We start from the raw sequence: 120,246 nt of genomic DNA, 5'->3' as shown, positions 1-120,246 counted from the left end.
TTGTGTAACAAGAATCGAAAAAGATGTCTTATGTACTAGAAGTGAAATTATCAACCCGAAGCGAGGCCGACGTTCAACGCACATCGTGTCCAAAAAATATACTATATAGCACACGATTCGTATTGCACCTGAAGTTTTATTCAATAAAGAACATCGAAGTTTGTTGTAGAATTGGATTTTTTAGAATTCTAGCAAGTTCTTTGTTGTCATCAGAATATGTCATAACACTGCTCCTAGTATTAACATAGAAAATATGGACATGCATGTTCCAAAATTTGGAGGTATTTCGACGTCTGACATGCTAGTTCGTTCCATATTGCTTACAAGAGAGGTAACCAACGAATTTTCTCACTGAATTGCATAAAATATAATTTTTATATTCTTGACTTGACATAAGCTTTAACAATAACGACAATCGTAATGTGACGTTATTATGATCTACTACCTCTTCTGTTAAAAGTCCATACATACCGTACATTTTGTCCTACAATTACTAGTGTCCTCGCTATTTTTTGGTGATACAACTTTACGTACATATCTTTTCATGCCATTATAGGAATTATGGATCTCTATTACAAAATCTTCCTCAAGAATTAGTGAGTATTCTTCTGTGGGGTATAAGTTGATTAAGTGACATTTGCGGGCAAACATTTTCGTAAATTTTTAAACATTTGGCTGAACTTTCCTAATTTTTTTCCAATAGGTTAGGGTTAGCTCGTTCGGTACTTAGACTAATCATACCTAGACAGGAAATAACGGATGTAAGAGAATTGCAAACACGGAATTTTGAAAACCGACAAATTTTCTGTTTCTGTGTTTTACTTGAGTTTTCGATTTCTCCATATAAAAATACATGCAAAAATTCACAAAAAACCAGTAAAGCACAAAACATCGAACTTATGTGCTAGGCCGCGCGTCTGAATGGCATTATCTCCTCACTATATTTACCTTGGGCGATCCCAAGGTGAAGGTAATGTCTAGCACACAAGTTCGATGCTAATGACCCCTTTTTAAAAAAATGGTTAACTATGATCTTCTTATGTCTCACAAAATATTTTTGCTATCTGAAAACAGATGGCACGAGTTTCTATTCCAATTTTTTCAGAGTGAAAGTGTGTACATGGCTGTTTTTTGTTTTTAAGGAAGGTAGAGATGGCGTTTGTATCGAACTTTCGTGCCACCACACATCAGATTCGTTTATTTATGGCATTACCTCCACACTATACCTACATTACCTTGGGTGAATTTGTCAATTCCATAATCTATTTTCGCAAAAATATTTTTATTGGAAAAATCTAGGAAAACTAAAGAAAATAGTTCTTGATACTCTGTGAACTTAAATTTATGACAGCGTCTAATCCGTAGAGTAGGTGGATGAGGGAATGATCAATGAAAGTAAATAGATAGGTATGACCAAACGTTCAAATTTGTTCTAGCCGGAGCACATACGGATTTGCATGGCGCCACCTCAAACGAACTCATTTCTAGTGCAAATTTCGACTAGAAATGAGTTCGTTTGAGGTGGCGCCATGCAAATCCGTATGTGCTCCGACTTGTATGGACTGTATGGCCATATCTACTTTCATTGGGAATGATGAAATCTTAGTAATTGTGGAACCTTCATAAGTTTAACGTCATAAGTAGGAGCAGTGCCATTCGGGAAAATGAGGCATTTGGATCAACCAAAAGGAGGTGATAGCACATAAGATTACTTTTTCCTGTAAGAGTTCTTTGAAATACATTTCAAAAGCCCAATCATTGGCCCTGTACGGCTCGTGCAACTGGAGAAATTTTTGTAAGAAAAGTGCAAGTTTACGGTTTTTGATCACCTTTCACCAGCCACACAAGCTTCGAAGAATTTTTTTGAAAGTGGTTTTGGCTTCTAGGGTCGAATATCTTTCTAGGCACATATAAAAAAGTCCACTGAAAAATGCGTCCGATTTCGGTAGGCTGTTTTTCAAAAGAATCCCTCAGAATCCGAATCTAATGTCGTGGTTGACGCAAAATTTGGTGCTTATACACGCACGGAATTTTGAAAACCGACACATTTTCTGTTTTGTGATTTACTGGCTTTTTGGGAATTTTTGCATGTTTTTTCATATGGAGAAATCAATAACTCAAGTAAAATATAGAACTGAAAATGTGTCGGTTTTCAAAATTCCTAACACGGCAGAATAAAACAAACCAGGCAGGAGCGGTTTATTTTCGAAAAGTCAAATGAGGGATCTAATACACTAACTGAAAATGAACTCAAATGAACACTGACATAACTTGAATAATTATGTTCGCAAAACTTTACTCTACCGTGTCCATAAAGATTCACGGATTTCTTTGATTAACCGCTCTGAGGTCATTTGGGGTTCACTAAGTCAAACTATTAGTTTAGTTTTATTTTCGATTTTAGCGGTGTCCCTATTTCGACGGGATGATGAAAATGAAACTTTTCTCGCCTGTGTTATGAAAAACATATTCCTTATTAGAAGCGAGAATTTAGTTTTACAAAAAAAGCGAGGACAAAACCTGGGATCATCATCTTGATTTTTTTGGTATTCACGGCTATTTGAGTCAATTTAAACAAAATCGATGGGTGGTTTATATCATTGATGAATTTATTAGACATTCCTTTATGTTCTTAACCTATAGTTTTTTTGTATTTACACATGAGACTTTAACATAAATTTTCAAGATCGTTGTGCCGTGTATAGACCGAACATTGTCTTAAATACACAAAAGCTTTTCCACAACCAAAATATTCGAAATTTATTATAAATTCAGGGATTCCACCGAAAATTTAAAGTAAAAAAGTGGAAAAGTGAGTAAAAATAACGAAAATAGTTGCTAGAAATAGTTGATTTTCTGATGAAAAAGTTGGTAAAAAAGTGAGTTTTTAGGAACTTTTGTACCCTATTCTACGTGAAGTCAAGGGTTTTACCATGTCTATGTTTCCCCTGCATAAAGTTAGGTCATGAGAATCGTAGATACCTTTAATTTCACCAAACCGGATGGTTTTTAGCGATATAGCAAAAAAAAATTAAATGAAAAGAATATACTGCAACCAATGAATTTCATAGACATGAGACAGCAGAGAAATGATAAGTTGGTACGCCTGTGGCGAGATGGAATGCGCATGAGGATGACAGCTGAATTGTATGGGAGAGAATTTCATACAATTTTAAGGCCTGTCTCTCCCATAGCGCCCAGCTGTCATCCTCATGCGCATTCAATCTCGCCACAGGCGTACCAACTTATCATTTCTCTGGGAGACAGGAATACGTCCGAATCGAATGCCGACGAATCAGCATTTACAAAAACCTGAAGCGTTACTTCGTTCATTACTTCAAGACTTTGCTTGCAGAAAGTGGCAAAACATTACAGACAAATCAGTAGATAGAAAATGCTTTATTCTCCTTGCAGTTTTGTGACAGTCCTAACAGCAACTGGCTCAAAAATACGTAGAAGGTAAAAATTCCAATCTGAAATTGGTAGAAGAATTATGTACAACACGAGAGGTTAGGTCGACGGAATTTTCGCTAAGAAAATTTAATGCAGGATGAATGTTAGGAACTTTTTTAGGATCATACTTCAAGGGTAGTTTCGTTCCTGTAATTTTTATGTCAATTTAGCATCCATCCACAAAATACTGACTACAATATAGTGAACCCTAAGGTTCTTCCAGTGAAATAGAAATATTACGCAAGTGACTCAGGTGGAAGTTATTTGTTTTATTTTAGACACTTATAAGTCAGTAGCAAATTTTAAATTTGTTTATAAAATTTCAAAAATGTTGAGGTTGAAGTTTTTGGATGTTTTGAAAATTTACTTATAAGAGCCTGACTTATAACTTGAAAGCGTCTTGGTTATAACGTAAACCTTCCACCTTATACGTTAATTCAATCATTTGCGCAATCCTTCTAAACAAAAAGCGAAAAGAAGGTGCACTATCAGCTAACTCTTTCAATTAACGATTTCCATCCTTATTCATAAGGATTCCAAAAGGAATTGCAATATACTAACAATTTTTAGAGCTTATGATTTTTATAAAATCTTTTTTTTGTGTGTGAACTCGTAATATCAGATGCAAAGGTTAAAAAATATAGCTATTGATGCATAAATGCAAATACGCAGCGGAGATACGTAGATTCATCTCAGAAAAGTGCAAAAACATAAGAAGTAGATGCGGAGCGACGGCACGACGTTTTTATGTGCTCTAGAGTTTACTCTGGTATAATGCCTTTTGCAAGGTAATAGAATTTTTATGGAAGTAAAGAAAGGAAATTTTCCAGCGCCGCAGGCGAAACTTTACAATTCTAACATTTTCTAATCTATTTTAATTGATTTAAAAAAAAAAGTGAGTAAAGGGTCTGAAAATAGTTGAAAAAAGTGAGAAATAGAGCAAATAGTTCCTCACTTTTTCAGATCTTGAAAATAGTTGGAAAAAGTGAGAAAAGTGAGTGCGTGGAATCCCTGTAAATTGATTTTCTGTGCCATTCGAGCATCCTCGAGTGAGTAATTTTAAATGTTGCGTATCAATTCAATAAAAGGAAGCTTTGGATGACTTATGTGTCTTAATCCTTTTGGACGCTCGAGATGTATTATTTTCCATTCGTTGCCGCAACATTTTTTAATGTGATCTTGTGAACTTGAGCAAAAGAAACTGAAGTATTTAAGAGTTTCAAAGTCGAGCATGTATTTCATAACATCATCGATGGAATAAGCAATGCAATGTCCAACGATGATCTTATTCAACGACGCCAGTGATTTTAACGATTTGGATTTACTCAAAAATCCATTTTCCAGATCCTCGAATATGCCATAGTCCCCATAATCGATTATGATCGTTTGGATTGATTTATTTTGTTCGATAAAGTTGTGGTAGTCGCCGAGACTTCCGAATAACGTAAATTTCAATCTTAAGACGCGGAGCTTGTCATCAAAAGTAAATGGAACTTTTTTTGATATCGTTGATGTTGATGAATAACAACCTGCTAAACTAAATTCTTCAACGTTTCGCAAATGAATGGTTTCCAGAAGATGATAAAATGACGTGGTGCTTCAATTTTCAACATTCGAATTTGTTGATTCAATTGAAGGACACTCGTGAAAATGAAAGCACATAAATGGGGTCTGCTATTCAAATAGAACTTAAATCGTTCTAAATAAGGATAATGTTCCGCCTTAAAGGTAGGCTTATCCCAAGCATTGAAGCATTGCAGACTTAAACTTCGCATTTTCGGAAAAATTCGATTCAAAGAATCGATATCAAGGGTGTGGATTTGCAAATGAACAGTTTCAATTTTTGAAAAAGGCTCAGAACACAACATATGAAATTCCGTGATAATTGGATCGATGTATATCATTTTGAGTGATTTGCCACAATATCGATTTATATAAGTTATAGCATCCGCGTAAAATCGATAGAATTTTTCCCAATATCTTGTAAACGACCGATAAATGAATGAAATTTCAAAGATTCTTTCCCCGAAGCATCGCAATACTTGAAGAATTGTTCTCGAATCTACCAACATCATACGTTCGACGTTTATATCGTACTTTATCTGGAATTCCGCCGATTTAAATCCATTGCGCCTGATTTCAACTCTTTTCTTAGAATATTTGCGAGTGTACACGTAATTTGCAGCTAATCTAAATTGGTGGCTGACTTGTGCAACGCTGAGAAGGTCGTCTAATTCGAAATTTGAAAAGACATGTTCCAGACAGTCGACACCGATATCTTCAATTTTGGTAGATGATCTAAGCCAATGCTTTTGTTGTTGTTGTTGTTGAAATCCATCCATCGATCGTTGCCGCTTTTTACTTGTTTCCATTTTTTGGTTCCACTTATCAAAATAGATTTATAATTTGTTGTAAACGTAAAATATATTTTTAAAACAACTTATAGCAACAATTTCACAAATGGCGTCGAATGTCACTTTTGATGTGTATACTTTATGATAAAAAAACAAAATGGTTGTTGCAGTTGTCAGTTTCATTCAAAATAGGCTTGAGAGACAGGATGTTTTGTTGCGGCAATGGTTCGTTGAAGAAAGAAAAAAATCAGCTAAAAAAGTTGAATGAACCGGGCTGTCGACTGTTGTTATGCTAAGAACATCACTATCTCTCTTCTTTCTTTGTTTTTAAAAGTTGGCTGGCACTATTCACACACGCGTGCCAATAGTCACACACCTGAGCGAATAGCACCCAAGAGAGACAATAATTGTTGGCACACAAAGATTTTATATGATTTCGCCGACAAATGATCGAATATCAACCTGAGTGGTTCTCTAAATAGAGTACTGAAACTTGGCAGTGTCTCACACAACTGTAAACACTGTAAAACACCATCTCATATACAAAATAGTACTAGTAATTTTTGGCAGCTGTCGACTATGGTCACCTTTGCTTGAAGTGCGTCCGTAGCTCTCAAATGAAATCACGCAAATCGAAATTCCCGCGTTTCCTTGTTGCTAATATTATGACATTAAAGGCGTCATACTCACTGGGACTTTTACTTAACTTCAACATTTCCCAATAATATTTTGGCATGTTTACGTTGAACGTTCTTCAATTTATGTCGTTCTCCGGTTTGGCGCTACATATGATCACTCTACCTTATTCCTTACAATCTTCATAAAAATACGCGAAAATTTAATGTTTGTTTGTTTCTTGGTTTGTTTGTTTGTCTCTCTATAGGAGCCCAGAAAGTCCTAGAGACTTGAAATTTGGCATACCGACTAATGAGGGAAAGTTAGGAAGAACGACCGAAACATTTTTCACTTTCATGCGTTATTTGACGCACGAATTTTTTTGCCTGTTTACGTCGTGGATGCGTTTCTTCAACGCAGAAACATTTTTGTAACGCATGAAAATTGTTGACGCATGAAAATTTTCAACGCGTAAAAATTTTTTTGTGGAAAATGTATTTTTGACATTTTCACGTTTTGAAAGAAAAATTTTCCTATGACGCGTGTAAAAATTTTTTGGCGCGTCAAACGTTTTCAACACTTGAAAATATTTTTGGCGACTGAAAATATTTTTTTGGAAAATTTATTTTTGACGCGTGAAAAAAGTAGTAGATAGAAAAAGTAGACAAATGTCAGCGATAGCATTGCCATCAAGTCGGTCTTTTGAGCTCAAAAAATTTAAAAAAAGTCATTTGTGGACATATTGATATTTTCAATTTTTCACGTAGAATAATTTTTCATAAAAATATTGTTGTTTTGTGATGAATTGGTGTTTATAAAATATGAAAACAATCAAAAAAGGTTGCGAATAACTTAAATGTATTAAATATGACCAAAGAAACAATTCCGACGTTGAAAACAAAATTGAGGGCTTTGGGAGAGAAACTTTGTGGAAACAAAGCTGAATTACAAGAACGGTATAACACTTAGCTGCCTGAACACATATCTCCTTTATGTCTGGTTTGGCCTGGATCGCTACTGGCTTCATGTCTGGATTCGCCTGGATCCCTACTGGCTTCAGTTCCGGTGCAGCCTGAACACCAACATCACATGCGTCTGACTCGTCCTACATCAACAATTTTAATTTTGATGTAAAAACATTGAATCGTTGAAGACTTACTGATTCCCCCGAAGATTCAGAAGAGATTTCTTCGAACAAATTGTTCAATTCATCGTTTATCTGACCATTAGTTTCCAAAATTACGACATTATTATCAGGCTCGTGCGAATTTTATGAACTCATTTCGGTCACCAGATTATTGTTCACATTTTCTTCGAGTATTCTTTTTGGTACGCTAGACTTATTCAGAAATTCCTTATCACCTTGTCAATGATTTGAGACAAAATAAACGTTTTCCTCGAAGTGGTCGCTACAAACAACCATATGCTTTTTTGGTGATTTCGTTATGTTCAGCCTGTTTCTCCATTCAGCTCGTCTAATTTGGTCTTTTGGGAACACATGAAAGTGTTTAGTTTTCTTATCTCCATTGTTATTGAAACAATACGGTGCACAGCATTACTTAGGCATCTCTTAGGAACAACAATAAATCACCAACAAAATTTATTTTCAAATTACGTGCGCAATGACTCGTTCCACAATTCAAAACTAAATTTCAATTATGAAGTGACAGAAGACCGACTTGACTGCAACGCCTACGGTAACATATCTGTGAAAAAACGCTCAAATCCACAATCCGATAGAAATGTGGTACATGTCGCTGGCACCTCTTCCAGCTAGATGTTGGTTGACGACGAAATTGACGCGAGTTCCACCACCTGCACCATACTTTTTTTTAATTATGTGGAATATCTTAGCACAACTCAAGATTTTGTTGGTTCCGAGGGAATTCATCCTTTTACGAAATGTAGGAGTTGGCCCTCTGAATCGCTATTGAAATGCGCTGCAAGAGGAAACTCCACTTCGTTAGACACACTTTGTGTTGGTATATGTTTAACCAGTTGCAGACTTCACTAGAGCAGAAATCAACTGTTTTTACTCTTTTTTCCAGTAAAACAAATATTATCCTCCTACTCGGTACTGGGAAATTCCTTTAAGCCCGAAAATACCACACCGCATTCCTTGTACGTCTGCAGAAATATAAACTGGATATTTTATCGACGTAAAGAGCACCCATAGTACACGTTCATTTTCATCAGGCTGTTCCTATACACGTACATATATTGGTATAACTGGTGTAAGGTGTAAGGATATTCAAAAAGTGAAAATCTCAGCTTATGTTCCGAAATTCATCGATTTATCTGCAGTACGTTTGTACTGCTTCCAAATCAATAGTGATAGATATTCGACACTAATTCCATTAGAGTAGATGTCAAATGGTCTTTTATTTTCAAGGGAAAAAACAATTTAAAGGAGGAAGATATTTGTGTCACTAGAACTCGGAGTAAATGAACAGAGTGTAGCGCCGCTTTTGAGAAGAGTATCGATTGGTAGAGTTATTTGCAGTTTAGCCACTATTATACGACTTCAATCCATAGGAAATAACGTATAGGAATGTAACACACTCGCATTTAAACTGTAGTTTCAAAGAAGTTGCCGTATTTTATTTACTATTTGTCTAAAAGGCACGGAATCTTTGTGAACAATTCGCTTCTTTTCAGTCTATTATATCCATTATATCAGTCTAGTGTTAGCAGAATTGTTGTTTTTTTTTCTATTCGTTTCCATTCTTTTCGAGAATGAACCACTTTTTTCACAAAGGATCACAAGATAATTATTCTCATGCTATACGGTTGTACTGTAAGGAGCGAATATATTTCTATTGCTTAACGCAATTCGACAATTTAAAATTGTTATATGTGTGGTGTGTGTTTGCGTGTATAATAAAGGGAAAAAAAATCTAACAAAAACGGCAGCCAGAAAATTTTAGTGTTTGAAGCCCACATCATTATTGCGGCACGTTGCATTGGCTGGTTCTGCAGCTTTCTTCTACTGTCCGGCATTATTATTCGAGATCGATTCTCGTGCTGCTGAATGCGCCTGATGTGCGTGCCTCAACCGAATATGATTGCCCACATAAGTCTTGCTGGTAAAAGTTGCCGAGCAGAACGGGCACTGTTCAGCGTCTCTAGCCAAATTCGGCAGAAACCTGTAGTTAAAATTTCGACGCGATATAGGAAGATGTATTAGGCTTGAAATTATATGACCTCTAACCAATTTTCAAACAAAATTCTTCCCACTCCAGCTGGGGGTGCAACACCATCGGTAACCAGATTTACGAATTCGGATTGCTTTAGGCCGGAGAATCCATGTGATGAAACAATTTATTCCATTGCGTTACGAAATCGTAATTCAGGTGACCGTTCCATGTTCTCCGGTAATGGTAAACACTTTGCTTCGTCGTCCAATGACAAATCGGTGAAAATCTGGGATGTTGCTGAGCGGAAATGTTTGTGAAGTTTGGGTGTGAAGTACAGTCCGGACGGTAATAAAGTAGTGTCAGTAGTATCAATTTGTACGACTGTCCGGCGAACGTTGTTTGAATATTAAACGGGAGTTATTTTCTAAGAAAAGCCAACCAACGTAATTTGTTTTTCGCTGGAAACTTTTCGCAGTGTAACGAACGCACACAAGAAATTTTAGATGCTTTCTCGATGTTACGGTCACAATAAATGAATCACTTTGCGCCTATTGTTTGTAGAAAAGTCAAGTCTCATTGAGTCGGTTCAACATATTATATTGGTGTATACGTTTGGTATGCAGAGACAGACTGGAGAGCCGTCGATTTTCCTAAACCTACAGCCGCCGCCGCCATGGTTTTGTGTCGGCTGAAACTCGGCGGACGCCGTTAGCCGCAGCCGAAGACTTTCGTCGGCTGACTCCGCGGCTGGAGTCTTCTAACCGTCTTCTAACGGAAATTTGAAACTTATTCGCAACTTATCAGTCATTCAACCTTTTGGTTTCGGTTTAACTTATGAAACTAAGCAATTAAAATAAATATTTCGTCAGCGATGCTTCTTGCTGCGACAATAATATAATTGAAAAATGTTTCTTTTTCTTTCGATTTTTTTATATTTATCAATAAACTTGACTTTGTTTGTAAAATTTGCTTTGCTTTTATGCCACTTCTCTGTACTTTTGAGGAATTGGTTAAATGGAACAATTCACTTAGATCAATTTTTCAATCACTTACTTTGTACTACCAGTACCGAACTGGCTCGAAAAAGCCCATCGGGGGCTCCATGCAACTCAATTTAAAAAGGCCCACAAATTAAAAATTCTCATACAAAAATCTAAAAGGCCCATCGGGAATTCCCCGAATTCACCATATGGCCAGTCCGGGCCTGAGTACTACGCAAAACTGTCGGTGTCAGTATTTTTCCATGAACTTCAAAATATTTTGAAAAAAAAAGAAATTTCTGATCGTTTTAATTACACAATCAGCTAACGATAAGTGATCCAAAGAAATTTTCTTTAAAAAAAGCAAAAATTCAGTATTTAGCCGCCGCGGGCGTATGTATCAAACTTTAGTGCCACCGCACATCTGATTCGGTTATATATGGCATTACCTCCTCACTATATTTACCTTGACTATGATCAACTTATGTCTCACAAAATATTTTTGCTATCTGAAAACAGATGGCGCGAGTTTCTATTCCATTTTTTTCAGAGTGAAAGTGTGTACATTAGGGTGGGTCGATTTTAACAACTTGAAAATCCACACCTAGTGGCATGTGTAGATTGCCAAAACTAGTCAGACTGCATCATTACTTTTTCTTTTCCAAATACTTTTGAGTACCGCACAATAGATTGAATGGGTCTGTCAGGCTTCTTTGAAATTTTCATAGAAATTTTTTTTGTAAACAGCTTTGCAAAGCCTTGTAGAGGCTCAAAACAAACAAAATCAACTTAATTTGAAAAAATCGGTGCAGTCGAAGTGAAAAAATGTACATTTTCCATATAATATTGGAGGTCTGTCAACTTTGAACCACCATAATGTACAATAAACTTCCTCAAATTAGAATCTTTCTTAAATCTTTCTGTTAGAGTTAGAATAGGTAAAAACGACAATGATGTCGGAATGTCTCAGATTGATTATTACCGGAGTAATATTAGAAAAAAAAAATCATGTTAAAAACGTCATTTTTCGAAGTAGTAGATTCTGATGTTAGAACGAAATATGTTCCTTCGAATCTACTACTACTACTACAACGCCACATAAATGCATTTATATATGGCATTACCTCCACACTATACCTACATTACCTTGGGTGAATTTGTCAATTCCAAAATCTATTTTCGCCAAAAATATTTTTATTGGAAAAATCTAGGAAAATTAAAGAAAATAGTTCCTGATTAGGGAATGCAATCCCGGTACCAATCCCGGTACCAGTACCGGAAAATCCCAGTCCCGAATCACGGTATTGATCAAAAAATCCCGAGATTAGTACCGAAATTTAAACTCCCGTTTTCACTGACAAAAAAGTTTCGAAAAACTCACCTGTTGGAGGTAACTTTGTCTACAGGTAATCTACATTATCTGCCACAGCTGTATTTTTTGCATGGGGCGCTACAGTTGTGGTAGCTATTGTATATTACCTGGAGACAAAGTTACCTGCAACAGGTGAGTTCGAATCTTTTTTGTCAGTGTTTTTTTTTATGAAATTTTGAAATCGATCAACTTGTATGATTCAAACTACTATGTCAATATAAGATAAACATTGAAACATAGGATTAATTAACGTTTTTCTCTTATGTCGTATTATTTGCAAACACAGAAAAAGACGATTTTAAAACTACGATGGCTAGCAACGCACTTCACGCATGCATGATCGTAGTGGTCGGCTGCAGAAAGTACTCTATTTTACATGGAAATATTTTTATAGTGTTCTACGTTTGTATAATACACTGTCCAGTTTCAGTACTCTATTTAGAGTATCATCCATGCTTGAAGTGTTTAAAATCTTTCTGGTGAGTGTCTGCTGCTCATCAAACCGACTAGCGTTGAATCTGAACGTGCATTTCCGGCTTGCCGTTACTTGCGTAGTAAAATATATTGTGGATTTAGGCGATATTTCACAAAACTGCCACTAATTGACGCTGTTGGAAAGTCGGTCTTTTGTCACTTCACACGATTTATATTTTCAAAGGCAGCGTGCTTGAAAATTTACATTACCTAACAAATCAATTAATTTTTAAATCACAAAGCACAAAAATTTGCGATTGTGACGACAACAAGTCCCACAACTTATACGTTCAAGATTGAACGATGATACGTTAAGTGCATTGTGAGCATTTTTCCAAAGAGAAAATTGAATTTACAATGTGACATCTACGCTGTTGCAAACATAAGTTAAAGTTACCCGGCCTTCACACAGCGACGTAAGTATCGAATTTCTTTTGTCGTAGTATCAAATTTGATATTTAGAACAAAATAAATTCGATACGTGTTTCACTGTGAGTAAGCACACTTAACTGTACCATTAAAAAACTTAAAAAAATGAGAATAAAATGAAAATAATTTCTTTTACTGATAATTAATCCATATCTTTTCAGTACCGGAAATCCCGGTACTGGTACCGGTACTGAGTTTCTCAATCCCGAATCCCGGGATTCAAAAATCGGTACGGGATTGCATTCCCTATTCCTGATACTCTGTGAACTTAAATTTATGGCAGCGTCTAATCCGTAGAGCAGGTGAATGAGGGAATGATGAAATCTTAGTAATTGTGGAACCTTCATAAGTTTAACGTTATAAGTAGGAGCAGTGCCATTCGGGGAAATGAGGCATTTGGAGAATCAACCAAATTCCCAGTATGGCAAGTGCGACACTGAATATAAGCGAAAAAAGGAGAAAAATCCCTTAAAATTTCATTGTTCTAAGACAAACTGTGCAGAGGTGATGGCACATAAGATTACTTTTTCCTGTAAGAGTTCTCTGAAATACATTTATAAAGTCCAATCATTGGCGATTTAGATCAGTGGATGAGTTCATAGATTTTCTATCATTCTCCTTATTAAAAAAAACCCATTGGAAGTAACAGATTCGACTGTCCAGGCGATATTATTAGCATCTCCTTCCATGTGTTACTCAACAAATTTTTCATTTTATGGGACTTCGAAAATCGCCTTTGACTGAAACGTTTACCTGTCCTAACTCATGTAGAGAAGTTTCTATAGTTAACTCTACATACAACGACGTTTGCAAAAATATTACCCACACCGAGTGCTAAATTTTTCTGTTTCCAGTACAGCAATTTAGCACATCAAGAATTTGACGTAATCACTATCGACGCGCAAATTCAGTATTTCGGTATTTAAGCACCGGAAAACTCGCATACATCGTCGTGTAAAGGCACAGTAATTGATCGAAAAACTTCCAGTACCGCAATACCAGTCAGTTATTCAAAAAAATTGCGCCAAATTGTGTTCGAATCGAATTTTATAAGTTTTTCGAAAACGTGCAACCCTGCACGCAGATGATAAGGTGAAATGTCACCAATGTCACTAACCGTCATTTGTGTTCTGTGCAAATAAAACGAAAGAAATGTGTGACTGAAAAAGGTAAATTAACTCCAGTGGTTACGTATTTTACGACAATAACAATAAACTTCGATTGCTTGCAGACACGGCACATGTTTTAAAAATTAATTTTTAAATCGATCCGAATCTTCGTTGACACTTTACCGATGGGTGCTACAAAATCCAAAGAGCCCGCTAAATCCCAGCGCGGTGCAGTTGATCTATCCTTGCTGTCCGCCCGATGCGACAAAGTTTACATAAACGGCCTTCAGCGGACCCATGACGATTACATTAATCGGGCGGTACTTAATCTGTTCAAAGCCGAAACGTTTAAGGATTTGCTGGTCGAAACCGGACAGTGCAAAGCGAATCTGAATGAACTGGGAATATTCAAGGATGTGCATGTTAGCATCGACGTTAGCAAGGGGGACAGCGCAACCAAAAATGGATACGAAATAACGTTCAAAGGGACAGAACTGTCCCGCTTAACGGGCAGTATTGGCACAGAGATCGGTAATAATGAAGGAGCAGCAACAGCAGAGATTACGTCACCCAATATTTTTGGACGAGGCGAACGATTGTCAGTTAGTGGTAGCTACAGTAACAACAGAACGACCGACTTTAATGTAAAATTATCGAAACCGTTTTACCACACACGAATGGGTGACTATAAGCCCGAAGTGTCACTGAACCTATTCAAAAACACAGGATCGTTTCCCTGGTCAAAGTACACAACACAGGACGCTGGAGCTATGCTGGATTTTTCGTTTTTGATGCCAGTTTACTTGTCACACCATTTCCAGTATGAGTGGGCGGTACGCGAAATTGGAACAGCTGAGAAACGAGTGCCATTTTTCGTGCGTAAAAATTGCGGTCCCAGACTGGCCTCGCTGTTCCGTCACATGTGCATTTACGATCAACGAGACAGTTCAATATTTCCATCACAAGGACTCTTCATCAAGATGACCAACGAAATGAGTGGCTTTGGCGGAAATGTTTCGTATACCAAAAGCGACACCCATGGTGAGATCAATATTCCACTGTTCGGCGGCATGTCATTGCAGTTTTGCGGTCGAGTCGGTATGGTTCAAGAAAATGATAAATCGCCGGCTGTGCCGATTAGTAATCTGTTTACGTTGGGTGGACCGTTGACGGTGCGTGGATTTCAAACAGCTGGTGTTGGCGAACACATTGAAGGAGCGGCTGTTGGAGCACACACCTACTGGGCATCAGGAATCCACTTATGGACGCATTTACCGTTTCGCAGGCATTTTGGTGGCTTTGGCGAGAATTTCCGTGTTCACTTCTTCGGCAATGCGGGAAATGTGGATTCGTTTTCGACGGAGGGTTGTAGAACGTCAATAGGTGCCGGTATTGCTTTTCGCCTTGGCGAACGTGCCAGAATTGAATTGAACTATTGTAAGCCGTTGAGTAAGGCCAAAAAGGATGCAGCCAGACCGGAAGGCTTTCAATTTGGCATTGGATACGAGTTTTTGTAGAGTCGATTGTGTTAAACAAAATCATGTTTTTCGGTTGTTTTGCTGTTAGTCAGAAACGTTTATTTTCGAGAAATAAAGAGACAAATCGAAATGTGCTTTCAACGTCGATCTTTTCAATGTTCCAACAACAATCTCCGAAATTATTTCCGTTTGAAAATGCATGATTGGTCTACCCGGAAGACGCAATCTGTTCAATCATTCATAGTCCTAAGTAATTTGAGGTGAGTGAATTAACATTTGATAGAATGGATACGTGAAGCCTCCATTTCCGCAATGCTCTACAAATCCAATTGATTCGACCTACTAGCTAGAATAAAAAAAACATGACAGAGTATCATCGGTTCTATTGGGACCTAAGACACCTAATGTCGATAAAATTGAGTGTCCTGTAAGTTGAACCCTTTCCATAACTTTCTCGCTGTACCCACCGAACCGAAACCTGGCATTAGCTCTTACTTTGATTACTGTCACAAACAGCCCACATCATTAATGGTTCGTGAATCTGCTACTTCTTTTGTTCACGATGACGATATCTTCAATAGATTGTATACAAAATCCGTAACTTCATTGGCTTAATTTAGCTTGTAAGATATCGGATCAGGTAGAGGGCTAAAACTATTTACTCAACGTTTCACTTTACTTGAGCTGTAATGGTACCTGGTCCTTGGCTTGTTGTGAAAACCAATAATTGTTGCAAAGAGAATAGGAATAGATAGAACTAGTAGAACATAAGGCATGTATCGAATCTACTACTTGACTTGCCTTTAGTATTCTCGACAGACTGAAAAATCTTTTACTTCATTTGTTGCAACATTTTTTTTGCTATATAAGGCAAACAGTACAAACAGTTTTGATTTTATGTGTGGAGGAACAGCTAAAAAACAGCTAAAAAACAGCTGGAGCAAATTCATGCTGAAATTTCATTGTAGCTGGAGTTTATCGTTTATTTTTGTCGTTGTTGTCGGTAACAGATGATAATAATAGCCGGTGGACTACAACACATTTTCGATTTTTTTTTTATTTTATAAATTTCTGCAAATAAAATCACAAATTCGCTGTATTATGTTACGGCCATGTATGACCCGTTTTACGAAAAACCCAACTTTCAATATCACTAACAGTTCTTCCTTTAGCAACACTCACATTAACGGACGCATACAGTTTGTATCCAATCGCTTTCATATTAGAAATCATCTGGCACAGGAGCTTACGCACACGAACTCCATCCGAACCAACGGAATGCCATGGTTTTCCTTTCAGTTTAAATTCAAACGAACCGAAATAGGTTCGACCGTTTTGAATTTCACCACCCCATTGACTATCAATGGCGTGTCTAACACAAGGTAAAATGGTCTCCGGCTGCTCAGAGGCAATAATTCGAATTCGGTCAGTCTTGTTAAATGAAATGGAAAACATTTCGACACTCGGATCGGGAATGTCCCTTTCAAAGAAGAGAGTGTCTTTGTCAACTGGTTTTTTGCTGATATCAGCCGCCTGCAACAAATTCCATCCATACTGAGCCATTGTTCTTAACACTGCGACCAATAATTGTCGCGAACGAACTGCATCATGTCCTTGACCCCACCACGGGCGGCCAGTTAGTTTGAATTCATATGTCCCATAGTAAACTCTCTCACTTTGAATGTAGCCCCAACTGTTGCAAATTGCAACTCGCATGGGCTCAATGATTTCATCTGGAACATCGATAAAGCGCAATCGATCGGTTCTATGTAATGAGATGCTGCATATATCCGTGTTTTCGAAGTCTTCGTCAGCCATTATGGTTGTATGGCAGTTAGATTAGGTTTGAAGAAAATCTACTGAAAGATAAAAGAAGGAAGAGAATTTCAGGGTTCGATTGATATGATAAAATCAAGGTAGATTGTGTGGTTGAATCCCTAGCCGTCGGCTCGAGCTGCAAACCCTATACTCGTCAAAATAAAAATCTCCAAACCAGTACGTAGTCTACTCTCCATAAATATTCTGGAAATCTAGGGTTGTAAACTATCTTTACATGCTACATGCATCGAAAACTCTACTTTTCATGTTGCCTTCGACGCCCTCAGCGTGTAAAATCCATAACATAACCCGGAATAAAAATGAAGTCTTGTTTTCGTGTGTTTATTGATCTCGGTTACTCCTCGGATCAACAAACTTCACACGAAAACTGGACTTTTCATCATCTTTTTATCCCTAGTCATGTCTAATACTATTATTTTCCAGATCATTTGCAAAGTTGTGTACATGACTAGGATTAAAAAGTCTCATTTTCGTGTGATTAGTTCCCTCGAGCTCTAACCCTCTTTCGTCCCTAGGGTTACAAAAGGACAAAAAATTTCTGTTAATAATTTTTAGAAGATACAAAACACTTCATATGTATACCACCACAGCTGGAGGGTCATTCCGTGCATGTAATTGTGCACGTCGCAGCAATGATCAAAGTCTTGCAGGTACGAAAAAATAGAGACTACAAAGGACGGATTACGCTTTTCTTCGGATTGTTTAATTGGTTAATTACGAGGTGTCGACAGATGAAGTGGTTGATTGTACCCGTTTTTCTTAAACAAGTGGGGTGTTTGTGTGGAAGGCAAGTGCTACCATCCCACTCGTCAACACAACAATTTGCAAGCAATAACATAATGTACAGCTACATTATACTTGTAGAATGTACATGCATGGAATGGCCGTGAATTTATTGAATTGACAACACTAGAAACTGCTCTTAATGGACCGAAGAATCATGAGAAGAAAAGATGAAAACGATTTTGTTGGGAGAGGAAAACATGTTTTATAAACAAACAACAAAAATTTCAACCACCGCCCACCACCCACATAATATCTACTATCTAACAGTACGAAAAAGCCTACTCAAAACTAGGATAGACTATCGAAAAGGATGCAAAATCAAAACGACACAATTAGCATTTTTCACGTATTTCTTGTTACTTCATAGTAATTGAACCTTATGCACTGATATTTACCGACTTTGAGTATTTCCCAGCCGGTTCTTTATCACCATTTACGTCTGATGATGATATTTGCAATGATTCTGAACTAAGGTACGACTGAAATGAATGAATGATAAAATTTTTTCGAATGCGCGTGTTCTACTCCGCTCTCTTCCAGTAAATGTATCCAATGCATGTCTCTCCGAAGACATGGCACCCTCTTCGAATTACAACAACAAATACAACAACAAGAAAATCAAACATAGAGTATGAAAATTACGACTCAAGATATATTTCAGAGTGGAACGATGATTAGCACAGCACTGCTCCTAGCATGAACACTGAATTGACAAATTTCAAATTTGGAGGCTTTAGTGATAAGAGCTACCGCTTAAGATTTTTTGCATTGTATGCTTTAACTCACACATCGAAGTCATCTATCTATCTATACAAAAGAAACGCAGTAACTACTGTGATTTCATCAGCATCCGAATATTTCTTATGTTCATGCCACGGCAGAGTAAAAGTAAACCTGGCAGGAGCGGTTCATTATGGAAACGTCAAATGAGGGACCTAATCCTTTGTATGAAAATGAGCTCAAATGAACACTGACATAAGTTGAAAAATTTAATTCGCAAAAAACATAGGCCTACTAGATTATTCAGGTCCCTAGTCAAACAAGCGCTCCTGCCTGGGTTACTTTTACTTTGCCGTGTTCATGCTTGTAGCAGGGCTGTGTTAGTCTTTTCTTTAATAAATTTTCTTCGTACAGAGTTTGTGTCCGGTTCCCTTATTTCCATCTGTGTAAATGAATGAATACAGACAATGGTGAGCAACAGGGTTTATTTTCGTATAATTGATTTTCGAAAATTCTGCAATTTCTTGAAAATTCTTGATATTCTCGACGTTCTTGAAAGCTTTTGGAATTCTTGAAAATATCCAAAATTGGAAAATTAAAAACATTTTCCAATGAGGAAACTACACGAGCAAATACTGGGACAGGTGATTTTATTGGTGACCAATCGAAGGAAATAGTACGCCAATGGAAGTAGGTGGGACAGAGTATGCAATGCGCCATCTCCTCTCGGAATTTTCGAGAAATTAACGAATTTGATGTCCTTGAATTTCACGAAATTCTTGAAATTCTCGAAGTTCTTAAAATTAACGAGAATTTCTAGATTCTTGAAAATTCGAGAATTTCTCGAAATTCATGAATTTGAAACTTCGAGAATTCCAAAAAATTTTCATGAACTTCGAGAATTTTCAAGGATTTAGAGAATTTCGTAAATTTAAAGAATTTCAATTTCAATTTGTTACATACAACAAGGATTTCTCCTGATAAGAAAAACAGATGTTACAGAAAATTATACTACAAAGAATAAAAGAGTGAAAAAGAAGAAATGCCTTAACTGCCTGAAATGATGATATGGTATGATTGTAAGCTGCAATGCTTGTGTGATTTAGAACGTGATTGGTATGCAGTGGTAGGTATGAAATTCCATGTTACGAGACCAAATGGTAGAAACTTCATCTTTTGAAACTGTTGATAGCACGACACATCTTGATGGAATTCGGCAGCATATTATAACAAACTTACGAAGAATGACTTGTTGTACTGACTCGAATGGCGCCTTGGCAAAATCACAAGTTTTGATCGAGACGACCTCAGCAGTTTGTTGGAAAGATATTATGGTTCCTTGTAGATAAGCAGCTCAAACATGAAGACAGTTCTGCTGTGACTGAGGAATTTTAAGAACTTCAAGAATTTCGATATCTTTCAAGAATTTCAAGAACTTCGAGAATTTCAAGACCTTTGACATTTCAGCGTTGTTGCCAGGGATTAAGAAAATTGATGAGTCTTCACTTGAAATTTTAGGCTCACCAATTTTCGAATTAGGTTTAGAGAGGATGTTTTCGTCTAAGATTGAGTCAATTAGTTTGATGTGCGATCGTTTGAGGTTGATGGATGTTCATTGTTCATCCTGCTTTTGTGTATTTTTAGGAAGTCCTTGATTAGCTGTAGGTTTAATTATCTCTTGCGCTCATGTAGATCTTTCTTATTGTTAGATAAACTGAAAGCTGTAGACGAGATCTTCCGTTCTACACTCGAAGTTATTACTAATACGAAGGTGGATGGGTTTTCGTGGGATCAGGCTTCGCTGCCTTTATCCTTTGGAGGTATGGGTATTAGGAAAGTAGAGGATTTGGCATTACCAGCATATTTGTCTTCTGTATATTCATCATCCGATCTGTCATACAAATTACTTGAAAAATTTAATTTACGAATAATTAATGACGACATTTTACGTTTGATGGAGGATATTCCTCAAGATTTTATTCCAGATAATGATGCCCACAAAAAAGTGCAAAAGAATTGGGACCTACCGAGGATCAAAAGTAAATTTTCGGAAATGTTTGATTCTAGTGAGCCAACTGCTCGTGATCGACTGCTTGCGTCATCTACTAAAGAATCTTCAAAGTGGCTACAAGTAGTTCCATCGAGTCAGTTAGGCTTATTATTAGATAACAATTCTGCACGAATTGCTGTTGGTCTTCGACTAGGTTGTCAATTATGCGAAGAACATAAATGTCTTTGCGGTAAAAACGTTAATAAGGATGGCTTACATGGTTTATCTTGCAATAAAAGCGGAGGATGGATTCCTGGACATGATGAAGTTAACAAAATCTTTTCTCATGCATTTTCTTCTGCAGGGTTTCCGAATTTAGTACAGCCTCCGGGAATTTCTAGAGATGACGGGAAAAGACCGGATGGTATGACTCTAATTCCATGGAGTCACGGTAGACCTATTTTGTGGGATGTAACCATTAGAGATACCCTAGCCCCTTCTTATGTTAATCAGTCATCCAAAAAAGCTGGTTCGATTGCTGATAATGCCGAAAGATCTAAGCACAATCATTACATTTGTTTAAAAGATAATTATTTATTCACACCTATTGCTTTTGAATCACTGGGTAGCATGGGTCCTGAGACAAAGACATTTATAAAGAAATTGGGATCATTTATGCAAGAGGCTTCTGGGGAACCGCGCTCTATGGACTACCTGCTACAGAAGGTTTCCATTGCGATTCAACGAAGACATTCTAGTTGCATTTTAGGGACCTTGGGACGTAATAGAATTGATGATTTTTATTTATTGTAAATATTTGTTTGTTGAAAAGATCGTTTTTTTACTGGTTGCACTTTGCAGCCTTTTTTTCGCTTTTAATAAAGAATAAATACTTTGAGAATTCGTCGAGAATTGTAATTTTTTTTCAAGAACTTCGAGAATTTCAAGAACTTCACCTTTGAGAATTTCGAAAAAAAATTCAAGGATTTCGAGAAGTTTCAAGAATTTAAAGACCTGAATTCCAAGAACTTTGTGAATTTCTAGAATTTTCAAGAACTTCAAGAATTTTCAAGAATTTCGAGAACTTCTTCAATTTGAAGAACTTCGAGAATTTGAAGGGGTTCTTGAAAATTCTCGGATTTTTCGAAATTCTTCAAAATTAACTCCAGTACGAGGGGTCAAAGTTATAGAAATCCGTGGCAGAAGAATGTTATTTAGATCTATAGGTGAATACTAGATGGAATCCATTAACCTTTTGCAAACGGCAAACTTTGGTTTTTCGTCATCATCATCTGTCGTCTTACTCCTCGAGGGAGCATAGAGAGTCTACAAATTGTCGCCATCGTATTCGATTTGGTGCGAGTGCCTTGACTTCCGTCCATTCTTTCTCGGCTTTCCTCGCTTCATATCGAATATCAGGTTTTTCGTGGCCAATGTTAAAAAGTTTTCAAACTCTCAATGGTCAATATAGTCGAAGGAAACACCAAGCTTTTCCGTTTTTAATTATAATTTATAAAAGACATGAATAAACATCAAAATTATAATGGTAGAAGAAGCGAACATTTCAAGCAAAAAACTTATTTTTTTGTTGATGTAAGAAAATGAAAAAAAACTTTCAACATCTCCATCATTAAATATGGACAACGACAACTGGCCATGCAAAAAAAAAAGAAATTTCAAATTTTTCAAATTTATCGTCCACTGCCACAACTAGTTTATGAATAAATAACATAAAACGTAAGTTAAAATGCGGGGAGAAAAAATTATCAAAAAGTCATAGACAAACCACCACCCCTCATTCAGTGCTATTGAATGTTTCCATACTGCTGGCCAATTCCACCGGCACGCTGGTCATACTTGACGTCGATACCAAAGTGTCCAACGAATTGCTGATCGATTTGAGAGCTTTAACACCATCCAAATGTATCAAATGCTGACCACTATCACTCAACTCGGATTTGGTCAATACGAATATGCTCAGCTGATCCACCGAATCACCAACCAACTTCGGTGCATTAAAATGCAAAAATTTCCGAACTTCGTCCAGCATGCCGTCATCAACTTTACGCCGTGCCTCACTTTCCTTTGAATGCGTTTTATTTATTCGGATGATTTGCACCATGTCACTGTACGCCACAAACAGCAACGGCTCACGGTACATAAATCCGCACGGACGATTCGCCCAATTCAATTCGGTCGGTCGCGAACGACTGCCATAATCATCGACAAATATGCCAAACTCTTCGAAGCACAACAGGAACTCGTGCTGGTTGATCCGGTGCGCTGACATTGGTTTGCAATTTTTCGTCGAAGCAGCAACGCGATCGGATTCGTTGAGGAATTCTTCGGCCACCAACGAGCCCAGGTCGATTTCAAAGTATTTGTCCGAACTGACGATGGCCGAATGCTGGGTGAATAAAATCGATGTAACCGGTGCGGCGGTGTCCAGTGCACAAACTGGTTTAAATCGGTCCAGCATTGTATCGAAACGCATGACAACGATACGGGCAGATGTGCAGGCAATGAGTAACGATTCGGATGGTTTGTCGTTGCATCCGTTTAAAGTTGCGTAGTGCCATCGTTCCGTTACGATTCGATTAGCGAATGTGATTTCGAGCGGTGTTGTGTCCAGTTTTGGTTTCAAACTTTGTGATGCCTGGGCACGGTTGAATAACTGACGTGTGTCGCATTGGTTCAGTGTATCGCCATTAGATCCGATCAGGACACACTTTGTTATGTTCGCATTGATGGTCATGTAGTTGACGCTATCGATGCCCGTGATGTGAGTAAATTGGCAAGATTGTTGATTGTAGGAGTAGAGACCATTGTCGCACCCTGAAACACATAGACAATGGCTAACATGTTCGACGAATTTAAAATGAAAATTCAAACTTACCGAGCAAGAGAACATCGCCGGTAACCTGATAGACACAATTCACCACCACCGGAGTGTGAAGATTTTTCGTTTTCAATACCAACTGACCGTTGTAGTCACCTGCTTCGGAACTTTCTGATTCGCTAACGCTGACCACATCGCTGGATGCGTCTCGTTCAGCAACCAATTGATTGAAAACTGTGGGCATGTCCTCTCCGTCACACGATCGTTTCACATCACTGCGACACTTCCGATGAACAGACGAATTACACTCCTTGCAATGCCAATACGGTGAGCCAATCAATATCGGCTTGTCGCATGCCATGCATATCAGAAACTGACAATCAGCGGCATTGCTTTCCAACGACATTTCGAAGCGATGCGCCTGGAAAGACTTTCGTTTCGACGCGGTTCGTTGGAACGATTCCGCTTCGATTCTCGGGGTTTTTGTCGAAGCATTGCTGGTTGTGTCACGAACTGCAGTCTTTTCGACGACATTGGCCTGCGCATCTTTTGTACGAATTTCCGTTTTGGCTTGGAGTAACTGCTCTTTCAATTGGTTGGATCGGGCACGTTCGCGTTTCAGCTCTTCGCGGATGGTATGCAGGGTACCGTCGATGGGTATGTTTTCCTTCTTTGAACTGTTGTTTGTTCCGAACAGTACCTCGGCAAAGCTTTTCTTCTTCTTCGCGGACAGTTCTTCGACCTTCTTCTGCAAGTATTCGCTCAGCTTTTCGAATTGAGCTTGAATTGCTTCAGCCTTGATGACGCGCTGTGTGTAGTAGTTCTTCTGTTCGATTAACGTTCCATTCAACTGTTCCAGCTCTTGTTTCATCAAATTCATTTCGTTTTTGATCTCCTTTCGTTCAATGGTCAAATTGTTCAGCTCCTCCTTCGTCGTATACAAGTCGGTGAGAATTCTGGTGTTTTCCTCCTTTAAAATGTGCAGCTCCGACGCCTTGTTCTCGGCGAGTCGTTGCAGATTTGACTTTTCAGTCGACACGACCTCCAATTCCTCTTGCACCTCGAACAACATTTTCGTCTTTGCAATTAACTCCTCCTGTTGGCTGACCATTTTCTGGTGCTGTACATCACCTTTATCCTGGGCTCGTTCCAGTTCCTCGGTCAGTTGTTTGCATTTGAATTCAGCGGCGTCCTTCAGCGATTGCGATTCGTTCAACTTGGTTCGTAGTTTCTTGAACTCATCGTGGTGCCCCTTCACCTGAGACCACAGATTGTCACTTTTCTCGCAGAGCGACTTATTGTTTTCCACTTCGGTTTTGTACATCGCTTGCAGCTCATCCAGTTGAGCGTTCATGATCGTGCAGGTGTGCTTCAACATCTCGAAATTTCGTTTGACCACATTCAATTCGGACTCCAGCTTGTTGGCATACTCATTGGATTGTGCTAATTCGTCGCTCAGGCTGGAACGTTCTTTCAGCAGGCGTTTATAGTCGAAGTCTAATGTGGTGTTGCGCTGGCTCACAGTATTCAGTTTACGTTTCTCCTCGTCCAACTTTTCCTGTAATTTGTGCACGTTGGACACGTGTTCGATAATTTCCGATTTTTCTTTCATTCGTTCGAGTTCAGCCTTCTCCCACATCTCGTGCTCTTTCTTCAGGTCGTCCTTCAAATTTTGAATTTCGGACTGCAGCTCGGTGATGCGACTCTCTTTCAAACGAATGGTTGCCCGTGCGTCTCGTAATTGAACTTGGATGTCGTCCTTCTCGTCGCGCATCCGTTTCAAATTCTTGTCGGCTTTTTCCAATTCGGCGTGTTGTTTCTTCTTCTCGGAATTCAAATCTTCCACCTGTTTCTCCAATTTGTACAGCGACAAAAATGCTGTGCGTGATGCTTGACGCTCTAAAATCGCCTGCTCACGTACCGTGTTCAACTCCCCTTCGAGTTTCTCGTTTTGACGTTCCAACAAATTTTCGGCTGATTTCGGCTGTTCGAGATTGCTGACGGCCAATTCGAATCGCGACACAACCTGCTCCAATCGTTCAGCCCGTTGACGCAGCAAATCCTCGTTTTCTTGCGATGCTGCCAACTGTTTGGTCAATTCTTCGACGCCACTCAAACTCTCCAAACTGCCGCGAACACTGCAGAAATGTTCACTTCCGCCATCCGACATACGATTGGGCGTAATTTGTTCCATACGCATGCGATTCAGCTCGTTCGAATATTCGTCACATTTCTTTTGCAGCTCTTCCATTTTCCGTTCAACGTTCACCTTCTCCTCGCGCAGTGCCTTATTTTCCTCGATCTGGCGATTCATGCGAGACTTAATTTCGTCGGTGGTGCGGTCGGACACTATTTTCGAGTGTGTAATACTGTTTGCCGAACAGATGCTGTCGTCCAAATTTTTGCGCACCTCACGTAGTTCGTCCGATGTGGATTGCTTGGCCTGTTTCTCGTTTTTCAATTTGTTCTTCAGTTCGCGAATCTTTGTCTCGTAGCCGTCAATGACTTGCGATTGTTTCCGATCGAATTCGGCTTTGTCCTCTAGGTTCTGTTGCTTGGAGGCTTTCAACAATTCCTGATACTTCTCCACGCGACTCTGCAAATGCTTGCATTCGTCGACCTTCGAATTCAATTCACTTTCCCGAGCCGTCAGATTTTTGGTTAGGCTGATGATCTCGGTGGTGTTTTGAGCCAGTCGATCCTCGTAACTTTTCTCCGATGCAAACTTGGCCTTTTCCCACTTTTGATAAGTGGAATTCAGCAACGATGCAATTTCGTTGTCCTTCTTCAGTCGATGTTGCTCTTCAATTTTCAGCGAACTCTTCAACGTTTTCACTTCGGTCTTGAACGAAGCCGATTCGGCAGTCTTCTCTTCCAGTTGCTTCTTCAGTGAGGTCAATTCCATCTTCGCTTCCATCAGAATCTTTTCCAAAGACTTAGTCTGGGCACTTTGACGCTGAGCGTCCAACACTTCCCGTTGCAGTGACTTGATGTGCTTCACATGCTCATCGATGGTACGTTCCAGTTCTTTGATTCGAATGGTCAAATTTTCCGACGATTGATTCCGCACCGGCAACATCGAATCAGTTGTCTGCGGATTGACGTAACTGTAACCGAGATACGGCAAGTTTTGACCGGAAAATTCGTTCCCTTTGCACGTAGTGTTCGGTCTGGCCTTGTTGTACGTGCTCTGACGTCCTTTCCTGTCGACTCCCTCGAAATTGGATACATCCTCTTCATTCGATATGGTCGGGATGATGGGTGGCACCTCTCGGCGCAAATTGGTCCAATCGATTCCGTCGAAGAATGGATGTTTGACAATTTGCTTGTACGACAGTCGTTTTGATGCATCCGTCACTAGGCCGTCGACTAAACTGGCAAATTTGGGCGAAACGGTGAAACCATCGGGAAAGGTGAGTTTTTCGGCTGCGCGAAAATCGCCGAAATTCATGATGTTATTGTATGTCTGATTGACATCGTCGTTATGAAATGGTGTCACCTCCGTCAACATTTCATAGGCGATGACACCCATCGACCAATAGTCGCACGATATCTGAAATTGTTCGTCTTCTTCTTTAATATTGTCTTGATTTGGACATTGGCTTGAACCGGAACCGATTGTACTCACACCGTGAATGGACTTGGTCAATTTGGCATTGGTGAACGTTTGCAGCAATTCCGGTGCGATGTAATCCGGTGTACCGACCGGTGATATGGTGATCGCATTGCCGTCTTTGTTCAGTTGAAGTGCGTTGCCGAAATCGGCCAACTTTAAATGACCGAACCGATCGAGACAAATGTTTTCGGGTTTGATGTCCCGATGAACATAGCCCATGGTGTGCAGAGCATTAATGGCCAATGTCATTTCGGCAATGTAGAATTTCGCCCATTCCTCTTCGAACGGACCGTGTCGGATCATTAGGCTGAGCAGGTCACCACCGGGAAGATATTCCATGACCAAATAGAGATGGTTTTGGTCCTGTGGAAGGGAGAGTCAGAAATTTTGCCCGAGAAAAGCAACAAAAAATTCGTTTTACCTGGAACGCATACTGTAGCGATGTGATCCATTCGGATGTGGCTATTGCCATTATGTCACGCTCTTCTCTCAGCTGTGACGTCGTAATAGCGTTCCCCTTGAGAATTTTTTTGATGGCATACACATCGTTGGTGGTTTTCTCCGTGGCCAGGTGCACATCGCCGAAGTAGCCTTTGCCAATCAAGGTTTTGACACGGAAATCGTTGATGTTTACCCGTAAATTGTTCGTCTCTTTGATGACAGAATTATCTGGTCGTAAAAGGGGAAATGATTGAAATGGTCGACCGGCAAAATTAAATTGGATTCGGTCAACGAAGAGTCTTCATTTAATCGGTAAATTAAATCGTAAAAACAAATATTTTCAAATCTGTAACATACACGAAACGAACTTACATTTCTTTACGAATTCGTAAACATTTTTGTCCTTTTTCTTCAGATGATCCTTATTACATTCGTCGTACAACAAACACAGAGTGTCCTAAAACAAAATCAATGCACAAACTTCCATCACTGCAATCGGAGAATAAAGAGAACAAAAAAATTTCTACCAAAAGAGATTCCCGGCAAAGACCGTTGGCTACTTGTTTCGGTATTTTCGATGTTGCTTCCGAACGGCCCAAAATCAAATTATTTAGCCGTGTTGCACGTACACTAATTGCCTCGATATCGTCGGACATGGTAACAGAATTTTCGAAACAAAACCGAGCACAAAATGTTTAGTTTTTCCGGAGAATTTCACATAAAAGACATCGTACCGTTTGTCCAGCGCGAATTTTAAATCGCCATTACAACGCACGAACAACGGCTGTGTCGATCAATGTTCGCAAATGGCAGTGTTGCCAGCTGTCGATATATTTTTTTAAACTGTTTTACTGACTGGCCATTTAGAGAGCGACGTATGGGGCGACATTATAGTGTCAAAATGTACAGAATTCTTTTACGCTAATGTCAATTTTAACACTATATGTCGTTCTCTAAATGGCCAGTGAGTTTCAACTCATTTCAATGTTTTCGTCACGGTTCGTGAAAATTATTTGAAAAATCGTCACCCTGAAAAATACGGCACGAAGTTTCGGCGGCTAATTTTGATTAAGGTAAATGATGGAGAGTTGACCTAGTGGAAAAGTGATCTTAAGTTGTCCGTGTAAATTTGTATGAAGAAAAAATGATCGGTCAACTCAACATCCAATAAACCGCGAGTTGTCCTAGGACGTTTGTTTATGGGTCAATTCACGATTTGTTGAACTTATATGAAATCGGACAACTCACGGTTCACGTAGGTTAACTCTGCATTTTTATTAATTAATTAACTTTGTTAAACGAAATCTTCAATAATTAATAAAATTTATGTTAATTAAGTAAACAAAAGATAAATCTTTCAAATAAAAGTGGTTCCATGTAACATAGTTCCAAAATCGATGAGAAATTCAAGTTCAAAGTTTGGCTTTGTCAATTTAGGTCAACTCTTCATCATTTACCTTAATTATTTGTTAAAACTAGTTTTTTTGGTGCCGGGATGCGAGATATTGAATTTCAACAAATAGTGTCCACTCCTCTCAACAAAACGTACTCCGTGAGAGAGCCGTGAGAGAGCGAGCTGACAAATAAACAAAGAAAAAATTGAAAAAATTCAATAAGGCAAGTGCAGTGTATTTTTATTGTTCATCTGTAAGGCAAACCGCATACACGCATACAATTTTTGTGTCGGTATATGAAATTTTGCCTTACAGGAGAGAAATTTCCCGTTATTTGCACATGCCTTATTTTGTCTCTCACACGGAGTACTTTTTTGGTAAAAGGAAACTAAGCATTAGGAATTTTTCTATCCAAAATCAGAGAAAATTAGGAGTGCAACTCCCCAGATTTACAAAATTTGTTCGATAAAGAAACGAAAGGATTACCGACGGTGAAGATGTTGTTTGACAAATGAATTTTTGGTCAATCTAATGAAGTAAATAAGAGACGTAACGCATTTATCGATTGTGATGGCGTGACAATAATGGGCTTTGGCACAGAATTGATGAGCCTATACTAATGATAGACCCACATCTTATATGAATGAAAGCTCAAAATTACAGAGCTTTTTGTACCATGACTATTCAACTTTGTCGCATGTATCACTCTTTCATATTATGTGCCCACACCATCTAATCCATCAAGTTCATGCTGACAATAAGAGTGTCACTTATATTTGTTACAAATTTAATAAACCGCCTGGTTTAGTGTTATTACAAATCCGAACATATGTGTTTAAGGAAACTCACATGGATAGTACATACCTACCCTGAAAGCAAATTATTTGATAAACAAAGAGATGTTGAGGTTACGTCTGCGGTAATTTGCATAAGAAACAAGTGTCAAAAATAAAACGAAAGAATTTTCAAGAATTCTCTTGTTTAATTTTTGACATTTATTTTATGAGCAAATAACAGTAGATGTTGCGTTCAACTTTATGACAATTTTCATCGTACAACTTAACATATCTTTGGTCAAAAATCTCCGAAAGAGGAGAAAATGTCTTACAGATCATCTTGAAGGACGTTGGAAATGCCATCTACGTTACAAAATTCATGCAAATGAATGAATGAAGCATTTAACGAAACTTTAGTGATGTTACGTCAGAAAGTAATCATATCTTAAAGATCATCTGCAGCTAGGCCATAAACAGTTGGGGTGCTAAGGGGTGACACTCGGATGGTTCTTGAAAACTTTTATTTCGCCAGCGAAAACTATCAACGTCAATGCAATTTCGGTAGGTTAATTCTTATTCTTCCCTTTAAATTTCGAGCTCGGTAACATTTAACATTGATTGAATGTCCATGGTTATGCTTTCCACTTTCGCCACTTACGCTCTGTTTGCTCTCCGTTTACTCTTTAAACAATAAACTTGAGGGGTGTTTCAGCTTAACGGAGGCAAAACGGCGTAAGTGGAAATCAAGCATTAGACTAAATAAGTGACCATGTGCATTAATCTCGGCTTTTAATTTATTAATCTAAAAACAAGAAAATTTAAATTCGTGCAATTCGAAAACATATCGATAAACGGAAAAGATTGCGTTGCGTCACTATTGCCTGTCGTTCTCACACACTTTGCGATTCTTGTCGTTTGTTTTCGATGTAGTGAATATATTCGAATATGATTTCCGAATAATACATTACACAAGTCTACATTGCAACACAAAAACTCCACATACAGTTGGCTCATTCTAACTGACGGCAAAAATCCGAAAGAAAAGATGCACAACAACACATCGCTTGACTGTAGCAACAGCAAAAATAACCGCCGTTTGGTTAGTTTACAGATTGTCTTTGTAATACCTACAATTCGTACTTGATATTTTCCCATTATTTTTTGTGCGTGAAGTGAATTTCCGACGAAAATTCGTTCCTACAGGCATATTATTTGGTAAAATAATAATCAAATCGAGGCAAATAAATAAGTTTTTTTTTTGGTGTAAATTTTGTGAATAAATTGTGTTCAACGGAATTTCAGTGAACACAAAAAGTTTTGAGTGCAAAAAAGAGAAGTTCAGAATTTCAATACTGTATCATATTGTGTGCAAACGGCTTCGCCACTTCTAAAATGGAACACTTGCATTTATTCGATCAAAATGCTTTATAATTCGACGATAGGTTGTGTGTGAAATTTTTGCGATAGAAAAATTTATCTAAAATTTTGTGCTATTGAATGGGATAACAACCGTTTCGTGAATGATGAACAAATTATCGAATGAGGATTTACCTGCAAATTCTGCGAATGCAGACCATGCAGACACAATAACGGATGAGCAAAAAGCTAACAATGGTGAGTGATTCCCCTTTCCCTGCTTTTTTTGTCATTGTCAATTTTTTGGCAGGATTTTGACGGAATGCTTCGGTCATTTCTTATGAATTCTTGAATGGAAGTCCTACCAAAAATTTTGTTCGTTACATCGTCTTGGAGCCGTTGTAAAATTTAAATCATTCTGTGTACACTTGTGTGTGTAGGCGAAGTTTTTTTTTCTTTATTACTTTAAAAGATTCGTTAAACTTTAAGAGAGCGGGTCGCTGTATACACAAACATTTTTTTGGAACAGGTATATAACTTGCGGATGGTACAAAAAAAACTGAAATTAAAAATTCTCGTTCTTTTAACATTCCGTTTTCAATGTTCTGTTCTGCAGAACACACATTTTTCTCGAAGACAGTTGAAGACGATGTTACTTTTGTATTAATGTACCATGATGCTTGTGTTATAACACATGACATTCACATGATTCCCTTTTACTGAGAATGTTGTCGGTTGATTCTGGTGGTAATTGGGGCAATTGAGGTGCAATTACACTTTATTGCTGACTTGTAAATAACTATCTTTGGAGCAAACTCATCTTAAAATTGGTCCAAAGTTGTGAACAAAAAACTTTCTCTCTCAAATTAGATTTCCTGTCCTCTACAACTGTATCAACAGGAATAAATTTCAATATTTATCAAAGAGTAACAATTTGTAAACCATACAGAGTCCCACATATAGTCTTTCATCTACATTGTCCACAATTTCTTGTAAAACCCCCATTTTGTGTACGTTCTCCGAATAATTTGTCGTGTCGATGCATAATAGAGTAATGAGCTTAACAAAACTAATGGCTTAGTAATGACGGCCGTAACGTTACAATGACAATTAAAAATGTTTGCATAGTAACCACAATCCACCGACCATAATAATTTCCATATTATTCGATCTGAATGCGTGTACGCTCAATGGATTATAGCATGTGATTTTGAACGGTCGAGTATATAGTCATAAAAATGTTGCATTGCACACATTCTGTAATATCAATTTCCGACAGGTTTCCCACAGAATTTTATTGTAGTGCTCGTAGCCTGGGGATTTCGGGAAAATTCTCCACATTTTGCACGATTTTCAACAGACTTTTTTTTAACAGAACGTAAAGTTAGACAAGAACTAATAGCACCAGCTCCCGACGACTTAATATTAACATTTCTCGAATCTCCACTTATTCTAATAATGCTGCGTTAACTTACAAAGGTGATGGTCTCTTAGGATCTGTAGAATAACATGTACCTTTAGGGCAACTTTCTCAGAAATAGCAGATTTCATCGTCTTCGGCTCGAGCTGCACGCCACTCTTGGCAAAATAAAAAGTTCCAAACAATTCAGTTAGTTACGTACAAAGACACTGGAAATGGGTTGTAACGCTCATGTCAATGACATAGTGAGTAATATCCAAATTTCTGTCCTTCTTTGACACAATGGGAACCCTGTCTTTTCCGATCATATTACAGAATTAGCATGGAATTGTTTCTCGTTCCAGTTTCGTTCTTATTGCATCTATCATAATTACAACATTAACATCCACGTCGATCGATTGCAACGCTTTCTTTAGAACCTTGGTTAAATGATTTGTGTTACAAATATTGCTAAACGACAAACCCTTCTAACGTGAATTATACGTATTGACTTAGGTATGCTGACTATATGTTATTCATCTAGTCTACGTGTTGTACTTCATATTTAATGGGCAAATTAGACGGTGTGTGCATATTATGCATATATATACGAATATACAATGAGCGTTAAACGAAGAATAAATTTCTTATTGTGCAATTAAGTAACTTGAAACCGCAAATTTTTATTGACAGATAAAGACTGACTATGCTATTATTCGATAGCGCACTCGTTGAGTTGTATATCAATTGTGACGCTGAGAAATTTAATTAGGAAAACAAAAGGGTCAAGGCTAATTAAACGTATCAATACCGAAACTCTTGAACTGGCGATTAAGTAAATAGAGGAAAGGGAAAAAAATGTTTAATCAAAACGTTTGAGCATTCACATTGTCTGAAATTTCATTTACAATTATTATATCGTCAACGAAACAAGCGGAGTTACTGATTCGTATTGTATTATACTTCGCAGTACAGGTGGACGTTTAGAGGCTTGTAGAACATAGCGACAATGAGGTTGTAACATTGCCGATTCGAGTGGCGATATAATGTTTTACCGAATTTACTGAAATTCATCAAAATTTATCGAAACTTCCTGCAAATTACTAAAAGTTGTCAGAATTTAATTTTTGGTAAATTCAGAAAATTTTCGGTAATTCTCGGTCAATTTTGGTAAATTTCAATAAAATTGGTAAATGAATCTACCAAAACAGATCTTAGTGGTAAGACAAATTGACCATTTGACGTTGCTTCATTTTTACATTATCTCAGCTTGAGTAACTCAAGTTGAGTTTGAATGAAAATTCAAAAATCAAATGTGTCAACAGCACAGTTTTGTGAGCATTTTACGACTCAGGGTGCCGATTCTCGTGAATTTAAGAATTAGTAACTTGACAGTTGTAGGGTTCCAATTCGTCCTCTTTTAAGAGGACATGTCGTCTTTTTTCGCCTTGTTCTTCTTTTTTGCTAAAATTGTACGAGCATCGCTTCAGAGAAGTTATTATTACAAGAAATTTTATATCGTGAAAAAATTCCACTCGCTCCGCTCGCGTTGCACATTAGCATAATCTTGTATCATTCAATATAAAAGTTAGCAATTTTATAATACAGATAATTAAGTGACGTTTTGAAAGACACCCAAATGTTTGCAGGAAAGAAAATCAAATGAAATTTATGAAAATGTGATAGGGTAAGCATAATTTTCGATGGGTGATGTCACAATCTTCACGATTTCAATGTCTAAATGTGCAGAGATATTAAAATTCTTGACTTACAATAGTGGGAATTACACAAGAGCTGGACACAGTCCATGAAAAAGTTGTAATTCCTCGTTTGAATCTCCCCTTTTCGTTCTCTTGCTCTTGTTCGATAGTAAGGTAAAAGCAAAATAAAATGATCGACTCTGGTTTTTGACAATTGAAATTCAATTGTCAAAAACCAGACTCGATCATTTTATTTTGCTTTCATTTTAGAAGCGTCTTCTTTTTGTCCTCTTTTTTATGCCAAAATGTCCTCGATTTGAAAATTCAAAAATGGGCACCCTCGGCAGTTGTCACCTTAATGCTAAGAGTGGTCCATACGATTCGTAACTTTTAAGGAACGAATTCTGTAATTCACGAGAATCGGTGCCCAGGGCGACGATTCTCGTATTTTCGTAACTCATAATATTCGTAACTTGACAGTTGCGTCACATCTCTGCTTATACAACCAAAATAGGAAATGGCACTTGCAAACATACAACACAGGCTTTTTGACGTTAGAAACATGAGTTTTTGTGCTAGCAGCAGTGCTATGGATGTGTTTATAAAAACCCATAAGAACTGTCAAGTTATGAACGGCATGAAAATCTACGCCCAGATGATATAAATAAAATCGTTCGATGTAAGTAGGGGATTAATTTGTGTTCATGACCTGGGGTAAACGAAACTAAGAGGTTAGGTGGAGCATTCATACTGTACTTGTTCAATCGGCCATTTACATGGTCTATGATGTAATCTACTATAACTCATTACCAGTAAACTTGATATGCAAAAGATTAAACCTGAATCTCGATTTAAATTAAGTGACAAACTAATTGATGACATAAGAGGAGCTAGAACCCTAAAAAGTGACTACCTACTTTGAATTGCCGAATTTCTGTATATTTTCGGCTACAGGGAGAGAAAAGTGAAATTCCACATGTTTTCTTGTGGAATTTCATTTCTGTTGACGTATGGTGGTAATCAGATTCTGACAGATTCCGTCGTAATACTGGTATAATGTCTGGATATATGACAACCCAGATTAATGTATTCAAAAATTTGTAAGAAAGCGTTATTTTGACGATTAATTCATTTAGTACCAACCCAGATCATAGAGACGTGGTATGAAGCCTGAATCCGAGACATCCTGAGGTGCTCTTTGCTATTTTCACTTCAGACATTTGCATCTCTTTCATCTGAAATTTGCTTAAAAAGCTGCGTTTGTTAGTCAGTCTGCACCCCTGACTATCACATTTCCATTTTACATGATTTTCGAACCTTTATTTTATTGGTAGGACTTCGTAAATGGGCTGTACGCAGTTGTCTTATTTGATCAAAACAAGGAAAGCATATGCCAGCACTAGCACTACGATGTATCTCTTAAATTATAATTTCCACTTTAAAAACACTCCAAAAATGTGTAGTGTGACTCAATCAAAACAAAACATTTTCACAAATCTGATCATATAGTACATCGGACTCGGCTTGTTTTGAATCAAATCAAAACGATCGCCTCTAATGTACACCATGTTATAAATTAATTAAAACAATAAATAGTCCCAGAGAAGCGTCGGTTCGGAATATTTGGTTCAATTGCGTTTCAATGGATAAAATGGTGTGGTTATTATATGGATCGGTTGTAACGAATTTACATATCCGACGATTCATTGACTGCTAGACGACCAATTTTATTTTATTTTCAACATTTTCATCAACAAATTTTCGGATATTTTTCTTGAATGGTAGCCATGTAGCCAGTATAGGTCATGAGATTTTCGAATTTTTAAAAATCTTCCGTCGAGTTTATCCAATTCCAATGAACTGTTAATCTAAATTAAATTGGTAAATTGGTCTGTTTAATAAACATTCGTTTTTGCATTAATGTGCATACAGAGTGCACATTGAACGCTTTTGCATTGCATACAAATCCATAAGATTATTCATATGGCAACGGCACAAAATGCTTCATTCATCAAGTGCAGAAGCCAAGTAGCTTGTCCATTAATTAATTTAATAAATGCAACAACAACACCACCAACAACATCCAACAATTAAACTTTAAGTGCACACATTTTTCGTGCTTGAACATACAAAATGCCCATTTCGTTAAAATGCCATTACATTCAATGATTCGTTTGCAAACACATTATAATATATCGTTACATCCAAGCCATAAAATTCAATAAATTTTCAGCTTTAAACTGTTTGAACATTGAAAATTTTCATTTAATTCGGTTGAGTTGAGTGTAATGCGATGGTTTTTTATTAGTTTTTTTTTTCATCGTCGGTAACACTAAATTTTACAAATAAATAATTACCCACCGACGACGAGGTGTACACTTAATAGTAATACATATTGTCGTGTGTAACATCGAAATGCTGATGTGTACGCAATTTATTGTTAATATTGAATGTGCGCTGAGACAGAAGAAGATGAAACGTGTGAATCTAACAAAAACAAATCTCAAATAGCGTCATCGATGCCAGAAAAATATGTTTTTCTTCTCTCGATTATGACAATGAATGGAATTCGATATTGTTCCGTATGGTTTGTGCATTCCCGCATTTAGACAATAATTTCATTTGTCTTATAATGTTGGTACGTACAATTTCGTTACGTAAATCGTCGGTTCAACATGAGATGAGTATGGAGTCGAGCAGAATAATGAAGCTTCCCTGACTCACTACCAGATTGTAAGGAGCCGATCTGTATTGCTGCCGGGTTCGACTAACTTTTGTAGACACAATCAAATGGTTTATTAATGATTAAATGAGAGCTTTGCGAGGGAAATGCCGTTGTAATTGATGGAATATTTTCCACAAGTGGTAGAACGGGTTGAACGTTCATTGAGTGATTTCTGATGAAATTAAAACAAATGACCTCTGCTCGTAATTGGCTTAAATCCAGATGGTTTTTGAGCGTTTATTACAAACGTGACCGCAAAATGAAACCATTTTCTTGATTCCGATGTGTCAAACATTCTTAGACAGTTTGGATGTGTTGGATTTCTCACTTTAACGGCTATTCCAGCCAAAACATAGGCCTTGGAAGATTGTTATAGCTTTGTGTCATCTCAATTACAATACCCTCCGCCCAAACGACATTGGCAAAAGTTAAGCCAGAGATATTGCTTTTGAGATGGATGTGTCCCCTCAAAACACTTCACAGCCAATTGGGTGTAACACCCAAACGGAGTCCTGGATCTTTGTTATGTTAAAGAATCTAACTACAAACCATTTTTAAAACTATCGAATCCAAAATCGATCTGTTTTTCTACAGATACCTACCACCCGATCAATGAAAGTGTAAAACAGGTATGGTCTATTGTCTGCCCGGAGGACATAAAAATTTGATTTCCGTACTTAAACGCACTCATTTTCATATTATTTTGACATAAGATGTGAGTGCGTTTAAGACGAATTCGACGGTCGACCCAGACTCGGCTTATTATTCGGACTTTTAGGAATTTTTAGGAATTTTTGAAGAATCGGAATTAGGCCCAGCTGAAGCTCTATCGGACAGCATTTCATAAGCAGAATCATTGTGATTATTTTGTGATTATTAAGGGAAAGCAGTTAAACTTTAAAAATTTAATCCTTCACCAGGCTACTCTCCAGAACATTTTGAGGAGACGCAGCCACAATAACAATACTCCCGGTTAAATGTAAACAAGCGACATTGACACAAGTTGTTATTGAGTCGGGTGCGTCCAATCAAAATACTCTACAGGAAAAACAATTCTTTTCCAGTTCTAGGGGCCATAGATGCAGAGGCACAAATAGAATCTCGGTTCTCGGCTATTTTCGTTTTCATTTCAGATTTATAGTGAAAGTAAATTGCTTCCTCAAATCTTTCATTTTTCGGTTTAAAAATAAAAAAAAAAATTAAGAAGTATGAGAGCTGCCTGTCGTTCGTTGACCGCTTGCAAAACCAAAAAAAAAACGCACAGAGAATTATTTACTAACATAATAATGTGATACCACTTAGCCAACGAAAATAAGTTGATTCATGTAAATCGTAAAGAAAAAAAATCGCAAAATTCTGTGCTATCTGTAAAGGAAAACAGTAAACTTTTCCATTACAACGCAAAATGAATGTGCTAGACTGCTTGTCACTGTACAAAATAAAAAATTTCAATTTATCAAAATTGTTTTTCGCTTATTTCAATATTACGTTCGTTTAAGTGATCATACCCTCGGTACCCATACTGCCCTATATTCACACATCAGCAAATCTGTGTTTAATTAGCATTGAACAAAAAAATGTTTAAAAAATAATTTGTCTACAAAATTCCCTATCAATCGACGAACAAACTGTCTTCATAATCGGCTGATTTGTGTTTAACAAGACTTGAGTTCGTTCTAATTTATTTAATTTTTTTTTATAAATTATGTCATATCGTTTCGAACATTAGGAATGATCAGCCACGTAGCTATATAGCTATGGCAAAAAAAATGTGTGTTCGACTTGTTGTCGCTGTGTGAATTACATTTGTAGGCGCGTGTATAATATACGTTTAATAAATATAAAATATATATCGAAACAAGCTGGTTCATATAGATGAGAAAACAACACAAGAATACCGAGGACGTTCATATATACAGAAATATTCAATTTCATATTTCTGATCGTAGACTTCGACAATATGCAATTTTAAGTTCATCCAATGTGATATTCATATTTGATCAGCCTTTCGATCAACCGATATTTGATCAGACGCGTTTTCATATTTGAATTTTTATCGTTTTTTGATTAATTTTTAATGCATGAATCAGCCTTGCCACTTTGGATGTGTTGAGGGTGAACGGCAACAATTTGTGCCATCTGATTTTGAAGATTTTAATGCTTCTCATTTTTAACTTCTACACCCACTCCATCCATAAACTATCTCTTTTGGGCGGTTAGTGTTTACGTGTGATGTTATCAAATCGTTTCGCAAGGACTATTTTTAGGGAAACGTTTTCCAATATTTTACCAATTTTTCCTAAGTTTTCCCGCTTTCGTTCAAAATTTTCCCGGTCACAAAATATGAGAAAATTGGGAAGATGTTGCGAAAAAGCTGGAAAAATTGGGGAAATATTTTCCCAAAACCAGTTACTGTAACTTTGACAGTTGGTCCTTCGTTAATCTGTCACAGACGGCAAGCACATCAACAAGATTTTCAGAAATTGATTTCAGGAATCCTTTACTTCATTTGTTTTGAACATGCTTTTTGCTATATATAAGACCTCATTAGCCAAAGCTTGTCGTGTATTATTGCTGTCGTTGTTGGTAACAGATGACAGCCGTCGGTAACAGGTTACCAATCACGCTGACTTCATAACATTTACTATTTACTAACTGTCACTGACATACAAATATCAGCTATTTGTCTGTTGGTGGAATGAGCTGTTGTGTGTTAAGCGCAGACTTACTGTTAGAGAACTATAAGAACCGACAATTTCAACTTAATTCTCTATATCCATGCAATACATGCAATATTACGATAGGTTCTACGGTAGTGTCGACAATAGCTCGTGGAATGAACACCATGGATTGCATTGAAATTGTCAGCTCTTTTAATTATTTATCTGTTCTGTGTCTTTCTATAAAACTTTTGCAAAGACAAAGCGGCGAAGGTGTCTACTTTTGATCAATTTTCACAATAAGTGCTCCGTGCTCAAAACATCTGTTGCCTTGACTCAGTCGACGAAAATGAAGCAGAAAAATGTTACAGTAAAGTTGTCGATATTTACATGAATTGAAGAAAATAAAAAAAACGACAACACTTGATCGAGTATAAAAACCGTTTTCAAGCCAACATGCTGCACAAACGTCTCTCCGTTTCATAATTCATCATTTCTCATTTCGGTTTTGACTCACTAATAATATTTGACCTTGGCGGTAATAAGAATTTACAGAAAATTTTAGGTGTAGCCGGAGTGTAATTGCAATAAAAGAGCGTATAACTCTCATAAGTTTCATATTAATTGGTGCGAATGCATAACATTCAAATAGAATTATGCAAAGTGGTTGGTATGGTTTACCTCTGATACTCTTCCATTCCACTTCTTTGAGTTATGAGAATAGCGACGATGCTACGACCTATTTTCCAGTGTAATATTGATTCAATTACGGTAATGTTTCAATAGATTGTTTTGAAGAAATGGACCTGTTGGACATGTCGACCAATTCGCATTCATTTCGACATTTTCACTGGATTTCAGTATTTTTATTGATGCACTCGCAGCTACCCTCTTCTAAAATCTCCAGCAGTCCTTCGACTTCCCAAGATCTTTCTTTTCCATCGACTTTCGTCGAACAATTGGGCAGTCATGGGAATAATTTATGTTCGAAGGCAATCACTTCACTACCTGTTGATGCAAACACTTTATTCGTCAAACTACTATGACCCAAAAAAAGATTAAAATTGCACAATTACATAAAATCAAAAAAAAAATGTTTTCAAGTTAGAGGGAGAGAGAGAAGGCTCTGGTCAAGTGTAGATTCAAAATTTTGATAAACAAAATGCTAAAGACATTAAAACACACACAACACATTCATGAAATTATAATACGTTTCTGCTTTATCAAGCGTGGAAAGAACTCGACCGACAGGTGCAAGCGATATACATCGCTTCTTTTTGATGTTAAGTTATAATAATGTACTGTAACGGGTTAGTAGTTTGAGTTACTTTGCTGTTATTTAACGATTCTTTCTTATATATGTGCTCGCATCGTTCGCATCTAGTTAAATACCCTTCAGATCATTGAATACAATGAACGAAAAACCACAACAGCAGTTTTTGTTGTGCGTAGTCATTTCATGGATAAGATGGGGTCAACGTTTCTTGGTTTTCAATGACCGATCTACTGAGCTCATTTTTATCGTAAGCTTACCTAACAAAATCGGATGCATTTTCCATCGGATCTAGATAGCTATTGGTCCCTAGAAGCCACAAACACCGTTAAAAAATTCATCGATACAGTATAGCTAGTGGAAGGCGATCGAAAACCGAAAACTTGCACTTTTCTTATGGAGTTATCTCCAGATACACAAATGGTACGGTCCTGGAACTATAAATTTGCTTACACCCTTGTGAGAAAACTGTGAGAAAATTGTGAACAAAATTTTGTGTTTTTTGCTGGTATCGACAACGTAAGTCAGCAGCTGCATAAGCTTCACAGAAAATATTTTTTTGATCAAATCTGTTCTGTAAGCGTAGATCAAACTTGTCATTCAAAGTACATTAATCTTGTTTGGTGTCAACGGAAAGCGGAGACAGGTAGCAATCAGCAGTTTGTTTGCGTTTTTGATGCTTTTCCGATGCACAGGAATCGCACAGAAGTTCGCCAAAATAGTTAAATTTTGACCCATTTCTCAGCTGCTCACATCTCAGTGTCGATGAATTTTAAACACAGTAAAACCCTTGATGTCCCGAAAGTAGATGCAATTAGTTTTTCATCGACACCACCCACCATGTAGGTTACATGGATCTCAGAAGTCCTCCATAAGAAAAGTACATATTTTTGGTTTTCGACAGGTTCTCACAAGCACAAGCATCGATGAATTTTTCTGGTAATGGTTTTGGTTTCTAGGGACATGTCCACACATGCAAATAACTCCAATGGGAAATGTGTCTGATTTCGGTAGCTACGTTTTCATTGAAACTTTTCAAAAGAATCCCTCGGTGATTATAGCTTCGGACTTCAATGCTTGTTAGATTTCATGTGTTAAAGAGAACTAATCTAGTTCACAGGTCATAATCCAATTAATTCACTGATCTAGTATGCCTAGTATAGTAGTCAGTCTGGTTGTAATATTGTACGAAACAGACCGTTTAAATTAAACTCTTCATATATTTTGTATTTGCCCGTCTATTTGTCGTTCATGATGACCTCTGAAAACCAACAGGTTATGGGGCCAGGACACGTAGATGCAGGAAATTTATGAAACAAAATTTGGCTGAGCTGAAGAAATTAAAATTGTAAAATTCGATACAAAATTGTGAAGTTATGGAGTTATGGAAGCAGAAACTTGTTTAATAATTAGAATTGATCATGGGGACCAGAAGTAATCATGGAATTTGAATTGGTTACGGAATCTGGTATCTGGAATTGATCATGGAAGAATCGAATTGGTGATGGAAACCGAAGTCACCATGGCAGAATAGAATTGATCGTGGAAACTGAAGCGATCATGGCTGAATTGAATTAATCATGGAAATCGAAGTGATTATGGCAGAAACAAGTTTATGTGGAAATCGGATTGGAAAACGACTACAATGGTATTAGTGGTTTTGGGAGAGGTGTACGCCTTAGTCCAGCTGATATCGGTACAAAAAGTGACTCATGGAAGTGGTATCGGAATTGGCCACAGGAATATGGAAATGGAGGAAAATTGGAAATGGAAGGAAATCCAATACACGAGCTTAAAAATGGAAATAGAATACTCGAAACCTTGAACTTTGAAACTAAATTTGGAGTGAGAGGTAGATCATTTAAATCAAGGCACTCATCAGAAGCACGGCATGCAATGTGGAACACGGAATATGGCAACGACATTGAGATTGGACATGGACAAGAATATTGAATGAATGGAATGTGCGAATTTGAGAATTCTGGAAGGTGATTTGAGGACATTGAGAAGAATACGACTACATTTAACAGTTTGGTGAAGTCACCAACATCATGAAATTGAAGGGGTATGAATTATCGCATTAAGGGGGTGTGAATTAATGATTAAGGGGGTGTGTTAGATTTCATGTGTTGAAGAGAACTAATCTAGTTCACAAGTCATAATCCAATTAGTTCACTGATTTAGTATGCCTATTATAGTAGTCAGTCTGATTGTAATATTGTACGAAACAGAATGTTTAAATTAAACTCTTCATATATTTTGTATTTGCCCGTCTATTTGTCGTTCATGATGACCTCTGAAAACCAACAATGCTTACTCTCGTCAATCCACTCGTGCAATCAGATTCTAATCGCTTCACAATTTCTAGTAAAAAATTTCTTTTTGTCAACGGAAAAGTATTCTGAATTATGTGAGTCCATAAGATATCATTTTCCCTACACTTTTGGCGTGAAGAAACTATGGATTTTCGCAACACACCTTTGACAATAACTCTGAATTCGTGTCGTATGCGTTATGCAAATATTCCGAATTCCGTTCAATGATCAAGCTGTGTGTGAAACGTTTCGGAAGAATTAAAATTAATCTTGTTTGCGTTCCATCAATTAAATCGCCAGCATTGTAAAACAATTAACTTGACGGCCATAAAATTTATTGCTCAAACAAAAAAAAAAATTCCAAACGGATTTATCGGTGCGCGGTGAGAATTTTGTTAAATTTTAGCGAGAAATGTGCAGGTAAAATTTTACTTTTTTACTCAACTCATACGAGAAAATTTCCGACAACACACAATCGCAGGTATGTGAAGAGTATATGACGGTACACTTGAATCTATTTGACAATTTGCCTTGTTCGTAAGACTTGAGTTAAAAAATTATTTTCTCACAAAAATGCAAAGTGCTACGCAGAATTGAAGGATTCTAATCCTGATGTTTTTCGGTTATGACTATGCGACAAGGGTACAGCTAATACTGTCGTACGTTGTAATGTAAGAGTATTTTGCACATATAACGATAGTAACTTGAGAATCGCAGATCGTATCCCTTTCGGATATGACCTACCCACTCGATAGTCGTCAATATAAAAATTCCGATGAACGGACGTAATGTCCTGTGAACAATCAAAATAGTATCAATCGCTTAAATTACGAAATTTCTTTACAATTGTCTCCGAGTCAATTGCCATTCGTGTTTCCCTTTCAATAAATAATACACTTCCTATGTCGCACAGCTACAAACAAACATTTTATTAAACCGAAACATAAAATTTTTGACCGTTGTCTTTATACGTTACCAAGAGATAATTGCGATTGGCATGATACGATACAATACAAATCGAGAATATTGTAGTTGATTGGCCAGAGACCGTAATCGCCGCTTCATTCACACATTCAAATCGCATTCATTTAGCTTCTTTGCTTGACATTATGTACGTACATATGAGAATAGAGACACGGCTATGATTGGGATTATAAAGATAATATAAGTATTAAAACGAAAAGAGATACACAACGGACGGAGTATTGTATACAAGTGGTGTGCCACCGAAACTGTATGTAAAATGTTTGATCTCGTAACGATAAGACAGAAATAGGTGGCTGAAACGATTTTTCTTTTTTGCCTAACATTTTGCCTGCATGTGAACAGTGTGAATATTTATAGTAACATTTTTGTGAATTGAACTAATTGCAAATTCCAATGATGACAACAAGAAATAGACGATGAGAAGTAAACACACAACCGAATTCGTATTGTTGTGTATGCCATTTTCTGCATGGTCGTAATAGTGTTTCAGCTCAAACAATTTCTACAAAAAATTTGAAAAGGAAATGGGAGGACTTTCATACACGCCTGGCAAGTATTATATACTTGCTCTGTGTAAAAACGACATTACCCTCAGTACCATTTATGGAAATCACTAATTATCGCGCCGGCGACAATTATTTTAGTATTTCTACGAAATCCGCAATCATATTGACAATCCTTTGAACACACACCATCCATACGTCCAATTATAAGGTTGAAATCTATATATGAATTATCAAAATACTGGGAAAATATTATTGTCTTCTCGGTAAAATTAACTAAAATTGATTGTTGGCTGCCGAGCTACGTATCCGTTTTGGCAACATATCAACTTTGCATTATTCATCTCGAAGACGTTCAATTCATTTATTTTTTGTGTATGTACACCGTACTCATTGTTTGCAATTGAGATTTTACGTGTGAATAATTTCCTCATTTTTTTCTCGTAATACCGAGTTCGCACTTATGTTGTTAACAAAGGGAATGTTATAAATATTCGGCTATGTGTAGTACAATTGCACAATTAAAATGTGAATAGCGAAACTTTAATTGATATCGCAACGTGCTCTATTAAAAATGGTTAGGTCGCCAACATTGAAATTGAAATATTCTAGAGCAGACAGCTGATGATAGTGACGGATACAATATAGTGTGGAATTAGGCATAGCCTAGGCACCTATTATCGAAGGAAAAGACGCCTGTTTTGAGCTTCAGAAAGCAACTTCCGAATGAGCTCATTAACCTGTTATAGACGGAAACATTTGACCAGTGTTATTATCGGGTCTATTACTTCAATCGATCATAGCATTTCTAATCGGTTGATTTCAAATCTTGTACTTCAATTTTATTTAACATGCACTTTACTATATTATAAAGACCATATTACCCAGAGATTGTCATTATTTTTGTCGTCATTATGGACAACAGATGAATAGCCGTATGTGACATTCTGACGAGGGTAGGACAAATCGACAAAAACTTTGCTTTTGAAGAAAAACATAGAAATTTTCACGCGTGGACAACCGATTGTATAGGATTCGGAAATCTTACAAATCTCGCCATGAAGGATCAATTGTAGGTTACATTGGATGCTGCGAAAGTACCTCATTATACGATGTAACAATTTTAAATGGAAACTCCTAAATGTGTTTTTGAACAACAAGCTTCGATTACTTAGAGCTTATGTATTCAAACCGAAGGCGAGGTTTACAACTACATTTGTCAAAAAGACAGTAACCGAAGCTTGTTGTTCAAAAACACACAAGAGAGTTTGCGAGATACACGAAGTTGTTTCCAAATTAATGATTTACGTAGCAGCATCCCATGTATGCTCATCTGTTGCGGCTGCCTTATTACATGATCCACGCGGAATTTCGCATAAAAATTATCGAAAAATTAACCGAAAATATTCTTCATGTAATCGATCGGTTTCGCAGACGACGAATTGCTTTATAATGTTGAACTTTCGCATGGGGCAGGCAGTAATAGTAGATTAATATACCAGGTAATTTGATATCTCTTATCCAAATGAGTAAAATATCCGAGGACGCCAGCCCGAGGTACTTTCACTCATCGTGATACAAGATATTAAATTATTTCCCGTGGCCAGTGTGCTATTTTACTTTACGAGCGAGTTTATTACCTCTCTAGTAAAGTAAAATCAATATTATTCAAAAACGTGCGGTAAAGTTAACTTTACTTCACGGAGCCAAAATTTTGCATCATGTTTTTGAAGAAAATACCTTACTTTGGCAATAGGGCAAATGATGGAAATGGTACTTCTTGTGTATTTGCCGACCTCGGCTACGCTTCAATCGGTAAATTTCACACAAGAAGTACCATTTCCATCATTTGCCCCATTGGTAAGTAATGTACAATTAGGGTTCGAAGACTGCCAAAGACGTCTACAAGTGTAGTAAAGAAGAAACTTGATTATGTAACTTGAACAAAAAAAAATGCTTGCAACGAGAAGCGCAGACTATAATCTTCCTTCAAATAAAATCGAATCAACAATTGCACCTCAAGAGGTTGAATTATATTTCGGTACATTTAACGCTTTAGTACAAAACATAGCACATCGTTCCGATTAACAACGCATTCGCTCACTCAATCGAACCGTTAGTGCACTGTTAGTTAATCCCACCAATTTGCCTTTGTTTCACAGTAAATTAATTTTAATTAAGTTTAGGTCAAAAGTGTTAGTTAACTTGCAATTAAATTTAAGATTTATGTTTCGTGGTTACAACATCACACGTATACGTTTCCGGTAAAAGTGCGAATACAGTAATTGTATTTCAGTCTTGTACGTATCGGATACCCGTGTGGAGTGGAATTCGTTTGAACTTTATTTATGTAATTGTTGGAGCAATGAATGGGATACGTTATTCATCACACTTTGTTCATCACTCTGTTTTCTACAATTTTATTTCAACTGGCTTCTCTAACTGTCGTTTGATTTGCTATAAGATTGTTGAGGCGATTTCACATTCACACCGTAATATTTGCTTACCATTCGGTGTTAAGTTACTTTTTTGTGCTTCAATCGACGCACATAAAACATACGACTAATAAAGGTAATAATTTTTAGTAACGTGACACCACACGTACGATATCAATTTATTTCCAATTTACGTGTACACCAGAAAAACGACTTGCGAATTATTTGCAATTTACAGAGATCAAGTATAAGGACACCATTTGGTATTGGCATTTGATACTCGCATGATTTACAATTACGTTTAGTAATAAAAAAAAGTTCCGTAACGACGTAGCCTGATCACTGAATATTTCATTCTTTTAACATGAAACGCAGTAAAAAAAAAATGCACTCTGCTCAGTATTCTATAAGCGATTGGGATTGGTTGACAATTGTCACGTGATCATTTCAGCCAATTGCAAGTGTTAAATCGGAGAAGAGCGTTTCGAAACTCATTTTCTGGTATTCATGGGATTCTTTTTGTCTGTTTCAAAGGTTTGAAATTATTGCTTACGTGTTTTGTTGTTAACAGGCGTTGACAAGTCTCAAAGAAACATAGGAACAATTGTCACACTACTTCTTAAAATAATCTGAGCATCTGCAACAGAAGAAGACCGTGTTCGACCCTCCAATCCAGTTTCTTCTGAAAATTACAAGATTAATTGAGTCCGTTGGGATTAAAAGTAGGTCTATTCCATCTGTCAGAGTGACGTTTTAAACGTCAAACATAAGAAATCTTTTAAGTAGTCAGTAATTTCGTTGATTTTTCTTAAATTGTTTTTCACTAACTGGATTTTAAAAAAATAAGGAAGAATTAACGAAATTACCGACCGTTTTACAGAGTTTCTAATGTTTGACGTTTAAAACGTCACTTTGACAGATGAAATAGACCTACTGTTGATCCCAACGGACTCAATTACGAAATAAATCCGTTGAACCTATGCTGGCATAACATCTTTAACCATAAATAGAAATACTCTGTTTGTAGTCTTATTCGCTTAGGACTACATTTTAAGCATGTCTGAATAGTTGTGACCAATTCATTCAGAACTTCGCCCAATTCAAGATTTTACTTTTCAATTTTAAAGTCCTAGTTTTCTGTAACATTTTCGGCCAATATCGAGACCAACACACAGTTTCGAATAGAACGAGAATATTAAGTTTTGCACCAATTGTTGGAATGGTAAATTTTTCAGCACTAGCCCAAATTCTCCCTACGAGCGGAGCGAGATATATTTTTCGAACTCTTATTTTGTCCATCGTGACACTCGGTAAGAGAAATAATTTTTGTTGTAACTGATGCACGAACGTAGTATTTTGAGGTCTTACTCGACTCAGAGCCAGAATTTGTTTGTTTGATTGAAGGAATTGAAGAAAAACGGTTTGTCCACATGTCTTAGTCCGCCATAACCTCCCTGTAGTTACGACCCTGAGCTAAAGACCCACAAAAAAGATTTCTTTAGATTTGTAATGTGAGCTCTAAATCTTATGTAAATCTTATGTCATCTAGACGAATCATCTGCTGCGAATGGATCGGCTCCATTGACTTCACCCGTAATCACTAAATCTGATGTCGTTCAATCTAAGCCCCAGCGTAATTTAGCAGATTTTGAAGAAACTCCCACTGAACCATCCGAATCTAAAACAGAACCTGATAATTCCAGTTTGTTTGCAGAGGTTCTAGCTAAATCGCCAGTTGCTGAGCCAGTACCCGCTAACGCCAAACGTTCAACAACTCAACTGGATAAAGCAATTCAGTCACAGCTTATGATTCCGTCCGATACGCATAAGGTACTTTATGTGTCGAATTGTAAACCATCTGTTACCGAATTGGAAATTGTCGATTATTTATTGCGAGAGAACATGATATCATCGGCTGGAGATGTGTCTTGTAAGATATTAGTTTCACCCTATGTAAACATGGACAGCGTCAGCTTCGTATCGTTTAAAATCACTGTTAATTCTAAAATATTTCATTCTCTACTTAACGAAGAACTGTGGCCCGATGGCATTACTGTTCGTGAATTTGTAAACCGCTAAACAGCTAATGTTGATTTAAATCTATTTTTATTGTAAGTAGTCAGGGGGCTTGACGGCCATTGATGAAATTAATAAATAAATAAATAAATAAAATTTGAGCAATCAATCTTTGGGATGGCCAAAATTGTTGAATGAAATTCTGAAAGAACAACCGAAATCAGAACAGGAAAAGAAGCCTCAGTTATAATTCAGCTATGTATTCAAGAAAATTAAAGCGTGAGTTTACTAATGTGTAAAGATTAGCTAAGCCTTTTGAATCTTCGTAGCAGGACTTGACGCTCATCAACGCTGAGATTGTTTTTTCCTGCAACGATGCACAAGTGGGCGTCACGATGTGCACTCGTTTAGTGAAATCTTGTTCCAGACCCAAATTGAATTGGAAGGAAATCTCTTGCAATCGCACTTAATCCAGAAAGTATCTTTGATTTCCCTTCCAAAATTCAATCTGATCGACTTTGGAGTGCTTTCGGAGGTCATCGTCCTCGCCATCCATATTCTCTGCATTGGTGGAAGGGTGTTTTCTCTTTCGTGGCGGGTCAGGAGCTGAAACTGCTTCAGGTGCTGGTGCTGACGTCTCGTAGTTTTTGATGAAATAGTTCATTAAGCTACAAACGTAAATGAGACGTTTCATAATCCTTCGATGTTACATCGAGGGATAGAATTTATTGTTCAATGTGTTATAACCTATCACAATGAGATTTATTGAAAAGAGACAACATCTACATCTGAAACTAGCTTACATAGCAACATTCTGTTACTTGCAATATAGCATACGTTTAGTAGATCATTTTTGCGGCAAAAATTGAAACCAGATGTCTTACATGCAGCTTTTATAAAGCTGAACTGCACGTTCACATGCATATTTATTCTTCAGGTCATTCAGATTGACCAGGTCAATTCAGGTTTTTTCAAAATCAGGTTTTCAGGTCAATCAGGTCAGGTCAAAATTTAAAAGATCAGGTTTCAGGTCAAATCAGGTTCAGGTGACCTGACTCAGGTTTCAGGTCGACCTGACCTGATTCCGAGCCTTATCATCCGACCCGGCTTAAGTTAGTAATCTCTGATGTTTACAACTCTTGCCACTGTTCCGTTGAAGTTGACAGCATCATTTCATTGATTCTCGAACACATTGCGTCATACATTCAAACACACCGAACCTTTCTTCTGACTGTGACCTTACGTTGTTTTGCTAAAAGTTTTTTTTTGTCGTTGTTTTTACAAACTACTTCATCATGAATTCAAATCTGAAGTATCCGACTTTGAGTGTTGTGATGTCATCTGCTAAGTAAGTGATGAGGTCGCAACCTATGTACAAAAAAAACCGCAACTATTTCTCTTTATAGCCAGCGGATAGTTTTATTTGTTTAATTTAATTACCAATCCGTAAAAACAAATGAATTTTTATTAGTCGGTTGTTGTAGGATGTTCGTTGTGGCTTTGTTTATTTTCTACTTTATTACAAAGACTTCTTAGCATATCAAACCGCATAGAGAGGAGACGACTTATACTTATAATTAAAGCTTGTCATGTAGTACAACTTTGCAGCGTGTCAAGCACATGATGCGAGCATTTTAAGTTTGATAGGGAAATCAAATACAAATTTTTCCGTATGACCAAGGCTATAAACATTAGGCGAATCGCTGTTCATTTGATCGAAATGTTGATGGAATAATTGATATTTAAACATTTCATACAGCCAAATTATATCACACATTTTTGTCAAGTGAAGGCAAAACGAAAAAAAAAAACGTTTGTGTATCATCGTCGTAATAATAAGCAAAATATTGCGTATACACTTTGTGCGACCGATTCAATTTGATTAACACATTTTTAACGAGACGCACATATCGTTCTGCTGTTTATTTGACTCTAAGGTTACACACAATATGCGAAGTAAATAAATTTAAATTAATTTGACAGTTTTAAGTGAATAGCTCTCGATCGGATGGGATGCGAAGACAGAGAAGATGGAGAAGACGCAAATTATCACGATAGCTTCCACCGTTAGGGGTCATTCAAATATTGCGCGCACTGTCCTGGGTCAAATTAAAGTGCGGGTTTCGTAAATTTTGAAATATCGTGACTTCGTCGCTCATTTCCAACGTCGTTTAGGATAAACATCGTTCCTATCACATGCTAAAAGGATTTTTTTTACCGAGTTCGATTCCAGACCTCGGCTCCGACTCGTGCTAGAAACCTCTCATTCGCCAAAAAAGACTTTTGTCATGCGTTAGGAAAATAACTATTTGTATCGTGTACAACGCGCACTATTTGAATGACCCCTTACGTAAACAAATCTTCGACGTTCTACTCCCGTATCAACTTTTAATGGATCCTCTACTCATTTCTCTAATCCCGTCAGCTCAAAGTATATTTTAATAACATACAACACACCTCATCAGGGGACATGTTACAATCTGAAAAACGTGGTCTCTTAATCCTGCGTTAAGTCCAACAAAACAAAAAACAAGAAACTATTGTTAGCAATGCGCCAAGCATAAATCATTGAATAAACAATTTTCTCTGTATATCTCTCTATGTACCAACTGCTACCTCACTGATGTGTTCACAAAAAAAGTCTTCTAATCAGAATAGAGAGAAGAAGAAAAAAATAATCGTTCGTTGGTGTGATGGCAGACACAAAGGTCAGTAATAAAATAACTGAAAATGTTTAGACTATCATCACCTAATGAAATTCGCATTTTAATTACACCGAGAGTTGATTTTATTTATATGTGAATTGGGATCAGTAAATCGGCTGCGGTACATAAATATTGAGACATTATGGATGTTTTGATATTATTCACTGGCAATGATCGAACAACCATGGAATTCATAAAATTATATAACACAAAGACTCTGATTTTTCCTTCCTATTTTGCGTATTGCAGTGCAGTTCCAAACTCCATTCTAGTCTCCGTGTAACGTCTCCTCTTAAGCTGTCTTTCCTTTAAAAAATATTCTCTTCAGGTACGAGGAAAGGTCTCGTCTAATGTTAGGATAGGACAGAACGGATAAGAATCTTTCCTTGGCACCTAAGCCGCCAATGGGCCTGTTTCATTTTTTTTGGAGTGGAAGGTATTTAGGCTATTCGAATGTAGATGTCGCACTTGAGAGATGGTCGATTTGGGGGATTTGGGGTCACAAAATAAAACGGAAACCAAACTGCTAAGAGATTCGTAGGTCAAGGTGAACAACAGCTTGAAGAAAGTGAAAGAAGGTCTTCGGTGCATATGATATTTGGGTACTAGAGAGAGTAATGGAACTGATTGTGTGACAATCCAATGGTTTCGCTACTAAACAAAAGTCGTTGATGAATGAATTTCGTGATTGAAATTGTGCTAGGTTATACAAATCGTATGTTTATGCGAGTTAATTGTGTGTTTACTTCTTAATGTTTCACTTTTATTGATCGATATTTCAAGCATGTCCATTCATTTAAAGTAATTGCAACTGATTGTGTGACACTGCCTTAGTCGAAGATTGGATCAATCCTCGATTCAACCATATTTTGTGCGTCTTCCTTCGTTTTAAATACAAGAAAATCAATCTCAATTTCACCCAAAATCTCATTGGGGTCTTCCACCATATCATAAATATAACCACTACCGATATGACTATCTGTGTCATCTCCTTCTACAAATCCACCTCCCTCTATACCATCACCCGGAACAACGTCAATACCACCACTGTAACCCTTCCGCTTCGGTGCATTATCGTCGACTATATACTTTTTCCCGTCGTCGCTTTTATAGGAAATATATCTCCAAACTTTAACGGTTACGCGACGATATCCGATTGCTTGTTCGGATGGAATGTCCAAGTTCTTATACGAGACTACCTCAATAGCCTTACTCGTATCTTCAAACGTATACCTTGTCCATCCTGTAAATGGAATGTATGACTTTGAGATGATGTCCTTTCCCTCCTGCACTGTTATACTGAATACAAATCCTCCATGGGTTTTAGTGGAAATTCGGATACCGATTGCTGTTTCCTTTTCACATAGGACTACATTGACAAAATCCGCCTTTACACCATGTTTGCCGGCTGGCCTTACATTTTTCATCATGATTGGTGCAAGTTTATCTGGTGTTGCACTATCATTCCGTATGACTCTGACTTCAATATCTCTATCTGAGAGATAATCCACACCAACACCAACTAAGTCGAAATTCTTCTGGCGGTTAATATTGACCATTCGCACTTTGTTGCTGCCGTAGAGAAACTGTTCGACCTGCAGATGCCCTTCAGTTTCTTTTCCAATTATTGCTTCAGTCACATCTTCCAAATCTACTCCAGCCGGTGATACGAATCGCCAACCGATCGTTTTCTCATCAGCTTTGATAAATTTCTTTTCGGTCAAAAATTTACGTAAATCACCGAGATTGTTACTGACATCGAACCGGAAAAATTCATGAACGGTGTCAGCGAACACGCAAATTGATTTCTTGAGATTGCTGATGAATATTTTGTCAGTGTCGTAGATGTATTCACTGACCGGAATGTATTTTTCCTCGGCCGGGTGAGCAGCGTCAGTCACTTTACCATCCTCTACTTTTGCGAAACGCCAGGTGTCTCCCTCAGCGTCGATTAAAATGTACTTCTGGTCGATTAAAAATTTTCGTAGCTCGCCCAGCTTGGCAGTGATATCGAACTTGATTATTATTTTACGATCCTCAATCACAGCGAAAATTCTTTGCTCTCCCATTTTTGATGGCTTGTTCAACGTTCAGCAACTATGTGAAATTGACTTTTCAAGCAGTTTTCACTTGTAAATTTGATAGAAACAGAACTGCAAACCTTGTAACACAACAGTGGTTTACATACTGAATTAACATCGGCAGAGTGGCAGTTCTTATAATGCCGTGTTTTATCTCTGTATGTCCTATAAAAAAAGTTCCAATCTAAGCATTAGCATTCATGTTTATAGTTGTCAACCTTTCGAACTTTCATTTTGGCAGAGTAGACTCTACAGCCACTAAAATGTACTCTAGCAAAACCATAACAAAGGAAATGTACTGACATCTGAGCGCATTTTAGATTGATGCAATAAGGAGGGGATTCTTGCCTTCTGTTATTGTCTCCACTAAGAAAGCACTGGTGACATCAAAAATGAGAAGACTAATAAATCAATCGATGATGTCTAAAAGTAGTAGTAAGAAAGAGTTGTCAAGATTGAAAGTGATGACTATGGCGCTTAGTGTCCAGCATTTGTGAACAATTTTGTGGGCTCGTTTAACCTTGTACTAATAGATATCTAGGGAATTCTCCGATATGTTAACCTATCTGCTTCGTATGGGACTAAAATTGTCGATCTAATCCTCCGAGAACTTCAAACTGTTTTCGACGCACAGGTCTAAATCGTAGATAATGACCAACATAGTTAAGATGTGATGACCATTTGACCCATCATTTCGTGCAAATTTAAGAAAAAAAAAGAAATTCAAATTTTATGCAACGAAACCTAAACTTATCGCATACGAAAGCTTTTGATACTTGTAAACAAATAGGTAGGTACAGTAAATAGAAATTCGTTAGAAACTTTTTTCAATCTCTAACCTCTCGGTCGAGCCATATTCGTTGAGTGTGATCAGTACTACGTTATAATATGGTCCTAAATTTGGGCGGTTAAATGATCTCTTGTCGAAGATTTCTTTGAACCTGTACAGACATCTTCACTGAAAACAGTAAAACCACAATATGTTTCTAAACTGCTCTCAGAAAAGAAATTTGCACAGCTTAACAGCTCGTTTCTCTCAGAGTAATTTAACCAACCGCAAACAGTTGGACTTATAAGCACGTAACGTTTATTGTGACGTGTTATTGTGGCAAACAAGTGACGCTCCACTTTCTATTGCAGAAAGTTAATCGTTTTTATCAAAAAATTGAAGTACTAGATTCGACGTTCGACTGTTAAAAATCGCGTGAGTCCACCTAGGTCTTGTGCTTCAAGTGCCAATCCAAACACATTTCGACACAAAACAATGGTCCCATTTTTTCCAGAAAGGACGTTGATACGAAGTCATCAGCGAAAATATATCATTTTTTCGAACACTTTAGGCTTCAATTTAGCGTTGTTGTGTCGATTCGTCTTAACTCAATTTTGTTGGTAATTATCACTAGCCAGATTCGCGAATATGTCAACTGTTACCATTCGTGTTACTGCTTAGATGGCTTTCTTTGGCAATTAAATTTGAATGTTTGCAGTCAGGGCCTATTTTAAGGAGTTTTCTTTGCTTAAAGTGACCAACAATTGCTGAAAGTAATTGCTGAAGAAAATTTGGTAGATTTTCGGACAAGCAAAATTCCCTAAAATAGTCTCAAACTGGATATTTTTGATTCGAATTCGCTCTACTTGTTCATTCAGAACCTTATTGTGAATTCGAAATCAAAGATCACGATTTTGTCAAATAGCCAATCTTCTACAGCAAGGTGAACAAAAGCTTAAGAAGAATCGTTGATTCAGACGACATTTATGTGCACAAAGAACAACGTAGCGGGATTGCGGGATGTTGTTTCATATATTACTCTGAGGCCGACTCATAGACCCTTGGATTTTCTTTAGCAGTCGAAAGTGGTTCGAAACTGAAATGATAATACAGTCGCACCGAGCACTAGCCCAGTAGTAAGATCATCTGAACTATGTGAGACCATTAAAAAAGGCAACGTCTAACAAAGAAATGTAATCTGTCAGTTAATTTTGTGTTTATTTCTCAATGCGACACTCTTATTGACCGAATGTTTATGCATTTCGATTCATTTAAACTTATTGTACGACTCATTCAATATTTTATTTTCGATTATTTTCTCAATTCAACCATATTTTGTGCATCTTCCCTGTTCTTGAATACAAGAAAATCAATCTCAAATACACCCAAAATCTCATTGGGGTCATCCACAACATCATATATAAAAGCACCACTGAAGTGACTATCTTTATCATCTCCTTCTCTCTCTATGCTATCAATACCACCACTCTTTAAAACCATCGACACTTTCTTCGGCGCATTATCGTCGATCATATGTGTTTTACCGTCCTCACTACTTTTATAGGAAATATATCTCCAAACTCTAACCGTTACACGGCAATGTCCGATTGATTGTTGGGATGGTATGTCCAAATCCTTATTCGAAACTATTACAATAGAGTTTGTCGTCCCTTCATACGCGTATGTTGTCCATCCTGTATGTGAACTATATCCCTTTCCGACAATGTCTTTTCCTTCCTGCACCTTTATACTGTATGCAAATCCTCCATGGGTTTTAGTGAAGATGCGGATACCGATTGCGGTTCCCTTTTCACAGAGAACAACTTTGTCAAAATCCATAATTACATCATGTTTGTTGGCCGGCCTTAAATCTTTCATGAGTGCTGGCGCGAACTTTTCCGGTGAAACACTATCATTTCGCATGACTCTAACTTCAATATCTTTATCTGCGAGATAATCCACACCAACACCGATTAGATCGGGACTCTTCTTGCGACTTATATTGGCAATTCGCACTTTGTTGCTGCCGTAGAGAAAATTTTTGACCACCACCTGCCCTTCAGTGTCTATTCCAATAATTGCTTCGGTGACATCTTTCAAATCTTTTGCACTTGGTGATACGAATCGCCAAACGTTCGCGTCCCCATCAGCTTTGATGATTTTTTTTTTCGATCAGAAATTTACGTAAATCAGCGAGATTATTACTGACATCGAACCGGAAAAATTCATGAACGGTGTCAGCGAACACGGAAATTAATTTCTTGAGATTGCTGATGAATATTTTGTCAGTGTCGTAGATGTATCCGCTGACCGGAATATATATTTCGTCGTCCAACTCAGCTGTTTTAACCGCTTTACCATCCTTTAATTTCGCGAAACGCCAAGTGTCCCCTTCTGAGTCGATTCGAACGTACTTCTGGTCGATCAAAAATTTACGTAACTCACTCAGGTTGCCATTGATATCAAACTTGATAACAATTTCACGATCTTCAATCACAGCGATAATTCTTTGCTCTCCCATTTTTGATGACTTGTTCAACGTTTGGCAATTATGTGAAATTGACTTTTCAAACAATTTTCACTTGTTTAATTTGATGGAAGCAGAGAGGCGAACCTTGTTAACACAAGAGTGGTTTACGTACTCAATAAACACCGTCAGAGTGCAGTTCATATAATGCCGTGTTTTATCTCCGTATCAATGTTTATGTTCTATAAAAAAGTTCTAATCTAAGCATAAGCATTGATGTTGTCAACCTTTCGAACCTTCGTTTGTTGGTCAGAGTAGACAGCCACTAAAATATACTCCGCCGCTAGTCGCTAAATTGATTTCAGTCGTTTTTCGCCTAAAATGTAACAAAATCACCCTTTCATTTACTGACATCGATTTGAAATTTTTATTTATGAACTAGAAGTACTCGTAGCCCCAAGGGGCTATCGTGAGCAGTGACACATTTTGGAGAAATCAGAAACTCAAGTAAAACACAGAAACAGAAAATGTGTCGGTTTTCAAAATTCCTTGTGTTTATGTCGTTCTTACATTTCTATCGTCCTATTAACGTTTTGTTATTAATTAAGTTTCGAACACTTTCTCCAATCCAAACCTGATCCGGCGAATACGTTAATTCACATTCTGCATTTTCCTTTTCAAACACCTTGTCCCATCATCAATTCGTATTTTTTTCATAACCCCCGTATTTTCTTGGTCATCACATAATCCCGTCAAACATGTAATCACATCAGTCTCTAATCGAAACTGCTCGACTTTTTTAATTTCAATTCCATTTATTTCCAAAACAAGTTTTTTTTTAATTAAACGCACCGCGTAGCTCCAGTATGCGTTCTAAGAAGCTACAACAGTTAAATTTTTAAAATAGTACAAGTGATCTAGATAATGTCCTAGCAATTCAAAAAGTACCATGAGGTCATGGTAGCAAGCTTAAATCTCCATATTAATTTCAATAAACAGACAGACGTGAGACTTGCTCTTTATTCGATAGTGAACGACTTTTTCATAAACATAGATTGCGCAACAATGAAATGTGCTCACAATGATCACAATTTGTGACCGACTAATAGAGAAATAGATAAACAGACATACATCGGGCGTTTAACATTACTAATAATTAGGTAGGTGCTTTCTTACCTTCAGCATTTGCTTCCACTAAGAAAAGCTTTTGTGACGACAAAAATACCCAATTTCTCAATTTCCGAACTATTTTGCCATTATAATCTTACGCTGGACGCTGGAAAAATTACGCTTATTAAGTAGAGAACTTACACCTAGATGGTGTCGCCGACAACCTCAGATATTTTGTGATGTAAAGTCTTATTAACAGTCGCCAGTTTTCCTTAAAGTACGTATCGTACGTACATAAACAGAGGAAGTAGCAGGGACGCCGACTTGTGTTTGGGAGTAGTGGTGCTCATACAACAAGCGAATCTGGGAGTAGTGGTGCTCTTTCAAGTAAAACTGGAAAGATGTAGTGGTGCTCATCATTCGAGTAGTGGTGCCCGAGCCTCGCTTGTCCTTAGAAGTCGGCACCCCTGGGAAGTAGCGCAGATCGCCATTTTATTAGGTGCACGGCTACGCAGAGTTTCTGTGGTAAACAAAATTCCTCAAGATTCTGTGTTTAGTTATAATTTGTTGTTAAACACTAATTTTTTTTAAATTCGATTTTATCGTCGTTATGCACGACGCGGGAAATTGAAATACTGGTGGATGCTGGATTTGATTTTAAACTATTGTTTTTCCAGTGCCAGTGTCAATAACAGTTGTTTAACATCATAATTGGAAAAATCAAATGTCTGTAAATGCCCAAATCAGAGTGTAGAAACCTAAATTCCGATAGAAATTCTGCTTTTTTACTTTTTTTTGTTAAAATATATAAAAATGTTGGTAGAGCTAATGTCATTGTAGGACAGACTACCTTAAACACTATCATCACCGACCCATCATTAGTGATTATTTATCTCAGAATTTTTATTTTGCCTGTGGTTCATTGTATTGGATTGTCCTAATGACAAAATTCGTTTATCAAATATCTTTGGTTTGGAACATTTTGTAATTCACTCTGATTAACTTCGATGAGTTTGTCAAAATTGTCTTCATCGTACAGACCGTTAAAGCGAGAAATAACTAAATGTCTGCCGATGTAAAATATATGAATTTTTCTAATTCTCATTCTCTTTTATTGTGTTAAATGGAAATTTAATCAATAGGTTTGTTTCAAGACCATCTCGAAATGTCAAATTTCATCCACAGAAGGCAACCTAACCTCAACTTTCAGGTTGACGAAAATTTTAACGAAAAATTTGCAAAGAAATTTGTTGACGCTTAGGTTATGTTCATCTCTGTGGATGTCTGTGGATAAAATCGTCGTCCTTCGTGTTGCTATTTGGAACAAACCTATGTCGTACAGCGACTAATATAGAATATTCAGGGCAACTAAGCGACAAACTCTCTTTTAATCGATCTACTTTTCCCTTTCGTTCGAATTTATTTAGTTTAATTAGAATCTCGGTGATTATCCGGTCGATTTCCCGCCTCTCACAGTTGTTATTATAATGTAAACCGCACATTATCTTTGACCGATGGCTAGAAAAAAAAATGTGAACGGTAATAATGATCGTTCACATATTTGTTTCTATCATTGGTAAATGATAACAAAGTCAAAATGAGATGAACTTTTCTTTTTGAGATTTTGGAATCAAAAAATTACATAACAAAACGCACATGAACTTTGTATATTTCAATTTGAAATTAAATTACGGGATACTAACGAACCTACCCACACAAAAAAAAAATCAATTTCTTCCACCAAGAAACATCACGAACGACGAACCTCAATTTGGTTATTGGAATTTCTACATCTAAAATTGGGAGATATGTCGTTGGTGTTTCCTTTGTGCTGATGAATAAAATCGATGCCGAGTTACGTTCTGGTCACAGACTTCTCGAGCCGTTATTACACTATGAAAAGCGAATGTGTTTTCAGATGTTACTTGCGACGTTGTTGATCGAATCTCCCAAGGAATTTTTTTTTTGCCTCCAGCTACCGTTGTCTTCAACTCCAACTCTACAATTGCCTTCAACTCCAACTTTGACATTTTTCTAGTCGAACAAAAAATATTTTCCGATGGAAGTTTAACTGCATGCCATTCAAAGACATAGTTGCACACAACTGATAGAATTATCAGTAACTTTTGTTTACAAAATACAAAAACAAATCAGCTTAGGTTCCATTTCTTAGAGGTCTCTCTGTGGTTTTTTTAGTCAGAGATAATGAGAGACAATTTTTCTATAAAAAGTAGGAACAGTGGCTCTTTTACCACAGTGATCAGTTGTCCGTCGACTGAATTTAAATTATCTTTGCTCTCACATAATCGAGTTTGTTTTGTTCCTAAAAGTCCAGAAAACGAAATGGAATCGTTAACGAAAGTTGTTCAAAAAATTGATAATGACCTCAGACTGGCGTTCGTGCGCAATGGAATTTCGAACGAGTATGTGTTCAACGGTTTGAGTGTCGAGAGTGTTACATCGGGACGGTTGAGATTTGTGCGAAAATTCCACAAACTATTCAGATTCGTTGATGGATACTTGCCAGCCGAGGTGAAGCCAACAGTAGCCTTTGACTTTGAGTCTCTGTTGACATTCTCCGAAGAAGGACATTCCATGCAAACCAGCGGAGTAAGCTCATCAACAATTTCACTGGCAAAACCATGGGCCACTGCTCAAGCAAGTTTTGACGACGCCAAAAAGCAATCGCCTACGTCTAAGAAAGTGCTAGGATACTTCACAGAACGTCTTGTTGTCGACAAAGTTTATCTATCCATCGATCCAGAGCAGATTACTCCCGATTACGGATTCATTCAAAAGATCAAGGCAGCCCTTGCCGGTAAAGAAGCTGAAGTTGACAAGTATCAGGCATTGGTGGAAGTTTTGAATGAATGGGGTTGGTATGTTCCACTGAATTTTACCTTAGGCAGTGCACTTTATGCCACTCAAATCAAAGAAGTCGATGGCTTTGAACAAGCTAAAACAGAGAGCACCAATTTTAGTACCAAATTCAATACGGAATTTAAACAGTTGGCAGGAGGCGAGGGAAATTCATCGTTCTTCGAACTTGGTGGATCGATCATTGGTAAAGACAATTTCAATGACTGGCTTCAGTCACTGGACGACGCAACGACTTGGGATATGATTGGTTATACAAAACTTTATCCAAGTTTGATGTTGCTCAATAATAAGGAAAATGCAACACTCACTGATTGTTTGGGATTATTGCGAAAATTCTACAGCAATCAGTATGTGAAAGATCTTCAAAAATACATCAGCGTCAAAGACTATGAATATGAAATTGCCAAGATTGTGGTTCCACCTTATGCGTAAATTGGACTTAAATTTGTCGATCGCAGTCACGAAGGATCAGTCGGCCTTTTTTTTCTTCCAAAATCAATGAAAAAAATGTAAAGAGAAAACATTCATCGAAATAAATTTTTAATCTACGGAGTCCTATTCATATCTTAAACGTCATGGAGTCTTCACTATCCATTAATTGACCTCTACGCTAATCAGTCCTTCATACGTACGTACGTGGCTTGAAACTTATGCCGTAATATTAGGCAGAGTTTTTACTTAAAATTATTATTAGTGGACGTAAAACTGGAAACAGAAGCTTCACAGAAAATTTGAACTCATGTCGAAATGTTGCTGTTGTTCCCTAATGAGAAATGAACGACTCCATTTGAAGAAACAATTTTTAAAGTTCTGACAATTGAGTCCTACCCTCGTAAAGTTAAAGAGATCGTCTATCGTTACGTTATATGGCCTATCAACTGAGTCATGGCCAGCTCCACTTCTTTTACAATTAATTTGAAATAAGAAATAATGTGGAAGTAAAGGTCTACTACCACTCCTGGCCGACCAAAATCCTGCGTATTTAGAAAGTTATTGAAGTGGGAAGAATTAAATTTTAATTCTCTAAAATGTTGATAATTTTGCGGGAAAAAAACGTAAGCTTATTACACCCACACCCTATACCATTCCGAATCCAAATCGTATGTTATGCAGTCGCCTCCAGGAGTAGTTAGATCAGCTGAACTATGGGGCAATTTAACCGGAAGATATCACCATGGCAGAAAGTATCATTGATAGAGAAAAAGACGGAAAAGAGTCAACTTCTACCAAAAAATCAGTTCTTGCCAGTTAATCTTTGTGCTCATGTCTCAATGCGACGCTTTTATTGATCGAATCTACAAGTATATCAATTCGTTCAAACGTATTACAAGACCCATTTGATATTCCATCGTTCGTAACGGACTGTATCTTTAGTCGAATATCGGATTAATTCTCGACTCAACCATATTTTGTGCATCTTCCGCCGTTTTAAATACAAAGAAATCAATCTCAAATATACCCAAAATCTCATTGGGGTCATCCACAACATCATATATGTAACCACCACCGATAAAATTCTCTGTGTCATCTCCTTCTTTGAATCCACCTCCCTCTATATCATCACCCGAAATAACATCAATGCCACCACTCTTTAAAGCCATCGACAACTTTTTCGGCGCATTATCGTCGATTATACGTTTTTTATCGTCAGAACTGTCTTTAAATGAAATATATCTCCAAGCCTTAACGGTTACGCGACGATATCCGACTGCTTCTTGGGTGGGAATGCCTAAGTCCCTAAACGAAACTACTTCGATAGCGTTTCTCGTCCCTTCATCCGCTGACATCAAACCGGAAAAATTCGTGAACGGTGTCAGCGAACACATCGAGCTGTCTCTTCAGATTGCCCACAAGTATTTTGTCTGTGTCGTAGATGTATTCGCTAACTGGAATATATTTTTCGTCATCTGTATCAACTGTTTTGGTCACTTTACCATCCTTCACTCTTGCGAAACGCCAAGTGTCCCCTTCGGCGTCGATTAAAATGTACTTCTGATCGATCAAAAATTTTCGTAACTCGCCCAGTTTGCCATTGATATCAAACTTGATTATTATTAGACGATTCTCAATCACAACGGTAATTCTTTGCTCTCCCATTTTCAATGATCTATTCAACCTTTGTGAAATTGAATTTTTGAACACTTTCCACTTGTTTAATTGATGAAAACAGGACTGTAAGCCTCAACAGTGGTTTACGTACTGAATGAACTTAGCGAGAATTCAGTTCTTTTATAAAAAAGTCGATGCCTTAATCTCCGTATCATTATTTGTCTAATAAACGAGCCATCAGAACAGTCGGAGCGTTTGCTGCGACTGAGCCCCGTACAAACCCGTATATCTATTGCGTACGTGACCCTATTGCGTCTGTCACCCTACTTTGACCGTAAACCTATTGCGCCGGTTAATGTAGTTAAAGTAAAATTATTATGGAATGTGTACATCTTAGAAATTGCGCATAGCGCAATTACGAAGCCCCGTACGACGTTCCTTTCAAATGAAACAAAAATTTCAAATAGCCCTAAAATTTTAATTTATTGAGTATAAATACACATAGGGCCCTAGTACCGGCCTTAGTCCGAGGACCCAAATTTATTTTTTTCGGCCTTTGATAACCCTCCAAATGAAACAAAAAATACGGAAAACGGATGAAATTTGCTCGAGTTCTATGTAAAATACACATAGGGCCCTAGTAGCGGCCTTAGTCCGAGGACCCAAATTTTTTTTTTCAACAACATTCTATTCGGCCTTTGATTACCTTCCAAATGAAACAAAAATTACGAAAAACGGATGAAATTTGCTCGAGTTATATGTAAAATACGCATAGGGCCCTAGTAGCGGCCTTAGTCCGAGGACCCAAATTTTTTTTTTTTTCAACAACATTCTATTCGGCTTTTGATTACCTTCCAAATGACACAAAAATTACGAAAAACGAATGAAATTTACTTGAGTTCTATGTAAAATACACATAGGGCCCTAGTAGTGGCCTTAGTCCAAGGACCCAAATTTAATTTTTTTTTCAACAACATTCTATTCGGCTTTTGATAACCTTCCAAATGACACAAAAATTACGAAAAACGAATGAAATTTACTTGAGTTCTATGTAAAATACACATAGGGCCCTAGTAGCGGCCTTTGTCCGAGGACCCAAATTTAATTTTTTTTTCAACAACATTCTATTTGGCCTTTGATTACCTTCCAAATGACACAAAAATTACGAAAAACGAATGAAATTTACTCGAGTTCAATGTAAAATACACATAGGGCCCTAGTAGCGGCCTTAGTCCGAGGACCCAAATTTAATTTTTTTTCAACAACATTCTATTCGGCTTTTGATTACCTTCCAAATGACACAAAAATTACGAAAAACGAATGAAATTTACTTGAGTTCTATGTAAAATACACATAGGGCCCTAGTAGCTTTTCACTTCTAAGGCCCTAACTCACGGTCCACTCACCCGATTTTAAAAAACTTTTTTTTCCTGGATTGGTATTGACAATACCTTTCATTTGCCGTGTCATTTACATTTCCATCGTTTATTTTGCCATAAATATCACCAAAAGACCTTAAATCACTTAGGTGGCCCTAACTCACGAAGGGCCGACCCGAATATGCCCATCTTCGAACTTAGCCTCACTATTTTGACTATCTTTCAGGGAAAAAAAAAATTTTGAAATCGGATTTGATTTACTCAAGATATCGACGTGACGGACAGACGGACAGACGGACAGACGGACAGACAGACAGACGGACAGACGGACAGACGGACAGACGGACAGACGGACGGACGGACAGACGGACAGACGGCCCAAATTTTTATTGCGGATTCGTCATCTATGAACATAGGCAAACACTTTGCCCTTACCGTCTGCTTCGAATTCCATCAATTACACACGGCATCGTAATCCTATAAGCCCCTTCGTACTTCGTACGGGGCTAAAAATGTTAAGCCTGAGCATTCATGTTTTGTTCAACGTCCTCAACTTTTCGAACTTTGGGTGTTTTTTTGGTAGAGTAGACTCTGCAGCTACTAAGCAATATTCCGCCGTCAGTCGCTAATTTGATTTCCATCGTCTTTCACTCATAAATAAAACGAAATGTACTGAAATCTGAGTGTGCTTCAGATTTATGAATTAGAAAGTTGTCTCTCTCAAGCATTCAAGCAGTTTTCAATAATTTCAGTAAATAAAGTTCCCTATGATGCAATGAAAGTCTAGAACAGGTATGGGCGATCGACAAATTCGTCTTAAACGCACACACATTTTATGTCAAAATAATATGAAAATGAGTGCGTTTAAGTACGAAAATCAAATTTTTATGTCCTCCGAGCGGACAATAGACCATACCTGTTTTACACTTTCATTGCTATGATGGACCTTGCTTCGTTTGCGACATAAAGTTTTTGATTTTGCCCACCGACAACCAGTGTCGCTTTTAGCTTTTGGGCACCATCGGGCAATTGGAAAAATAGGCGTCAATTTAGTAAAGCTAAAATTTTTTTAATGACATCAAGCGCCATTTTCTTCTGCTCCACTTCGGGTGCCACTGGCATTTGCTCATTTTTCCCATATGAAAAAGGCAGCTCTGCCGACAACCTTACGACGCACAGGTCTAAATCAAAGATAGTTACCAAATTAGTTAAGATGAGATATCGTTTTGACCTGCCTCTTCAAGTTCAACTACAACGATTACAAATAGTAATTTTCGACATTCCCAAATTTACTTACAAATGTTATTCACCAAGCATAAGCTTATCGCATACGAAAGCAATGGCCAGAAAACTATTCAATAAATTACGATCAAAGCGTTTAAGAAACTAGCGCACATTCAATTCTGTGATACCGTAATGAGGAAGATTATTGTACGCAGGTTTAAAGTGCAAATAGCTATTTTCAAAACACGTGCCGAAATGGCAATTTTGCGCAATAGCTGTGCAAATTGTCAAACCGAGGCGAAACCGAGTAACTCTTTTACAACCGAGTGTAAAATGCGTTTTTAGACAGTAGATGTGCAGATTGTGAATTAGAGGCCTAAGAAACCATTTTTGCGCTTAAAGACTGAAATTCGACGGATTTCGACACCCAAACTATGATCGAAAAGATTGATTTTTCTGTACATCTCAGAGAGGGGTACTTTCTCGGCCGAAAATGGATTTTCCTATTATTTGTTGTTGCTTTGTTACTGAAATGGCTGTAAAGTGATTTCTTTATGAATGTTGTTGTGGTTTCATCTCATTTCAGTTTTCAGTTTTCAAAAATCGTCATTTGTGTGTGACTCGTGATGAAAGCTGAATTTTCGGTACATGTCGTAGGCTGGTCCTACTCAGCTACACCTCGTTAGGACAAGCTTACGACTAGTAAGAAATTCAACTTTTCATCATTCTCATCACTCGGAACAAAACGTATCAGCGTCGCATGCAACATTTTACTCAATATAGTCAGCGAAAGTTTCACTTTTCGTCAGTGTTGAGAAAACTGTCACTTGCACCTCAAATTGAGACAATATCAATTTTATATCAAAGAATTAGTTGGTTTTGTTACCGTTGGAAACCGGTCGACAGCCGTTCGTGAAACAATAAAAGATTCAAGCGAAATTCTGATCTTATCTTGTATTTCGAAGAATAAAACTCATGACGACAGTGAACATCTACGGAAATTGTTGAAATAACTCAGCGATTTTCATACCCACATACATGAAAAACGAAAAAAATTGCATGGGTTCTTGTCGAACAACGACTGGCTTGTTTTTTTTTCTTTCTCTTGAAGACGCGATTGTTTCATCTTTGCACAATTTTTTCACAAGAAAATTGTCAGAAAAACATTTCCAACGCAAATTCCTTGCATTTGTTGCTAATAAACCCAAACTGAAGAGTGTGTGATCATTAAAAGGATATTAAAGCTGTGTCTGTGTTTTATACATTTTCATTTTATTTTTAAATAAAATCATCGCATTTACAGTCGTACAATGCGCTAAGTGTATACTTATACGAAACGACGAAAATGAAAATGGTTATACGTTTTTGCTGTTGATGTTCGGATAGGTGACTTACTTACTTCTAACTGTTGGGTGGCTGTGAAATGTTGGTGTGTTTTTTTTTTTGTCTTCACAGATAGATTATGTTTGATGAAAGATGATCATGTTTTAAACTGAACTTAACTACGTCAAGTTAAGTGTTCGAAATTAGCATCCCGCGTCTTTTGTGTAGTTATGGACCGATACCTCTATTACGTATGTATGGTATATATATTAGTTGAGTATATAAATACAATACGGTTCTGAAACAAAACAACAATTTAAGCAAAAACGTATTATGAATGAATGAATTATTTTCGCTGAGAGATAGATTTTTAAATAGTTTTTTTTTCTGCTATTCTGTGTGCTAATAAATTCGTTCTAATTCTGCACTGAACCTACGTGAAACAACAAGAAAAAAAAATCCGAAATTTATTTTTGAACATTTTGCATGGTTCATAAAATTGATTTGCTTTTAACATTTGTTTTGTATCAAAAGTTCGGCTGGGGCCACTCATTTTCCGTCATATTAACAAATTGTCCGTTTGGCGACCAATGACCCTGATGGGTTCCACACGCACACGCAACACGAGTATCTACTTATTTCCGGGTACATCACAGTTGGTTCGGAACTGTATCCATTTTCACCCACAATGCGTGGTGGATTGTTTTGCCTGATTGTCTAATGTTTTATCTTATTTATTTTGCTGTTAAAGCGTCAACACTGATGTTACGATTTGCTTGGCGAAAATTAATTTCGACTCATTAAGTGAAATGAAATTTATTTGATCCGTGCCGGTCGGCCAGATGCAATGTAGATTTTTGATAATTGTTTGGGTAAGTGGTCAAGTTGGAAAACGATAAACGGCACGGGCAGTTAGTCAGAACGTTTATTGAATTGCCTGGAATTTAGATGACCAATGTGATAATTACACGTCGATCGATGGATTTATATCTATTTTGTCAGTAACATGGTTGGGAGATACTGTCCACCAAAGATTACGATTATTATGTCTTTACATGTCTTTCATGTGAAGTTGAAGTCGTTGAGCTTAACATAGTCTTAGATCTCAAATCGTTTCCCGAATTAGACACATCTGTAAGCCAAAACTGTTGAAATTACAGTGACAAGACAATTTCGATTGCCTTTACAAACTCTGGCATCAGCTCTGTACAATACTGTACAGTGTACATGTAGACCCATTGCTGTTTCAGGACGGTTGGGACAGATTTATCCTTAAGTTATCTCTTGCAAGGTTTGTGTCCTTTACTGTTCTGTGACTAAAGCTTGGAATGGGACCGCGGTCAAAAGACTATGGGAGCGAAATTTCAGGTACTTTTTATGAGGAAACCTGACCAGACCTGAAACTGAATGAAATTTGTAGAAATTTTCAGACAAACTGAAAACAATTTCAGGTCGACCTGAAACTTGACCTGACAGGTTGGCCTAAATTTCTATGTTTCAGGTAAAATTCAGGTAAACCTGGCCTGTTCCGAGCTTTGTTTGTGACTATTCTGTAACGATTACTTTGTTGTTCACACATTTTATTACTAGAGGGACCTATTTCTCGTGAAAGTGATACTTGAAAATCGGATTAGGAATTTCAAGAATTCCTCGAAATTCACGAAAATACTGCCGCATGAGTATATTGACATGAAGCTTTTGATTCCAAAGATAACAGACTGACCACCTTCAACGACGTTGACTAATTTTGTCCTCTTTTTATTTTCCAGATATAGCGTCAAAAAAGCGAATATGTTTGGTCGGTGCAGTGGCCAATGATTCCGCGACCAAAGAATTAGCTGAAACCTTTGGTGTACCAGTTGAAACATCCGACACTGGTATCGAAAAATTGTCCGAACGAGAGTGGATAACGTATTTCATTATCCGTGACTTTAGCGGACCAGTGTTCGAGGACCTTCAGAAGAGTATCCATGAGTGAGTGTGTTTTTGTTTTTTATTTGGAAAGCTTTCAGCGCTCTGTCATTTTGTGTTGTGTTTTAACTAAATTTGTCACAATTTTTTTTTTACGCATCCAATCATTTAGTGGTAGAAAGCTTGAAAAGGATCTCCGAAAGAGACTCCACGGCGAGGAAAGGGAAATCGATTTCGGAAGGTAATTCAAAATTTGTTATTTTTTTGCGTACATTTTTAATGGGAAGTTTATTTGGGAAACGGTCGCTTAACGAGTTCATTGAATGTGAATTTGTTTACCGGTGTATTTTAGGTTGTGTGGCGTGTGTCGACAATTTTTTTTTTCTTTCTTAAATATTTATAACTCAACCTTAACATTTTTCCTTTTCCACTACGTACAATTCTTTCATCAATTTTTTTTTTCGTCTTCTTCAATTCCGATGAACATACAACCAACACCATCAACAATGGTTGTGTATAATAATGTAACACACGTCCGTTGATCTATAAAACATAAAAAAATTTATAGCATAGATTTGAAATAGAAATTTTTGTATATTTTTGTGACTGGTCAATGACAATAAATTATACAGGAAAATCGTGTATACATAACGATGGCGTTGTGAATCATCACGTTTTCTATTTGTGGAAAATCATCAAAAAAAAATCATTTTTTTTGTTGTATACAAAAGTAGAAACAAAATTAGTTCTTAGTAAAGTTATTCAATTGTTCCATTTCAATTTACTTGCTACGTGTGGAAAGACCGAAAGACCAAATCTATTATAGCATCAATATTTGGACACAAACCCCTACGCATGCTCTCCATATTCGACATCTATTTATTTATTCAAAGCGAAAAAAAAGACTGCTCGCATACGGCGCAGTCAATAAAAAAACGATCTTTTCAATCAACAAATATTACAATAAATCATCCGCTCTATTACTTCCTAAAGTTCCAAGAATACATGCCGCATTGCCTCTTTGTATAGCAATAGAAATTTTCTGCAACAGATAATCTTTGGAACGTGGCTCCCCTGATGCTCTCTTCATCAACGATCCCAACTTGTCAATAAATTTCCTTGTTTCTGGACCCATGCAACCTAATGATTCAAAGGCAAGGGGGGTAAATAAATAGTTTTCTTTAAGACGTATATAATGATTATGCTTAAATCTCTCCGCTTTATCTGCAATAGACCCTGCTTTCTTAGAGGATTCACTGATGTATGAAGGAGCCAAAGTATCACGTATTGTTACATATCGACATCTATTTTTATGGATAATAATTGATTTGAATGTCATAAATTTGAAATAGATGGGGACATGGCAAGGGAGGTTTTGAGTATAAAAATCTATTGAAAAAATATTTTTGACTTATTAAGTCTGGTTTGCACTCAAAAATATTCCCCTTAAGAGAGCACAGAGAAGAATTTCTATTGGTTGAAATTCATCTCTCTCGTTTTTCAATCAATAAAAATCCTTCACTGAGCCGTCTTATGACGAAATTTTTTAAGTGGAATAGGATTACGATGCCGTGTGTAATTGATGGAATTCGAAGCAGACGGTAAGGGCAAAGTGTTTGCCTATGTTCAATGTTCATAGATGACGAATCCGAAATAAAAATTTTGTCTGCCCGTCACAGTAAACAAAATCCGATTTCAATTTTTTTTTTCCCTGAAAGATAGTCGAAATAGTGAGGCTAAGTTCGAAGATGGGCATATTCGGGTCGGCCCTTCGTGAGTTAGGGCCGCATAAGTGTTTTAAGGTCTTTTGGGGATATCTATGGCAAAATAAACGATGGAAACGTAAATAACACGGCAAATGATAGGTATTGTCAAGGAAAGTTTTTTTTTTTTTTTAAATCGGGTGAGTGGACCGTGAGTGCAAGGCTACTCGGCCCTATTCGCCCGATTTCTGCATACGAATTTTCAAAAAAATACTTTTAGACTTTTCTGATAGCATCTTAGATTCCTCTGAATTCTACTACTGGACCCAATTCAGAAGAATCTAAGATGAAATAAAGTTGCATGAATGTTGCTCTAAGAAAAGTCCTATAGATTTAGAAACGAACGGGACAGGTCATGAAATTCGCCGTAATCCACATCTAAAAATCATTTCACTCGAAAGATATTATTTCTGGGCCACCTTCCAGGTCAGATATGTTAGAACAGAGAATCAAATCTTATATATAGATCGAAAGGAAAATCTTTCTGGTGTTAAAAAGCCAACTTGAGGATCTCTAAGCACCGAATCTGATAAATAAGCAAATGGCTTAAGAGGAAGTAAAACGATCATAGGCACAATTTAGCGTCAAATACATAAATCTGTGCAGTTTTAAGCTTCACCTGAATTTACCAGTTGATCCTTAATCACTTATGCTTAAGACGACTTATGTGTAGTAAAACAATCGAAAGGCACAGTGTCAACGTTATCTACGTACGCATGTAACGCACACCTATATAGCACCGAGTTGGCTCGATCTTTGATGCTTGTTACATAACGTATGTCGTTTTGAGGATCAGTTGGTAGTTGGAGTTTGGAGTAAAATAAGATCCATCAATCAACGAATCTTTAGCTAACACTTGATTTTGAATGGGACTCACTACAGAACAGAGCTTCATCCAGGACCAATTTTTAGAAATTTTTATTTTGAAAAATTCGAGAAAAAAGTTCCCAAAAATTCAGAAAACATTTTTCACAATTTTTCGGAATTAAAATTTCCAAATAGGTCCTGACCTAGTGTGGATCATAGAGAATAGATATAGAAATGTACTGAGAAAAACAAGTGTAGCGCTTAGGCTATTTTTGGAATTAAATTCTTAAAAAAATGTAAAAATTTGAAATATCAAGAATTTTTAGGAATTTAATTCCAAAAATAGCCAATGGTCTCGCATAACATTAACAATTCGTTTTTCGTCAAATCGATAATTATCAAAATTGTCAAAAGATCTGCTGCCTCTTGACAGACGATTTTGACTTTATGGCAATATAACAATCGAAATTGCTAGTCTCTCTCCATTCGTTCGTTCTGCCTCATTTCGAATGAATCATCAAATCATCACCACCACCAGCCGAATTAAGATTAAAGTGCTAAATGTTACCTTACTATTTATACTATTAAGTCATCGCTATATAACCAATCATAAAAATGCTTCAAATATCATCAACAACCGGTGATCTTCACAATGATTTGATTTATATTTAAGTATGATTGTGTATAGTTAAGTTTATACGTCTCGGAAGATATATTTTTGGTTAAAATTTTTGTTATTTTTAGCCCGCGTCTTATGTACTCACTCAATACCGTCCAACACTTCGACAAAAAAAAGGGTAATTCAAAATCAGCGTAAAAGCGTTACCAGCATATCCATATAGCATAATATATATAAAGCGTTGTCAATCAACCGCGTAAATACAAAATTTGAAAATGTTTTGATACATTTCCATTCTTTAATGTTGGTGCGGTTGCAGATCAAGCACTTTGTTGTGTATTACAATATAGAGGTTAACGGATCGTGTGGTTTGAAAAATGTGTCCCGATTATAATTTGAATCCGCCTAAGATCAGAATGGGATTTGTTGATCGGTCTTCTTCATCTTCATTAGTCTCTCAGGCCTAAACCGTCCGAAGGCTTACAACTCTTAGCAACTGGGACAGCTTAAATGTGCAGCTCTATTAGCGTATCAGTGTTCAATGAATGTACATACTAGTCATGACCTATTCTTAAAAATCGGTCGACTTATCTTGAACGCATTCACTATTCATGTCAAAATAATATGAAAATGAGAGCGTTTGGATCCGTTTTTAAGATACTTATGTCACCCGCGTCGACATGCTTCGCGTAAACTTTATCAGTAGCCGGACTGGCTACTTGACGGTCGATCGCTCACTTTACTCAATCCATGTCTGAACTTTATCAAAAATGCGGTCGAAACACACCACATCCATTCTAAATCCATCCGATCGGGCCGATAAAATCCCAAGACCACCCGGAAAACTTCAAACGATCTGTTCTATCGTTTTGTGTACAATATTTTCTCCTTTCAAATATTTTTCAAAAGAATTGCAGAAAAGAAATCAAAACAATTTTTATTGAAGAGAATCGTTTGAGAATGAAATCACTTTGCGGTGTAACGTTTTCATTCATGAATTGAAGAATGTTGTTGATACATACAACAACCATAAAAAAATCGGCATTGTTGTTATATCCATTTCAATTCCGTAATAATACACGCGTTAAATGCGGAAACGTATTACGTTGTACACAATGGAGCAAAGAGTAAATTAATTTATGGGAAAAATGAGACCGTCGACACCTCGTCATTGTCATTAATATTTTTGTGCATACACGAACTGGTGTTCAAGCAAACAATCAAATTCTAAGTCTGAGCATTTCATTTATTTATTTTACCTCTTTTTCATCTCGAGCACATTATTACCTACCTCAACGAATTTTGTCCGACAGTTTGAACACTAAACATGCTACCATGTGGTATGTCTCTAACAGATGAAATTAGCAAACTGTTTTTAGACTAAATCTCTTGTACGATTCGAATTTTTGTTGAGAATGTGGGCGACTTGCATTTGTAAATCTCACCTCGGAGTAAGTTGTAAGGAAGTTGTAGTTCATGTGGTGTTACAATAGTAAATTGATTATTAGTGCCAGTGACGTAATAGTATATTTCAATATATACCAAGGTGTGTACGTATTCCGAGTGCGCAGCATGAGGGAAGTACACACCGCGTATGTGTTGGTCTATGTTGAAACATAATTTACTGTAATTAGCGAGAGTGTGTTGGTGCACATGAAGCGAAAGAGAATTTTCCATCACTAGTGTCGAAAGTGGCTTAAACTCAGCTTTTCGTCTTTTTATCCCTTGTTTTGTTTAATACTATTCCCTCACACCAATCCACTCTAGCGGTACACTGTAAAATAATTTTTATCAAACACTCGGCGATACTTCAAACGAAAGAAGTAAAAGATTATTTATTTGTCGTTTCTGAAAGATTAGATATCTGTTCTTTTGCGTTGTAGCTCATTATAGTGGATCTGTAACCACCTAGAGTAGATGTTCATATCCGATGCTCGAAATTCTCATGCCTCTACGAATGCGTAAATAGTCGTGCGTCGTGAGGTGAATGTCTGAAAACACTGAAACGTTAGACATCAGCAAAAGTGTTAAATCTCTTGTAAATGATCTAAGGCTTAGATAGATTTGTGGTGGTGGTGGTGGTGCTGGTGGTGATGTTGGTGCTGGGGGTGATGTTGGTGCTGGTGGTGATGTTGGTGCTGGTGGTGATGTTGGTGATGGTGGTGATGTTGGTGCTGGTGGTGATGTTGATGTTGATGGTGGTGTTGGTGGTAATGTAATAATTTAGGTTGGAAAATTCTTTGTTTAACTGCGTTAAGCGATCGTTAGGAAGAATTTTATCATTAAATGAAAGATGAAGATCATGGGGAAAACATTCGTGTAAAGCAATTGCAATACATTTCATGATCATGGTCTCCATGGTTTGCAGACCATAAGACTTATGTCATAAGTTATCGTTAACGATTCTAATCAAGAAAGTCTACTTACTAAGACATACTCTTATAATATCCACTACGGATGTCATGTCCTTCGATCAGTGTTTTAATAATTTTTGTTTTGTTCACTTGTGTTCGTTTTTTCTTTCATCTAACGAAGCACTGCTCTGGGTCAATGTATAATCATTCTTTCACATTCTTATAGAATTCTAAGCCCAATTGCATTACAACATGCAACAAAGGATGGCCTTATTCCACATGGCAATCACCCCATCTACAATTATTCGATGCAAGGGGTGGTAGCGTGTTTCGCAGGACTGCGGAAAAAGGATCAATTGGTACGTTTCGGTGCTTGTCCTACAATCTAGTAAACAAGTTAAATTGAACTTTTCCCTCTTTTTATCAGATACAGTTACTCAATCAGATCCATTGGATGGGCGGTTCCGTTCGTGACAACATCATGAACTCTAAAGTAACGCATTTGATTTGCGAGAAAATACCAAGATTGACGCGTGAAGACGATGAACGACGAAAAATTAACAAATACAAGTGAGTCAATCATTGCGTTACGTCTATAATAATTGTGACACGACATTCAATCAATCCGTTTCACATAGATATGCTATTGCATTTGGTTTAGCTGTGATAAAGCCAGACTGGGTTAACGAGGCCTGGGAACAACGTGACGTTAATAGGTTCTCGCCGATAAATGCCGACTTCACTAGACCCCATAAACTGAAAGCATTTGAAGGACACAAAATTTGCTTCTTAGGATTCGCCACGGAGGAACATGATCACATGATTGATGTGTTAAATCGGAACGGCGGTGTTCATGCGACCATCGACGATCCGGAATGCACACATGTGGTAAGTGATTTGAAATTGAAACGCATAATACACATTTCATGGGCTTATCCATCCGGTATTTTCGTTGAATAGATTTAGGTTAAATTGATGTTGCTTCTTTAATCAAAACCTTTTTTTTAGTTTTTCTTGGAATTGAAAAATTTTGTGTTGAAAAGTCAATAATAAAATTCATTTCACTCGCATTGCATTGGAGCTGTTCAATACTTTTTGTTTAAAAAATCATTATTTTGCAAAGATGCATCAACTAGTCATTGCGTCGTAAATGTCCTAGACCCCGCAATCAGAAGTGGACTCTCGATTATCCGTTGATCATATGGAAATCTTGAAAAGTTTTCACCAACTTTCATAAATGCCTTTTCACTTTTACAGTCTAAGGTTCTAGTCGTAAACATCAGATGGGTGAAGAGAGTAGAACATTCAAACATCAGAAGTAATATGTCAGTCTACTGATTAGTCAATATTGACTGATTGCAAGTAAAAAATGCCTGGGCTCGAATCTGAACTAATTGTAGAGACAATGCAACACTAAGTTTACGCAATATCAGACTCTGACAGTCATCAGTGTGAGTACTTTGATGACCTTCATGACTCAATCGTTCTTCGGTTTAGCCTTTCACTGACGGCAAGCACATCAACAGTCTTACTATCGGATCTATTACTTCATTTGATCTATTGTTTTCAAGAGTTTGATTTCGAATCTTCTACTTCATTTGGTTAAATATGTTATTTGATACATAAGATCGAATTAGTTAGATGTCGTCGCTTATTGCTGATGTCGTTACCGATAACAAATGACAGTTAAATGTATCCTCTAAGCTCTCTCGTTCAAACAACCTTTGGGTAGCCAGTCTAGTACTGGTTTGGTGTGTGTTGAGGGTAAATATTTGACAAGGTAATATTAGCTATGGTAATTCTCTCCTATAATTGTTCTCTAACCATAGCACATGTATGGTGCTGTAACTGGTCGATACTTTTCAATAGCATTGTGATCAGCGTTTAATTGAGCTCCGACACTGACTTCTCTGATAAATGATAGACCTATGAAATGAACATGAAACTGGGCTAATTTTGTGAAGACAGTTAACGATTGAACAGCTCTAATCAATGTTGTCATGATCATCAATAAAAAACTAAAGCCAAAAAAATTTCAGATTATTTCGAACACTGCCGATCATTTTTCCGAAAATCAATCACCATTACCCTTAACCCCCACCAATCCATCACATTCCCCATTCAAGAACATTGCCACCGAAGTGCTTACTGAAGAAGATCCGGAGGCACCCGTCGAACATGAAAATATTTGCGAAAATTCCAATGCAGCGACACATCCGAAAATTGTACATAATTCACCTGCACCGGATGGCATTGTGTTACATTTGAATGAAACGAATGAATTTATCGATCCGAACGACTTGTCGCCGATATTGAAATGTAAGCCAGATGATGCCACCTCTTTGTTCGGCGATGGGTTGGACAATATCGAAGAAGAGAATTCGAATGAAAGTGAGCAACGCGACGGGCTTAAACGAAAGCGCGACAGTTTTGATAATATTTCCATTGACTCAATGGCCCCATCGTTTAGTTCATCGAGAAAATCGAAACTTCGTCGGACAGGATCGATAACGCAAACGCTGAAGCGACGACTGAGCTTTGTGGGTAATCCGATAACGAAGTTACGATCGCGTCGAAATTCAGTTGATCCGAATGCTTCGCTTAATTCCATCACGTCTGTGGACAGCGTGTGTAATGACTCAATTAAGTCTTACGTCAAAGACAGACCGATGCGCGCGTTGCGAAGCATGATGAAAGGTGTCGGCAAAGATTCCGTAAAAACACCGAAATCGACGAAATTGTTCAGTAAAATAAAGTCGAGCTTTGTCGAGCGTACACCGGACAAGCATGTCGCCGATGTAGTCGATTTTAAAACTCCTCGGCTCCCAACACCGTCCACCGTTCCTATGTCCCAAAGAGTCACGGAAAATGAACAACAAACCAATTCAGTAAGCATTTTCACCGTCATTAACAAAAGTACAATTGCAACTACGCCGGTACGGAAAGCATGTCTACACAGTACGACTAATGAGCCGGATAGTTCGATTTGTGTCGCTTCTGAGCCAAATGTGGTACAGTTAACCTTATTTATCTTTGCTAATTTAATTGTTTTCCGGTTAATGAATGATGTCCGAGCAGTTTAAACTCGATTTAGCATTAGACGAACTAATGGGAAATTATTTTCGGGAAATTTGTAAGTTAACTGTTGAACAATTCGAACAAAATATTGGTCATACGAAAGTCCGCTCAATTCTTCCGAATTTAATAATTTTGTCCTTCAATAAACTTGACCTTTTTAGCTCACCACAGACTTTTTCATTCCAAGAAAACCTTGCAGAAACGGGACGTCAGCTGTTAAGTTAAATCAATCAAAATAAAAATAAAAAATTGTTTCAAACACGACACGTTACTTTAACCAAGCGAAGTAATAGATTCGTTGATTGTTATCGTAATACTTTCTCGTTTCTGAAAGGTTAACTAAAATTCATCATGGATTCGACAACAGCAATGCTGAGCAAAACCCCAGACTAAGATAGATTTATCAGTGTGGGATGATCAACTAGTGATCTTGAAACACAGGTCTGGCGAGCCAACGCTCCATTTTCTAGCTAGTTGAGCTAGGTAGCAAAAACAACATAGTTGCTACGCATTAAGGCTTATGGACTCCGTCTCTTACCTCTCAATATCCAGCAAGCGATGCACTTGAATTGGTATGTCTCCTAGACCTCGCAGGCAAATCATATACTTAAACGTCTGGCTCGACGTTAGATAGAACTAGATACCCTATCTTTAGAATCCTCAAAGTCACGACCTGCTGACCTAAGGACCTTAGACTAAGCTCCTTTTGATTCATAGATTTCACAGATCCGTGGCGACGTGAAAGTGTTCTAGAGACAGAGCTCAACACTTTTTCTTTCAAACCCCATCACTCCAATGAGTAGTCCTCAAAGATCTGATTTTCCTTAGTCCGAATTGTTATCACCAGCACCATCATTTATCCTCTGTTTCCTTAATTTACAATGGCTACGCCACCCCGAACTTCTTGGCCGATTTTTCTGACCAACGACCTTAGGTCTCATAGGCTACCGCTTTGCTCAGTAATCCCGAGTCATCGATGTAACAATTGATAATACCAACTACTCAATCCGTACTTCATATTAGGCTCAGGACATTCTGTCATTTGATCGTCTGCAGACACAACTCTCACTCTTCGTAATATGATTGGATCCAAAGTTATTGATTATGAAGACAGTTGTCACAATTCGGAATTTCAATTCTTAAAATTCTGGAAAATTCATAAAAGTTCTGAAGAATTCCCGAAAAAAATTCGAATAATAGGCCCTGATTGATGAAGGATATTTTCAGCGACAAATATGAGGACACTGTCGGTCGCTATACTAAGAATTGCATCGATTTCGACTCACTTTCAGTTCAAATATTTTGCGTTCTATCGTTCCAGCTAATTGTACCGAAGGCTAATGTTTTGTTTGCTTTTCAATTCGTAAATAACCAATTTTCTGTCGTTCGTCTGCTGAGAAACATCATTCATTGACTAACCTTCTGAAAGAAGCACACGACCAACCAAAATAGTTGCAATTTGTTCCACATGAGAAAAAGACAATCCATTGAATTTTCGGCCGCCGATTTAAATTGTTTGTCGCGCCGTTTCTCCAACACATTGTTTTCCATTTCCAGCTAAATGTGACTGCAAAAAATGTTCATAGACTGGTCCGTCGAAACGAAAGAAAATGTAGATCTATCGGGACAACGAAGCACAATACTTGGGAAGAATGGTTACGATTCCAAGGGAAATAATTTTTTGTTAAAAAGAATCGGTTGGTCACCTCACCTCCAACTATTTTTTTTTTTAAATTATTTTGATAAATTTTTCGGCATTTACGTTTCAACGAACCAGTCTACTGTTATGGTTTTTGCATTCCAGTCCATTCCATTCCATGTAAATAATTTGCATTACTCACATCTTATGCTTAGAATACAAATTCATTTCTCACAATTAAAATTTTTGGTTTCACGTAAATTTTTCGAATTTCTTTTTTTTAAATTTCATTTAAATTGCACTAATCTGGTTGTGATCTGTGGTTTCTCTTTAGTTCGTAAGCTTGCATGTTAGATTTAGATATTATTAGAAGAAATTATTCTTTCAGCGGACTTTTAAGATTGAATTTGTCAATGTGCGACGATAAATGAAAAAAAAAAATTGTAATTTCATAGTGATCTGTAATGTGAATGGTACAATCGATATCATCTGATCTGATGATTGTGAGTTATTCGTATGGAAGATTTATTTTCTCTCAGCCTAGGTTTAATGGTTCAACGAGACAAATATTGAGAACAACCTTCGCCAAAAAATTGTACTGAGGGATTCTTCTGAATCCTCGAATCTTGTGAGGCTAGTGTGAGGTGATCATAAACCGAAAACATGCACTTTTCCTACAAAAATTTCTCCAGTTGCACGAGCCGTACAGGGTCATGTGGGATGTCATTAAAAAGATAATTGAATGTTCTTTCGGGGCAAATGGGGTCTGATTGGTGTTAAAGTTCTCCACACTGAGATATGTGAATTTGAAGTTTTCAACCGAAAAAAGACTGAAAAACTTACACTGTTCTCACAAAAATTTCTCCAGGTACACGAAACGTAGATAGTCGTGTGAGGTGTCATTAGAAAGGTATTTGCATGAACTTTCAGGGGAAGTAGAGTCTTACGGAAGTTTGCTACCATCTACGATGCAATATGATTAAACATTTCAACTTCTCACATTTCATCGTAGATGCTTTTCAAATCCCCAAATCCTTATTTGCCCTGAAAGTACATGCAACTACCTTTCTAATGACACCCCACACGACCATGCACGTATCGTGTACCTCGACAAATTTCTGTAAGAAAATTGTAAGATTTCAACCTTTTTTCGGTTGAAAACTCTGCACATATCTCAGTGTGGATGAATTTTAAACCCAATAAGACCCCATTTGCCCCGGAAGTACATGCAATTACCTTTCTAATGACACCCCACACGACCCTGTGCATCTCGTGTAACTGGAGAAATTTTTGTAAGAGAAGTGTAAGTTTTCGGTTTTTGATCCCCTTTCACCAGCCACACAAGCTTCGAAGAATTTTTTTTGGAAGTGGTTTTGGCCTCTGGAGTCGAATACCTTACTGAGCACATATAAAAAATTCCAATGGAAAATGCGTCCGAATTCGGTTTGCTGTTTTTCAGAAGAATCCCTCACTTACTGAGGTCTAAAAGATTGGTTCACTTCCCGAACATTCCAGTGAAACAAAGTTCCTTTATCTACAAGTACGAGAATTATGAGCTCCTGTGAACTCTGGTGTAAAACCAAACAAACTTTAATTTTTATTAAGTGAAACATACTAGACATCAAAATCTGAAGTGAAAGCATTTTTGCTCATAATGTCCACAGCTGGGCTTGAACTAGCAACCTCTGGTTTATAAATCCAGCGCCTATCCAACTCGACCAACGAGACGAGCAAAAATGAAGTCATTTCAGATGTTTATGTGCCACATTTAACGTTAACCACTAATGCCAACAATATTCACGTCATTACTAGCTCACAGGCTCGCATGAATATTGTTTGCCACACATCAGTAACTACGCTGATCTATCCAACACATTTCGTTCTCCAAGAATTTCATATTTTCCATTCTCAATCCTTTTTGGATGTAGACTATTACGTCACGATATCCGTTGTATCTACGTTTTTCTCAATGGATATTTGTTACGAAAAAATTAAGAAAATATTGAAGAAAAAACAGCCTTCCGAAGGTATTGAGCGCTAGAAGCGTCCATTATGGACATTTTTCCAGGTACACGAAATGAACAAGGTGTGTGAGGTGACATTAGAAGGACAAATGAATAAACTGTCAGGGTTAATTAGTCGGGTCCCTTGTGTTAATCCGCTCGCTCTACGTTTCACGAGCTTTTCAGTTATCGTACATTATTCGGAATGATAAATTGTGGAACAAATTTTCTTTTTCGAAAATCGACTTTTTCCTGACATTTTTGGCAAACGGAGCCATTTTTCCTGACACAGGGGCTGGACTAAATAGGGTCTTATTGGTTTAAAATTCATCTGAGGTATAAAGAGACGAACAATTGGGTAGAAATAAATATATCGGCGAACTTCCAGTGGCTCCTTTACGACCGATATGGCTGACGACCACCTCCACAGGAGTTGAGGAACTTTTTTGAAAGTAGAATACCCTTAAAGGCATATAAAAAAAGCTCACACTGAGCGAGTAATTGTTTCTCAGTCATCAAAACGTATATTTAAACAATGAAGTTAAAGCAAATGTTCACTGTTCAGCAGGTCACAAAAATACGAGTTCCGAGTTTATTTGGTGTAGCACTAACGATTTCTATAGAATTTGAGGAATGTGGTGAATATAAAGGCCAGGAATGTTCAACAAGGGAAAAAATTCTATTAAAATTGGAAGTGCTACACGGTGATGAACTTGGGCTGCACTCGAATTCACGCGAAACTTGTGGATTTGCATAAGCTTTAGTCAGTTATATACTCTGTAGTCATTCACTCCTTTCAAGAACGACAATTGTTTCGGTCTCTTTTTTACCTCAGTCCGTCAGTCAGTACATACTGCCCGAACGTGTCTGTTAAAATGTTTGTAAAACTCCGTAAATGTATACAGATTTTCTCATTTTCATTCGAACTTATTCAATATCCATTGAGAAAATCTGTATTAGGATAGTCAATAGGATCCATCGCTCTCGCAAAATTTTCAGGGAGCGATGTTTGGTGACTATGTTTCGAGAAAAAAAAAATTGTGCTACGAATAACTCACAATATATAAACGCAGCGATTGAACCACAAAAATTAGATACTTTCTCACGTAATCTGGTCGAAGCATCTTTACAAATTCAAGTTTAAATTTGTAGAAAAAATAAAATGATTCTTTGACTGGGATAGCGAATCTGAGGAATTTATGGGTGTAGGCGTAGAAATTAGTAAAACTCTACCATCACTTACATATTAAAATTGAAATGGTCATCACCATCCTAATAAAAAAAAACCTTCAAATTCTCAAAGTCATGCGTTCATAGAAAAATCAGTCTCATCAACACTTACCTTGTAGAACGTAAACGGCTTTGGGTCATCAAAATTCAACAATTTTTTGACATTTTTTTTAGAAATAATTTTGTTGAACTAACCCAACCACGTCGAATGAAATTAATTTTTAGAATACAGTCAGAGGCAGTGAAATTTCAGCATGAATTTGCTTGAGCTGTTTTTCAACTAATCAACACATGCAATCAAAACTGTTCATACTTGTTTATATTGTTGAAGCTGCTACATGAACGCGTGTGGTAGTGGTATAAAACGGTATAAACAGAGTTTTGAATGGTTGTGTGGCAAAGCTGAAAAATAGCTGAAGCAAATTCATGCTGAAATTTCACTGCCTCTGACTGTATCGGGTCTAGTTTGAACGACGCTAATAATTATTAGGGTGGGTCGTATTTTCATTTTGTTTTTATTTTAAAAGGCCTGGCCCCAGGCTGTACTCAGAATTGACCAATGAATCCGAAACAGCAATTTTTTTTTAATTCATTTTTTCCTTGCCTCTAGGCTGATTTTTGATTTTTGGGGTAGTAGCATGAAATTGCACACAATGTTCACAGATATCTCGGGCAGTTGGGAACAGAAGACATTGCTGCTAACTGTAGTGAATAGCTGAGGAGTCCAGCTATGAAATACCATAAGAACATTGTTGTTCTTCGCCTTCACTCGGGCAGGGTAACTCTGTCAGTGTTCCCAACTAAGACTTTTCAACGAAAAATTTCAACTGTATTTGCAAACAAAATCGGAAATGACGACATAATGCATCGTGTGAGGTATGTCTGAACAGGTAATCTCATAGAGAATCCATTGCAGAGAAGTTTTATGATTACAAGTTGAAAAAACTCACAGGAGCTTTGTTTTTGAAGCCAAAAGTTGGCAATTTTTTGGTAGAATGAAAAAGTCAAATGAACAAAAATCGACGAATTTACGTTTATTTGCTCAGAAAATTGTTATTTAGGGTGAATAGGTATAAAACTATCAATTTCACCAGATTAGAACCTTTTTTGTTCATTTAACTTTTTCATTCTAACAAAAAATTGCCAACTTTGGGCTTCAAAAACAAAGCTCCTGTTAGCTTTTTCAACTTGTTTTCAAAAAACGTCTCTGCAATGGATTCTCTATGAGATTACCTGTTCAGACATACCTCACACGACGTGTTATGTCATGATTTGTCGATTTTATTTGTAAATAAAGTTGAAATTTTTTGTCGAAAAGTTTTAGTCTCGAACACTGACAGAGTTACCCTGCCCGAGTGAAGGCGAAGAACAACAACGTTCTTATGGTATTTCATAGCTGGACTCCTCGGCTATTCACTACAGTTAGCAGCAATGTCTTCTGTTCCCAACTGCCCGAGATATCTGTCAACATTGTGTGCAATTTCATGCTACTACCCCAAAAATCAAAAATCAGCCTAGAGGCAAGAGAAAAATGAATTTAAAAAAAAAAATTTTGTTGTTTCGGATTCCTTGGTCAATTCTGAGTACAGCCTGGGGCCAGGCCTTTTAAAATAAAAACAAAATGAAAATACGACCCACCCTAATAATTATCCCTTTCCCTTATTTATCATTCAATCGACAATGTTGCGCTTCTTATTCGAATACCGAGTGATGGAACAAAAAATTGGGAAATTCCAAATTCCACCCACATTGTCGCAAAATCTAGTCCATTTCCCAATTTAAACAACCACCTGTCTCTCACCTACACATTTGCATCCCTCATAAATATGTCAAAAACGCATTCATGGACGGAATTCAAAAATGTTTAACAGTTGATGGGGGTTAATTACTCTGTTTCGTTTTGTTTTGACAAATGGACCATGAAGTTCATTCTTTTTGCCGATTTTTATGTGCTAAGATTTTGTGCAATTTGCCGGAAAGTATGTACAGTCGTTTCAGCCAGAAAAGAATCATTTTGTCGTTTGAAATAGTTATTTTGTTGACGAGAGCGAATTGATCGATTTATGGTGTCTGACGTTTGTTTGTTTTTTTTTCTCTTAATTTAGGTCGTTGACGACCGTGCCACACAATCGAAACCGGAACCGAAAAATTCGGAAACTGTTATCGTTAAATCGGACTGGTTTTGGTACACCATTCAAAATGGTTATGCAGACGAAAAGGATCATCTGTTCGAGAATGTAAGTGCTTCCAACTGCAGTAATTTTATAGGCGGAGAGAGAGATAGACTAAAAATCCATTCGTTTCAGTACCTGGAGAGAATATGCAACGTATCGAAGACGGATCGCCGGGACTCACTGCCCAATCGGAAACGGAAACTCCTGCATCTAACACCGGCCGATTCAACTCCACGCGGATTGTTGAAACGACGATCGTCTGTATCAGATGTTGGTTTGCTGTCCGGTAGTCTGTTGGACTATACGGCCAGCCCGAACGTGAAAAATGACATCAAAGAATTGGACATTTCTACCGAGCCGAAGAAGAAGACGATGCGTTACAATCATTTCATGGATCTGTTCGGCACGGAGTCCAATTATGTGGACATATTGAATACCATCACAACCGTGAGTACCATACTTTCCTATTTACTGAAACGAATACCACGGGTTTCTGCTTCTGGAGTTTTATTTGTCACTTTCGATCAATGAACCGGTTACAATTACATTGGTCAAATCGTCACTTCATCCAACCGTTTGCTCTGTCCTCTTTCCTTTTTCGTAGAGTTCCACTATTAGCTGTGCAACTGCAGCATCTTCTACAGCCATTCCGAGCGATTGGAAAATTGTCCATTTTTGAGTGGGTGTTTGCTTGACGCTGTTAATGACCTCACCAACCTCACCTTCGATTGGGTAATTTAGGGTTTTCAATTCAGACTGAGCACCCGCCCAGCTATCGACATAAATTTTGCTCATTCCATAAACGCTGCCGTCAAGTTCCGAATGATGATTGATACCAGCTCCAACCGCTGAAATTGAATCGAATGATCAGGGAGGCACAGCAGGGTGAAATGTTTCTCTGATTTAAGTACCATTGATGTGGACGTTAGGCTTCAAAATATTTGCAGATAAGAATGGGGTCCTGGCACTGGTTGCGGTGACTATGATATCCGACTCGGCAACCCATTCATCAACAGCATCGTGTACAAATATTTTCAAATTTTTGTTCAAAAACGTTGATTTGACGCCTTCCAGTTCAGCTGCCAAAATCGTGGCCTTAGCTTTCGTTCGGTTCCATAGATGAACGGTTGATATGTTGAACGTGTTACACATTCCGATTGCATGAATTCTTCCCTAAAGATCGCATTACTGACCGGTGATCGAGGTGAAAATTTAAATGGAAAAAATTCCTTACCTGAACACCACAACCGACGATGGTCAACACCGAAGTCGTGGTCGGATCATCAATTCGATTGAAGTAAAGATATTTGGTCGCGACCAGGGAACATGCAGCAGTTCGCCAAGTTGTTATTTCAGTGCCCTCGACAATGCTTCGAAGTCTACCGGTTTCAGTGTCGAACAGGAAAATCGACGCCAAAATGTTAGGAAGAGGAGGCTCCAACTGTTCATTCTTCGGGAAGGAAGTCACCATCTTATGACCGATTGTGTTGAACGTCTTACTTCCTCCAACTGATGGGAGCTGGTAGTTGTTTATTACGCCCAACATTGAGAAGACAGCAACTACAACGAACAACAGACAATGGTTATTGTATCTGTCGTAAACACGGTGTGCTGTCGCGCATTCTGACCAGTATCATTGTTCATATTGATACGTTGTCGAGCGGGTTGAATAGCGGATGGTTGATTTTCGCTTGATTCACTTCTGCTGACCGAACGTATAGCCTGTTCGCAGGCCTCGAATATTAGTGGCCATGACAACAGTTTCTTCACTTCGTTCTCGCTGATGTACAATGGTTGACTGTCTCGTTGTTGAATTTCCGTATGGAATATATTTGCGAACATTTCAATTCAATCAACAAACTCTGTTGCTGTTCCTATCTCTCACTGACACTTGATTATGTGATGATAAAGTGTGTCGAAAGCGAGAGTATAAAGTAATTGGTTTGCTTTACCGATAACGACGCAATGCGACGATGAGTACGTTCGAAACTAGAATCGATTGCAGAGTTTTCGGTCTATTTATACGGCAGCAAAATAATGTTTTTTGTGATTACAATTCTGCCGCAAAATTTGTTTGTAAATTTAACCACATCCACTCCACAGCTGATTAAACTTCTCTCACTATGTCGTTCTCATTTCTGATCAACCGGTTCTTCCATTCGTTTTTCTTTGCTCTTAAATTGGTGATGCCGCTATGGAGCTGCATGTCTGAATAAACCTGTTTTACGGCATGTTCAATTTCTTTGCTCGTTGATTGATTACATAAGTTCAGTTACATGTTTCTCTACCGAGAGATCATTTTGACTAAATTCATTCGATATACGATGCAATGCCGATGCAAGATACACATGTGCGTGTTCGTGCCCTTTTGCCCTTCGCAGTGGAATTATATTGCGGAAAATTCCAGAGATTTTCCAAAGAAACTTTCAGTGTTAAAAGGTCTCGACTTTGCGACTCTGACGACTGCTCAAGAATCACGACTTTTTGCACCTTGAGCTTCTTCAACTGTCAAGAGACACTCATGCTTAAATTCCACTGAGACTAGTAGGTCCTCGACCATTTTAGAATTGAAAGATAGTCCCTGACCAGTTCGTGAGTCAAAATTTTCGTCGATTCAGTTACAAACGAGGGATACGATAAGACAGGATAACTGGGCGACTCCCTGTAATCGCTCTTACTCCGTTTAGCTCTCAGTTTACTTTTGAACAATGTGAAGTGGGAGGAGCTTCTATTGTTAACTAACGGAGAGGTAAACGGCATAGATGGCGTGGACATCTTAAGACTCCCTTAACGAGGGATACAATAACAACAAAAGGAGGGAAATCAAATTCGCGTCGAATCTACGCTGCCGTTGCATTACAATCGTTTAGAAAATGTCGAATGATGAGTCTTTGAACATCGGTTTATTCTATCTCGTCTTCAGGTTCACCACCAGTTCGTCTTGTGAAGAGTCGAAATTTCCATGAATTTCCCTTTGTCCTCTTTGTTGTTGATCCATTTCCTCATAATACCGAATGCGTAGCACCCCAATCAATATTCTTGTTCTCCAATTTACAGCTCTTCTACGAACCGCTGAAAGAAATGGCAGACACGAAGAACGCTCTCATCAACATATCCGAAATCAAATCAATTTTCAACAATTTCTCTCCAATCTATGACGTTCACAAGGAAATGCTAGACAAATTTCGGTAAGAAAATCAATTGAAACCCGATTCAACCGAACGCTTAATCACAATTGCGTCTCGACAGTGAACTGCAAGAGGGCTGGTCAGAAGAGTGCCTGATCGGCAAAATCATTTTGGACCATCGAGAAGCGCTGATCAAGGCCTATCCACCGTACGTGAATTTCTTCGAACAAATGAAAGAGACGCTTGCGCAATGTGATACACAGAATCCCCGGTTTCATGCATTTCTGAAAATTAATCAAACCAAAGCCGAATGTGGTCGCCAATCGTTACAGGATTTGATGATACGACCGGTGCAGCGGCTACCTAGCATAAGTTTATTGATTAGTGGTAAGTGGATGGGGTTGGAGTGGGGCGTTGCAGTCTTAGGTTTTAATCGCACTTTGACCGCAGATATATTGAAACACACTCCGAAAACGAATCCAGACTTCAAAGAACTTGAGCAAGCATTGAAAGCTATCAAGGAAGTGATGACGTACATCAATGAGGACAAACGGAAAACGGAGGGTCGACTGGCGTTATTCGATATCTTCAACGACATCGACAATTGTCCAGTTAGTCGTATTCAAACGGAGAACCGAAATCTGAACCAAATTTACTAACTGACCCATTTCTCTTTCGCTTACAGCCGGACCTAGTGTCGTCACATCGACGTTTCGTATCGAAATGTGAAGTGACCGAACTGTCAAACAATCTCAGCGGCCGTGACGATCCATTGATGCTGTTCCTGTTCACCGATTACATGGAAATTTGCAAAATCAAAAAGCATCGCTTCAACAGCGCCAAATCGCCCACATTCGGCACGACCGGTTTGAATACGGCCCGCGTCAGCCATCAGAAATCGTACAAACACATCAAACTGTTACCGTTGAGTTCGATAGCCGTGGTGTACGATGTGCAAGACAGTCCCAGAGCGTTCGCGCTGCCACACAAAGACAAAATGTATTCGTTCAGTATATGCGACGATATTGAGAAAATCATTTATCTGAAGAGTCTGTGCAAACAATTGGCCGAGAATGCATGCCGAGCGGATGCGGTGAGTCTGCGGGATCATTACTGTTTGTGAAGCATTTTGTGCAATTTTACCGGATTTCGTTTCAGGAACAATTTCTGCGTAGTTATGAATCGCATGAGCTCGGCATCGACGTTAGCGACATCAATGTGGGTACGCTGAAAAAGGCTTTCAATTATGCGAGAACGAGATTGAAGGTGAGCATTAGAGTCATGAAGATGAGCCTGAGAACTCCTCCACAGCTCGTAACATTTCAAAGTCTTTTCAAAAATCCAACGTCTTCCCGATCCTCCGGATTTTACACCACAACCTTGGCAGAATTCTTGTGAGCATGTCAGTCACATCGGTCTCTCAAACGAGTCCCGTGGCCTAATGAGTCGCTCATAAGACAAAGATTCGTCTAGTGTTTAACGCGTGGCTCTATTCCCAACTTACATGTTCTCGGTCTACTTAATTAATCAATTGAAATGGGCTGGTTTGGCTTGAAAAGCCCTTCGGTCGATGTATGGTGAAAATTTGTAAAAAGCCCTTCATTGCCCTTGATCCATACAAAGAAGAGCTCTTCGGGCATCGCTCGAATGGCCATGAAGCCAGTCAGTGCCGTCATGCCTACGATAGTTTTTTCATATCGTTTGTTGAGCAAGCAAACTTCTAACTGGCTCAAGATTGATATGTCAGGCCTAGCATCGTCTTTGCTGATGAGATTCGGTTAATATGACGCAACTTCGTACGTTTTCTAGGCAATCATCTGTTCTAGAACAACACTATTTCTTCCCCACGTAGTTTTTGAGACTCTACCAAGAGCCTGCACTTTTAAGTCATAACCGGAAGTTTTACTGGGCATAACACACATTACCTAAGCTTCTTCTTCTTCTTTTCCAGCCTGTTTGGATCTACTGCCGGATGTAGGCCTCCCAAATTTATTTCCACTTCGAACGTTTCAGTTTTCATTTCCTCTTGTTGCCATTAAGAGCCTGCTATTTCCTGGATCCCATTTGTCCATATCTCTGGTGGTCTTCCTCTAGGTCTTGTTGTCGGCGGTCTCCAGTTCATGATGGTTTTGGTCTAGCTGTCATACGTTCTTCTCGCAATATTTCCTGCGCAGCTACACTGTAAAGATGCTGAGCGTAATTCCAAGCATACTTCTTTCCATGGCTCTTTGTGCCACTCTCAGTTTATAATCTGATGCTTTTGTTAGCTAAGCTACATCTGAAAATTTCAAACAAAGCCACGACAAACCAGCCTCCAATGACCTTCTTCGTTCTTGCTGTAATCTGAAGAGTTACATCTACTGCTCCAGCATCACCCTTCTTACTTACTTACTTACTTACTTAGGCGGACACTACAACCTACTATTGGTTTTGGCCTCTTCCAGAAATCTTCTCCAATCGGACCTTTTCGCGCCAACGCTTACCAATCCGACTCAACTGCATCTTTCCACTTAGATTTTGGTCTTCCTGGTCTGCGGTTACTATCGGGGCTCCAGCATCACCCACACTTTATTAAACTTTCCCCCGCCTACCATTCTTACCGTTAATAAAATCCGACTTCAACCGACTCATACTCACCTCTTTTCCACCTTCATTTACAGGTAACGCGAGCATTTTCCTTCCACAAAACACCGATGAAAATGAAACGATCCGCAACAACGTCGCCAATATTCGGAAGTACAAATTCGCTGACACCAGCCACGCAATTGGCTCAAATGAAACTGGCCAGCTGCACAAACATAAACGTATGCAATGAAGACCAAAGTCTATTTTGTTCGTAACAGAAATGCGATTGCAAACCACACCGCACATACTAACGAAATCAGCCATCCATTTATCATTTATTCTCTTCGCTTCCTCGATATCTCGCTCTAATTATTTTTATTTAACCAACGAAAAAGAAGAGGAAACACTTTCGGTGGTCTCTAAAAAATCATTCCATTTGTGATGCGCACGTGCATGATTCACACTTTCGATGCATGAAATACAATCGGAAATTTATATTTTTTCTAATGTTTAACGAAATTCGCCTTTTTTCATTTCGAATGTTTTGTCACTAATTGAAGTCTGAACGGAGAAAGGATGCAGCCAGGCTTGACATTCCGAATTCCAATATCAGGAGCATTGACATTTACTTGAGTCAACACTTCTCACAAATCTCAAATTAGTCTTAATTTCCACTTACGAAAAGAGCACGCCGTTTTCTCTCCGTTTTCACTTCAAACAATAGAAAAGGGGCGTGGTAAACGGAGGCAAAACGGAGTGGTTTTTTTGTAAGTAGAAATTAAGACTTTGTAATCTGTGAGCATTGGACTATATATGACTACGTCGCTACGTCAATTATTACCACCGGTACGTAACAAGATGTATCGTTGTTGAAATCAAGGTCGTAGATGAGGAAGTAACGCCAATAGCTGGGCCGAAATCACATAAATCCACTGAACTGTAATTTTCATACAAAATTGTAGCTCAATTTCAGTTCAGTTGAAATTTCTTACCAAAATGCAGTTAGAGTTACCGATAGCCGTCATGCGTTCTTTTCGATACAGGTAAAAAATGCCGATTGGCGTAACCTCCTCACATACCACCTTCGTTAAAATAAGTGTCCTTCAAGAGTCGCTGCGCACTTTAACATTTCGTTAAATTTTTCTTTTCGCTGACAAGTGAATCGGTAACAGATGCTCGTCAGTGTCGCACTGGCTATCAAAAGGTTCTTCAAGGAAATCGGAAAAAAGCCAGCGAAAATTCGAAAAAGACCCATTTTCATATAAAAATGCAAAAGGCCCTTCAGGAATCGCCTGACTTCCCAGTATGACCAGTTCGGCAATGATGATCGTGCAAACCGGTATTCGTTAGTGAGTCTGTCCCGTATTGGTAGCCAATATTGATACCGGTATTGTACTCCGTAAGAACAACACGAAACGATGATTTCGGACTTAAGTTTACGAATTTTTAAACGTTTATTGGCACCTGAGCAGCGCTGTAGATTGAGAATATTAAAGATCACGAATTGTCATCACATTACACTGTGAGCTAGAAAATGTCCATACCTGACATATCGTGCACATGATTTTTTTATTGACATTAGTAGAGGGCAGCCCCGTGAATTCGAATCATATCAAAATCGAGTGGACGGCAAAATTTTGAGATAAAAGAATTTTTCTTTGTTTGGGAGCTGCGTCAATTTATTTTCTTCTAATTTTGTATTTCTGAGTTAGCCTAGAGTCTCACCTTTCCAACGATACCAAACATGGTGTGTTTCAACATGGCCAAGTGACTTTCTTACGGACTCAAGGCTATCTTAAGTCCGTTGGAAAGTTACTTGGCCATGTTGAAACACACCAAAGGTGAGAAAGGTGAGACTCGATTTTGATATTATTTGACGCTTCTTAATCACGGGGCTGCCCTCTACTAATATCAAGAAAAAAATTTCGTGTGCACGACATGTCAGGTATGGACATTTTCAAGCTCACCGTGATTTCTCTCTCTCTCTCTCTCTCTCTCTCTCTCTCATCTTTCCATATATTGTCGACGTATCGTGATCTTTGCTAATAGTGTTGCCAGTGTTAGTGTTCAGTCTGCTACTTCTTTGCTCTCAAGTGAATCACTAAATACAATTTCAATGCAAATTCTCTCATTTCATTTGGTTCTAACACGATTCATTTTGCCATATAAGATCTCATTAGCCGGACCCAGACCTACAGACAGAAAATTATTTTCGTATGCACCTCTGGCAACAGTTGGACCTTTCATTTCGAAGAATGTCGAAGACATTCTTTTCGTAGTTCGACAACCCAGTTGCTAGACTATGCTATTGAACAATGTTCCATGAAAATATGATTCGTGAGAGCAACGATACCGTACATTTAATGTCATTACTTGACAAGGCTGTGTACTTTGGGAGGTGGCGCTAGCCGTTTTGACTGACTATTTTCATTACGAATAATTCACATTCTATGGTGAGGTGGCATTTTAATGTCAGTTACATGGAACCAGGGCCTATTTTTGAGTCTTTCAATTCTGAAAAAAATTCGGAAAAATTTCTGAATTTTTTTCAAAATTTTCAAAAACTTTCAGAATTTAAATTAGCCCTGCGTGTAACCCTTAGCGGACACTAAATTATCCCAAATTCTCTTTCGTGATCTACTAACAATATGCACGCCATCCATCATCCATGAATTTTCATTCAATCGTCCGTCTTTCGTTGCCGCATGATTCGACTAACCGACTTCTTCGTGCTTTATTCAACTGTGTGTTCGATGTCAAATGTAATCCGATTGTTTTCGTTGACAATTTTTCTGATGCGAAACTATTTCTCTTTCCACCCCAAAAAAAACGAACAAAAACCAGGAAGTCGGCGAAACAGATGAAGACGAAGAGACGTCGCATCGCAATCATTTAGTAGCACCGCACTCTGTGCTGCCGACACGAAAATCAAAAAGTGCAACACTTTCCATGGCGGCGTTAAGACGGTTATAACCGGAACTGTTTGTTTGGATTTTGTTTTTCTGATTGTAAATATAAATGTTAAATGCGCCGGGGTGTGTCTTTGAATGGAATCGAAGATATAATTAGAATTTAAGCCGAAAGAAGAAGAAGATAGAAATGACAAGTTCATGAACATTTTGCCGTACATAAAAAAGGAAAACAATTTTTTGTTAGGAAAATTATTTTACTTTAAGTTCACCGTTTCGATTATTAAGAAAAATATTCCTGACAAATTACCACAGTGTGTGAGATATATTCAACATTTCGTCAGTTTAAGAAATTCGATGTAAATTGGCTAAACTGAACCCAACGTAAGTTTTTACCCATCCATCGGTTTTATTTGTTCAACTCGTTTCGCGATAATTTCATCTCATAAGTGAAAATCAGTTCCATTTTACATTTTTCTCCGATTTGACGACATTTGAAAAACGAAATGTTGTGGAACATGTGGAACAAACCAAACTGTGGAACAAGAAAAACCGACCGAGTAAAATTGAGTTCAGTTTCAAATTTAAATTCAAAAAAAAATTATTTTCAATTTAGATTTTAATTGTATTCGTGTAGGTAAATATATAAATTGTCAAATATTAAATTTAGATAAAAATAAAATGGAAATCACATGAAAATGGAAAGATAAACAATAAATACAAATTGATAAATCCAAAACAGAAAATCCATTCTTTTATTGAATGCCGGGAAACGTTAGTCGAATGTGAAATTTGGAAATGTTGTTTGGAAACTAAGCCTGAAATGTAACAGATTTGTCTATAATTCTATTACACTTCGTCATCAAAGTACTGAAACCAACTTCACTACTATGACATTTCATGGATTTTTTTCGGAGTGAAGTTATTTCATCATAAAATAGATCTCCCAGAATGATGTACTGAAAAAACAATTGTAGCGCCTCAACAGAGGTTTCTTACACCCTTCGGAACACTGATGTTACGCGGACGTAACATTTTATATTTATACCAACCACTCAAATAAGTTAAATATTTGAGGTACACGATTTTGCTAAGGCATAAGTTTATTTAAGGCACATAAACCGACGGGAAACAGGCAAATACGCCGACTGTTTTGGGACCCAACAGAAAAAAATGAGTTTTAGGTTGTTTACCTCCTAACTTTCTAGTTGTCTAAAAACGTTGTCTCGACTCAACTGGAAATGCTCCAAAACAGCGTTTTTGTTTTGCCTTGCCTGTTTTACACAGAGAGATACTAAGATGACGGCTGGGACGCCGTTTTGACAGATAGAGGAAACATGTCGGCCATTTATGAAAAAATTGAACCGTATACGACCAGCTGTCAAATTGAAAAATACATAATCACAGTCAGCCATTTTTGACATGTCATTCGTTATATGTTACCTCCATCCGTCGTAATGGCGCGCGTCCCAGCCGTCATCTTCGTATATCTTTGGTTTTACACTAGTTTTCAAGCATTAGGAGTGTGCGATGGATAAATGATCGAGACTGGTGTAGCCCACAAAAAATTGTTATCGTCCCTAGATGTCAAAAATCGTTTTTGTAACTTTTGAAAAATTCATTTACAACTTGCGACAAGTCATAGAAGCTAAATTTTCGAGTTTTCGGCCTTTCACCTACTTTGACCTCTACCATAAAACGTCTTTGACATTTTTCCTAGCTGTATCAGACCTTTTCTACTAAGTGGAGTCCAACGCAACAGAAAAAAATAAAATCCGGAAAACGTTGGTCGGAAAAGTCTCCAGCGTGAGTCGTCAAAGTTCGCCGACTAAAAAGTTTCTTGGTAGAGGTCAAAATAGGTGGAAGGTCGAAAACTCGAAAATTTAGCTTCTATGATTTCGTCCCAATAGACAGAACTATTATCATTTCACCACATTTTCTAGATTTTCCTTAATTTTTCTTAGTTTTACAAAAAATATTCAAGGGAAAATTTGGAAAAATGTGCGAAAATTCAAGAAAATGTTGGATGTTGTGGACTGATTTCAGGATATTTCGAATATAAAAATATCCGGACCTCCAACAAAACACAACTTTGCCTTCCAGCTGTTCATTGAAAAGTGACTTACAACATCTTTCTCTTAACTAAGGCCACCAAAAACTTGTGATCCTAGAATAGAATTATATCAAGCACATATTCCAACAGAAGACAAGTAAAAATAGTCTTTGACTATATGTTTGGCCACATTTTTGATCAATAGAATCTATTAAAAATTTCAAATCGAGTTGGTTTTTAGCCGCGCCAAGTTATATGACATAAGCTTGTGCCGCAGGTCACTTTCGCAGATTTTGCATTAAACCCACTTTACTTTGACGGAAGCCGACGCAACGACGCACAGATGGCCATATTTGTTGTGTGAACTCTGAAGAGAGTGGTTGTAAGCAATTAGTGACAAAATCGGCAAAATTACAAAAATTGTCCTGAACGTGCATCAAGAAACTGATTTCCCAATTGAATCACCAGCTTCACCAAACATGTATCAGGTCAGGTCTTTTATCTTTCATCAATACGATACTAAAGGTGACAAATTCTGTATTTTAGACGGACGCCACGTTGCCAATTGAAATGACGAACAAAACTGGGACGCATTTCCTCGACTTAAATGTTCATTGTCTCCTCGAAATATTTTCGAGCAGCTGTCTGACTCTGATCGATCTCGGCTCTCTGGCAGACACCTGTAAACACTTCAAGGAGATAACCCAGCGCTTATTCCCAAAGGAGATCCAAATTACGAGTGACAAATCTTTTATTAGGTGGCACACCTGTCAATACTATCACCATTACCGAGACTATTGCACATTGTATCGTCAGCAGGATTGCGAAATTATTTTAAAGAATTTCGGATCCCGTCTCGTATCACTTAAACTAGACGAGACGAATGAATTCGTTGTGAATTTGGTAGCAAAGTATTGCGGTGACGTCACGTTAAGGCTACTCGAAATTGACGGTATGAAAAGTATAGAAAACCTCAAAGTGCCATTGGGATCGATCTTTCAACGGCTGAGGGTACTTTCTATTATTCTATGTGATCCAGGTACATATCGGCATCTTAAATGTGATTCATTGACCGAATTGAAAATCGTGGATACGACTGTTCCGACTACATTTCTCGATGGTAATTTATTTTTCTTCCGACACTTGAGATTCGATTTGGTGTGGTCGAAAAATGACAACGACACTGTCAGTTGCTCTAGAATTGTGAATTTGTTTGATCTGTTTTCCGACCGCAGCAAGCTCGTGGAGGCAATCGGCAAGGAAGTGGAAGGTCTAAAAGACACGAAGAAGTGCAATTCCTCACTCGTAGTGTTAAATCAGCCGAGCCTGCCGAAGTTGAGAAGATTGGAAGTTGTCCTGACCTTTGAAAATTACAATCAGATCATTGAACTTCTGCAAGCATCACCGTTGTTAGAAAAGGTGGCACTGCTCTTTATGGCCATCGATCCTTTTCCAATTTTTTATGCTCTGTCGAAACGGGAGAACTTACGGGAATTAACTTTTATGAGCTTTTTCAATTGTTATCGTTTTCCATGGAAAATGTTACCTCAATTGAGAATACTCTACCTTGGGGCTCCAAGACGAGTATATGCCATCGATGTCCTCTACCTTAAAAGTCAAATGCCATGTTTGGAAGAATTGTTAATTACTTCTTAGTGAGTAAGATAAATTGCTAAAATTGTTGAGTGAAGGTCAAATATCTCGACACTGAAGTGCAATATGTCGACAACCGAACAGTCAAATTAATAAAATTTAGATGAATAAGATTGATAATCAAAACGATGTTTTTATCCAGCGCACGTTCATTGGTCGGGACACATTTTTTTAATGTTCAATAAAGTGGAGTTTTGGTCTCACCAAACACCCAATCCCACACATTTAGTCTCTCAGAATGCGGGAACATTTCGAATTTTACGTCGTCTGCTTCAATGTTCAAACATTTGAACGGTGGATCCAATGTGTCAACTGGATGCCATTGCACCTTGTTCATAGTTGCATTCAAAATGTTGTCGTTCGGATTTCCGGTAGCAGCAAACGATGTGAACATTGAAACCTTTTGGATGAAAACACACAAAGTTCATCAGTTCCGGTTGATCAAAACCAATTTCTGACATACAAATCTGGTGATTGCGGTGAATTCCATTGAGTTGCTTCCGGGTACATCAACGTAAATTTGCTTAAACAAATAGCTCAATTCGTCGGCATGGCACACACCCTTCACACCCAATCCGATGTGCGCATTGCGATAATGATTTTGCGTTGGTGAATCGACTACAAACCGATAGTAAAACGTTTTTCCACCTTTGCCGGAGTGTTGACGACTCTGTATGATCCGTTGCATTCCGTGGGTAAGAGTTTGTTCGCCTCTCATCTGAAGTGGGAATAAATTCTGTTCCATCGACGGCTTGCGTTGTACTCACTGCGCACATACCTGACCGTAGGCCATAAAATCTTCAGTAGGATCGGTTCCCAGCGGATAGTAAGTTTGTTTCAGTTTTTCTGCCAAAAGAACTCGTATGGGTTCATTGTCAGGTATTGAAAGCTCTGACGGAACCATATTTTCCAGCTTTACCATTTTCAGCATCATTGGCGATTTGTTCAAATACTCCAAGACCATAAGACCTTCGTCGGAAGTAACGCCGAGTAGAATATCAATTTCATTGCTCCAAGCCTTCCTCACCAGATCGATCGGCAATTCGGTATTGAATGTTTCATTGTTAACGTAAGGCTCAGCGTGAGGCGCAAAACAGTTGGAAATTTTCCCTTTTTCTTCGGGCAACAACAGCGTTTCCTGAACTTCCGCAATTTTCACCGGATCTGCTTGACGCAGAAACTCTAAAATTCCTTTGTCTTCATTGTCTCCCTCGTAGCCGAGTTTTTTCGCTAATCGAAAAGCCCAATCCCCTTTCGGCGTGAAACAAAATTTATTCAAAACACATCCGCTCATTATGATGGCCTTCTGAAACAATCCTTTCGACATTTCCGATACACAATGCCAACTGACCGAAGCACCGCCGGCACTATGTCCAAACAGGCAGCAATTGTTTGCATCTCCGCCGAAACTTTTGATGTTTTTCTGCACAAATCGCATTGCCATTACCTGATCTTTCATCGCAGCGTTGCCGGGTACGTTAAGGGATTCGTCTTGTAGCGACAGGAAACCTAATGCTCCGAGCCGATAATTGATGGTCACAATTACCACATCAGCCATTAGCAGATAATCCGGACTGAGTAAGTCCATGGTATTTGAATTTGTGACGAACGCACCACCGTGAATGTACACCTGAATTTTAGCATTTTAATTGTGGCCACTTAAAGAAATCGAATTTTACTAGGGAGACGTAGTAAGACAGGCCAAAGAAATTAGATTTTTGGAATTTTCTTACAGTGAGAGGCAGTGAAATTTCAGCATGCATTTACTTCAGCATCAGCATGCGCGTGTAGGAGCATTAACCGTATAATAGTAGATTATTCACCTCTGTTCACATGTTTATTTATCACATACGCGCAGTGTTCGGATGTCAAAATTACTTACCTAGAAGTTTAATTCAAAGATTACACTTCAGTTCTATGTTGTTGTCTCGTTTTCGTTAATGTGATAAAATAGAGTACACACTTGTCACTATCAGTCTCGGCAAGCCTCGACTTCTTCGTGACAAGTGTGTAATATATATTAGACACTTGGGGAGTTATTGCATGAGCCGAAGGCGAATGTTATAACCCCAAGTGTCTAAATAAACATTTGGACAGAGGTGAATACGCTATTTTATCTACCGACTGGGAAATAATAACACTTTTTCACTGCTATTATTTCACCTAGGTAGATAAACAGTTTTAAATGTTTTTCTGGATCAGCTGACGCAAATTCGTGCTGAAATTTCACCTCTAACTGTAATGGAATTGAAATGTGTGGATGGACAAGAATTCGGATAGTTTTTTTTGTCTCCCCAGGGTTAATTACCATGACTGGTTGCAGCTTCTCGGGTTTTAAATGCTTCGTAAAAACGTTCATGTGCAAACAGTCCTCCGACCCGACAATGCTCTTCGTATAGAAATTTTCACCATAGCTACCAATTTTTGACATTTCATTCGTTATATCCTACCTCCATCCGTCGAAATGGCGCGCGTCCCAGCCGTCATCTTCGCATATCTTTAGTTTTACACTAGTTTTTCAAGCATTAGGAGTGTGCGATGGATAAATGTTCGAGACTGGTGTAGCCCACAAAAAATTGTTATCGTCCCTAGATGTCAAAAATCGTTTTTGTAATTTTTGAAAAATTCATTTACAACTTGCGACAAATCATAGAAGCTAAATTTTCGAGTTTTCGGCCTCCCACCTACTTTTGATTTGATTTTGATTTGAAAACATTTATTCGTCAAACGATTACAAAAATTGTTAAAAAGCAACATTGAATCTAACTGACAAAAACAACAATAACTTGCGACATCACTGTGATGCAAGTTTTATCCTGCGACGAAAAATCTCACGAGAAGCACTCTCGTTGAACACGTCGGCAAACCTCTCGAACTCCCTACACGTCGCTGCGACTGGTTCATTATACCCGTAGCTGGTTCTATGCGAAGGAGGACGAAAGACGTTCGTTCGGCGAAAGCTGTATGTGTGGATCGGCCTATTGCGATACGAATCAAAGAGTTCAACCAGCAACGGTGCACGAACCCTACCAGTAAGCACGTCGTACATGAACATCACTCGGGCATTCCTACGTCTTTCGGAAAGTCGTTCCAAACCCAGGATTTTCCGTCGTTCGTCGTAAGGTGGAAGCTCATATCTACGATTCCTTCGAACCGTGCGTCTAAGCGCATAGATCACAAAGCGCTTCTGGACCGACTCGATGTAGGTACTTTGACCTCTACCATAAAACGTCTGACATTTTTCCTAGCTGTATCAGACCTGTTCTACTAAGTGGAGTTCAATGCAACAGGAAAAAATAAAATCCGGAAAACGTTGGTTTGCCGACTGTGAAAAGTTTTTTGGGAGAGGTCAAAATAGGTGGAAGGTCGTCAACTCGAAAATTTACCTTCTATGATTTCGTCCCGATAGACAGAACTATTATCATTTCACCACATTTTCTAGATTTTCCTTAATTTTTCTTACAGTTTGTTCAAAAATGAAATGCACAGTTTTTAGTATTTCGAGACATTTCAAAATTGCAATCTGTCAGATAGTAAAGGATGCGTTTAATTACCCGGCGCATTAAAAGATTTGAAATTTGAATGATTTTTTCCACAGCTACATATTTTTGCATGTTAAGTTTCTTACATTTTTTGCAGATAGCATTATTAATAGTAGGAAACTTAGATTTCGTAGGAAGAATTCGCGGACGGAAAAATGTAAATTTATTTTGAGTCTGAGTATTGTTCTACATCTATGATTTCTCTTAGATCGTGTTTCTATTCAAACAAATCGATGGTCTTTGAATACTCAAATCTGTAGAGAGACCGTCTGCTTCATACATTAAAAAAAAATTTTACAAGAAGTTTTATCGGCACTTGAAGTGGGGAAACACGAATAAGCATCAGGGAAAAAAAATTTGTCAACAATTATTTTCTACAAATATATAAATATTTGGCACAAATATGTAAATATTTGTAACAAATAAATTCGCAATTTATTTGTGACAAATATATAAAATATAAAATAATTTTAAATTATTTGTTATAAATATTTTAAATATTTGTGACAAATAAATTCCAAATTTATTGTGACAAATATTTAAATTATTTGTGACACATATTTTATAAATTTGCAACAAATATTTAAATTATTTATTAGAAATAAATTCAAAATTATTTGTCACTAGCACTGTTACCCGGCCTTCGGCCGGGTTGTACTGATTATAGTCATGTGAAAAATACAATCAAGAAAAAATTGTAACGTTAACTTGGTATCTCCTCATATAGAGATGATTTTGCCTATTTTGCCATGACGACCGATCCAGATAGCTCAATCGGTAGAGATTCGGACTCATAACATATGGGCCCTGAGTTATACTGTCAGAGTAAACTTGCTCATATGGTTTTTCAAAGTGTGATTAGTTAACGCAGCAGCTATGCCAACAGACTGCTTAAACCGCAATAATGTCGTAGAAAACTTTAAGAAGCGATTTCGCATGAGTGACAATACACAATTGTAACGAACAGTGCCATCTGTAATGTCACATAAACATGACACGCATGCCAGATTTCTAATCTTTCTAATCCAAATGTGCCTATTGACGTAAGGATAATGAGACTTCCGTTTGACAGTGGTTCGGATTCCTTTTTAATCAGCAGGTCCATTTTGACGAAAAAGGGGCACGCACAACAGGCCGAGTGGAGACTTAGGTGCACGTATTCGTTCCACCCCATATGTATTCAAATCAAATTAATTGTTATATGTGACTAATAAACAATAAAAAAATGTCTGAATGTCTGTCACGAAGACCACGATAACTTGAGTGAAACGCAACCGATTTTAAAAAGTTTTTTTTCCTGATAGGTCATTCCAATGGTTATGGCAATGGTGAGACCCCATATTAAAATGGACATATTAGAGTCCGTCTTTCCGGGCCGCCTAAGTGCTTTAGGGTTTTTCAAAATATCTTCTGCCATTTAAAGGCTACACTTGTAATGAATTTATAATGCCTATCTGTACTATCTGTACAAAAAAGCTTATAGAAATTGAAAGAACGACTCGTGAGTTAGTGCCCTTGATCTGGCCTGTGAACAGGACGCCACCTCAGGACGTTTTTGCCAATATCTATGTCCGTGAACTTAGCCCAGAACAAAATTTTTTGAACCCGCCTCCTGCAAGATTTAAGACCATCTCTCTGCACATATAAGTATTGCCTTTATGAAGAGGGAAGTGTGGCTAAAAAGGTCTATGAAGAGCTGAAGTGTGGCTAAAAAGGTAAAATTGATGGGTCCAAATCAAAAATAACATTTATAGTGTCTCTTCTTGTGTGTCTGTTTTCTGCGAGTCACTTTTTGGAAATTATACACAAAGTATCTTTGTGTTCAAACCTCAAAATATCTGCTGCGACTCGCATTTTAGGAATTAAACACGAAGTGGCTTTGTGTCCAGACCGAAAAAGATCTGCTCCGACTCGTTTTTTGGGAATTGAACACAAAGTGGTTTTGTGTCCAAATCTCAAAATATTTGCTGCGAGCTTTTTGGGAATTTGTCTCCTAACAAAATCAAGGCTGTTTACTTTTGTTTACTTTCATTAAAATTGCACATGCGTCGCTTGGGGTAAATTCACGCCGTAAGTGCGGTCGAAATTCAAAATTGGAAGTGCGGAAGTCTTTCTAACGTAGCGTCATTTTCTTACAAGAAAGCGTTGAAATGTACTTTTCGGTTCACTTTTTCATCAAATCGTTCACTTAAAATTCAAATTTTAGGCACAATTTCGGCGTGAATTAAAGAGGTTGACTGACATTGTCTGTGGAATTCAATTAAAACACAAAAAACTTAGTCTACCACTTTCCAAGCAATGTTGATTTTATGTTTAAATTTAAAGTTAGTGAATCTATGACTGCACTAAGAAATTTCAAAAGTGATATCTGATTATAGCTTCACTCTACATTACTTAATTCTTTTAAGAGTACAACAATTTAAAACTTCAAAACTAAAACAGGACAAACGATGCTGCAACTGTCTTTAAGGTGACGGTACCTGGCTGATGGTCAGCTTTCGCCCAAGTAGGTTTTAGCGGCTGCAACTTCGTGTGCCGTTTTTAAATCACGCTTTGCCAGACACTTCGTAGGCCAGCCTTCTTTATTCTTTGGATGTCGCTTTTAAAAAGCGCAATCAGAGACCTGGTGTTCGATTTTGAAAAAGACCATCGGAGACTTTGCCCCTTCGACCATCGGAGGCAGTGATGCACCGAGGTGTAGCGTGGTGCACCGAGGTGTAGCGTGGTGCACCGAGGTGTAGCGTGGTGCACCGAGGTGTAGCGTGGTGCACCGAGGTGTAGCGTGGTGCACCGAGGTGACCCAAGGTGAGATGAGGTGCACCGTGTTTGTGTTTTATATTATAGATAAATATTTAAAAAAAATTGTGACAAATAATTTAAAATATTTGTCACAAATAATTTTGAATTTATTTCTCATAAATATTTGTGACAAATATTTAAATATTCGAACCAAATTTTCAACATTAAATTTGCTTCGAATAATTGAATTTTTTTCCGTGATGATTTTTTGCTGCTAATTGAAGTTGAACAGTTAGCCGCTGTACAACACCATCGATTTCTTTGAATAAAGACACGATCTAAGAGAAATTATAGATGTAGAACAATACTCAGACTAAAAATAAATTTACATTTTTCCGTTCGCAAATTCTTCTGACGAAATCTAAATTTAATTCCTACTATTAAAATGCTATTTGCAAAAAACGTAAGAAACTTAACATGCAAAAATCTGTAGCTGTGGAAAAAACCATTCAAATTTCAAATCTGTTAATGCGCCGGTTAATTAAACGCATCCTTTACTATCTGACAGATTGAAATTTTCAACTGTCTCGAAATACTAAAAACTGTGCATTTCATTTTTGAACAAACTGTAGTTTTCACAAAAAATATTCAAGGGAAAATTTGGAAAAATGTGCGAAAATTCAAGAAAATGTTGGATGTTGTGGACTGATTTCAGGATATTTCGAATATAAAAATATCCGGACCTCCAACAAAACACAACTTTGCCTTCCAGCTGTTCATTGAAAAGTGACTTACAACATGTTTCTCTTAATTAAGGCCACGAAGACCTTGTGATCTTAGAATAGAATTATATCAAGCACATATTCCAACAGAAGACAAGTAAAAATAGTCTTTGACTATATGTTTGGCCACATTTTTGATCAATAGAATCTATTAAAAATTTCAAATCGAGTTAGTTTTTAGCCGCGCCAAGTTATATGACATAAGCTTGTGCCGCAGGTCACTTTCGCAGATTTTTCATTAAACCCACTTTACTTTGACGGAAGCCGACGCGACGACGCTCAGATGGCCATATTTGTTGTGTGAACTCTGAAGAGAGTGGTTGTAAGCAATTAGTGACAAAATCGGCAAAATTACAAAAAATTGTCCTGAACGTGCATCAAGAAACTGATTTCCCAATTGAATCACCAGCTTCACCAAACATGTATCAGGTCAGGTCTTTTATCTTTCATCAATACGATACTAAAGGTGACAAATTCTGTATTTTAGACGGACGCCACGTTGCCAATTGAAATGACGAACAAAACTGGGACGCATTTCCTCGACTTAAATGTTCATTGTCTCCTCGAAATATTTTCGAGCAGCTGTCTGACTCTGATCGATCTCGGCTCTCTGGCAGACACCTGTAAACACTTCAAGGAGATAACCCAGCGCTTATTCCCAAAGGAGATCCAAATTACGAGTGACAAATCTTTTATTAGGTGGCACACCTGTCAATACTATCACCATTACCGAGACTATTGCACATTGTATCGTCAGCAGGATTGCGAAATTATTTTAAAGAATTTCGGATCCCGTCTCGTATCACTTAAACTAGACGAGACGAATGAATTCGTTGTGAATTTGGTAGCAAAGTATTGCGGTGACGTCACGTTAAGGCTACTCGAAATTGACGGTATGAAAAGTATAGAAAACCTCAAAGTGCCATTGGGATCGATCTTTCAACGGCTGAGGGTACTTTCTATTATTCTATGTGATCCAGGTACATATCGGCATCTTAAATGTGATTCATTGACCGAATTGAAAATCGTGGATACGACTGTTCCGACTACATTTCTCGATGGTAATTTATTTTTCTTCCGACACTTGAGATTCGATTTGGTGTGGTCGAAAAATGACAACGACACTGTCAGTTGCTCTAGAATTGTGAATTTGTTTGATCTGTTTTCCGACCGCAGCAAGCTCGTGGAGGCAATCGGCAAGGAAGTGGAAGGTCTAAAAGACACGAAGAAGTGCAATTCCTCACTCGTAGTGTTAAATCAGCCGAGCCTGCCGAAGTTGAGAAGATTGGAAGTTGTCCTGACCTTTGAAAATTACAATCAGATCATTGAACTTCTGCAAGCATCACCGTTGTTAGAAAAGGTGGCACTGCTCTTTATGGCCATCGATCCTTTTCCAATTTTTTATGCTCTGTCGAAACGGGAGAACTTACGGGAATTAACTTTTATGAGCTTTTTCAATTGTTATCGTTTTCCATGGAAAATGTTACCTCAATTGAGAATACTCTACCTTGGGGCTCCAAGACGAGTATATGCCATCGATGTCCTCTACCTTAAAAGTCAAATGCCATGTTTGGAAGAATTGTTAATTACTTCTTAGTGAGTAAGATAAATTGCTAAAATTGTTGAGTGAAGGTCAAATATCTCGACACTGAAGTGCAATATGTCGACAACCGAACAGTCAAATTAATAAAATTTAGATGAATAAGATTGATAATCAAAACGATGTTTTTATCCAGCGCACGTTCATTGGTCGGGACACATTTTTTTAATGTTCAATAAAGTGGAGTTTTGGTCTCACCAAACACCCAATCCCACACATTTAGTCTCTCAGAATGCGGGAACATTTCGAATTTTACGTCGTCTGCTTCAATGTTCAAACATTTGAACGGTGGATCCAATGTGTCAACTGGATGCCATTGCACCTTGTTCATAGTTGCATTCAAAATGTTGTCGTTCGGATTTCCGGTAGCAGCAAACGATGTGAACATTGAAACCTTTTGGATGAAAACACACAAAGTTCATCAGTTCCGGTTGATCAAAACCGACAGCAATTTCTGACATACAAATCTGGTGATTGCGGTGAATTCCATTGAGTTGCTTCCGGGTACATCAACGTAAATTTGCTTAAACAAATAGCTCAATTCGTCGGCATGGCACACACCCTTCACTCCCAATCCGATGTGCGCATTGCGATAATGATTTTGCGTTGGTGAATCGACTGCAAACCGATAGTAAAACGTTTTTCCACCTTTGCCGGAGTGTTGACGACTCTGTATGATCCGTTGCATTCCGTGGGTAAGAGTTTGTTCGACTCTCATCTGAAGTGGGAATAAATTCAGTTCCAATTCATCGACGGCTTGCGTTGTACTCACTACGCACATACCTGACCGTAGGCCATAAAATCTTCAGTAGGATCGGTTCCCAGCGGATAGTAAGTTTGTTTCAGTTTTTCTGCCAAAAGAACTCGTATGGGATCATTGTCAGGTATTGAAAGCTCTGACGGAACCATATTTTCCAGTTTTACCATTTTCAGCATCATTGGCGATTTGTTCAAATACTCCAAGACCATAAGACCTTCGTCGGAAGTAACGCCGAGTAGAATATCAATTTCATTGCTCCAAGCCTTCCTCACCAGATCGATCGGCAATTCGGTATTGAATGTTTCATTGTTAACGTAAGGCTCAGCGTGAGGCGCAAAACAGTTGGAAATTTTCCCTTTCTCTTCGGGCAACAACAGCGTTTCCTGAACTTCCACAATTTTCACCGGATCTGCTTGACGCAGAAACTCTAAAATTCCTTTGTCGTCATTGTCTCCCTCGTAGCCGAGTTTTTTCGCTAATCGAAAAGCCCAATCCCCTTTCGGCGTGAAACAAAATTTATTCAAAACACATCCGCTCATTATGATGGCCTTCTGAAACAACCCTTTCGACATTTCCGATACACAATGCCAACTGACCGAAGCACCGCCGGCACTATGTCCAAACAGGCAGCAATTGTTTGCATCTCCGCCGAAACTTTGTATGTTTTTCTGCACAAATCGCATTGCCATTACCTGATCTTTCATCGCAGCGTTTCCGGGTACGTTAAGGGATTCGTCTTGTAGCGACAGGAAACCTAATGCTCCGAGCCGATAATTGATGGTCACAATTACCACATCAGCCATTAGCAGATAATCCGGACTGAGTAAGTCCATGGTATTTGAATTTGTGACGAACGCACCACCGTGAATGTACACCTGAATTTTAGCATTTTAATTGTGGCCACTTAAAGAAATCGAATTTTACTAGGGAGACGTAGTAAGACAGGGCAAAGGAATTAGATTTTTGGAATTTTCTTACAGTGAGAGGCAGTGAAATTTCAGCATGAATTTACTTCAGCGTCAGCATGCGCGTGTAGGAGCATTAACCGTATAATAGTAGATTATTCACCTCTGTCCACATGTTTATTTATCACATACGCGCAGTGTTCGGATGTCAAAATTACTTACCTAGAAGTTTAATTCAAAGATTACACTTCAGTTCTATGTTGTTGTCTCGTTTTCGTTAATGTGATAAAATAGAGTACACACTTGTCACTATCAGTCTCGGCAAGCCTCGACTTCTTCGTGACAAGTGTGTAATATATATTAGACACTTGGGGAGTTATTGCATGAGCCGAAGGCGAATGTTATAACCCCAAGTGTCTAAATAAACATTTGGACAGAGGTGAATACGCTATTTTATCTACCGACTGGGAAATAATAACATTTTTTCACTGCTATTATTTCACCTAGGTAGATAAACAGTTTTAAATGTTTTTCTGGATCAGCTGACGCAAATTCGTGCTGAAATTTCACCTCTAACTGTAATGGAATTGAAATGTGTGGATGGACAAGAATTCGGATAGTTTTTTTTGTCTCCCCAGGGTTAATTACCATAACTGGTTGCAGCTTCTCGGGTTTTAAATGCTTCGTAAAAACGTTCATGTGCAAACAGTCCTCCGACCCGACAATGCTCTTCGTATAGAAATTTTCACCATAGCTACCAATTTTTGACATTTCATTCGTTATATGTTACCTCCATCCGTCGAAATGGCGCGCGTCCCAGCCGTCATCTTCGCATATCTTTAGTTTTACACTAGTTTTTCAAGCATTAGGAGTGTGCGATGGATAAATGATCGAGACTGGTGTAGCCCACAAAAAATTGTTATCGTCCCTAGATGTCAAAAATCGTTTTTGTAATTTTTGAAAAATTCATTTACAACTTGCGACAAATCATAGAAGCTAAATTTTCGAGTTTTCGGCCTCCCACCTACTTTGACCTCTACCATAAAACGTCTGACATTTTTCCTAGCTGTATCAGACCTGTTCTACTAAGTGGAGTTCAATGCAACAGGAAAAAATAAAATCCGGAAAACGTTGGTCGGAAAAGTCTCCTGCGTGAGTCGTCAAAGTTTGCCGACTGTGAAAAGTTTTTTGGGAGAGGTCAAAATAGGTGGAAGGTCGACAACTCGAAAATTTACCTTCTATGATTTCGTCCCGATAGACAGAACTATTATCATTTCACCACATTTTCTAGATTTTCCTTAATTTTTCTTACAGTTTGTTCAAAAATGAAATGCACAGTTTTTAGTATTTCGAGACATTTCAAAATTGCAATCTGTCAGATAGTAAAGGATGCGTTTAATTACCCGGCGCATTAAAAGATTTGAAATTTGAATGATTTTTTCCACAGCTACATATTTTTGCATGTTAAGTTTCTTACATTTTTTGCAGATAGCATTATTAATAGTAGGAAACTTAGATTTCGTAGGAAGAATTCGCGGACGGAAAAATGTAAATTTATTTTGAGTCTGAGTATTGTTCTACATCTATGATTTCTCTTAGATCGTGTTTCTATTCAAACAAATCGATGGTCTTTGAATACTCAAATCTGTAGAGAGACCGTCTGCTTCATACATTAAAAAAAAATTTTACAAGAAGTTTTATCGGCACTTGAAGTGGGGAAACACGAATAAGCATCAGGGAAAAAAAATTTGTCAACAATTATTTTCTACAAATATATAAATATTTGGCACAAATATGTAAATATTTGTAACAAATAAATTCGCAATTTATTTGTGACAAATATATAAAATATAAAATAATTTTAAATTATTTGTTATAAATATTTTAAATATTTGTGACAAATAAATTCCAAATTTATTGTGACAAATATTTAAATTATTTGTGACACATATTTTATAAATTTGCAACAAATATTTAAATTATTTATTAGAAATAAATTCAAAATTATTTGTCACTAGCACTGTTACCCGGCCTTCGGCCGGGTTGTACTGATTATAGTCATGTGAAAAATACAATCAAGAAAAAATTGTAACGTTAACTTGGTATCTCCTCATATAGAGATGATTTTGCCTATTTTGCCATGACGACCGATCCAGATAGCTCAATCGGTAGAGATTCGGACTCATAACATATGGGTCCTGAGTTATACTGTCAGAGTAAACTTGCTCATATGGTTTTTCAAAGTGTGATTAGTTAACGCAGCAGCTATGCCAACAGACTGCTTAAACCGCAATAATGTCGTAGAAAACTTTAAGAAGCGATTTCGCATGAGTGACAATACACAATTGTAACGAACAGTGCCATCTGTAATGTCACATAAACATGACACGCATACCAGATTTCTAATCTTTCTAATCCAAATGTGCCTATTGACGTAAGGATAATGAGACTTCCGTTTGACAGTGGTTCGGATTCCTTTTTAATCAGCAGGTCCATTTTGACGAAAAAGGGGCACGCACAACAGGCCGAGTGGAGACTTAGGTGCACGTATTCGTTCCACCCCATATGTATTCAAATCAAATTAATTGTTATATGTGACTAATAAACAATAAAAAAATGTCTGAATGTCTGTCACGAAGACCACGATAACTTGAGTGAAACGCAACCGATTTTAAAAAGTTTTTTTTCCTGATAGGTCATTCCAATGGTTATGGCAATGGTGAGACCCCATATTAAAGTGGACATATTAGAGTCCGTCTTTCCGGGCCGCCTAAGTGCTTTAGGGTTTTTCAAAATATCTTCTGCCATTTAAAGGCTACACTTGTAATGAATTTATAATGCCTATATGTACTATCTGTACAAAAAAGCTTATAGAAATTGAAAGAACGACTCGTGAGTTAGTGCCCTTGATCTGGCCTGTGAACAGGACGCCACCTCAGGACGTTTTTGCCAATATCTATGTCCGTGAACTTAGCCCAGAACAAAATTTTTTGAACCCGCCTCCTGCAAGATTTAAGACCATCTCTCTGCACATATAAGTATTGCCTTTATGAAGAGGGGAAGTGTGGCTAAAAAGGTCTATGAAGAGCTGAAGTGTGGCTAAAAAGGTAAAATTGATGGGTCCAAATCAAAAATAACATTTATAGTGTCTCTTCTTGTGTGTCTGTTTTCTGCGAGTCACTTTTTGGAAATTATACACAAAGTATCTTTGTGTTCAAACCTCAAAATATCTGCTGCGACTCGCATTTTAGGAATTAAACACGAAGTGGCTTTGTGTCCAGACCGAAAAAGATCTGCTCCGACTCGTTTTTTGGGAATTGAACACAAAGTGGTTTTGTGTCCAAATCTCAAAATATTTGCTGCGAGCTTTTTGGGAATTTGTCTCCTAACAAAATCAAGGCTGTTTACTTTTGGGAGAGGTCATGCAGATGCAGATACGCGGGTTACACACCACGTTTCATACAAAAAATTCACCACGCCATACAAATTCAATTTTGGTGAATTTGCTTGTATGAAAAAGGTGTGTTCCCGCGTATCTAAGAAAATGACGATCTGCGTGACCTCCCCAAACTATACAGCTTTAAACAAAATAGCTGTCTGCGGCCTTATTGGATTTTAGCAAAAGTAAAATATCTTGGGAAAATAGCACTTAGAGAGTTTCTGTTAACAGCAAAGTAGTTGATGGTTATGTGTGGGATGTTTCAGGCATTGCATATATGGACACGGTGATAAAAAAGGGTTCACATTTGGCATTCGTAATTGCGCTATGTGCAATTTTTAAACCAATATAAATACTTTCATTAAAATTGCACATGCGTCGCTTGGGGTAAATTCGCGCCGTAAGTGCGGTCGAAATTCAAAATTGGAAGTGCGGAAGTCTTTCTAACGTAGCGTCATTTTCATACAAGAAAGCGTTGAAATGTACTTTTCGGTTCACTTTTTCATCAAATCGTTCACTTAAAATTCAAATTTTAGGCACAATTTCGGCGTGAATTAAAGAGGTTGACTGACATTGTCTGTGGAATTCAATTGAAACACAAAAAACTTAGTCTACCACTTTCTAAGCAATGTTGATTTTATGTTTAAATTTAAAGTTAGTGAATCTATGACTGCACTAAGAAATTTCAAAAGTGATATCTGATTATAGCTTCACTCTACTTACATTACTTAATTCTTTTAAGAGTACAACAATTTAAAACTTCAAAACTAAAACAGGACAAACGATGCTGCAACTGTCTTTAAGGTGACGGTACCTGGCTGATGGTCAGCTTTCGCCCAAGTAGGTTTTAGCGGCTGCAACTTCGTGTGCCGTTTTTAAATCACGCTTTGCCAGACACTTCGTAGGCCAGCCTTCTTTATTCTTTGGATGTCGCTTTTAAAAAGCGCAATCAGAGACCTGGTGTTCGATTTTGAAAAAGACCATCGGAGACTTTGCCCCTTCGACCATCGGAGGCAGTGATGCACCGAGGTGATCCTTAGTACACCTAGGTGAACCATGGTACACCGAGGAGAACCGTGGTGCACCGAGGTGTAGCGTGGTGCACCGAGGTGTAGCGTGGTGCACCGAGGTGTAGCGTGGTGCACCGAGGTGTAGCGTGGTGCACCGAGGTGTAGCGTGGTGCACCGAGGTGTAGCGTGGTGCACCAAGGTGAACAGAGGTGCACCGAGGTGTAGCGTGGTGCACCAAGGTGAACCGAGGTGACCCAAGGTGAGATGAGGTGCACCGTGTTTGTCACATTTAAAATATTTGTCACAAATAATTTTGAATTTATTTCTCATAAATATTTGTGACAAATATTTAAATATTCGAACCAAATTTTCAACATTAAATTTGCTTCGAATAATTGAATTTTTTTCCGTGATGATTTTTTGCTGCTAATTGAAGTTGAACAGTTAGCCGCTGTACAACACCATCGATTTCTTTGAATAAAGACACGATCTAATTATAGATGTAGAACAATACTCAGACTAAAAATAAATTTACATTTTTCCGTTCGCAAATTCTTCTGACGAAATCTAAATTTAATTCCTACTATTAAAATGCTATTTGCAAAAAACGTAAGAAACTTAACATGCAAAAATCTGTAGCTGTGGAAAAAACCATTCAAATTTCAAATCTGTTAATGCGCCGGTTAATTAAACGCATCCATTACTATCTGACAGATTGAAATTTTCAACTGTCTCGAAATACTAAAAACTGTGCATTTCATTTTTGAACAAACTGTAGTTTTCACAAAAAATATTCAAGGGAAAATTTGGAAAAATGTGCGAAAATTCAAGAAAATGTTGGATGTTGTGGACTGATTTCAGGATATTTCGAATATAAAAATATCCGGACCTCCAACAAAACACAACTTTGCCTTCCAGCTGTTCACTGAAAAGTGACTTACAACATGTTTCTCTTAATTAAGGCCACGAAGACCTTGTGATCTCAGAATAGAATTATATCAAGCACATATTCCAACAGAAGACAAGTAAAAATAGTCTTTGACTATATGTTTGGCCACATTTTTGATCAATAGAATCTATTAAAAATTTCAAATCGAGTTAGTTTTTAGCCGCGCCAAGTTATATGACATAAGCTTGTGCCGCAGGTCACTTTCGCAGATTTTGCATTAAACCCACTTTACTTTGACGGAAGCCGACGCGACGACGGCCATATTTGTTGTGTGAACTCTGAAGAGAGTGGTTGTAAGCAATTAGTGACAAAATCGGCAAAATTACAAAAAATTGTCCTGAACGTGCATCAAGAAACTGATTTCCCAATTGAATCACCAGCTTCACCAAACATGTATCAGGTCAGGTCTTTTATCTTTCATCAATACGATACTAAAGGTGACAAATTCTGTATTTTAGACGGACGCCACGTTGCCAATTGAAATGACGAACAAAACTGGGACGCATTTCCTCGACTTAAATGTTCATTGTCTCCTCGAAATATTTTCAAGCAGCTGTCTGACTCTGATGGATCTCGGCTCTCTGGCAGACACCTGTAAACACTTCAAGCAGATAACCCAGCGCTTATTCCCAAAGGAGATCCAAATTACGAGTGACAAATCTTTTATTAGGTGGCACACCTGTCAATACTATCACCATTACCGAGACTATTGCACATTGTATCGTCAGCAGGATTGCGAAATTATTTTAAAGAATTTCGGATCCCGTCTCGTATCACTTAAACTAGACGAGACGAATGAATTCGTTGTGAATTTGGTAGCAAAGTATTGCGGTGACGTCACGTTAAGGCTACTCGAAATTGACGGTATGAAAAGTATAGAAAACCTCAAAGTGCCATTGGGATCGATCTTTCAACGGCTGAGGGTACTTTCTATTATTCTATGTGATCCACGTACATATCGGCATCTTAAATGTGATTCATTGACCGAATTGAAAATCGTGGATACGACTGTTCCGACTACATTTCTCGATGGTAATTTATTTTTCTTCCGACACTTGAGATTCGATTTGGTGTGGTCGAAAAATGACAACGACACTGTCAGTTGCTCTAGAATTGTGAATTTGTTTGATCTGTTTTCCGACCGCAGCAAGCTCGTGGAGGCAATCGGCAAGGAAGTGGAAGGTCTAAAAGACACGAAGAAGTGCAATTCCTCACTCGTAGTGTTAAATCAGCCGAGCCTGCCGAAGTTGAGAAGATTGGAAGTTGTCCTGACCTTTGAAAATTACAATCAGATCATTGAGCTTCTGCAAGCATCACCGTTGTTAGAAAAGGTGGCACTGCTCTTTATGGCCATCGATCCTTTTCCAATTTTTTATGCTCTGTCGAAACGGGAGAACTTACGGGAATTAACTTTTATGAGCTTTTTCAATTGTTATCGTTTTCCATGGAAAATGTTACCTCAATTGAGAATACTCTACCTTGGGGCTCCAAGACGAGTATATGCCATCGATGTCCTCTACCTTAAAAGTCAAATGCCATGTTTGGAAGAATTGTTAATTACTTCTTAGTGAGTAAGATAAATTGTTAAAATTGTTGAGTGAAGGTCAAATATCTCGACACTGAAGTGCAATATGTCGACAACCGAACAGTCAAATTAATAAAATTTAGATGAATAAGATTGATAATCAAAACGATGTTTTTATCCAGCGCACGTTCATTGGTCGGGACACATTTTTTTAATGTTCAATAAAGTGGAGTTTTGGTCTCACCATATACCCAATCCCACACATTTAGTCTCTCAGAATGCGGGAACATTTCGAATTTTACGTCGTCTGCTTCAATGTTCAAACATTGGAACGGTGGATCCAATGTGTCAACTGGATGCCATTGCACCTTGTTCATAGTTGCATTCAAAATGTTGTCGTTCGGATTTCCGGTAGCAGCAAACGATGTGAACATTGAAACCTTTTGGATGAAAACACACAAAGTTCATCAGTTCCGGTTGATCAAAACCGACAGCAATTTCTGACATACAAATCTGGTGATTGCGGTGAATTCCATTGAGTTGCTTCCGGGTACATCAACGTAAATTTGCTTAAACAAATAGCTCAATTCGTCGGCATGGCACACACCCTTCACACCCAATCCGATGTGCGCATTGCGATAATGATTTTGCGTTGGTGAATCGACTGCAAACCGATAGTAAAACGTTTTTCCACCTTTGCCGGAGTGTTGACGACTCTGTATGATCCGTTGCATTCCGTGGGTAAGAGTTTGTTCGCCTCTCATCTGAAGTGGGAATAAATTCAGTTCCAATTCATCGACGGCTTGCGTTGTACTCACTGCGCACATACCTGACCGTAGGCCATAAAATCTTCAGTAGGATCGGTTCCCAACGGATAGTAAGTTTGTTTCAGTTTTTCTGCCAAAAGAACTCGTATGGGATCATTGTCAGGTATTGAAAGCTCTGACGGAACCATATTTTCCAGCTTTACCATTTTCAGCATCATTGGCGATTTGTTCAAATACTCCAAGACCATAAGACCTTCGTCGGAAGTAACGCCGAGTAGAATATCAATTTCATTGCTCCAAGCCTTCCTCACCAGATCGATCGGCAATTCGGTATTGAATGTTTCATTGTTAACGTAAGGCTCAGCGTGAGGCGCAAAACAGTTGGAAATTTTCCCCTTCTCTTCGGGCAACAACAGCGTTTCCTGAACTTCCACAATTTTCACCGGATCTGCTTGACGCAGAAACTCTAAAATTCCTTTGTCGTCATTGTCTCCCTCGTAGCCTAGTTTTTTCGCTAATCGAAAAGCCCAATCCCCTTTCGGCGTGAAACAAAATTTATTCAAAACACATCCGCTCATTATGATGGCCTTCTGAAACAACCCTTTCGACATTTCCGATACACAATGCCAACTGACCGAAGCACCGCCGGCACTATGTCCAAACAGGCAGCAATTGTTTGCATCTCCGCCGAAACTTTGTATGTTTTTCTGCACAAATCGCATTGCCATTACCTGATCTTTCATCGCAGCGTTGCCGGGTACGTTTAGGGATTCATCTTGTAGAGACAGGAAACCTAAAGCTCCAAGCCGATAATTGATGGTCACAATTACCACATCAGCCATGAGCAGATAATCCGGACTGAGTAAGTCCATGGTATTTGAATTTGTGACGAACGCACCACCGTGAATGTACACCTGAATTTTAGCATTTTAATTGTGGCCACTTAAAGAAATCGAATTTTACTAGGGAGACGTAGTAAGACAGGCCAAAGAAATTAGATTTTTGGAATTTTCCTACAGTGAGAGGCAGTGAAATTTCAGCATGCATTTACTTCAGCGTCAGCATGCGCGTGTAGGAGCATTAACCGTATAATAGTAGATTATTCACCTCTGTTCACATGTTTATTTAGACATTTGGGGAGTTATTGCATGAGCCGAAGGCGAATGGTATAACCCCAAGTGTCTAAATAAACATTTGGACAGAGGTGAATACGCTATTTTATCTACCGACTGGGAAATAATAACACTTTTTCACTGCTATTATTTCACCTAGGTAGATAAACAGTTTTAAATGTTTTTCTGGATCAGCTGACGCAAATTCGTGCTGAAATTTCACCTCTAACTGTAATGGAATTGAAATGTGTGGATGGACAAGAATTCGGATAGTTTTTTTTGTCTCCCCAGGGTTAATTACCATGACTGGTTGCAGCTTCTTGGGTTTTAAATGTTTCGTAAAAACGTTCATGTGCAAACAGTCCTCCGACCCGGCAATGCTCTTCGTATAGAAATTTTCACCATAGCTACCAATTTTCTCTTTTGTTGCATCGTAAACGTTTTCCCATTTCTCTATCGGCGTCGGATTCTGTTAACGTTTCGAAAGTCATGACAACAAACAAATTCGTTCTTTATCTAATCGCAAGATTATTTGTATCGAACTTTAAACCATTTAACGAGACAATAAGTAACAAACGAATCGATTACTGACCTTGAACCGTAATTCACCAACTGGTGCCTTGGCATAAGGAACACCTAGGAATGCAGTGTATGACGTTCGGAGTGCAGAAACCATTTTAATTCCGCGAACTTTTCCAAATTCAATTTCTACGATATCGAATTCAGTCATTTTCTTTATACTATAGATACGCTACGCACAGCTTGAATGTCAATTCTCGAATGTAGGTAGATTATCTATACACAACACCTCGGCTTATCTGAATAGTCACGTTTATGAAACATTTATGCATACGGTGCGACAGTAATATTCAATGATGTTCGTTCATTTGTTCAATTAGGCGAAATCAATGGTTGGGTATACGAAACAGGTACAAAACATGCAACGGGGCGAAATCAAGAGAAAAATTGCAAATTCCCTCACGCTCGTCTCCGAAGCATGTAGTCTACTTCTATGTGTAAATCTGATTTTTTCAATTGCTCAAAGCGAACAGATCAAGGAATATGAGTCTGAGGTCTGAGGACACCTCTTCAAGACATTCTTGCTTCAAATAAAATCTAAACGTTTATCGAAATTCACGCAATTGCCTTTTTATAATCGAATTTCGGGACAGCTGACACTTTGTTACAGTAAGTGCTGCATTTCATAGTTGCAAAAGTTTTCCCAGTTTGGGTTGTAAAACCTTTGTGTGAACTCTGAAGCTTTAGCAGACAAGGTTAAGATAACGGTATTTAGTTTAATTTTAATTTACATGCTACATGCGTCGAAAACCGTACTATTCATGTTTCGGGCACTACTTTCGACCCCCTCACCTTGTAATAGTAGATTACTATACCAGGGAAGTAATTTGAAGCTGGAAGCCCTCGGATCCTTTTACTCATCGAGATACGAGATATCAAATTATTTCCCGTGTGAAGTATGCTATTTTACTTTACGATGATCGAGGTAAAGGATTTTCCCTAGTGAGAGAAATGCCACATTACCTCCCTAGTAAAGTAAAATCCATCATAACTCGGTTATGTATAGTTATTTATCTACATGGGTGAAATAATAGCAGTGAAAAAGTGCTATTATTTCGCCGTCGGTAGATAAAATAGCGTATTCACCTCTGTCCAAATGTTTATTTAGACACTTGGGGTTATAACATTCGCCTTCGGCTCATGCAATAACTGCCCAAGTGTCTAAATAAATATGTGGACAGAGGTGAATAATCTACTATTACATAACGAGGATTCTACATGCTTTTGACACCTAAAGCAATTTTCTTGCTTTCATTAGGTGTGTAATAAGCCACTTTCGACCCTAGGGAAAACGAAAGCACGTAAAATACTATTGTTTGTACACAGCCAAACGTAATACAATAGAGTTATCGTCGGCAAACAATATGAGATGCAAAAATCGCAGGGAGCTTTATCATTTATGTATATCAAAAACGACAGTGCTGCTAGCTTTGATTCTTGTGGTACCCCAAGATCGATCCGTTTCTCGTCATAAATTTCACCATTAAATTGTGAATTGAAATCTGTCCTCCAAATAGCTTCGGAACCATTCCAATTCATTTCCTTTGACACCAATGTTTTCCAATTTTTTTCCAGCAATCGTTGTCTATCAATCGTTTTGAATGAACGTTTCAAGTTCAAGAAGGCCGCAACAATGTTGTTTTAAGTTTCGACATGTTCTTCCCAGTTCATCAGGACACGATTCAGAGCTGATTCAAATAAATGGTTTTTACGAAAATCCGATCGTTCATCTAGCGGGATGTTGTTTGTTTCCACATAATTTTCTAGCTGTTGGTTGACAAGTGCTTCTAGAACTTTTTAGTATGTCGGCAGCATGTTGATCGGCCGAAAATCGGTACACTTAATCGTTCCGGGTATTTTTCGCGTTGGCCTTAACATCGTGAACATTGTCCCGTTTTCAATGATTCGCTTATCACATTGATGAAAGGATGACCAATGACTTCAATAGTATATTTAAGTGTTCAAAATCTCCCTTTGAGAGTATGTTCTTTAATACTTCCGCTATTTTCTCTTCATTGATCAACTTAGACCGAAACAGTAAGTTAACCTGTCACATACAGCTATTCATCTGTTATCGATAACGACGACAAAAATAATGACAAGCTCTGGGTAAGGTAATACGGTTCTTTATAGTAAAATGCATGTTAAAAAATTTGAAGTACAAGATTTGAAATCAACCGATTAAAAATATGTTCATCAATGGAAGTAATAGACCCGATAATAATACTGGTCATACGCTTGCCGTCTGTAACAGGTTAAAACAACGGTTCATGTGATTTATATATTGGTTACTTCCAGGCAGATTACACATTTTTGTATTGACGAGCGGGACTACTAGACAAACTAGAAAATATCCCAGAGAATGGGTCCGGTTGACTAAAGTTTTGCTTAATCTTGCCATTTACAAGTTTTAGATGGAGAATTTTAAATTTTAACAAACCCACAATCCGAAGTATAACATCAAAATTACCAATGTTTTAAAGGTTACAAAGTAGCCCCATCCCACACTTACTTGTTACAGGTCTAAAAATTCGTTCTGCAATGTTAAAATAATACGACAAAGCATAGAGCTGCTCCTAGCATTAAAATATGCTCTATATTTGGAGACTGTTGATATCGGAATATACTCTGAATTTCTTTCGTACAAACCAGTAGCCATGGTTTCGTGTGAGGTAAAACACACAACACTTGCACACACAAACATACGTCGAAATCTGGAGGAATTTTAAGTCTGACATTCGAGTGTTAATGCTAGGAGCAGTGCTTTGGACAAAGCCTTCAACAGATTGAAGTATGGAAGTATGCAGGCCTCTCACTCTAATTTTGGACTCCTTATTAAGGAATTAAGGAGATTTTAGCACAAAAATAAGGTGAAATAAGGAAATTGTTTATTGGAATTAAGGAAAAATGAGGAGACATTTTTCGATAAAAATGGAAATTATTCTAAAATACAGCAACAATACAGCTGTTGTATCGTAAAATTCACTTCTATCACGATGAAAATTTGAATATTTTGGGCGCGTTTAAGGCTTGAATTAGATTCTTAGAGGCCGTACAGAAAATCTATTTTTTCGTCGCTCGGTTAATGCGCTCAGTTAAAGAAGCACAACAATTTAATTAAACACAATGTCACCACTCAAAAATATTTATTATTTTGCATCAATACGAAGACTAAACACCTTTTTACATCAAAAATGTCAAGTTTCACTGACAAGTTATTTCTTCACGAACAAAATAGGCCGTGAAGAATCTAACTTCACAGTTAACTTTGACAGATTTAACTGAGCGAAAAAAGTTAACGCCAGTGAAACAAATACAATTTCTGTACGTCCTCTTAGCAAAGATTAGCGTTACCAATTATCACTGTAAGTGCGCTTCAAAATTCAAAATAAAACGCATCACTGTTTATTTTGACGTACCTATCGTTTTCGTAGGGTGGCAGCTTTCAATCAGTTTTCGATGCGACAAAATTTTTGAAATTTAAGACGTACTT

General features: G+C 37.8%; 9 protein-coding genes across 13 annotated transcripts; 4 read left to right on the top strand and 5 right to left on the bottom strand.

Moving 5' to 3' along the window:
- The first annotated feature begins 13,910 nt into the window (after positions 1–13,910).
- Positions 13,911–15,542, top strand: LOC119079851 (SAM50-like protein CG7639). The gene is made up of 2 exons (XM_037187919.1): positions 13,911–13,983; positions 14,046–15,542. Exon 2 carries the CDS (start codon positions 14,109–14,111, stop codon positions 15,438–15,440), a length of 1,332 nt encoding a protein of 443 aa, XP_037043814.1. The 5' UTR covers positions 13,911–13,983; positions 14,046–14,108; the 3' UTR covers positions 15,441–15,542.
- A 6,779-nt stretch (positions 15,543–22,321) lies between these two features.
- LOC119079839 (citron rho-interacting kinase) lies at positions 22,322–28,418 on the bottom strand. Of its 2 annotated transcripts, XM_037187903.1 has the most exons (6): positions 28,160–28,415; positions 28,005–28,089; positions 27,613–27,860; positions 27,204–27,554; positions 23,633–27,128; positions 22,322–23,571 (listed from the first exon to the last, which is right to left on the bottom strand). In XM_037187903.1, the coding sequence occupies exons 1-6, from the start codon at positions 28,286–28,288 to the stop codon at positions 22,532–22,534; spliced, it is 5,349 nt and encodes a 1,782-aa protein (XP_037043798.1). In that variant the 5' UTR covers positions 28,289–28,415; the 3' UTR covers positions 22,322–22,531. The 2 variants fall into 2 exon arrangements, with proteins under 2 accessions (XP_037043798.1, XP_037043796.1); XM_037187901.1 differs by having other exon boundaries at positions 23,633–27,554; positions 28,160–28,418.
- Positions 28,419–30,873: 2,455 nt separating this feature from the next.
- Positions 30,874–93,621, top strand: LOC119079828 (protein ECT2). 4 transcript variants are annotated; one of them, XM_037187892.1, is made up of 16 exons: positions 30,874–31,416; positions 68,928–69,132; positions 69,242–69,310; positions 74,839–74,971; positions 75,040–75,182; positions 75,251–75,500; positions 76,652–77,623; positions 84,668–84,799; positions 84,869–85,183; positions 87,794–87,924; positions 87,986–88,251; positions 88,315–88,475; positions 88,550–88,957; positions 89,023–89,130; positions 90,525–90,668; positions 93,274–93,621. In XM_037187892.1, exons 1-16 carry the CDS (start codon positions 31,323–31,325, stop codon positions 93,400–93,402), a joined length of 3,660 nt encoding a protein of 1,219 aa, XP_037043787.1. In that variant the 5' UTR covers positions 30,874–31,322; the 3' UTR covers positions 93,403–93,621. The 4 variants fall into 4 exon arrangements, with proteins under 4 accessions (XP_037043787.1, XP_037043789.1, XP_037043788.1 ...); XM_037187894.1 differs by having other exon boundaries at positions 30,875–31,416; positions 76,652–77,500; XM_037187893.1 differs by lacking the exon at positions 69,242–69,310 and having other exon boundaries at positions 30,876–31,416.
- On the bottom strand, positions 85,234–86,765 carry LOC119079830 (ketimine reductase mu-crystallin). Its single transcript, XM_037187896.1, has 4 exons — positions 86,365–86,765; positions 85,971–86,296; positions 85,648–85,909; positions 85,234–85,584 (listed from the first exon to the last, which is right to left on the bottom strand). Exons 1-4 carry the CDS (start codon positions 86,576–86,578, stop codon positions 85,301–85,303), a joined length of 1,086 nt encoding a protein of 361 aa, XP_037043791.1. The 5' UTR covers positions 86,579–86,765; the 3' UTR covers positions 85,234–85,300.
- A 3,571-nt stretch (positions 93,622–97,192) lies between the features above and the next one.
- On the bottom strand, positions 97,193–98,632 carry LOC119079825 (esterase B1-like). Its single transcript, XM_037187889.1, has 3 exons — positions 97,823–98,632; positions 97,508–97,762; positions 97,193–97,444 (listed from the first exon to the last, which is right to left on the bottom strand). Exons 1-3 carry the CDS (start codon positions 98,630–98,632, stop codon positions 97,223–97,225), a joined length of 1,287 nt encoding a protein of 428 aa, XP_037043784.1. The 3' UTR covers positions 97,193–97,222.
- Positions 98,633–104,418: 5,786 nt separating this feature from the next.
- Positions 104,419–105,821, top strand: LOC119079849. Its single transcript, XM_037187916.1, has 2 exons — positions 104,419–104,536; positions 104,595–105,821. Exons 1-2 carry the CDS (start codon positions 104,528–104,530, stop codon positions 105,702–105,704), a joined length of 1,119 nt encoding a protein of 372 aa, XP_037043811.1. The 5' UTR covers positions 104,419–104,527; the 3' UTR covers positions 105,705–105,821.
- Positions 105,822–105,849: 28 nt separating this feature from the next.
- LOC119079824 (esterase B1-like) lies at positions 105,850–108,143 on the bottom strand. Its single transcript, XM_037187888.1, has 4 exons — positions 108,021–108,143; positions 106,491–107,342; positions 106,171–106,425; positions 105,850–106,101 (listed from the first exon to the last, which is right to left on the bottom strand). Exons 1-4 carry the CDS (start codon positions 108,141–108,143, stop codon positions 105,880–105,882), a joined length of 1,452 nt encoding a protein of 483 aa, XP_037043783.1. The 3' UTR covers positions 105,850–105,879.
- A 4,909-nt stretch (positions 108,144–113,052) lies between these two features.
- On the top strand, positions 113,053–114,455 carry LOC119079848. Its single transcript, XM_037187915.1, has 2 exons — positions 113,053–113,170; positions 113,229–114,455. The coding sequence occupies exons 1-2, from the start codon at positions 113,162–113,164 to the stop codon at positions 114,336–114,338; spliced, it is 1,119 nt and encodes a 372-aa protein (XP_037043810.1). The 5' UTR covers positions 113,053–113,161; the 3' UTR covers positions 114,339–114,455.
- A 28-nt stretch (positions 114,456–114,483) lies between these two features.
- LOC119079847 (esterase B1-like) lies at positions 114,484–116,983 on the bottom strand. The gene is made up of 5 exons (XM_037187914.1): positions 116,767–116,983; positions 116,476–116,643; positions 115,125–115,976; positions 114,805–115,059; positions 114,484–114,735 (listed from the first exon to the last, which is right to left on the bottom strand). The coding sequence occupies exons 1-5, from the start codon at positions 116,902–116,904 to the stop codon at positions 114,514–114,516; spliced, it is 1,635 nt and encodes a 544-aa protein (XP_037043809.1). The 5' UTR covers positions 116,905–116,983; the 3' UTR covers positions 114,484–114,513.
- Positions 116,984–120,246: the final 3,263 nt, after the last annotated feature.

This window comes from Bradysia coprophila, unplaced genomic scaffold, assembly GCF_014529535.1.
Source record: "Bradysia coprophila strain Holo2 unplaced genomic scaffold, BU_Bcop_v1 contig_339, whole genome shotgun sequence".
In the NCBI taxonomy this organism is placed as follows: domain Eukaryota; kingdom Metazoa; phylum Arthropoda; class Insecta; order Diptera; family Sciaridae; genus Bradysia; species Bradysia coprophila.
Note: the sequence above shows the minus strand (reverse complement) of the source record. Positions and strands in the feature narration are given on the sequence as shown.

What these genes read in the sequence shown, in the direction of transcription:
- LOC119079851 (XM_037187919.1), top strand. Translation starts at nt 14,109, where the DNA reads ATGGGTGCTACAAAATCCAAAGAGCCCGCTAAATCCCAGCGCGGTGCA.
- LOC119079839 (XM_037187901.1), bottom strand. Translation starts at nt 28,288, where the DNA reads ATGTCCGACGATATCGAGGCAATTAGTGTACGTGCAACACGGCTAAAT. An exon ending in TTTGCCGGGAATCTCTTTTG is followed by an intron (nt 28,090 to 28,159) that starts GTAGAAATTTTT and finishes ATTTTGTTTTAG; the next exon opens with GACACTCTGTGTTTGTTGTA. An exon ending in TTACGAATTCGTAAAGAAAT is followed by an intron (nt 27,861 to 28,004) that starts GTAAGTTCGTTT and finishes TTTTACGACCAG; the next exon opens with ATAATTCTGTCATCAAAGAG.
- LOC119079828 (XM_037187892.1), top strand. Translation starts at nt 31,323, where the DNA reads ATGATGAACAAATTATCGAATGAGGATTTACCTGCAAATTCTGCGAAT. An exon ending in AGGATCATCTGTTCGAGAAT is followed by an intron (nt 84,800 to 84,868) that starts GTAAGTGCTTCC and finishes CATTCGTTTCAG; the next exon opens with TACCTGGAGAGAATATGCAA. An exon ending in CCAGCTGCACAAACATAAAC is followed by an intron (nt 90,669 to 93,273) that starts GTATGCAATGAA and finishes AACAAAAACCAG; the next exon opens with GAAGTCGGCGAAACAGATGA.
- LOC119079830 (XM_037187896.1), bottom strand. Translation starts at nt 86,578, where the DNA reads ATGTTCGCAAATATATTCCATACGGAAATTCAACAACGAGACAGTCAA. An exon ending in CAATATGAACAATGATACTG is followed by an intron (nt 86,297 to 86,364) that starts GTCAGAATGCGC and finishes TGTTCGTTGTAG; the next exon opens with TTGCTGTCTTCTCAATGTTG. An exon ending in GCCTAACGTCCACATCAATG is followed by an intron (nt 85,585 to 85,647) that starts GTACTTAAATCA and finishes ATTCAATTTCAG; the next exon opens with CGGTTGGAGCTGGTATCAAT.
- LOC119079825 (XM_037187889.1), bottom strand. Translation starts at nt 98,632, where the DNA reads ATGGACTTACTCAGTCCGGATTATCTGCTAATGGCTGATGTGGTAATT. An exon ending in ATTTTATGGCCTACGGTCAG is followed by an intron (nt 97,763 to 97,822) that starts GTATGTGCGCAG and finishes TTCCCACTTCAG; the next exon opens with ATGAGAGGCGAACAAACTCT. An exon ending in TCACCGCAATCACCAGATTT is followed by an intron (nt 97,445 to 97,507) that starts GTATGTCAGAAA and finishes TTCATCCAAAAG; the next exon opens with GTTTCAATGTTCACATCGTT.
- LOC119079824 (XM_037187888.1), bottom strand. Translation starts at nt 108,143, where the DNA reads ATGTCAAAAATTGGTAGCTATGGTGAAAATTTCTATACGAAGAGCATT. An exon ending in AGAAGCTGCAACCAGTTATG is followed by an intron (nt 107,343 to 108,020) that starts GTAATTAACCCT and finishes GCTAAAATTCAG; the next exon opens with GTGTACATTCACGGTGGTGC. An exon ending in TCACCGCAATCACCAGATTT is followed by an intron (nt 106,102 to 106,170) that starts GTATGTCAGAAA and finishes TTCATCCAAAAG; the next exon opens with GTTTCAATGTTCACATCGTT.
- LOC119079847 (XM_037187914.1), bottom strand. Translation starts at nt 116,904, where the DNA reads ATGACTGAATTCGATATCGTAGAAATTGAATTTGGAAAAGTTCGCGGA. An exon ending in AGAAGCTGCAACCAGTCATG is followed by an intron (nt 115,977 to 116,475) that starts GTAATTAACCCT and finishes GCTAAAATTCAG; the next exon opens with GTGTACATTCACGGTGGTGC. An exon ending in TCACCGCAATCACCAGATTT is followed by an intron (nt 114,736 to 114,804) that starts GTATGTCAGAAA and finishes TTCATCCAAAAG; the next exon opens with GTTTCAATGTTCACATCGTT.